Here is a 144,179-nt window from a genome sequence, read left to right as displayed (position 1 = left end):
AAACAGGTTCCTCTAAATGTCCTTTTGTCTTTTCTTCCAAAGTTCTCATTTTGGTAACCATTCAGTAGAAATTTTTATCATCCTTTCGGTATGAATTACCTTCCTTTCTCACTTCCTTGTCCTTGTTCTAATCTATACTGGTTCCCCTTCCTCTGGTGTATCTTCTTTCTCCTTGAAATCTTCCTCTAGTAAACCTTCCACCTCTACCTCTCTATCTCTGCTCATGACTTTTATTCAATTTCTCTTCAGCCTTTATTACATATTGGTAAGCCTCTTCAACACTCTCTAATTTGATCATACTGAGTTCATCTTGTATAAAGATCCACAATCCATTCAAATATTTGCAATTTGTTCAATTTCATCATCCACGTCTTTGGATTTGATGTTCAACTTGTAAAATACTTCGGTGTACTCCTTCACACTAGATTCCTTCAGTCTTAGATTTTGCAACTTTCAGAACAAATCTACTTGATAATTTGTCGGGATAAACTTTGATTTTAACTTAGCAATCATCCTATCCCATATCTTAATCTTTTCTTTACCTCTTCTTTTCCTATCAACTTGCAAGTGCTCCCACCAAAGGGATGCATGACCCTTCAACCGGGTATAGGCATATTTCACCTTCCTCTCTTCTGCAGTGTTTTCAAAATCAAAATACTTCTCCATCTCCAAGATCCAATCCATCAATTCATCTGAATATAACTTCCCATCATATTCCAGTGGCATAAAATGAGTTTTAGTGTTCGCCCTACTCAAAACCCTTAAAAACCTTTCCTCCTTCAGATCAACTATCGGTTGGTTCACTTGTTCTATCAAGGCTTCTTCTCCTTCATCTTTTCCCACATCCTCAACATGATGACCTCTTCTCTGGGCTATCTCCATGGCTTCTAACCAAGCTACTATTCCTTGCAACATCTCCATTATAGCAAGGTCTACATTCCCATGCGCTTCACCATTCCTAGTTCCTCTTTGCACCATTGATCCATGCAAGTCCTTTGCAATTGTAGGTCAGATCTGCAATCTGCCACCCTACAACAAGATTTGGGACACACAACCTCCCAAACAAACTTCGCTCTAATACCACTTGAAGCAATCATCGGTGAGGAGGGACCTCAAGGAGATCAGTACAAACCAGTCAGCAAGAGTAACACAATAGAAAGTCACAGTTATGATGGAGGCAATGCATAACATATAATTTTATTGCATGAAAGTTAATTACATCGAGCCGTTAACAACTGAGTTACAACATACCAACACACAGGCCTGGTAGAATAGGTCACATCGAGACCTTGAATTGAAAGATCTATCTTCTAGGCACAGTCTATCTATCTAATACTTATTAATTCTCCAATCAATTGATTTTTAAAATATGATTACAAATATTTATATTGATCCAAAAGATTTGGTTAGCCCAAAATGGATCAAAACCCGAAGAACAAGACGTAACATGAAAAATGAATAAGGTCGGCCTCTGCCAAGAGATTCCTCCAAAAAATCCAAAGGATGAAATGCAGAAGGTCGACCACACACCAAGCAACATCGAGATCAATGCCCAAGGCTCTGCAAGATTCAGAATGAGTTCTGGTAGATCACTAGAATAGGTCTTAGGCAATCAGTAATAAAGGAACAACCGATAACAAGAAACTATCAAGGAAAGCAGTAGCGATATCTTTCTAGAAAGTGATTCAAATGAGATGCGGTTAGAAAGAAATCAGGGTGATCAAGTCTTCAAGTAAAATTCAACTTCACAAGAACTAGTGAGCCAAAACTGGGACACACAGAAAGGAAAACTGAAATTGTAAATAGAAAACAAAATAGAAAAGAAAATATTTTTGGTTGATGAAAGATTGCTGAGAACCGGGGATGCTCCTGCATCAGTTGACCTTGAAGGTGAATTAGTAAGTGCACTAGAAGAGCTGCAAAATGTTAGAAATGAATTTAAAAACTACAAAAGATCAGTTCATGAGGATTGCAGCCAGTTGAGACTCTGCCTTGAAGAATCAAACCAAAAGGTTAGTTTATTGACCACTCAACTAGAAGAGGTAAAAAGATTGACTGATGATTTGAAATCAGTTTTGGACTCCAAGGAAAGGGAAATAAAGATTTTGAGGAAAGAATACAAGATGTTCAAGAATGCTGCTATTGTGGAACATAACCAATTGGTCAATAGTCTTTAAGAATCAGAGTTATCCCTTGCTAATATGAAAGCACAAGTGGTTGATGCTAAGAATGTGAATGTGGAATCCAGATCGGACTTGGATACCAACAAGTGTTGGTGTGAAGATCTAGCATCAAGGCTAGAAGTAAAAAATGAAGAATATCAACAACTGCTTGGAGAAATAGAGATTCTCCGAAATGACCTTGAGAAGTGTCAGGATTAGCTCAAGGTAAGAACCAAGTTTGATGGCAGCAGTGATGCCTTGAACAAGATGTTAAAGAATCAAAAACATGCCAAGGATACTAGTGGATTAGGAAGTGGTGCTGGTGAATGCTCCACCAGAAATAATATCCCCCACAATGAGATTCTATTTGTCTCCTCAAATGGAGAAAACAAGAGACACACCTTCACTATTAGAAATGCTCCAAGGAAGAAAATTGATCTGACCACAACTGTGAGGACATGAGGCTAAGGATGAAGACCAGTACTGTAAGAGGAAAAAATGCACGGAAAGGGAAAGATAGGAGAAAGAGCTTCAACGGAAGCAAGAACATGAGAAGACAACCTAGAAGACCTCCTACTGGAAGAAGACAAGGAGATGTTGCTGTCCACAAATCAAAATGTGTGTGGAAGAAGAAGGCATCTAATGAAAGATCTGTAGAGAATGGACAACCCAAGATCCATTCCCAGAGAAGCAGAGATGGAGATGCCAAACGAGTAAGATGACTTCATGTTTGGCAAAATAAATTTGTAAGTAATAAGCCTCCTTTCTTCGGTTATTGTTTTGCATGTAAAGTTTATGGCCATAGGGTAGAAGAATGTAAAATGAGGTCTAGGAATAGATAGCGTGTTCTTCCTAGGAATAAAAAATCAGGTGGCTATAGATTTCATGCATATAAGAAGAATGTTTCATAGAGTAGAAACATGCATATTCCCTTTCCTGGTTATTCTAACAACAATCTATGTGCTGCTCCTAAAAATGTAAATATTGTGTTATAACTGCAATGGATTAGGTCATAGAAGTTATGTATGCAGGAAGAAGAATATGCATTCCTATAGCAACCGGTGGATCAATTATACTCAATGTGAAAGCATTTATAGGGGAAATAAGAAGAAAAGACCCAAATGGAACAAGATGAGTGGTGTTTCTACTCAAGCAAGGTATCCAAGGAGACCGGTAGATGGATACAATGACATGATAAGAAAAGGAAGAGAAAACTGGTACAGTAGAAGGTTTCCAAATCATGAGATTGGAATGGATGTTGTGAGCTACTACAACACTACTTTCGGTTATGCTACAGAATCTAGAAGCATAAGGATCAATTAGAAGGAGAAGAAGAAACCTGCTGCTTGGACTGAAAAGGGGAAGAAAGGTGAGACAAAGAAAACATGGAGGAAGAAGTAGGAAAGTAGGACCATGGACCGGAACTATGCATTCAATGCATAGGTGATATCTCCTATGGCTTAAAGGAGATAGAGGTCTAAGGGGGAGCTAAATGTTGATCAAATCATTCACCCCCTTAGTGAAAGTGTCTTGGTGGAGAAAATGAACCGATATTAGGACACCAGTATTTGCAACATGTTAATGGCATGAATGTTGATCAATATTGCAAGTTATGTAAGTCAATGAGTTGAGGGATCATTGCAATAACTCTGGTAGCCTGGATGGATGAGGTTATGTCTCAGGTGATATTGGAAAAGACCTAAAGGACATGTGTTGGTCCAATAGCTAATCTTATCTACATACATCTTTATGGGTCAACCGGTTGGATATGTGACCTACAGTTGGCATTATGGGCATGTTGGTGTATGTCACAGGTATAGATGTGAGCCCTGGTTTAGGACCTGATAGAAAAGATGAAGATCAAAGATCTGTGGTTTAGGGGGAGCTCAGAGCTATTTTTTTCTGACTGATATTAGACTAGTATACTCAATGTGTGTCAGTGTGTGAGCCCTCCATTTCTTGTGCTGCTTCAGATAATGTTGAGGAGTATAAAAGTCAAAGGGGAGAAATACCAGCAGTATGACTGGTGTCAAACCAAGGATCCCTATATGCTGCTCAAATAGGGAGATGTAGCATAATCTGACAAGGAGGAGAGAAAGAGTTTGTAGTGTGACCCTTTGCCATTGTTGTCAAAGGAAGAGAAAGATATTGTAGTATACTAGATACTACATGTATTTACATCAATGCCAAAGGGGGATATTGTTGGCATTGTGTTGTCATTAATGTCAATTGGTATAGAAGAATGCAACTAGTATGATAGATTGTTGGCACTGCTATCGTTGATGTCAACCGATATAGCAGGATAATGAGTATAGGAGAAGAGTTGATGTGTTGTCATTGGTGATCATCAGTATGCAGAAGGATGAACTGGTATGTATCGGTATGCTAGTAGTGCAATTAAGAGACCAATGAGTAAAACGTTATTGACATAGTGATGCATACAACCGACATGAAAGATAATCCATACTAGGAGGCTAATTGTGATGAAGAGGCAAAATTTTATTTGAATCACATCAATAACGAAGGTGAAGTATGGGCAAGCCACCAGACTACTAGTATGATGCTAACTAGCAAAACTCCCACTGGATGAAGAAGCTATCATAGGTTATGTGATAGGTTGACATAGTAGGATGCTTTCGTGAGCAAGTTGACATATGGAAAGATACTGAGACATATGTCAAGTTGAAGATGTATCCTCCCCTTGGTGAAGTCACACTTGTACTAGTATAATGATTACCTAAGATAGGTAGGTGATTGAATGCAGAGACCAGATGAACAAGTGAAAGATGAGGAAGCCTCTAGAGCATGAGATCAGAAATGCACATCGAATAAGCAAGTGAAAACAAGGTGTGCTATTGAGACAATGAAGGAAGAATGAGTAGTTGAGAGGGTGTGTTTTTCATCTTGACAAACCAGTTAGATGAAGAAGGACGCTAGTGAGTCTGCAGGAACATACATGGTGATACCAAGATGCCGATGAAGGTTGATGTAGAACAATTGGAGTTTGATGACTTGGTGTCATCAATGAGTCTCACCGACAAGAAGGAAATTATGTTGTCCACTGGTAGACACATCTACTAGAATCTGTATTGGTGATAGTTGACATGTTATGTCAATTGGTGAAACATTAGAGAATAAACAAGGAACATAAGGTTCTCTCCTGATAAAGAGAAGTGCAACAAACTAAAGGTTAAGGAGAGTTATTGGAGTATCTATGTTACTGACAAGTGAACATATTCATAGAGGTGTTTCATCGGTAGAGTAGTGAATTGTAGACATAAGGGTTTCACTGACATGAAGGAAAGGATATGCTTGTTAGACACAATGCACCACTGAGAGGGGGAGGGGGTGAATCAGTGGTTCTCAAACTTTCCCTTTTAGCTATCCTTTGTGAGCAACACCGATTTGTGAATCAAGCACAGTGCAGACTTATCGGTTAGTAATGAGACTAACTCAAATACACACACACACACACAAGGAGACATCACATAACACCAACATATATGAGGAAAACCCAAGATGGGAAAAACCTTGGTGAGCACCAACCTCATAGTAAAACATAGTTACAATGTTTAGGGTACCAACCCAAGGAGCAGCAACCCCTACCTGATTTATGGGCTACAACCCAAAGGAGCACCAACCCCTAACTTTAGGGCACCAAACCAAGGAGCTACAACCCTTGCACTTAGCTATGACTTAGTATTCAAAATATAACTTCAAATACATAAGTTATTATCATGTTACAAGTAAATCTTGCAAACTTATCAAATGTCTTACTCTGTCGGTGAAGTACCTTCTCTCCTTTATCGTCTCACTCTTCTTCCTACTCTGCACCTACTACTTCTCTACTGGATCTACACCTCACTCACAACACATCACCAATATCACACTCTATTGGTGTAAGAACTATCGATTCTTCTCTCCAACCGGTTGAAAGCTTCAACTAGGTTCACTCTCACTCTCTTCTTAGATGCTCATTTAAGCACTTGGTTGATCTTCTTCTAATTTGTAGAAGTCTTCCACTCCGCAACAACACTATATTCTTCTCTCTTCAGTAACAACTCCCAATCTCATTGACCTTTTTACTTATAGCCCAGATTTCCCACCAAAAGCTAATTCAAAGTTCAGGTGGTTAGGGTTTCCTCACCATCTTCGAAGAAAACCAAATCCAATCAGATCTTGCATGATTTGATCTTTCTGACATCTTAATGCACATCTCTACCATAATCACATCTCCTCGATCACACCTTTCATTCATAGAGATTTTGTTTTTACCCTCATAGCTAATCCTTCCATCAATCAAAAAAGATTTGTTAGGTTGTTTCCTTCATCACCTCGATCTTCTCAAATTCTCTTAGCTAACTTGTAGTTGTCTTCCAGACCTCGAGCCTCAAACCCTTGCAATTGCTCTACAATAAGTCCCGTGATTTGTGTGGTCTTTCATTAAAGTTGACCAACCCTGCAAAAACCCTGTCAATGTACATTCTATCTTTATCCAAACTCAGGTTTGCCATGTTGACTCCATGTTGACTATCTACCAGCTTGGCACTTCAAGTTAGTCCAAGTAGGATCGCCGACCAACCACCCTAACAGTTTCTTACTTCTTTTGGTTTGCTAACCCTTTCAGTCTCAACCATTCTACTAGCTACCTTCTCATATCGACTCTCATCTTAAACTATCGATGGAACTCTCAAACTGGTCTCCAGACTGGCAAGTCATAAGTATGCTCATTCCCACAATGGGGAGGTCTTCTACAATTGCACCTTGCTTATATAACCGGTAGACTTACATACTAGTTACCACTCTTGATGACACCATGTCATCATTCTTTCCAAGGCTCCATCTTCTTTTAGTCAGGTCAGATTCCTCTATTTGCATCTACTCAAGCTTGCATTTTCCCTAATTAGCTTTGACCATATCACAACCGGTTTGTCAAGATGACAAACACTTCATACTTCCTCTATATTGGCATCATGCCTTCTCTTCTAGTCTGGTGCATAACCCTAATCTCATGCACTTAGGGAATTCCTTCAATTCATTGGTAGATTCGGTGTAATCTTTCAAGTGTTTCCCTTTACCTCTTCACTCTTATCTCTCCAAACTATGATGCACTCAATGCATAATTGAAGATAAGCTCCACTTGCTCAATGAGGTAATCACCTTGTCTTTTGCATCCTGCAAAGCTCTTCATGTGGTCTGATGTGAGCACATTTACTATTAGTCATTTCTTTGCATGATGACTGCTTCTTCACCTAGTGGGAGTCCTATTGTTCTCTTTTAGTGTTGAAGTGATTTAGATAGCATTATGCCTCTTCATCACAAGCAACCACTCAAAACACTTCTCCATCTCATCACACAAGTCAGGTGCTAACTTGTGTACTGATGACCTCTGTGATCATGTTCTTTACCTTTACTGGTGGTCTACAACACAAGGTGATATCCAAGCTATCACATACTATACTCCTTCATATCAGTGTTGCACATACATCTCATCTACCAATGATTATCCCATACTGGTTGACATCAATGACAATACAATGCCAAAAATGTTTTTGATCAGAAGAAGATGTGCATGATGCTGTTGCAAAATTAACAAAGGTATATATACACCGATAGGATATAAAAGGTGATGGAAGGAAGGATAACCAACAAGGTGATTTGTGCTGGGAGGGTCAGTGAACTAGTATGTGTGTACCAGTTATGTGGGTGGTCGGTGACTAAGCTGAACCGACATAACAATGTGCCAAGGTGGATACTAATAATAATGCCATGTGGAGGTGAAGTGGAACTTGCACACGTCTGTGTAGAGTGATGATGAGGTAGTTGGAAGTTGGTCCAACATTAATGATGACTGCGAAGCTAGGGATGTTTGCAGAGGGGTTGCGGTTTGAGGAAGGATGAATCTGACCATATCCATGACATGCATTGATCATTGAAAATTGTTTGGATGTAGATCAAAGTTTTTGAAACAATTCATCAAGTTATTAATGGTGATTGACCAAGAGGTGTGCTGACAGATTGATTGCAAGTTTCTGAAAAAGGAAGGCATGTTCTAAAAGGCATGAAGATAGCAAAAATGTGCAAGCTGGCCATCATTGAGTCGAGATCCAATTAGATCTGATTGGATTTTGTGTGTCTCATAATCTGTGAAGAAAATCCTAAGGTTCCAAGTTTGAATATGGATTTTGGCAGGAAGACTGGGCTATAAATATGCAAGCCAAACATATTGTTCAGTGTTGTTGAATGGGAGAGGATAGAGTTGTTGTGAAGTGATTGACTACTGCATAAGAGAGTTACATCAGTCTAAGTGAAAATAGAAAAAGATAATAGTGACTAAGTGAGTGAAGGTTAAACTGGTGATAGGGTTTAATAGAGGTCTTAATCGGTATGGTTTGAGCAATTGTTAAAGCATCTAGACTGCAACAGAGAAGATAACCAGTAGAGTTTACCAACAAGGCAACAATAGATAAAAGTGAATTGGTGTAGTAGAGAGGGTATCTCACTGGTAGAGTGAAGTGTATGAAATGGTTACAAGATTCACTTGTAACAACATAACTACTTTTACAATTTATGTTACCATTAAGATCAATGAGTTGTAGCTCAGTGTAGGGGTTGTAGATCCTTTGGGTTGTAGCCCATAAATCAGTTAGGGGTTCATGCTCCTTAGGTTGGTGTCCTAAACTATCAGGGGTTGGTGCTCCTTGGGCTGGTGCCCTAAATCAAGGGTTGTAGCTCCTTGGGTTGGTACCCTAAACTTTGTAACAAATTTCATTGTGAGGGTGGATTGGAGCAGTAGACTCCATCAACATTGCTCATTGAGGTTTTTTCCATCTTGGATTTTCCTCATACATACTAGTGTTATGTGATGTCCCTTTGTGTGTGGTTGCATTTGTGGTGGTCTCTCCTCTAATGGGTAAGTCTACATTGAGTTAGAATCTATGAACCGATATGCTCAACTAGAATAGTTAAAGGGAAAATTTTGAGAACCATTTATTCACCCCTCTCTTAGTGGTGCATTGTGTCTAATAAATTTCACAGCTCACCCCTTTTGGCAATAAGCCTTTCTGATAGTAAGCTATTTGTATTTGAGCAATAATATCTCTAGGCAATGAGCCCTCCAGGTAGTGAGCCTATTTTTGTAACCTCTAATAACTTGTTATATTATCTTGAGAGTTAACCCTCTCTATGGTTTTCCCCTTGAATTAGGTTTTCCATGTATAAAAATATTTGGTGTCTCTTTTGTGGCTATGTTATGCAATTCAATTTTTTTGTTTTCAAAGATAATTAATATTTAAGACCAATATATTGTCTATTTTAGTTTTAGAATTTGAATAGAATATTGATTCAGCCCCCTCTCAGTCTTCTGGCCTATTCAACAATTGGTATCAAAGCTTGGTCCCTTGTCACTGGCTTAACCACTTGAGGGAGATGTTGATTTGAATAGATGGATCCTATATATAGTAATGGATGGAGAACATCAACTAGAAGAAGAATTGAAGGCAACCCTTGAAGATCTTGAAAGCATGGAATCTGAGAATGAAGAATTAAAAGAGAATGTAAAGGTAGTGAATGAATGTGTGTAGAAGCTAAGAGATCAAATTCAAGAGTTCAAAGCAAGGCATAGAAAAGTTAGTAAGGAATTGAAGCAAGCAAATGATACTATTGTGAATCTAAAATTACATATAGAAGAAAGTAGGAAAATGAAATAAATCTTGAAGAATATAGTTAATCTGAAGACTAAAGAAAATGGGAAGTTAGAAAATGAATTACTGAAGCTGAAATCAGAAGCTAAAGTTAGTGAAAGCAATGCATTATTGGATCAACTATTGTCAATGCAAAAATCTCCCAAGGATAAGGAAGGATTAGGATTCACTGGTGATTATTCAAAAGACAAAGGTTAAGGAAAATAAAAGATGGAGATTGAAAAGAAGACTAAAGGTGTAAACAAAGTCTAGACTCCCAAACATACTACATACAAACATCCGGTTCAACAACCTAATTCTCAAAGGTACTCATCATTTAATGGATATTGTTTTTAGTGGAATTATTTTGGACATAAAGCTCTAGATTATGGAAAAAATGTGAACCAAAATATTCAATGCTTTAGATGTGGAAATTTTGGACATAAGGCTAACAATTGTAGAAGTCAAGTGAATAGCAGAAGCTATAACTAATTTGTGAATTAAATGAATGGATCTCAAGTGAATGTGTTTTTTCAAAGTCATTGTCACACATGTCATAAATTTGTTCATAAAGCTAATCACTATAGATTCAAAGGAAATATAATGAATTCAGGACATAAGAAGGTAAAGTGCTATAATTGCCACACATATGGACATTTTGCTAATAGTTACAGGAATGAGAAGGCTTCGGTAAATAAACCTAAAAATAATGTTATGGCATGGAAAAGGAAGGAATCTATTGTGCCCTCTGCACCTGTGTCTGGCGTGGGTGCTTCTCCCTCTTGAAACTAATCCATTAGTTAGTTCTCAAGAGGAAATACAGTGAAAAATCTAGTTGTCCCCCCTATGAGAAGGGAATGCTTGTGGCAACACAAGTCGGTGTTGATATTGCTAATGTATACTCTGATAGATTGCATATGTGGGAAAGTAAAGTTAAAATTGATGTCATTTTGATAAGACATTTTTGTCGGTAAAACCCTAGGTACTCTGAATAAAATAAATATTCAATGTTTCAATCATTTTGTATCTTGCATTGAAGAGTAGAGCAAGCAGAGAAGAGAAGGAGTTTTAGAGTTCAGTTCATGCACAAGGTATTTTTCATATCTCTTCCTATGAATTCTAAGATATCGACTATTCAAATAATTTAGAATGTGTCTAGATGAGTATATGTTGGTATTTTGGATATGTTGATATGGTTTTGTCATTGATGTCAACACTTCTCAACACTTATCAGCACTTGGAGACTTTGGTTATGTTCACCGACAAGACAAAGACTTATGCAAAGTCACTGGTATTTGGTTCACCGGTAGATTATATTGTTCATTGGCACTTGGAATGACTTGGAAACTACTTGGTTATGTCAAAGACATTATTCGATCACTTGGTTATGGCAATTTGGTTAATTGTTTATTCGAGTTTGCATATTTGTTGTTATCGGAAAATTCATCCAGGATAAGCATCGACAAACTTATCTATTCTAGATCAACACGACATGTTATAGAGATGATTTATTATTATTGTAAATGCATTGAGCCGACATCATGCATCAGATATTGATTTATTTTTAATTGATTTTATTGTAATATCTTTTAGTGAGCCGACCTATTCAATTGGTCTTAGGTTATGGTATATATGTAAGATCTTATTTGTAAGATCATAAAAAGAAGGGATTGTGAATGCGAAAAGGATTGCAATAAGGTATATGCAAAAATAAATAGAGCTATACACGCAAACATCATTTGAAGGTTGAAGGAGGATTTTGTGAAGGCAATCAGAACTAAACCGGCATTGAATCCAACATATGAAGATGCTATTTTATGCAGTACATTATCATTAGATTTAACCATCCAATTGTAGTCAGTGTGACTCTCATTTTGTGATTGAGCAGTGAGCTCTAGGGAGTTGACCTTTCCACATGTGCATAATCCATATTGTAAACACATACTATATGTAGTAGTATCATTTGATTGTGGGTAAGGCTTCCCACTGTGGTTTTTCCCCTTATAGGGTTTCCACGTACAAATAATTATTTTATGTATTGTGGATGTTATTGTCTTTCTATTTCATGCATTAATCTTTATCGGTACTACAATTAACTATTAAGACTATCTACCGACATAAAGTTTGGTTTACCAATATTATGCCTTAAGTTTTGGTTAAGTTAATTTTGGTTGAATTTATTAGAAAACTGATTCACCCCCCTCTTAGTTGTCTCTGGGACCTAACAATTGGTATCAGAGCCTAGTTCTCTTTTTGTAGAAGTTTAACAACTTGAGGAGATCCAATGTCTTCTAACTATTCCAGGAAGGACAGTCTAAAACTTGATGGAACTAACTATGGCATACAGAAGATCAGGATGGAGACACATTTGAATTGCATTGGAAAGGATATATGGGATGTTACAAAGAATGGCTATACTGCTCCTACTCAAGGTCAACCTAATCCACCTAACTTGGCTAAAGATGAGGAAAATGATTGCAAAGCAAGAGAAGCAGTTTTGAGCGGATTGTTAGATCAGCAAGTCATGGGATTGTCAAATAGATCTATTGCTAAATCTATTTGGGACAAACTAGAAACATTGAATGAAGGAGATTCCATAGTCAAAATTACAAAAATTGAATGCTTCCGGGTCAAGTATGAAAGTCTGAAAATGGAAGAAGATGAAAGAATTTCTGCATTTATGGAAAGAGTAAATGAAATTATTTTAGGTATACAATGTTGTGGAGGAACCTTAAGTGAAGATGAGATTGTTTCTAAAGTTTTAAGAGCTTTTCCACCGGCATATAAAATGAAAGTTGTTGCTATAAATGAATTAAGAAAAATGCCTAATGCATCAATATCTAGAGACACTTTGGTTGGAAAACTTTTAGCTTTTGATCTTGAGGAATTTGGTCCTATTACTACTATCAAGATAGATCTAGCTTTTAAGGCATCATCATCAACTACAACATCATCATCATCACATGATAAATTTGATTGGAAAGCCTTCTATGCAAGAGAACTTGAAGAAAGCAGGAGAGAAAATGAAGAACTTGAAAAACTATTTGCAAGGAAAATGCCTAAAGGTCCAATTGGAAGTAAGTATGAAGGTAAAACACCCTTTAAATGTTTTAACTGTAATAAGATTGTGATGAATACTAAGATGGGGAGGGGGGGGTGGGGTGTGTGAATTAGTATACCAAAAAATACTGAACTCAAATAGTTTAACAATTTAGCAGTTGTAGACACCTAAAATTGTCATGTCTAATTAAATAAATATCTTTACTTATTTAATTAATTCATTTATCCTCTCCTAGCCTTATTTCTCCTTTAAATAAATACATTTATTTATTTAAATTGTCCTTTTCCTAAATTAAATAAATATCTTATTTATTTAATTGATCCCACTTCTACTATTAATTAAATAAATATTTATTTATTTAATTAATTCATTAACCTTTTCTACCTATGACACATTCATTCATCTCTTAATTCCTACACTAACCCTCTCATTATTTTATTATTTTCTCTACCTACCCTCTAATCATAGCTGACCATTTATCTTTTACACCTCTCAATCTTATCCCTCCATTTCTTATGGTGTCTTCTATATAAGGAGATGCTTCCTTCATTATCAAACCCTAACTAGCTCAATTACACACTCGACTACACTACGCTTTCGAACTTGCATATGCGGTCCTACTTGCAACCACATTTCCGTTCTTTGTCGAGCTCTTGTGCATATAAAATCTAAGAGCAACTATATCAAGCAAGATCAATGGAGATAGGAAGAATGGAGATCCAAACCCTGTTGGACATGTGATGGTATAATCTTTGTGATTTCATTTGATTTGCATTGTCTTAGGTAATCTTCATATGTTATGGTGGATCTTTGTTGTTGTTAGGCTAGGGTTTTGTGGTTGAATTCAATTAGTCTTTCAATATTATTGTTGTTATCCATTTTCATCGTACACATTTTGGCACGCCCAGTGGGACTCTTGTCCCTTTTGTATTTAACATCTTTTGTTGCAGATTTTATGTTTCGAAGTTGTAGATCTGACATTTTCGACAATATTTTGATATTTTCACGTCTACGTACTTTCAGATCATATTTTTGTTTTTTTGCCGTGTCTGCGACATTTGGAATCGTGTTTGCATCCTCGACAGTATTTTATTTTTCTGCAGATTCCAAAAGTCGCGTCTATGTGCCTTAGTCATGTTTGTGGAGTTTTCAGGTGCATTTGTATCTAGGAGCCACGTTTGTGTTCTGGAATTGCGTCTGTGTCGGCTTTAGGCACATCTACAAAATTTTATAGTGTTTGTGTTTTTGATAACTGCGTCTGTGTGAATTTGTTACATTTTAGGTTTTCTTTGATTTGGTTTTGCGTCATTCAGATTTCAGATTTGGTTGATTTTGAGCTAACATCTTTAGATCTAGCTAACAAAATTGGTGCAGCTTGTCTTAAAAGCAAAATCATTTTGTTGAAGGCCCCCATTTTCAAAAAGTCTTTTGGATCTAAAATTTACCTAACTTGTGTGCTTGCAGGAAGGGGTGATTATTTCAAACAATGCAAACTACTAATAGATCTTTGTTGCACGACCTTGGCAAGGGTTTTTGATCTTTCATTGTGTGTCTTGTTTTCATAGATTAGCAAACACTTCAATTGGTGCACTAAAATTGAACCATTGTCTTTTGTGTCTTGAATAGTAGGCTCTTTTTTTTTAATATTTAGAGGGTCTGTCTCCTCGTGTGGTCATTAGGACTACTAGTGAGGAGAGAATGACCCAAGTGGTAGCAAAAGAAAAGCCATCTTCTTCCAAACCACTATAAATAACTGTATCCATGGTGAAAACTATGGATAATGTGTGCTAATTAGTTCATATCGACACTATGTCTCCCCATAAACCCATTTGATCAAATTTATTTGATCATTTGTAGGGCGTAACCCCTACCGGCTGGGAGCCTTCTATATTTATAGAGCTGAAAGTGCCACATGAGCGGATGCCCTTACTAGTACCTTTTTGTTTTAGAAGCCAAAATCCTTCTAGTTGTTGGGGCAGGAGATTGGACCTCTGGTAGCGGCCCACACACATATGGTTCTTAGTAGAGATAAAAAGTTCACCACGAGGAGTTTTCGTAGGGACTAATGCTTGGCTACCTCGAGAAGTGAGTGCCGAGGGTGGAGCCAGTGGGGTCAAGCATCTAAGTATCCGCTCTGAATAGCGTAGCCTCGGGGGAAACTCCATGTGGGATCAACAACTATTGTCTTGGCCAACCATAAGAATTGTGCTTGACTTATTCTAAACAATCAAACATTCAAGACCAAACACCAAAACATTGTGTCTTTTGTGTCTTCAAGTGTATGCAAAACAATTTTACATCAAACAACACACTTTTCTTTAAGTCATCTTGAGTCTAAACACTTTCAAACATTGAGTCCTCATCAACACTCTATCCTCTTGTCATTAAAAATAGTCAAACATTCATATTTGGTTAGAACAAAACAACTTCACAGATTGGAAAATTTGCACAAAGTTTGCAGAAATGCGTCTGTGTCTGACAAACCCGCATCTATGAAGGGCAGAAATGCGTCTATGTCTTTTGAGCAACATTACAGCATCTTAGAAACGTGTTTGTGTCTGGCAGAATAGTGTTTGTGTCCTTTAAGCATGCCTGTGAAGTATACAGGCATGTCTGTGTTCAGGATTGAAAACTTTCATAATTCAGCAAACAAGAACAGTCAGTTTCAGACTTATTGAGCTTCCTAGGTTATCTCTCTGGTGTTTTCATCTATCATTCAACCTGTCTTTGGGTCTCATAAAGTCTATCACTTCTTTACACCTTACATTACATTCACATTTGTCTAAACTTGAGTCAAAAGGTCACTTGCTTGTCCTCATCATACTTTGTCAACACACTACATACAACAAAATTTTGCTAAGTGGTCCCTCATCAAGGTCTATCACCTTTGGGTCTCATTTGGTCTTACTTAGAGTCAAGGTCAACTTACCTCATCAAAAGAAACTATCATCTCTTTGGAAGCCATATTTACTCTACTACATACATACTTGGTCTTACACTTTGGACATCGCAAGTACACCTCGGATTCATTTACATTCCATCCAACTCTTGGTCTTCCATACTCTTTCCATTTTCATCTAGTCTCACACATCTTGGTCAAGACCTAGTTCGTGGTTGAAACTCGTTCCCAAAAATATAAGAGAGAAACTAAACAGGCTCAAGAATCCACAAACATGAGTGTCTATGAGTATGACAATGATGTCTTTTTCAATACTGATCATAACACATTACTTGACATGGATGCCTATAGAATCATTCCAAATATTGAGAACATGGACACTACAAACAATAATGATACACACAATGACAATATGGAAAACTTTTCTGTACATTCAGTAGAAGTGGAAGACTCCATTATGAATCCCTATTTTAATCGATTGGTTGAGGAAATAATGAGGAGAGATAGACAATACTTTCTACAAGTGATGGCACAAAGTGGAGCCAAGATCCCTCATGATTTCGACATGTCTCAAATAATGGAAAATCAACCTTTGCAACAAACCCACTCCAACCTGGATCAAAGGAGGCTAATAGTGGAGGCAATAGAGGACCACATATGTTGCCCGAATCACCATCACCTTTGTTTCAAAAACCAGAGGTCCCATATACACATGGTCAAGCATATGATACTCACCTTCGCAGACCATTATGGAAGTCTTATGCAAAAAAATATGTTCAATCACATACCAATGCTAAGGATCAACCACCAAAGCAATTGGATATTCAAAGGAATGCTCAAAATTTGGACACAAGGAAACCCCATGTCAAATTTGGGGGCAACACACTAGAACAAACTCATGACATTCCTATAGAGTATGGTATACATGGACAAAATAGATATGCCATTCCTCAACATGACTCTATACCAAGTGGTCCATATACACAACATCATTATAGACCTCCTCCATATGAACATGTGTATGATCAATACCATCCATATATGTAACATTCTCCTCCTCCAATTGGTGCCTCAAGCATGGGGTATGGTCTAAGAAGTCGGTCTCCACCTAAGAACAATTTGGAACAACAAATCAAGTATTTACAGAAGAAAATGGAGGACATAAATACACCGAAGCCAACTTACACAATGAGAGACATATGTCCTTATCCATTTGACAAGAGTATTCCAATGCCTCCTTTTCCTACACATTTTGTGACACCTAAGTTTTATAAGTATAGAGGAAAAGGGGATCCTAAGGCACATATAAGACAATTTTTCACAGCTTTCATTGAGGTAGCAGCAGAAGAGACATATTTGATGAGATTATTCCCACAAAGCTTAGGTGATCAAGCTATGGAATGGTTCTCTCAACTTCCACCTGGAATTAAGTCATGGGGTGACTTAGCAGAGGCATTTATCCAACATTTCTCCTACAACATAGAGACAAACATATTAGTCACTACTTTGTGCAACACCAAGCAAAAAGATGGAGAGTCTTTTTCATCATTTTTACAAAGATGGAGGAATCTTGCTAGCAGATGCTCTTGTGAAATTCCACAAAAACAAATGGTAGAAATGTTCACATAGAATGTTAACAAGGACATTGGTTATGACATGAGAAAAGCTTGTTTGTCCACCTTCAAGGACATCATTGAAAAAGGCTTAGCGACAGAAAAAGTCCTGATTGAGCAAGGAGTCATTAAGATATTTAAGGAAAACAAAGAGGACTTTAAAGGAAAAGACAAGCTGAGATTTTGGAATAAAAACAAGAACACAGTCAATGATGGTGTTGTTGATGCCAATACAGTGCGACCTAAAATCATTTTTTTTGGATCAAGCTCTACAAACAATCAGGTGAATACTCAAACAATTTCAAAGTCACGAAGGAAGTACACTCCATTGGAAGAACCACTTGAGTCCGTTTTCAAAAAGCTAGTAGCAAACAAGGTAATCACAGTTCCAGATTTTCCTCCATATGAGCCATAGGTTAAACCAAATTGGTGGAATGATGATGAGTATTGTGAATTTCATAAGAGCAAGGGTCATAAAATAGGAAATTGTCATTGACTGAAGAACATCATACAAGATCTCATTGATAGAGGTGACATTGAGATTGAAGGACACTCATCCAACCAAGAACATGAGATGTTTAAGGAACCATTCCCAAAACATGACAAGGGAAAGTCTAAAGCCACAGATGACCAAACCAACTATACCAGAGCATCTCATAACTATGATTCAACTATCAATCACATCTCGATGGATAATTATGTCTCTACCATTATCATCAAGGACAAAACACCTGAGAATTATACCCAAAGACCCAAGATTGTCCTAAAAGGCATTAGATCTTCTTCCGAACCTACCTCTAAATGTAATGTTACAACTCGTTGAGGTAAATTCACTTTTCAAGGTGCTCCAACCAAAAATATAGCTTCCTCATCGACCAGACCTGAGTATGACCTTGTAGAATAGTTAGGGAAGACACCCGTGCTCATCTCCATCCTTGAGCTCTTACACATATCCCCCGCACATAAAGCCATTCTTGGTAAAATCTTGAGAGACACTACTGTTCCTATTGATTTGAATGTAGACCAGTTTCAAGCCATGGTGGGATACCTTTCCATTCCACACTCCCTTACATTCATAGAAGCTGACAATGCCTCCGTAAGTCAGCCACATAATGCACCACTACACATTGAAGCCTTCATACACAAACATCGAATAAAATGAGTCTTGATAGACAGAGGAGTAGGTCTAAACATTTGTACATTGAGCACTATTAAACAATTGGGATATTTCGATAAAGATGTGAATTCTATAAACAAAATTACCATCAAAGCATATGATGATGAAGAGAGCTCATCTAAGGGCACAATCACCTTACCTCTCAGAGCTGGGCTAGTTACGAAGGATGTGGTTTGTCAAGTCTTAGACCTAGATCTCACATACAATATATTACTAGGACGTCCTTGGATTCATGAAATGAGTGCAGTCCCATCTACATACCACCAATGCATTAAGTTTCCTCACAATGGAGTTGAGATAATAGTTAATGGTGATCCTAATCCATTCATATACTACAATAACTTGAGACCAAAAATTGAAATGATCATCCCAAGTAATAGGGAAGCTGTTCCTTCTTTTGCATACATTGATCCTAAATCATTAAAACCTTTGACCTCAAAACAAGGTGAGCTTAAAGGCAAATTCCAGAACAAGGACATGGGTGAATACACTTTGAATCAAACCATGTACTTATGACAAGTCATGAGTTCACCAAAAGAATATGGAAGACCACATCCTAATAAGCAGGTATCTATCATTATACTCAAATGGGACCCTACTATCTTTCAAAGATGGGGTGAACTGGAAGAGGAAGACTTATACAAAATGCTTTACAAAGACCCTGAAAATGATACACAAGATCACATTAGCATACCATGTGAAAAGTATGGCAAAGGGTTCAAGATCCTACAAAAATTTGGGTATGATGGCAAAAGCCCTCTTAGCTTAAGAAAGGAAGGCATCATTGAACCTTTACAACCTACATTGACATTCAAAAAGGAATGCTCGAAGGGACTTGGTTTCGTGACTTCCAAGGTCCACACTCAAAGGACAGAAGAAGCGTTACAAATCAAAGCTGCCAAAATTCAACAAGAGAATTGCTATTCCACAGACTCCAACAAATGGGAATGGGGTTCAGACAAATCTGCCAGTGACTACAAGCTCACCAAGACATTCAAAGAGCCAGATGAACCCATAGAAGAAGAGGAATTTTATGAAAAATTCAAAGTTGGTCAAGAAACAACCCCGGAGGATCCCATATAGTCCTTGCCTCTAGGTCCTAGGTTGAAATCACATAGAATGAGAACACCTATCCCAGAATATGCTACTAGTGATGATAATTTGGATTCATTCACGATTGAGACTGATGAGGAGAGTGCCAATGATGACCTTGATAACTACCTCGACATACTTGAATATAACTGCATCTTCAATCTTAGCTCTACTAACTTCAAAGACATCAAAGGCCTTCCCCTTGTTCACCACCAACTTATTGACTGGGACCATGAAGGACCTGCATAGTTTGACACATTCCAAAATGATGAAGCTTTTATTGACTATCTTGGCATATGAGATGATCTTCCCCCTGGGGACCATAAAGCGGGATACACTATAGAACTCAATAGCATGGCATATTTTGGTGAGGGTGTTGGGCCTTCTAGTCGTAAAAATATAAAAATAAAAACAAATCAAGGGTCTTATGGTGAAAACCACATTGTGGTGCTGTCTGACCCCAAAAAAGTAAAAAGAAAGGACATATTTGAGGGCTAAAACTTCTCTGAGGCACCTGAAGATGGAAGGCTCGACATTCTCCTATTGTCATATGAGGAAAAGTCATCCATGTTGGTAGAAGAGACTATCAAAACAAACATTGGCACAAAAGAAGTTCCACACAACATATTCCTGGCTCAATCTTTGATAGAGTCAAAAAGGTCAAAATTCATAAGTTTCTTCACAGAACGACAAATCAACTTTGCATGGTCATACGTTGATATGCCTGGATTGGATTTGGATTTGGTAATGCATCATTTGACAGTTAAACTAGGGGCAAAACCAGTGAAACATAAATTAGGAAAGATGCATCCACAAGTCGCATTATTAGTCAAAGCAGAGCTTGAGAAATTATTGGATGTTGGATTCATACGCCCAATTGATTATCCCAAATGGATCTCCAACTTAGTGCTTGTCAGTAAACCAGATCGTAGTATTAGAATATGTATAGATTTCAGAGACATCAACAAAGCTTGTCCTAAGGATGATTTTCCATTACCAAATATTGACTTGATTGTCGATCTCATAGTAGGTCATGCAATGTTATCTTTGATGGATAGATTCTCTGGTTACAATCAAATAAAAATTGCATCTGAGGACCAGCACAAAAGAGCATTCACTTGTCCTTGGGGAACTTTCTGTTGGAATGTCATGCCCGTTGGGCTAAAAAATGCAGGCGCTACATATCAAAGAGCCATGACTACTATCTTTCATGATCTCATGCACGTGACTGTGGAAGATTATGTTGATGACCTCTTGGGTAAATCAATAGATAGAGATACACATTTGGACATACTTTTAGTTGTCTTTGATCGGTTGGAAAAGTATAAAGTAAGATTAAACCCCAAGAAATGTGTCATTGGAGTAACCTCCGGGAAGCTCCTGGGATTCATTGTATCAAAAAGAGGAATAAAATCCGATCCAGCAAAAGTCAAGGCCATCCTAGAGATGCAACCACCAAGAAATATTAGTCAACTTCGATCTTTGCAAGGGAGACTCTAGTCCATACGAAGATTCATAGCCCAACTTGCAGATAAGTGTAATCCTTTTCAGCACTTGCTACATAAAAACATCAAATTCAAATGGGATGATAATTGTCAACGAGCTTTCCAAACACTCAAATATTATCTTTTGAATCCACCAGTTTTGATGCCACCAGTTCTAGACCAACCTCTATTACTATACATATCAGCTACTTCAACAACACTGTGGGCACTCTTAGCACAACAAGTTGCTAAGGGCAAAGAAAAGGTAGTATACTATATCAGTCACACATTGGTGGGATATGAGCTAAACTACACACCAATTGAGCATGCATGTCTCGCTGTGTTCTTTACTTCGTAGAAATTATGACATTACATGATAACTCATAAGACTAAGTTGGTTGCAAGGATCGATCCATTGAAATACCTTCTCAACAAAGCAACACTTACTGGGCGACTAGCCAAATGGGTGATGCTCCTGAGTGAATTCGACATCGAGTATGTGGACAGAAAAGAAATAAAAGGACAAGCTATCATAGATCAGTTAGCAGATGCTCCCATGTTAGATGATGTTCCTCTAATTTTAGAATTTCCAGATGAATCCATTTTAACAGTGTCACATGCAAAGCCTTGGCAACTATACTTTGACGGCTCATACACATAGCATGGGGCATGAGTTGGCATCCTCTTCATAACTCCTCAAGGGGATTCTATACCAAAATCATATCGATTATCATTTCCCTGTGCTAATAACATAGCGGAATATGAGTCATTAACAACTGAATTACAGATTGCAGTTTAGTGGAAGATCCAGGAACTTCGTGTTTTTGGGGACTCTCGACTTGTAATTTGTCAAACAACTAATGACTACCAAACAAAGGACGATAAATTAATGCCTTACAAAAGAATGGTGGATGACCTGAAACAACATTTCATGAAGATAGACTTTGAGCAGATACCCAGAGAGCAGAATCAAGCTGCAGATGCCATGGCTACAATTGCTTTACTAATTGATCTACCACTGAATGAGACCCGCTATGAGTTCTTGGTGGATAACCTTTTGGTTCCCTCACATGAAATCACTCCTACTAAGGTGATGCGTTGTTGGTCCCAAGTCCCAGTTATATGGTTTCATTTTCACATACCTTCGTGACAATATCCTACCTCCTGACCTATCTAATAACCAATGTCACACTTTCATTCGCCAATCTTCTCAATATATCATTTTAGCTGATATCCTATACCATTGAGGTCTAGATGGCACTCTTCTTAGATGTTTAGAAAGTGATGAAGCTTAGATAGCGTTACGTGAAGTACATGAAGGGATATGTGGTCCACATTCTAGTGGTCCTACCTTAGCCAAGAAACTCATCAGGACTGGATATTACTAGCCCAATATGGAAAAAGATTCATATTAGTTTGTCAAGAAATGTAAGCAGTTTCAACTTCATGGAGACCTCATCCATGCGCCAGCGCAAGAAATTCAACCAATTGTGACTCCTTAGCCCTTTTGTCAATGGGGAATCGATCTTATAGGCAAGATTCACCCTCCATCTTCCAACGGTCATAAATTCATCATCACTGCCATAGAGTATTTCACAAAATGGATCGAAGACGTGCCTCTCACACAAGTCACTAGAAAACAAATTGCTACAATCATTCTCAACTATATCATTCATTGATACTGTATTCCTGTTTCCATCATCACTGATAACAGGCGTCCCTTCAAAAATCAAGATGTTCGTGAACTTTGTGACCGCTTCCATATTACCCATCAGTTTTACACACCTTATTATCCCCAAGGTAATGGTCAAGCTGAGGCATCTAATAAAAAAATCCTTAAAATCTTGAAAAAGATAGTCGACGACGCTGGCTGTAATTGGCATATCCAACTTAATCCTGCACTTTGGGCTTACCGCACAAGTGTCCGCACACCTACAGGAGCTACACCCTATTCACTTGTCTACGACACTGAAGCTATCTTGCCTATTGAGGTCGAGTTACCCTCTTTACAAGTCTCTTTGCAAAACATTATCAGTGATGAAGACTATAGGGTCTCTCACTTACAAGAACTTGAACTATTGGATGAACAAAGACAAACTACTTTTAATCATCTCAAGGCTTATCAACAACGAATGAGTCACAGCTACAATCATAAAGTGAAGCCTCGCACATTTGAGGTAGGTGACTTGGTTCTTAGAGAAAATCCTAAAAATCAGCAAAACAAAGAGAAGAAGGGCAAGTTTGAACTGAATTGGCTTGGTCCCTACATTATCACAGCAGCCTATGGATCTGGTGCATATCAACTCTCAACTACAGAGGGTGAACCTTTAAAGGATCTTATCAACAACATGCATCTTCATAGGTTTTACACATAGCTCTTCAGAGTATCCTAATTCAAAAATACAAATAAAAATAAAAATTCAAAAATACAAAAAAATCAAAAAATTCAAAAAGACAAAAAAAAAATAATTTTTTTTTTGAAAAAACAAAAAAATATTTCATCCAACAGTGAAAACTACTTCAGTGGTGCCCTGGGCAAGTACATGGTGAAAACTAGATCACCAGCGCCATGCGTAGAGAAATTGCTCCTTCCTCCTTCAGGATTCTCTTTCATCACTTCACTTTGCACACACTCATAACCTATTCATCCACAACAAACTTACCTATTCCCATCATGGTTTGTTATTGATCTACCTAAGATTGGTTAGCCATTCATAATAAACATTCCTTTTCACCCCTTTCCATCCATAATAAATTAGCTCTTATCTGTGGCTAAGGCAAATCCTATGTCTAGTTATGGGTGTGGAACTGAGAGCATCACACGTTTCGAGGAGTACAGTTTCTTCCACTTTTCTTCAATTTATCCATGCACAATCCACAATAAAGCAACATTTGCATCGCTGATCCGTAATAAAGTTTCACTTTCTCCACAATAAAGTATCAGTTTTATGGATTCAACCAGTTTTAGATGAGACACAACAGTAACAATGGGTTTCAACAAATCAAATCTTTCAACAGACTCAGACAACATTATGGTTCAGTGCTATCTATCCTTTTTGTGAAAGTAAACATTGTGACCACAATCAAATAAGACTTATACAAGTGACAAGAGACACTAAACTTGAGGACTACAGTGGATGTTGGTGTCGAGTCCTGGTTTTCTTTTGATTTTAATTTTCTGGTGACATGTCTTTTAGCTTTTCCAGGATGTCTCTGACTAGAGATTCTATCTCCAGGATGTCTTTGACTAGAAAGACAAGGATGGGGTATTGTCACCTATTTTCTTTTGCTGTTTGTGGATTGTCTCCTAGTAATGCTATGACTTGTCCAAGGATATGAGGACACTGAGAGTCTAGTGTGAATTGGGGCATTCCTTGTTTGTGACTGTCTTATCTCCATGCAAACAGGTACAATGACTTTCTGGGTCGAACATATGCCTCGATGGTCATAACCTACTTGCCATAATAAAGCTCAATGATGATAACGCACAAGAAGCTCTCTCACTTCCATATCTTCTATCTTCCATTCCCCTTTCTTGATTGACTTCCATCATCCTTCTTGAGTTCATGTAGCCTGCTATCACACGACTAAGTATAATGACACACCAAAAAAATATCTGCATTTCATGTAGTTGCACCTGCATTACCACATATTAAGCATTTCATACATACATAAAGATATCACAATTGCATCACATCATGCACACAACACATGTTAGCACATTTCACATTTGCATTATCATATTCATCTGCATATTCATACATTCACATTTACACCATGCATAACACATTAAAAACATAAAAGAACAAAAATATTGCATTTCATCATGTACATATTTGCATCCATATCATAATCATCACATAGAAACATACATCATAAAACATCTCATCACATAGGTACACATGCATATAGCTACCACAAAGATCAATCATCTCATATATATATATAATCAAAAGTATCATGATACAACGATGTCAAATTCATATGGCTACAATCACCCGAAGGTGTCTACATCATCATACAAAATGGTACAAAACTGATACATAGGGAGCCCTCTAAGGCTATGATGAACTCCCTCCCTCAGATTCAATTGGCCTCGATGGAGTCTGAGCCCTAGAAGGACCCACCCTAGGATCATCTATCTAGTCCCCTCTGTCTCCTGAGCCTAGTTGTCTCATCCTCCTCCTCTCCTCCTCCCCCATCCCACAGCCAATCCTTGTGTCGCCCTATCTAGATAGAGGAACCCACTGATCACTCCTCCTAGCACTACTGTCATCATGTCCCATGCCACATGTCCAACCCTCATCTCTAGTCCTAGATCTTGAAACACTCATCTCAATGCCTCCCTATCTCCATCTCGATCGTAGGGTATCAGCTCCCCATCAATTGTTATCCATAGTTTCCTATACACATCCTCTAAGGTGACTGTCATCTCACCCATCAAAAAATGAAATGTGCATGTCTCAGAGTGCCATCTCTCAGCTAGCGCAGTCAAAAAACCCATGTTCACCTGAAACTCAGGCACATACAAAATGTATCTCAGACCCATAACCTCAATGGCAACCCTATCCTCGAATTTCAGCTCTAGTTGTAACCTCTGAGTCGATGGGAATCTCTCTCATGACTCCAACATAGGCAAGTATTCCTGCAGTCAAGCAAAGCAATCATGCCAGTCAAAGTGACACTCACTGTTCATCACAAAGTGTTTCTTCTATCCTAGTGACACTCACTGTTCATCACAAAGTGTTCCTATCTATCCTAGTGACACTCACTGTTCATCACAAAGTGTTGCTTCTATTCTAGTGGTATTCCTTGTTCATCATAAAGTACTACGTGTTTTGCACTCCCTATTCATCACAAAGTCCTGCTCATATTTACACTCCCTGTTCATCACAAAGTGCTACTCCTATTGGTACTCCATGTTCATCACAAAGTACTATGTCTTGGTACTCACTATTCATCAAAAAGTGCCTCGATCTATCCTATCCTAGGGCCTCTGCTTGAGTGTATCCTCTTGAGTAGTTTCATAATTGGCAACGTATGTTCTATCACAAAATTGTCAATCCTAGCCCTATCTGCTATCCTAGTCTTCCCTAGAGGACTTGCTTGAGTGTATCCTCTTAGCAGCTTATCCAATCGACAGTGTATGTTCATCACAGAACTGCCGATTTGACCTTGAAGACATAAACACACCTTCATGACATAAATGCGCTTACAGACTGCACAAACGTGCCTACTCTGCATAGATGCGCTTGAAATACATAGATGTGCCTATGCTCTGCACAGACGCGCCTGAAATACACAGATGTGCCTATGCTCTGCACAGATGTTCCTATCCTACATAGATGTTCCCACATTTCACAAACGTGCCTACACAACACAGACGCGCTCGCATCTGGCACAGATGCTTTTCCTAGCATAGATGCGCCTTGCACAAACATAGACGCGCCTAGCCAACATAGACGTGCCTAGTACCAATACAGACGTGCCTACACGTTTTTGTTATTTTTTGACATTATCCTAAAGCACATTTATTGTACTACCTAGTATGCATTATTGACAACAATTAATGTAACAAAGCACAAGGAGGTTTTGTGGTACTTACCAGCTCTCCTGCATCTGCTAGCCTCTGATATCAGCAAACGCGATCGAATCTATGCACCATGCGATCGTTGCTGACTGCTGCTGCTCAATTCTCTATCTGCACTTTGATTTCTTGGATGTGTGGATGACAACGAGGATGTGTTCTCTCATGGTCTATCTTATAGACTACCCTAGCCCTAGCCCTAGCCCTCGCTCGAGTCAGTCTTCATTATCTCGTGACTCTGTCACTCTATCCTATTCGGTCTATCCATTCGAGCCTTCCTTTCTTATCGAGAGATTTTCTATGATCTTTTCAGACATTTTCATCCAATCTCTTGAGGGGGCATATCACTCCCATCTTGGGGCAACTTTGTATCAGTTCATCTTATCTTCTTTGAAACAACGCGACAAGCTGCATTGTCTCAAAGAGGGGCAAAATGTAGACACCTAAAATTGTCATGCCTAATTAAATAAATATCTTTATTTATTTAATTATCTAAGCCTAATTCTTCTATTAATTAAATAAATCTCTATTTATTTATTTAATTCATTTATCCTCTTCTAGCCTTATTTCTCATTTAAATAAATACATTTATTTATTTAAATTGTCCTTTTCCTAAATTAAATAAATATCTTATTTATTTAATTGATCCCACTTCTACTATTAATTAAATAAATCTTTATTTATTTAATTAATTCATTAACCTTTTCTACCTATGACACATGTCATTCATCTCTTAATTCCTACACTACTTACCCTCTCATTATTTTATTATTTTCTCTACCTACCCTCTAATCATAGCCAACCATTTATCTTTTACACCTCTCAATCTTATCCCTCCATTTCTTATGGTGTCTTCTATATAAGGAGATGATTCCTTCATTATCAAACCCTAACTAACTCAATTATGCACTCGACTACACTACGCTTTCGAACTTGCATATGCGATCCTACTTGCAACCACATTTCCATTCTTTGTTGAGCTCTTGTGCACATAAAATTTGAGAGCAACTATATCAAGCAAGATCAATGGAGATAGGAAGAATGGAGATCCAAACCCTATTGGACATGTGATGGTATAATCTTTGTGATTTCATTTGATTTGCATTGTTTTAGGTAATCTTCATATGTTATCGTGGATCTTTGTTGTTGTTAGGCTAGGGTTTTGTGGTTGAATTCATTTAGTCTTTCAATATTATTGTTGTTATCCATTTTCACCGTACACAATAGTAAACTGATATAACAATTTAACTAACAAACTAGTTAACATAAATGCAAACCAAACATCAAGTAAGGCATTTACCCACAAAAGAACAATCACCATAACACAAGAGATTTTGACGTGGAAACCCAAATGGGAAAAACTACAGTGAGATGAAACTCACAAGTAACTATCTACATAATAGTAACCAGATCGGTTAAGGTCATATAATGCTCTTTACCAGAACAAATCCTATTAGGAATCTCAATCTCTGTTAGGAGATAAGTCCAATTAAAGACTACCTTGTGAGAGGATTTTAGATGCACAGATGTGAATCACCTTGTTAGAGGATTTACAAAGGCTTTTCTGGGCCTACTCGGTTAAGGGCTTCTGACTTGTCAAAGATGTGAGTAATCAACAAGTGAATGATCTAGCAAATGGCACAGTCTACTTGATTAGATCCATGGTAGCTCATTGCTAATGCATTCTAGCATTACTTCAGTCTTTAGTAATTCCACACTCTATTACAACACACAGACTTGATCTTCTCTCTTAAAATCACACATACAAGAACTCATCAACCACCAAAAACCCTCACAGCTACTCACACTAAAACCCTAGACATGATGTCCTTAAAAGGAATCTGATTTCATGTCGGTCCAATAGAATTACATTGCAAGTTCCTAGGTTCATTGTATCTAGACACATTTGGTAACATGACACAAAATCACTGTCAAAGTGTCGGTGGATGGTAACTCATCAAAAGAATATAACAGTTGGTAACTCATCACAGAGTATTACCGGTTTATACAACTTCAACTTTACCGATTATCAACTGGTAACTCAAAGTAATATCGGTTTAAACAGATTACCAGTTTGACAAAAATGAAGACTAGGAAAAAGATAACTGCCGCTTTTAGTTCCTTTACTCCATTCCGCTTGAGATTCTCAAACCACTTGAGGTCTCCATGCTGCTTGAGATTGGTAAATGCTATGCAAAACACCAATAACCTAAAGACTATAATACATGGTACCAGTTTGGAACAAATACCAGTTGAGCATTCATACATTCAAAAAGTGAACTCAAAGCAAGTGTGTGTCCGTCAATGACAGTCACATCATAATCATCAAAAATGCCAACAATATCCCCCCTTTGGCATTGATGGCAACACTTAGGAAAACTTTTGACATCTAATTGTTTCACAAAAAAAATGCCATAATCAAAATTACTCCCCCTAAGCATATACACTATCCCTTTGCAGAAAATACAATGTATACTACTCCCTTACAGAGATAAACATGAAAGTATACATAGCATGCATCAAAATTTTAAATACCAGAATACCAGAATACTTCTCCCCCTTTGCCAACAATGACAAAATACAACCGAATAACTCTTGTTTCTATTAGCTAAATAAATTTTTATGACAATAAAGAGTGAAACTTGTCAAAAATAGATTTAAAGTCCTTCATAAATTGCTTTATAGATAAGGACCATGACTCAAGTAATGAGGTAGCAACCTCATTCTCTGTTCACTTCTGATAGACCTATTCTTCCATTACATCCAAGGTACTCATCTCTTGAGTGACCGTAAGGGCGTCTAGATTGAGATAACATTTCTAGAGTATTTGCAGTCTTGGTAGTAGGACTAGATGAAGTTCTTGCAAATTTCATGTCCAATTGCTTATCTCTGCCTCTATTCTTGTAGACTGGAGTTGAAACCAGTGAACGGTTTGCCCATAAGTGGTAAAGGAATCATATGGTGTTTTGAATGTGCTTAAGAATGTCTGCAAATCAGTTTGCAGTTTGTCTTTCTAAGTAAGCACATCATCATAGAATAGATGGGGTTGACATATCTTATTGAGTAGTAATTTCCCCTCATCCATTGCATCTTTGATGTCCTTCTGTGCCTTCTGTAGATCGGATCGGAGCTCATGTAAATTTTTCACTAAGGCAATGTTCAAAGCCTTTTGATGCTTCTTTTGTGCACTGGCTTCAACAAATTCTTCCAGGCTTTCTACCTGGTCATCCACCACTATGCATAAGAGTTTTAGTTGGGCCAGAGAGGAGTTGGTACTAGGGAGGTTGGTACCAGGTATCAAACTAGTTAGAGTGTCCATTGCAGCTTGGATCACGTCTTGCTCCTTTCTCCTTATCACCTCTAGGCATTCTTGAGCAAGCTTAATGCTTTGCAACAGCTCCAATTCGTTAGCAGATTGGAGGTCAATGAGACTAGTAATGTCAGCCGGTTTGGCCTGACTACTGGTTGCCTCTGGAGTCTCCACTTGAGTTCTCTGGCCAGCTTCCTCCTTCTCTCTTTCTCTTAGCTTGTCTTTTTCTGCCTTCTTTTTCTCCTCTTCCTCTGTTTTTCTTTTCTCTTCTTCCTTTTTCTTCTCTTCTTTCCGCTTCTCTTCATCCTCATCCTTCTTTTCATTCTCCTCTTCTTTTCTCTTCTCCTCTTCTTGCTTTCTCTTCTCCTCTTCTTTTCTCTTCTTCTCTACCTATTTCTTTTCTTCTTCCTTCTCTACTTCTTTCTTCTTCTTCTCTTCCTCTTGTCTCTTTTCTCCTTCCTTTCATTTCTTTTCTGCTTCCTTTTCTTCTCTCTTATTCTCCTCTCCTTTTCTCCTGTCCTATTCCTGTTTCCTCTTTTCTTCTTCTTTTCTCTTTTCCTCTTCATCTATCTATTTCTTCTTTCCTTCTTCTTGTTGCTTCTTCTCATCCTCTACTTTTTTTTCTTGTCTTGCCGCTTCTGTTGGTGTTCCCGGAGTAACATCTTCACCGTTCAAGGCATTGACATCAATGGGTTCCATTTGATCAGTGACCGGTACTCCTTCACTATCATACGTTTCATCTAGTTGATTGATTTCTGGTTCTTTCTCAGCTTTCCTATTGGCTTCTACCACTTGGTGCAACTTTTGAGAAGATTGAGCAAGCGAGTGGGTATCTTTTACCACTTCCAAAACTTTTCCTTCTAGCAATAGGAGTCTTCTTCTTCTCATGAAGAAGAGGCCCTTATATCTCTCCACCACTTCATAAAGTTCTGATTTGGGCACATCAGGAAAGTATTGTGCAAATACTTCCTCTCTTATTTTCTATTCCTTCTCTATGGTAATGTGCCATTTGTTATCCAAAGAATTATATAAAGAATTAGGTGTCTCAGATCTAATTTCTGAAGGCCACGGGTCATTAATACATAAATAATTAATGACTTTCTATTCAACTTCTTCTTTTTCATCATCATTAAAATCATCAAAGCACTCTGTCAAATCACCAAGCACTTTTCTTCTAATATTCTTAATAGTTCTTTAACAATGTGTCAAAGGTTTGTAGGAAGAGATATCAATATTTACCGATGCAGATGTTGCTGGTTCAATCTTTATCTTTTTCCTTGTTTGCCTAGTCTTCTTAGGCTGTTCTTCAGACACAGTGTCCTCTGAGTCTGGTGTGTTTTCTTTTGTCTTCCACTTTCTCTCAAAAAATTTGGTAGGTGCAGCTTCTGGTTTCTTCTTTGCTAGTGATCGCTTGGTCACTTTGGGACTTGTTGTAGTAACCGATGCTGATACTGAAGGCACTGCCTTTCCCTTCTTTACTGACGGTTCTTCAACTAGTGCAACCCTTTCCAAATAGGTGCTAGTTCTTTTTGCTTTAGGATCAAGGGGTGAGGTGAGTAGGGTAGAGGCATACCCATCTAACATGTCATAAACTACCTCATATCCCATGGGTTCCACTTCTTCCTGTCTAGGCTTAACCGCCTCCATTATGCACTCATCAACTTTGATGGTGAAGCAGATGTCATCTTCATATTTCTTGACAATATCACTTGATATTCTCACCCTTTTTCTCATTTTGCATCTGAACTCAACAAAGTATTTGTTCAGAACTTCTGGATAATCAGTTCCAACCACTTGAAGGCTTTCCTTGATTTGCTTTGTAACCGGTTGATTGGCTTACCATTGAATGTCTCCGACTCCTACGAAGTAACCTTGGAAGTAGAAAAACAACCCAACCAATAGTTGTCCAAACTTAAATCCCAAGGCATTTTCTTGTTTAATCAACTTCAGGTTAACCAAAAGTTTCCTTTGCATACAGGTGCATAAATCAAATGATTCATCTTCTTTGATCATCGTGTAAGCAACATTTACCACTGCAGCAGAGACAAAGTTGATCCTGCTAGCATAGAATGTCCGATAACCTATTACCATGTAGGCATATTTGACCAGATCATCCTTGATGGGATTGATGGTCATTCCCCATTAGTCACTCATAGAACCGATGATCTTGGTCACATTGGTCTTGCTGATCTTCCTTAGGGATGGCACTTCACCAACATTACAAAAAATGGTGACAACATGAATCACTTCCGGTGTGATGTCACGCATTTTCTCTAAGTACATTTTATCACCATGCACTCTGCTTAGAATGATGCGGATGTGATCATCTGAAAACTCTTCAAGGAAATAGACTGCATTGTGAAGCTTCTTCTTTTCCAAGATTTTAAATTCTGGTTTTATCTTCTTGTCCTTCCCACATAACAAACTCAACTGAGAATGGATTACAAGAGATCCTAGGTCTTCAATTTTGCAATCAATATAGTTTGAAATACCTTCCTCCATTATAACACCAGTGGGTATTTGAGATAGGGCATTATATTTTGCCTTTCATTGGATGAAGTCTGCTGAATCAACGGGTGCACTAGAGCTAGAGTGTGATGCGGAAGCCATGATAAATAGAGAGGTTTGAAAAATACCTTCGTAATCTAAAATTTAGGGCTTGCAATTCTACTTCGCCACACACTCCTTCGCTTTCTAAAATACCGCTATGTTTTCTTCACTTGACCGATTGATATTTGCTTCTGATTCTTCTTCAAGGTTTTGAAAATTCTTCAAATTGCAATCCAAATCGCTTTTCATCGCTCAGCACTTGAAAACTTCTTCACTCAATAACTGATAAGTGAAAAATGACTTGAAAAATCCTTTTAAACAAGTTCTTCACCTACCATAATAAATGCTCGATTATTAGGGCATAAACCCTAATTTGCCTTTTACCATTCTCAGTCTTCTGTCGGTTGATAGGTATCACATATCAGTTAAGGTCTTTTAGTAGTGTAAACTGGGGGTTCAAAACATTTCACCATTTTCTCCCCCTAAGCTTTTCTGATGCTTAGTTTGCCAGTTCAGTAACATCCACACTAGGTGTAGAAACTGGTCCTTCTTGAATCACTTCTTCTGGCTTCTTCTTCTAGGTTTTCTTCATATCCACTTGAATAGTTTCAACATCTATCTTTCCTTTCGGAATGATCAGTATATCATTGGATATATTCTTTCTTGTTCTGCAAAATCTTGCTGTATGACCTGGTTTGTTGCAGTGATAGCAAAACATTCCAGGTGCTCTCCAAGGTCCATTATTCATATTTCCATTCTTCCTTCTGCATGTTGCAGTAGTGTGACCACTACCATGGCAGATCAAACAGGTTGCTTGTTAGGCCCAATATGGAAAGCTAATGTACTAAGAGGGGAGGGGTGAATCAGTACTTCAAATCTTTTCTTCAACAATAACTTTACTGTTAAGCATAAACCAAAAACTGTTGTAACATAATATAATGCTAAAACAAATAAATAACAATCATACATGATTCACTCCATAACACATATATTTTGGTTACGCAGAAACTCTTGGTTAGAGAGAAAAACTATGGTGGGGATGGCACCCACAACTTCACTACTACAATAATAAAGGTTGCTTGGTTAGAGATACATGTGTAGCTATTTCTGATAGCTTACCCTATTAGGAGTATAAAGATCATTAGATCTACCTCGCTAAAGGATTTTACAACACTTATTCTTAATGCTGCACCTAGTTAAAGGCTTTATAATTTATAAACTTTGTTAGAGTCTTTTACCCTGTTAAAGGTTTCTCTTACAACTCAAAATATTACAACACAATATTACAAAATATCTGCAACTTCACATCTGAAATGTTATAGTAGATTCTATGTGCTCAAAATGAGATTACCTTTCTTATAGCATACCTTGGTAATCCATAGATTAACTTGGTAAGCCCTTCTGTTTACTCTGTTCCTTGACTGTTCTCTAAAATCCTTCTCGGTGACCTTTGTGTCTCTAATAGTTACAATACTCAATGCTTCCTTATCTATTACACATGTCTTGCTTCATACACCTCTATATCTGATCCTCAATTCATGCTGTATAAATAGATCTCTTATGTCGGTTATCTGTTCATGCTTCGATCTTACAAACATGATTCATTGAATGAATAACTATACAAAATATTTCATTGGATAGATGACCTCAAGATCATACAAAATCTTTAAGGTGCAATTTCCTAGGTGATGATGATTCCCTGTTCCTCAATCTTGTAACACATTTCCCATATGTGTCTAGGTTCAATGAATCTAGTAACATGTTTCACTCGATGTGTGTTCACTCGGTATATCATTTTTGCTGCTTGGTAGACATAGAGTGTTACTTGGTAGACAACTCGGTGTATACTAAGCTCCGTGACTACTTTCTTCTGTAACCGACTGCTCTTTGCTTACCGACTACATGATTTGGTAGTAATAATCGACTAGAGTATATAAAATGAATTTGAACCTAAAACTAATGACAACTTAGTAAATAGTAACAATCTCCCATTTTGACATTAGTTGAGATGTTTGACAAAACTTCTTTCAAAGTCATAACTCAAGGATATATACTTACAAAATTTGACTAAACTAACAATATATACATTTGTCAATAAATAGTATACTCAGATATACTCTCCTTATCAATATGCTGTTCATAATTCTGATTGTGCATGCACTGTGATCAATATTTTGTATTAACTGCTTAGTTCACTGCTTGGTTGTCACTGCTCCCCTTGTTAAAATTATCTTATATACACTATATACTATACTCCCCCTTTTTGACAAACATCAAAACTTAGTTACCATTTGGTGGAGGCAACTGGTCAAAAATGGATTTATACTTTGTCCTTGCATCGATGAGAGCGGTAGAGAGGGCATCTTTGACACTATCCATGAGTGAATTCTGAGCTGTAATGTTGGCTAATAGTGAAATTAGTCCATCTAAAGTGCTTCCCTCTGGTTGAGTGGATAAAGAGGTAGCCTTGTTGATCTATTCTTGGATGGAGGACAAGTGTGGAATGAATAAGGTTTGAAGAGTCATAATGTCCATCCTTATTTTGTGCTCTTCATTCCTAAGTTCCAATTGTTGAACCATGAATTTTTGTAACTTGGTATAGAAATTCTGAATAGAATTTGGCTCAGTGGTCAATGTATGGGAGAGATCAGTGATCTCTTTCTCAATCACATCTGTTTTATTCTTGATGTCTTTAATAAATAAAGAAAATGTACAGAGTTTCTGAAATAAAGAAAGAATGTGCTTGAGTTGAAGGGACAACTCAACAATAAATTTGCCAAGTTTTACTTTGCGAATAGCAATGGCTTTCTGTACTTCTTCAATCATTTTTGTAGTGAGCTCTTTGTCCTTCAATTTGCTCAAGTATTCAGATGTGTCTACTCTAGATGTCTCTATTTTAGTTAGGAGTTCATCCAGTTGAACATGGATGGCTGCATCTTTTGTCACTGTAGCTTCAGGTAGCATATCTATTAATAGTGCTTTCTCCTTCTAAAGTACTCTTCTTTTCTTTTGTATAGCCATTTTCTTCTCTTGTTCTGCTTTGGCTTTGCATAGTTCACCAAATTCAATAAGTGCTTGCCCTTTTAATTTGGATATGTCTAGATTTGGCAACACTATTGGTTTTGACAAATCTAACTTGAAACTATGCTTTTTCATTTTCTTTTCTTTAGATGAGTAGGTTTTCACTGGTTGAACTAATACAATGGCTTGGGAGGCTTGTTGACCCTTGGTAGGTTGCTCAGTAGAGGCAACACTTTTGTCAATTTCTTTAACCTCAGATGTAGCCTTCAGTGAATCCTTGCTCTAGGTCTCAATTGTAACATTTTTAGTGCTAGAAGGGGCTTGAGTAGTCTATTCCCCGGTGGCCTGAGAAGTAGCTTCTCCTTCTGTAGACTTGTGACCCTCTTTTCCTTGTTCAGTATCCTGAGGTGTCTCAGTTGAAACATGCTGTTTGACCAGAGGATAGGGCTGAACTTTTTCCAAAACTAACTCACTGGATACTAGTTTGGCATAAGGATTCCCTTCAATCATTTCCTGTTCTTGTACCTTGGTGTCCATGATATCCTCATCAATTTGTATAGTATCAGTGGGGTCTTGCTCGGTGATATCAAGATCTTGCTCGGTGACATCAACTATTTCAACTTCAACTTACTCACCAGCATTCTTGATTCGAAAGATTTCCTGCCACTTTTCCTTGGTCTCATTCTCTAATTCAAGATAAAGGCCATTCATCAATTTCAAGGCTCTTTGTTTGACTAGGAAGTTTGTCTGGTAGTTTTTTAGATGTTCATTGATCTCATCTACTGACATGTCTGAGAAGAGATGTACCAGACTTCTTTCTCTCATCTATTTTTCCAAGTCCATAGAATATTTCCACCTGTTATCAATGTGCAGATACAATTCTTTTGGAAGAGAATTAGTTACTTCCAATGGGACCAATCAGAATTTCAGAAGTGTGCAAATTATAGCTTCTTCTATTTGTCTCTTTTCTTCATCATTTCTGGATTCATACTTAACATATCTAAATGCTCCAAATCCACCATATTGTTTCAGATTAGCACAAAAATTATCAACGCTATGTACATCTTTCTTTTGACTCTTAACAATCTGAAATTTGCTTGCATCTTCAGATTTGGTGTCATTGGAATCTTTAGTCAAAATGAGTCTCCGAGTAGATTTCTTATAATTTTTTGTTACCTTTGGTGCAACAACATTCTTTGGTTTCTTACTTGGTGACATTGCAGATGATCTTGTGTTTGGGAGCTTTACTAAAGGAGTCGGTGATACCTTTGATGTATCCTATTTCTTCCTTTTCAAAATTTTCCCTTTAGGCAACTTGGTGCTCAATGTAATAGCTACTTCTTGGGCTTCAGATTCTTCCTTGGTGATGACTTGAATGCTCTTGACAAGTGTGGAGGAAGAACCTTCTCCAAATTTCTCTGTTAATGCCTTAATCATTTTTGTTGCTTTTCATGTAGCCTTTGGTACTACAATGCTTATTTTAACTTTCTCTTTAACTTCTTCATATGTACCATATCTCATCTCGGTAGCATGCCTTGGTAGTGCAAGAAAAGCAGCTATCTGCTGCTGTGTAACGTCAAAATCAATCTCATAACCCATAAGTGGCAAAGATTGAGTTCTCGATTCCACCACATTGACATAGCAGTAGTTGGTGTCTACTTCAAAGCATATATCATCCTTGTATTTCTCCACTAACTTGGGTGGAATCCTATGCCTGTTATGCATCTTTTCTTGAAACTTGCTAAAATAATCATCCATAATTTCATTTATGTTATCACCTAGCTGTTTGATGAAGTCATTGATTTGATGGGTGATTGGTCGGTGTAGCTCCCAAACTACATTACCGACTGATGGAAAGAATTTCTCAAAATAGAAAAACCATGCATACCAAAAGTGATCCAAACTTTAGTGTGTTTGCTGAGTTGCTCTTCTTTGGCTTCCTTATGGTGTTGAAATTTTCAGATAGATTTTTCAACAACACTTTGCATAGATCAATCTTCATACCTTTCTTCATAATTTTATAGGCTAAATCGATAGCTGCACATGGTACACTATTTTCCCTTGCCGATTGAAAGAAACAATAGCCTATGACTCTAATGGCAAACTTCAGCTCTGCATCTATGACATTATTCAATTTTAGACCACTACAATTGGATTCAACTTCGGTTAAAGTGATCAATTCCTTTTGTGAAATCATTTTCTAAGCTCGAGCATGGTCATAAATAGGGTAACCAGGGATCAAGTGGATGATTTCCTTGGTGATCTTGAATGGTTGCTTCTCTAACCACACGAAGTCATCATGAACTTTTCTCAAAACAAATTTAACCCACTAGGGTTTGAAGACCCACAGGTAGGTTAGAGCTTCAGTCAATCCCTTGACTTTAATGTGTTCAAACTTGTTATCTAGTTTTCCATCGGTACACAATTCATCATATGTGTCCTTGATCTCAACATGACCTAGTTCCTCAACATGACACTTAGTGAAGAATCTGACATCCTCAACTAGTAAAACTCTATCCGAAATGAGTGAAAATGCAGTTTTATCATCCAGTTCAGATGCTACTTTGGGAGGTAGAGAGTATTTCAGTGAGGGCTTCTCAATGTTCTCAACAACAATGGGCTTCAGGATCTTAGGTGCCATTTCAAATTTTGGATAATCACTTAACAAAAGATCCTTAGGGTTTGTAAATGTTTAAATGGAAGACACTTTCCACTTAGTAAATAGATATTCACAACTGATATGATCGGTAAACTAGCTTGACAATGTGTTGTGATTGATGTAAATACCTTGAATTTTGCTTTGGAAGACGTTTGATCGCCTTGAATTGCTTCGCTCTGCTTTCTTGAAAACTTGGTGAGTGTAAAATGACCACACAAAATCTTTAAGTACATAATTTTACCTTATCAGGCTCTATGCAATTAGGTAAGAAAACATTAAACGCACTCGGTTCCACTTACATTTTATGCTTTTACCGAGTAGCCAGACTTTCTGTATTTACTGACTAAACAGGCTTCCAAAAGACTTGATAAAATTTCAAATTTCCTAATGCATATTTAGCTATGCAGATTTTGAATTAAGTACATGTTAAAATAAGAACTGTTAAGATTTAACCTTGAGAGAGTGTAGTCCCTTCATACCTTCACCAATTAATTTAGAATAGGTGCATCTAACTCAGTAGGTAAGGTCCTTTCTTCATTTGACACAATTTCCTTCTTTTTCCAAATCATCTGTAATTTGCTTCTTATTTCCTCAGTGTCTCCTCTAGGTTGATCTCTGCAATCTCTAGCCAAGTGTCCAAATTTGTGACAATGAAAACATGTCATACTAGGATTTCTCCATGATCTTCGATTGTTCATTCCAAACCTTATAAAGCATTTGGCACTTATATGTCCATATCTTCCACAACATTCACACCATATCCTTGTATTGTAATCCCATGGTACTACAGTATACTATCAGTTAAGATCTGTGTGATTTTGGTAGCTTCTAGTATTTGCTTGGTGTGCATACCACATATAGTTCTTCTTCTTAAACCAACACTTCTCAGTACTATGTCCATATCTATTATAGTTTTTACAAAACCCTTTGAATTTTGCCTTCTGATAATTGCTAGAAGACTTTGTCCTACATTGGTTAGATGTGTGACCATATTTATTGTAGTTGTAACAATAACCATTAGACCTTGTGACATTCAGTTGCTTACCTTTTCTGATTTGGCACATGTTGGCAGTATGTCCTTGTTTTCCACAGTAATTGCAAATAAGCTTCCTTCCTTTGATGTTCTTCTTGTTTCCAGCTTGCTTTGATGATTCTCCTCTCTCAGTAGTGTGGATTCCCTTCTCGGTAGAGTCTTTTCCTTTGTAACCGAGTCCTGCAACTTTGTTGGGTCTTTTTGTATTAAGTTGCTCAACCAACATCTTTGATGCTTCATAACTCTTCTTTAGTGTTTCTTTGGATTTCTTCTCTGTTTCAAGTTCATCAGTCAACCTTGATACTTCAATTTTCAATGCTTGATTCTCACCATCTTTCAGATTTGCTTCATGATGTGCATAACCCAATTGATCTGACAGATTTTGTTGAATTCCAGTCATCCTTGTGATTTCATCATTCCTTTTAGATACTAATGCTTCAATCTATTGTTTTTCTCTTTCTAGATCTCTCAATTTATCCTTGGCTGTCCTCAATGCATCAAGACTTCAGTCATCTGTGTGCTGAAATGGTCATGATCTCTCTTCATTGCTTTTAGCTAATCAATCAGTGCTTTGTTCTTTTCTTTCAGTTCTCCAATCATTTCTTTAGTCTCTTTAGATATACTATTCATAGATGATGTCTCAATTTGTTCCACTAACTCTTGAGAGTCCTGCAAATCATCGGACAATCTTCTTCTAACTTTCAGAGATTTTTGCATTTGTTTCTACATGTTAGCAATCACTTGATTAGCATGATCCAATTCATTTTGAAGATTCTTAATTCTCCGAGATTGTCTATAGCCTTCCATTGATAAGATCTTTCTCTTTAGGCAATTAAACCCTTTTCCAATATTCAAGCTCTGATACCAATTGTTAGGTCCAATATGGAAAGCTAATGTACTAAGAGGGGAGGGGTGAATCAGTACTTCAAATCTTTTCTTCAACAATAACTTTACTGTTAAGCATAAACCAAAAACTGTTGTAACATAATATAATGCTAAAACAAATAAATAACAATCATACATGATTCACTCCATAACACATATATTTTGGTTACGCAGAAACTTTTGGTTAGAGAGAAAAACTGCGGTGGGGATGGCACCCACAACTTCACTACTGCAATAATAAAGGTTGCTCGGTTAGAGATACATGTGTAGCTATTTCTGATAGCTTACCCTGTTAGGAGTATAAAGATCATTAGATCTACATTGCTAAAGGATTTTACAACACTTATTCTAAATGCTGCACCTGGTTAAAGGCTTTACAATTTATAAACTTTGTTAGAGTCTTTTACCCTATTAAAGGTTTCTCTTACAGCTCAAAATATTACAACACAATATTACAAAATATCTGCAACTTCACATCTAAAATGTTATAGCAGATTCTATGTGCTCAAAATGAGATTACCTTTCTTATAGCATACCTTGGTAATCCATAGATTAACTCGGTAAACCCTTCTGTTTACTCTGTTCCTTGACTGTTCTCTAAAATCCTTCTCAGTGACCTCTGTGTCTGTAACAGCCACAATACTAAGTGCTTCCTTATCTATTACACATGTCTTGCTTCATACACCTCTATATCTGATCCTCAATTCATGTTGTATAAATAGATCTCTTATGTCGGTCATCTGTTCATGCTTCGATCTTACAAACATGATCCATCGAATGAATAACTATATAAAATATTTCATTGGATAGATGACCTCAAGATCATACAAAATCTTTAAGGTGCAATTTCCTAAGTGATAATGATTCCCTGTTCCTTGATCTTGTAACACATTTCCCATATGTGTCTAGGTTCAATGAATCTGGTAACACATTTCACTTGGTGTGTGTTCACTTGGTATATCATTTTTGCTGCTTGGTAGACATAGAGTGTTACTCGGTAGAGAGCTCAGTGTATACTAAGCTCTGTGACTCTTTTCTTCTATAACCAACTGCATGATTTGGTAGTAATAACTGACTAGAGTATATAAAATGACTTTGAACCTAAAACTAATGACAACTTAGTAAATAGTAACATTTCTCTCCATTTGGTTGCCGCTTGATAGCCACTACTTCCTGACTGATGATTATAGGTATTAAATCAGTTTGGGTTCCGGTTCCCAGAGAGTTCAGGAAAGACTCCTTGACTCCTTTGAGGATACCTTCCGATGTTGTGCATGATAGACCTGCATTCAAATTCTCTATGCCCAAACTTGTTGCATGCATAACAATTACCATTGAATCTATTGGGTCTAGGCTTATTGTTTAGAAAATAAGGAAAATTATTCGGCTTACATGAGTAGTGTGTCCTTCCTTGAGACAATTAAAGCAAATAGGTTTGAACTTTTCCTTACCTTTATCCTTTGGTGCCGGTTGCTTCTTTGATGCTCCATCTTTTGTTCTAGAGGTCTCACCTTCCTCATAATCAGAGAAACCAAGTCCATTGGTATTCTTTACCAGTTTAGCTGATTCAAGCTTCTGTTCTAGCTTGGCAGTGCTCTTATTGAATTTGGCAAGTATTTCCTTTGACTCATTAAGTTCTTTGGCAATAGCAGCATTAGATTTCTTCAAGGTTTCATTCTCAGAAATAGCCATGTTTATTTCACCTTGCATTTCTTCCTTTTCCATTTTATTTTTGTGAAGATGAGTAGTAAGTGCACTGATCTCTTGCTTCAGCTTTGAGATGTCATGATCTTTGTCTTTTATTAGATCTTCAGCTTTCCTCCGGTTCTCAAACTGTTGACACATTTTGATAATCAGTCCTTCAAGTTCCCTTCTTAGATTGGCATTGGACTCATTCAGTTTTTCAACTTCTTGAATTAGGGCTTCCATGTCCGCTTCATCAAAAGAACTGTTTTTAGTTAGTTCCTTTAGTTTTTCAGCATGCTCTCTTCTTTTTGCCCGAGAGGCCTTATATTTGACTTTAAGTTCATCATAGGCATGCTCAGTCTGAGTTGATGAGTAAGTTCCCTCACAATGTATTCCCCCATATCTCTTTCCAAGTGGTTAGACTTATAGAAAGGCTGGCTCTGATACCAATTGATGGATACTAAGAGGGGGGGGGGGGTGAATTAGTATACCAAAAAATACTGACCTCAAATAGTTTAACAATCTAGCAGTAAACCGGTATAATAATTTAACTAACAAACTGGTTAACACAAATGCAAACCAAACAACAAGTAAGGCATTCACCCACAAAAGCACAATCACCATAACATGAGATTTTGATGTGGAAACCCAAATGGGAAAAACCATGGTGAGATGAAACTCACAAGTAGCTATCTGTAGAATAGTAACTAGACTGGTTAAGGTCATACAATGTTCTTTACCAGAACAGACCCTATTAGGAATCTCAATATCTATTAGGAGATAAGTCCGATTAAAGACTACCTTGTGAGAGGATTTTAGATCCACATATGTGAATCACCTTGTTATAGGATTTACAAAGGCTTTTCTAGGCCTACCCGATTAAGGGTTTCTGACTTGTTAAAGATGTGAGTAATCAACAAGTGAATGATCTAGCAAATGGCATAGTTTGCTTGATTAGATCCATGGTAGCTCATTGCTAATGCATTCTAGCATTACTTCAGTCTTCAGTAAATCCACACTCTATTACAACACACAGACTTGATCTTCTCTCTTAAGATCTCACATAGAAGAACTCATCAACCACCAAAAACCCTCACAACTACTCACACTAAAACCCTAGACATGATGTCCTTAAAAGGAATCTGATTTCATGTCGGTCCAATAGAATTGCATTGCAATTCCCTAGGTTCATTGTATCTAGATACATTTGGTAACACGACACAAAGTCACCGTCAAAGTGTCAGTGGATGGTAACTCATCACAAGAATATACCAGTTGGTAATTCACCACAGAGTATTACTGGTCTATACAACTTTACCAATTACCGGTTGGTAACTCAGAGTAATACTGGTTTAAACAGATTACCGGTTTGACAAAAATGAAGACTGGGAAAAAGATAACTACCACTTTTAGTTCCTTTACTCCATTCTGCTTGAGATCCTCGAACCGCTTGAGGTCTCCATGCTGCTTGAGATTGTTAAACGCTCTACAAAACACCGATAGCCTAAAGACTATAATACATGGTACCAGTTTGGAACAAATACCAGTTGAGCATAATTCATACATTTAAAAAGTGATCTCAAAGCAAGTGTGTGTCCATCAATGACAATCACATCATAATCATCAAAAATTCCAACAAGTTGGTCATATGGCATCTAGATGTCCTGATAGACATGGAAGATTAAGAGAAGAAGCTAAAAGAACATATAAGCCTAACCTTGACTATTAGAAATACAAGTTTAAGAAGAATAGAGACAAATCTTGTTATTATGCTGATGAAGGAGTTACTAATTATTCTGATGAGGATCCGACAGACAATGGATGGGCTTTTGTTGCTATAACAGAAGATCAACCGACACCTACTGTTCAACCGATAGAGTAGGCCCTAGCAGCTAAAGTTGAAGATAAAGATGAATGAATTATTGATTCAGGATGTTAACATCATATGACTAGATATAAGAGTAAATTCTTTACCTTTCAGGATTACAATGGAGGTCTAGTAAGATTTGGAGATGATAAAGCTTGTTTGATCAAAGGAAAAGGCACTATATCTTTTGATGGTAAGCACAATATTGATAATGTTTACTATGTTGAAGGTTTGAAGTATAATCTTTTGAGTGTTGGTCAATTAGTTGAGAAAGGATTTTAGTTACAATTCAAGAATGGTAAATGCAAAATCTTAAACAAAACTGGTTTGGAAATTGCAATCGGTAATCAGACTAGAGGTAATATCTTTCATTTGAACAACAACAAGAAAGCATGTTTGATTGCACATATTGATGAAAGTTGGTTATGGCATAAGAGACTTTGTCATGCAAATTTTGATTGCATTGTGAAAATCAGTACTACTAAGGTAGTTAGAGATTTACCTAAGATTATTAAACCTTACAATCCGGTATGTAAGGAATGTCAATTTGGAAAGCAAGTTATAGAAACTTTCAAGATTATTTCGGAGAAGTCTAACAATGTTCTTGATTTAATTCATATTAATTTATGTGGTCCAATAAGAACTAGAAGTATACAAGGAGATAGATATTTTAGGCTAATCATTGATGACTATTCTAGAATGTGTTGGGTTACTTATCTCAGAGAAAAATCTGAAGCATTTGGGAAATTCAAACTATTTAAGTTGATGGTAGAAAATAAAACCGGCAAGAAAATCAAATGTTTGAGATCAGATCAAGGAGGTGAATTCACATCTAAGCAATTTAATACATTCTGTGAAGTGAATGGGATTAGAAGACAATTATCAACACCTCAGACACCCCAACAGAATGGAGTTGTGGAAAGGAAAAACAAAACTATCTTGGATGTAGCCAAAAGTATGATATCAGAAGCAAATCTACCTCATATATACTACAGAGAAGTGGTCAATATAGCTGTTTATACATTCAACAGAGTTCACATCAGAGGAGAAACTGGTAAGACCCCACATGAACTATAGTTTGGTAATACTCCTACTCTAAAATATTTCAGAATATTTGGAAGTAAATGTTATATTAGAAGAGATGAGCATATTGGAAAATTTGATCCTATAAGTGATGAAGGAGTATTTCTTGGTTATTCATCTAAGAGCAAGGCATATAGATGTTTTAACAAGAGATTGCAGAAAATTGTTGAGAGTGCAAATGTGAAGATTGATGAACAGTTTAGAGGAAAGTCAAGGTACACAAACTTTGAACCAACAATAGATATAATCACAAATGAAGCTATTATGAATACACCAGTACAAAATGGTGATCCTGTTACACCAGCATCATTTGGAGATTCAATAGTCACTGAAGAACAACAACAAGTAAAAACACCCCGGTATGTAAGATTGAATCATTTTGAAGATTAGATAATTGGAAACAAATTTCAAGGAGTTATGACTAGAGGAAGATTGGCAAATGAGGAGGTATGTCTTATTTCTCAAATTGAACCTACATCAATTAATGAGGCATGTGAAGATAATATATTGGATTAAAGCAATGGAAGATGAATTAGAAAAAATTGAAAGGAATAACAGTTGGTCATTAGTAGATATATCATGGAGGGAACAACATTTGCAGTGGGAAATTTGAAATCGAGAAATGGAGGGAATAGCGAGGCTGGATCCTCTGGTTTTGAATCCATTGTAGCTCAAGGACAAGCAACCGATGATGAGGATGGGAGGAAGGATGGGGACCCACGGATATGGGACCCTCCTCTTGATCACAAAAAGTTAAAAGATTCCCAAGAATCGAGCCCCAAGGCGGTGAAGGTTGACTCAGAAAATATCAAGGAGGGGTGAATCTCTCAACCCTGGAGTAGTCTTTTTGCAAGAAAAGCATCTGGAAAACTGACTGGTAAATTGTCTTTCCCCTTCGTGAAAGATATATCAGATAATAAAACGGGTAAACTTGATATTGATATTCTTGATATAGTTATTGATCATAGCATCTCTTTAATGTCTTTTTCTTTGGTGGGAAAGTTTGTTGGACCTCGACCTAATATTGAGGATGTTAGGTCTTTTGTTAAGAGAAAATGGAGAATGAAAGGATAGGTTGATGTCTTTACCTTGCCTAGAGGTTTTTTTGTATTTTCTTTCTCTTGTGGGGAAGATATGGAAGTTGCTTTAAGTGGTGGCCCCTGGATGTTTGGCAAATCTTCTCTTTCTATTAGAAAATTGTCTCCTAACATGAAACTCAATGATTCTTTCTTTGAATCTATTCTGGTGTGGGTTAGGTTGCCATTGGAATACTGGGTGGAGGATGTTTTCTTAGGAATAGCTAACTCCTTTGGGGAGCTTGTTGCGATAGACCCAATGACAACAGCTCACAAGAGATTGGTTTATGTGTGTATCTGCATTAGCATATCGCAGAATATGGACCTCCCAAGCACTATTGATATAAATTCCAAACTTGGGTTATGGGAACAGTCAATAGAATTCGAATCTCTCCCCTTTGTGTGCTTTTCTTGCAAAAAAGCTGGTGATTGGGCTAAGGCTTGTCCCAACAACCCTAAAAAACCTATGATGACAAATATCCATAACAAGTCTAGAAAGAAAAAAATAATAACAAAGAATGTAACAAGTTAGAAGGAAAAAGTGGAAGCTTAGTTAATATATCAGAACCACTGGAAGTAGATATCATTGACCCTCCTAAGAACCCCCCTTTGAAGGAGAATAAAAAGAATGAAATTAGGGAGTTTGAGATTAAAGCAATCAATACCTTTGAGGCTCTATAGACACAGGAGAAGGAGAATGAAATTAATGAAGAGACACTTGAAGATGGTGAGAATGAGAATATCACTGATTCTCATCATGAGGCTTTTTAGGATTCTATATCAAAAAAAGATGAACACTATCTAGATGATGATTTTGAAAAACATGAAATAAAACTGGGAAGGAACAACAAGTTTGGATCGCCTCAGGTAAATTTAAATGCCTTATTCTAGAATATAGGAATCGATATGCCTACATAATCTAGGAAAAGAGAACTATGGAGCAATATGCAAGATGAGCCTAGAGCAAAACAAGAAGAAAACACAATAGGAAATGGAAAGAAAATTAAAACCAAGAAGGTAGGAGGCCTTAATGGAGTGAAAACCATAACCAGATCCAAGGCTGATTTTGGGGTTTCAAGATCCCCGTCGAGACGTAAAACTATGAAATGGCATAGGGGCCAGGAGAGCAAGCAAAACATAGCTAATGGAAGGCAGTGAACTATCAAGGAATCCTGGCCTTTGGCTTCCAAATGAAGGTAATATCTTGGAATATCAGAGGCCTAAATGGTCTCAATAAATAGGATAATTAAGGAACCTCATTCGAGATCAAAATTCGGATATTATCCTGGTTCAGGAAACCAAAATGAGTAAAGAGAAAGTGGAGAAATTAAAGTTCTTTAAAAATGGAGGTGCTTGTGGCAATAGCTTGAATGGAGCTTCTGGAGGGCTTGCTATTTTCTGGAACAAAAGCACAACCTCTAGAGATATGATTGGTGTTGATGACAATATTTTATCCCTAAAAGCTAAAAGCATCTTTGATGGTAAGGAATGTGTCATCACTAATATCTATGCCCCTAACTCCAAATCTGCTAGAAGTAAATTCTGAAATAAAATTCAGCAAAAAAGAAATTCCTTCCCATTGAACAGCTGGGTTGTGATGGGAGATTTCAATACTCCTTTGCAAGACATTGAAAAATTTGGAGGCATTCAAGCTCAACTAGACAACAAATTTGACCTGATGGACTTTATTAATATAAATGCTCTCATTAATATGGATCTCAATGGGGCCTCCTACACTTGGTCTAACCGAAGGGATGGTGAAGATCTCATCCAGGTAAGACTTGATAGATCCCTTGTTACTAATGATTGGATTCTTTCTCATAGATGCTCCCTTTCTGTTATTAATAGAATTGGGTCAGACCATTATCCCATCTCTTTTGTTTCTAAGAATTTTAAGAATAATCAGAGTTTCCCTTTTTGGTTCAAAAAGATGTGGACTTCCCACCCTAATCTTGAAAAATCTATTGCTAACTGGTGGAATATTGATGTTAATGGAACTGCCATGTATAAAGTTGCCAAAAAACTTAAAAATATCAAAACCAACATTAAGATTTCAAACAAGAAGGTCTTTGGTGATATCTTTGATTCAAAGAAAAAGCTAAAGGAGGAACTGGACCAGATCCAAAATTCAATACAGAAAGATGGCTATAAAAAGTATTCCAAAGCCATGGAAGATGATGTTCTAGTCAAACTCCACAACATTATTTATAGGGAAGAAATCTATTGGAGGCAGAGATCCAGGGCTATTTGGTTGGAGGCTGGGGACAAAAACACTAAATTTTTCCACATGACTTCTCTAAAACATAAGGCAGTGAATAGAATCACAAGACTCATTGTAGAAAACAATACTCTACTTAATAAGGATGAAATCAGGGATGAAGCTGTCAGGTTCTTCAATTAGCTCCTCACAAGTAACAAGGACATTGATCAGACCCACCAACTCAATTTGGTTAATATCATTCCTAAGATCATTAACCCTATTTAGAAAAAGGCCCTTTCTGCTATCCCGTCTGCTGGAGAAATTAAAAAAGCTATCTTTTCATTTCAAGGGGATAAAGCTCCAGGTCCTGATGGTTTCCCTATGTTTTTCTTCCAAGAATTCTGACATATTGTGGGAGAAGACACGGTTAATGCGGTCAAAGAATTCTTGAGATCTAGAAGAATCCTTAAGGAAATAAATTCCATGTTTATAGCCCTAATCCCTAAAGTTACTGGGGCGGACTCCATGGGAAAATTTAGGCCAATAAGCCTATGTAACTCTTTCTACAAAATCATATCCAAAGTTTTGACCACTAGATTTTTGGCAGTTCTTCCCTTCATCATCTCTGAGAAGCAAAAAGGTTTTGATCCTGGTAGGCAGATTCTGGACTCTATTATTCTTGTTCATGAGAACATTCATTCCCTCAGTGCTGCTAAAAAACAAGGTTTCTTGATAAAGTTGGATTTGGCGAAGGCTTATAATAGAGTGGAGTGGAATGTTCTTTTCAAAATCATGGAGGCATTTGGTTTTGATGAAAAGGTAACCAAAATAATCAGAGAGTTGATCACCACTCCTATGTTCTCTATTTTGATTAATGGATCTCCTACAAAAAATTTTAAAACTTCAAGGGGGCCTAGACAAGGAGATCTCATATCTCCTATCCTTTTCACCATTTTGGCTGAGAGTATGAGCAGATTGATTCACAATCTGAAACAGAGCAAAACTATCAAAGGTCTTCAACCTTCCTCTGCCAATGTTTTTTGCTCTCATCAACAGTTTGTTGATGATACTATCCTCATGGGATATTCTTCTATTAAGGAGGCTGAAGCCTTCAAAACTTCGCTTAATTCCTATGCTTTGGCAAGTGTTCAGCAAGTCAATTGGGAGCAATCGGCTATTTACTTCCTGAATACTCCGGTCACAAGAGAACATAAAATTGCTAAAATTATTGGGTGCAAAGTGGATATGCTCCCTTCCACCTATCTGGGTCTTCCCTTGGGTTTAGCTCCCCCAAATTCCTTCTGGAATATGCTTATTGATAAATTCAATAAAAGAATTGCTAGATGGAAAGGTTCAATTTTATCTCAGGCTAGGAAATTGCAGCTCCTTCAAGCTACTCTTCAAAACCTCCCTGTTTATGCCCTTAGCCTATTTGGTATCCCGACTAAATTTGCTGAAGCAATAGAAAGAATCCAGAAGAGATTTTTATGGTCAGGAGTGGAAGAAAAAAAGAGAATATCCTTGGTTTCTTGGGACAAAGTTTGTAGACCAAAGAACAAAGGGGGGTTGGGGATTAAAGCTCTAAAAACCTTTAACAAAGCTCTTCTTGCTAAACAATTATGGAGAGCCTATGATACTAAGAAAGATTGGAATCAAATATGGTTTGAAAGATTGGAATCAAATATGGTTTGACAAATACATTCAGAATTAGCCTATCCAAGGGGTCCTTAATTCTGAAGACATCCCTGTTGGATCCTTCATCTAGAATAGCATTACTAAATCCATAAAAGTGGCCAAAGCTGGGGCTAGATGGGTCCTTGGAAAAGGTGACAGAATAAGGTTTTGGGAAGACCCCTGGATGAGGAATGAAACTCTTTATGATCAAGGAAACAATCAAATTATTGAGGAATGTAAAAGGAGGTTTGGGCTTATGGTGTGTGACTACTGGAAGGAGGACAAGTGGGTTAGGCTTGATGATATTCATTTTGGATTTTCCTTACTCCAGAAGGAGTTGCTGTCCTTTTCCCCTAACAAAGACTATGATGACATTTTCCTCTGGAAAAGTGATCCTAGAGGTGAATTTACGGTTGCCTCAGCCTACAAAAACACCTTTTCTCAAACCAGTAATCCCATTTGGAGTAAAGTTTGGAACAACATTTTGATCCCTAAAGTCAACATTTTCTTTTGGCTTGCTTCTCATAATAGTACCCTTACTCTTGAAAATTTAATTCGAAGAGGTTTCAAATTCCCTAATAGATGTGAGCTATTCCAGAAGGAGGGAGAATCAGTTGATCATCTCTTTTTTCACTGCTCTTTTACCTGGGAAATTTGGTGCAAAATGTGGAAAAAATGGAAAGTTAATTGGGTTATGAACAAGAGTATCAAGGATATTATCTGGCACTAGAATTTTCCCACCAAATGCCAACTTATCAAGAACCTTTAGTCTTTGACCCTCCCCATGATTTGCTAGGGCATTTGGAAAGAAAGAAATAATAGGATATTTAGGGAAGCTAAGTGTAATACTCAGGTGGTCTTTGAAAAAATCTGCAGGGCTATAAAGGAGAACATCAATATTCCTCACAAGAACAATAAGCAATGGTTTGTTACTGATATGAATGATATGGAAAAAGACATCCTCACTGAATGGATCCTAATACATAAGGTCTACAGATCGGACAATAAGAATAGGAGAGATAATATTGTCTGGTGTTTTACTGATTATGACTAGAAAAGCTAAATTTTGATGGGGTGGCTAAGGGGAATCTTGGGAAGGCCGGTGGTGGAGGAGTTATTAGAAATTCTCAAGGAATTTGCATTGCTGCTTTTGCTTCTCCTTTTGGGGTCCAAAACAACCATGTGGCTGAAGCTCTGGCAATGCTAAAGAGCCTCCAGCTAGCTCAGGAATTCAAATTCAAAAAATTTAGCTCGAAGGCGACTCTTTAAACATCATACAAGCCCTCAAAGGTACAAGCTCTATTTCTTGGAATATTACTAAGTTAGTTAAAAGTGCTAAATATTTGTTAAATAACTATGTTAGTATTAGCATAACTCATACCTTTAGAGAAGGTAATAAGGTTGCAGATGTTACTACTTATCAAGTTGCCATTATTTTTATGTTCAAAGTTATTCTATATACTCTAGTCGGTTATCTGTACCGAGATATTCAGTCAATATGCACAGTCTAGTCGGTTATTGAAGAAAGTAGTCTCAAAATATAGTATACACCGAGCCGTCTATGGAGTATCATTTCATGTCTACCGAGCAGCAAAGATGACACACTGAGTTGTTATACACTGAGTGAAACATGTTACCAGATTCATTGAACTTGGACATACATATGAAAAAGTGTTACAAGATCGAGGAACATCTAACCGTTATCACATTGGAAATTGCACTTAAAGATTGTGTATGATTTTGAGGTCATCTAACCAATGAAATATTTTGCATGATTATTCATTTGATAAAACATGTTTGTAAGATCGAAGCAATGAATGGATCACCGACATAAGAGATCTATTTATACAACACGAGTTAAGAATTAAAAAGTGTCTGTGCATGAGTGTAAGAAGACTGTTACAGAGACACAGTGGTCACCGAGAAGGTTTTCAGAGAACAGTCAAAGAATAGAGTAAACAGAAGGGTTTACTGAGTTACTATATGGGTTACCGAGGTATGCTATAAGCAAGGTAATCTATTCTGAGCACATAGAATCTACTATAACATTCCAGATGTAAAGTTGTAGATATTTGTAATGATTTATTGTAATATTTTGAAATAGTAAGAGAAACCTTTAATAGGGTAAAAGACTCTAATCAAGTCTATAAATTGTAAAGCCTCTAACCAGGTGCAACATTTTAGTTTAAGTGTTGTAAAATCATTTAGCTAGGTAGATCTAATAGATCTTGTTACTCCTAATAGGGTAAGCTATCAAAAATAGCTAAACATGTAGCTCTAACTGAGCAACCTTTATTATTGCAGTAGTGAAGTTGTGGGTGCCATCCCCACCGTAGTTTTTCTCTCTAACAAAGAGTTTCTGCGTAACCAAAATATATGTGTTATGGAGTGAATCATGTATGATTGTTATCCATTTGTTGTAACTTTATATTATGTTACTACACTATTTGGTTTATGCATAATAGTAAAGTTATTGTTGAAGAAAAGTTTTGAAGTACTGATTCACCCCTCCCCTCTCAATACATTAGCTTTCCATATTGGACCTAACAATTGGTATCAGAGCTTCAATCTTGGAAAAGGGTTTAGCTACCTAAAGAGAAAGATCTTATCAATGGAAGGCTATAAACAATCTCAGAGGATTGTGTATCTGCAAGAAGAGGTCGATCATGCTAATCAAGTGATTGCAGACATGCAAAGGCAAATGCAAAAATATTTGAAAGTAAGAAGAAGATTATCTGATGATTTGTAGGACTCTCAAGATTTATTGGAACAAATTGAGACATCATCTGAGAATAGTATATCTGAAGAAACTAAAGAAATGATTGGAGTATTGAGAGAAAAGAACAAAGCACTGGCTTATCAAAAAAACACAATGAAAAGAGAACATGAACATTTTAGCACACAGATGACTGAAAATCTTGATGCATTAAGGACAACCGAGGATAAAGTAAAAGATCTACAAAGAGAGAAACAACAACTTGAAGTATTAGTATCTGATAAGAATAATGAAATCACAAGGTTGATTGGAATTTAGCAAAATCTGTCAGATCAACTAGGTTATGCACATCTTGAAGCAATTCTCAAGGATGATGAGAATCAAACATTGAAATTTGAAGTATCAAGGTTGGCTGATGAACTTGAAATAGAGAAGAAATCCAAAGAAACACTGAAGAAGAGTTACGAAGCATCAAAGATGTTGGATGAGCAACTGAATACAAGGAGACCCAACAAAGATGCAGGACTCGGTTACAAAAGAAAAGACTCTATCGAAAAGGGAATTCATACTACCAAGAGAGGAGAATCATCAAAGCAAGCTAGAAACAAGAACAACATCAAAAGAAAGAAGCCTATTTGCAACTACTGTGGAAATCAAGGTCATACTACCAACATGTGCCAAATCAGAAAAGGTAAGCAACCGAATGTCACTAAGTCCAATGGTTATTGTTACAATTGCAATAATTATGGTCACACATCTAAACAATGTAGGACAAAGTCTGTAAACAATTATCAGAAGGCAAAATTCAAATGGTTTTGTAAAAACTGCAATAGATATGGACATAGTACCGAGAAGTGTCGGCTTAAGCAAAAGAACTATATATGGTATGCACACCGAGCAAATGCTAGAGGTTACCGAACTCACACAAATCCTTACCGACAATATTCTGCAGTACCATGGGATTACAATACAAGGATATGGTGTGAATGTTGTGGAAGATATGGACATATAAGTGCCAACTATTTTATAAGGTTTGGGATGTACAACCGAAGATCATGGAGAAATCCTGGTATGGCATGTTTTCATTGTCACAAAGTTGGACACTTAGCTGGAGATTGCAGAGATCAACCTAGAAAAGACACTGAAGAAATAAAAGACAAATTAAAGATGATTTGGAAAAGGAATAAAATTATGTCGAATAAAAAAAGCACCATACCTACCGAGTTAGGTGCACCTATTCCAAATTAATCGGTAAAGGTATGAAGGGATTGCATTCTATCAAGGTTAAATCTTAATAGTTCCTATTTTATCATGTACTTAATTCAAATCTACATAATTAAGATGTAATAGTAAGTTTGAAATTCTATCAAAGTCTTTTGAAGTACTTTAAAGGAAACCTATCAAGTCAGTGAATACAGGAAGCCTGTCAAGTCGGTGAATGAAGGAAGTTTGGTTACTTGATTAAAGCAGAAAAAGGAAAGAAGGTTTAGTGGAACTGAGTGCATTTAATGTTTTTGACCTAACCTACACGGAGCCTGATAAGGCATATTGTGTACTTAAAAGCATTTTTGTAGTCATTTTCAACTCACAAATTTTTTGAGAGAGCAGAGCAAAGCGAATCAAAGGCGATCAAACCTCCTACATAGCAAATTCAAGGTATTTACATCAATCTCAACGCATTGTTAAGCTGGTTTACCGATCTTATCAAGTTGCTATTATTTGCTAAGTGTGGAACATTAGTCATTTGAAATCCTGAAACCCTAAGGATCCTTTGTTAGCTTTTATCTGAAATTTAAAATGGCGCCTAAGATCCAAGATCCCATTGTTGTCAAGAATGTAGTGAAGCCCTTACTAAAATACTCTTTGACTCCCAAAGTTGCATCTGAACTGGATGACAAAACCATTTTTTCACTCATCCTAGATAGAGTATTGTTAGTCGAGGATGTGAGATTCTTCACCAAATGTCATGTTGAAGAACTCGGTCATGTTGAAATTAAAGACACCTATGATGAATTATGCATAGATGGTAAATTAAATAGCAAGTATGAGCACATCAAGATCAAGGGATTATCTGAAGCCCTAACCTATCCCTGTGTGTTCAAACCCCAGTGGGTCAAGTTTGTTCTGAGAAGAGTTCATGATGATTTCATGTGGCTAGAAGAGAAACCATTTAAGATTACCAAGGAAATCATTCATCTGATTACCGGTTACCCCATTTATGATCATGCTCGAGCCCAAAAGATGATATCACAGAAGGAACTGATTAGTTTAACCGGAGTGGAATCAGATTGCAGAGGATTGAAATTGAACAATGTCACAGATGAAGAACTAAAATTTTCCATTAGAGTTATAGGTTACTGTTTCTTCCAATCAGCAAGGGAAAACAGTGTACCTTGTGCAGTAGTAGACCTAGCATACAAAATTGTGAAAAGGGAATGAAAATTGATCTATATGAGGTGTTGCTGAAAAAACCTGTTTGAGAATCTGAACACCATCAGGAAGCCAAAGAAGAACAACTCGACAAATGCACTAAAGTTTGGATCATTACTTGTATGCATGTTTTTCTATTTTGAAAATTCTTTCCATCAGTCAGTAAAGTTGTTTGGGAACTACACCGACCAATCACCCATCAGATTAATGACTTAATCAAGAAGTTAGGTGATAATTTTAATGATATTATGGATGATTACTTCAGTAAATTTCAAGAAAAAATGCATAATAGGTATAGGATTCCACCCCAGCTAGTGGAGAAATACAAAAATAACATATGTTTTGAAGTTGACACTGATTACTATTATGTGAATGCTGTGGAACCGAGAAATCAATCTTTGTCATTGATGGGTTACAAGATTGATTTTGACATCACACAACAACAAATTGATGAATTTCTTACATTACCAAGACATGCTACCGAGCTGAGGTATGGAACCCATGAAGAAGTGAAGGAAAAAGTAAATATGAGCATTGTAGTACCCAAAGCTACAAGAAAGGCAACAAAGATGATAAAGGCATTATCGGAGAAATTAGGAGAAGACTCTTCCTCTACACCTGTCAAAGGCACCATTGCCATTACCGAAGAGGAATCTAAAGCCCAAGAGGCAACTATAACATTGAGCACCGAATTGCTTAAGGGAAAAGTGTTGAAGAGAAAGAAATAGGACACATCAAAGGCCTCACTGACTCCACCTCCAAAGTGACCTAACACTAGAGCATCTGCAGCTTCACCGAGTAAGAAAACAAAGAGTGTTACTACTCCCAAGTTAACAAAGACCTACAAGAAATCTACTCAGAGACTCATTTTGCCAAAAGAGTCTAGTGATACCGAATCAGAGGATGCAAGCAAATTTCAGATTGTCAAGAGCAAGAAGGTAAATGTACATAGTGTTGAAAACTTCTGTGCAAATCTGAAAGAATATGGAGGATTTGGATCATTCAGATATGTTAAATATGAAACCAGAAATAATGATGAGAAGAGACAAGTTGAAGAAGTTGTCATCTGCACACTTCTAAAATTCTAGTTGGTTCCATTGGAACTAGCTAAGTCACTTCCAAATGAACTTTATTTGCATATTGATAATAGGTGGAAGTATGCAATGGACTCAGAGAAACAGATCAGAGAAAGAAGTCTTGTTCATCTCTTTCCTGACATGTCAGTAGCTGAAATAAAAGAACATCTGACAACCAACAACTCAAAGTTCCTTGTCAAACAGAGAGCCTTAAAACTGATGAATGGGTTGTATATTGAATTTGAAAATGAGACAAAAGCAAAGTGGTAGGAAATCTTTAAAATCAAGGATGCCAGTGAGCAAGCTACAATTGAAATTGTTGATGTCACCGAGCAAGATCCTGATGTTACCGAGCAAGACCCTGCTGACACCATTCAAATAGATGAAGATGTCATGGATATAGAGGCACTGAAATAGGAAATGATAGAAGGCAATGCATATGCAAAACTTGTATCTAGTGAATCAGTCTTGGAACAAGTTCAGCCTTATCCACCGGTCAAGCAACCTGTCTCAACTGAAACCCCTCAAGATATGGATCAAGGTACCGAAGGCCACAAGTCCATAATAGGAGAAGGTACTAAACAAGAACAAACATCTCAAGCTCCTTCTAGCACTGAGAATGTTGCAACTGAGACACCAAGTACCAAGACACCAAAGGACTCTACAGAGGCTAAAGAAACCGATCAAAGTGTTGCCTCTACTGAGCAACCTGCCAAGGGTCATCAAGCCTCACAAGTCATTGTCTTAGTTCCATCAGTGAAAGGTAAAGGAAAGAAGATGAAAAAGCATAGTTTTAAAGTTAATTTGTCAAAACCAATAGTGTTGCCCAATATAGATATATCAAAATTAAAGGGGCAAGCACTCATTAATTTCGGTGAACTATGCAAAGCAAAGGCCGAACAAGAAAAAAAAATGGCCATTCAAAAGAAAAATAAGGTACTTCAGAAGGTGAAAGAACTCTTAATAGATATGCTACCTGAAGCTACAGTATCAATAGATGTAGCCATCCACATTGAACTGGATGAACTCCTAACAAAGATAGAGACATCTGGAGTAGATGCATCAGAGTATTTGAGCAAACTAAAAGACAAAGAGCTCATTGCAAAAATGATAGAAGAGGTACAGAAAGCTATAGCTATTGGCAAAGTTAAACTTGTCAAATTTATTGCTAAGTTGACTCCTCAACTCAAGCACACTCTTTATTTATTTCAGAAACTCTACACATTTTCCTTATTCATTAAAGACATTAAGAATAAAATAGAGGCAATTGAGAAAGAGATCACCGATCTCTCAACTAAGTTGACCACAAAGCCAAATTCAGTTTAGAATTTCTATACAAGGCTACAACAGCTCATGGCTCAACAATTGGACCTAAGAAATGAAGAACAGAAGATCAGGATGGACATAATGGCACTTCAGACATTATTCCTTCCTCATCTTTCATCTGTCCAAGAATAGATCAATCGAGCTACCTCCTTATCTACTACACAAGAGGGAATCACTCTAGATGGCTTAATATCATTATTGGCTGATATTCAAGCACATAATTCTTTAATGGATAGCATAAAGATTGCACTCTCTGTTGCTCTCACCGAAGCATAGACCAAGTACAAATCCATTTTTGACTAGTTACCACCCCCGAATGGTAATTAAGTTTTGATGTTTGTCAAAAAGGGGGAGTGATATGATATAGTATTAGAGGAGTGATACAGTATTGGGGGAGTGTAGTATTCAAAGTATCAAACAAAAGGAGTATAGTATATAGGGGGAGTATACCGACCAAAGCAAGTAGAGTATCCAAGAGCAGTGAACCGAGCAGTGAACAAGATAGTAAGCAAAGATCAAGAGCAGCACATAGAACATTGATCTCCAAGCCTGCAAAATCAAATTTTTGTATAGTATATCGATAAGGGGAGCATCTCTGGATATATCTTCATTGACTATTGTATATGCTGTTAGTATAGTCAGTTTTGCAAGTATATAGATTATTGAATTATAACTTTGAAAGTAGTTTTTGTCAAACATCTCAACTAATGTCAAAAGGGGAGATTGTTACTACTTATCAAGTTGCCATTAGTTTTATGTTCAAAGTTATTCTATATACTCTAGTCGGTTATCTTTACCGAGATATTCAGTTAGTATGCACAGTCCAGTCGGTTATTAAAGAAAGTAGTCTCAGAACGTAGTATACACCGAGCTGTCTACTGAGTATCATTTCATGTCTACCGAGCAACAAATATGACACACCGAGTTGTTATACACCGAGTGAAATGTGTTACCAGATTCATTGAACCTGGGCATACATATGAAAACGTGTTACAAGATCAAGGAACATCTAATCGTTATCACATTGGAAATTGCACTTAAAGATTGTGTATGATTTTGAGGTCATCTAACCAATGAAATATTTTGCATGATTATTCATTCGATAAAACATGTTTGTAAGATCAAAGCAATGAATGGATCACTGACATAAGAGATCTATTTATATAGCATGAGTTAAGAATTAAAAAGTGTGTGTGCATGAGTGTAAGAAGACTGTTACAGAGACACAAAGGTCACCGAGAAGGTTTTCAGAGAACAGTCAAAGAACAGAGTAAACAAAAGGGTTTACCGAGTTACTATATGGGTTACCGAGGTATGCTATAAGCAAGGTAATCTATTTTGAGCACATAGAATCTGCTATAACATTCCAGATGTAAAGTTGCAGATATTTGTAATGATTTATTGTAATATTTTGAAGTTGTAAGAGAAACCTTTAATAGGGTAAAAGACTCTAATCAAGTCTATAAATTGTAAAGCCTCTAATTAGGTGCAACATTTTAGTTTAAGTGTTGTAAAATCCTTTAGCAAGGTAGATCTAATAGATCTTGTTACTCCTAACAGGGTAAGCTATCAGAAATAGCTAAACATGTAGCTCTAACCGAGCACTCTTTGTTATTGTAGTAGTGAAGTTGTGGGTGCCATCCCCACCATAGTTTTTCTCTCTAACCAAGAGTTTCTATGTTACCAAAATATATGTGTTATGGAGTGAATCATGTATGATTGTTATCTATTTGTTTTAACTTTATATTATGTTACTACATTATTCGGTCTATGCATAACAGTAAAGTTATTGTTGAAGAAAAGTTTTGAAGTACTGATTCACCCCTCCACTCTGAGTACATTAGCTTTCCATATTGGACCTAACAACAGATATCCTTGCCAATGAAGGGGTCAATTTGGAGAAGGATGTCAAATAAATTGGAGAAACTCACATTAAAAGGGAGGTTAAAGAGCAATTATACTTTGATCATATCAATGGGTCAAGTTAATCTCATGATTACCTTTTGGGCAACGAATTCCAAAGATATATTTTGGGGATGGATTAACTGTCAGTTAATGAGTGTTTTTTGGCATCATTTCCATGATCATATGTGTGAGAAAGATTATAGTAATAATTGTTGGGTTTGTGCGGCCATAAGCATTAATTTCAAAACAATGAAAGAGTCTCTACACTGGAATTCCATAAATTACAAGTTTTTGGGTTTCATCTGTGGACTGTGAATAGTAGCAATGGGTATCTCTACTTGGAGCTCAGAATGGGTGGTAACCTAAATAGGAACAAGCCTCTAGGATGTGAAAACTGGAAGAGTGAACGAAAGGTCTGGAGAATGCTCCATAGATACGACTTTACTAACTATATGGAAAAGATTCATGGAAGCAGAAATTCTATGTCTCATGGTTTTGCCAGAAGCTGGAGTAACAACAGAGTCACCTTGTTCGGGGAGATTTGACAAATTGATGAAAAACTGGTTGCAGAGGTCACAGGTCTTCAAATAGAGGGTACTAAATTCTACAAGGACCGAAAGTATGCATTTGAAGCTTTCAGAAATTTCCTGAAGTCGGAGGATGAGAAGGGCAAGCTTGTGAAGAAGGACATCTCCTACTACACCCCCCAGTAGGTAAAGCCCTTCTAACAAAAAGTTCTAAGGGTTTTAATGGAGCATTTGACTATGGATGGAAGATTTACAAAAAATTATAACTATCACTTTGCTATTTTGAACCATTTCTGTCATGGGGCTAAAATTTCCCTGCCTTTCTATTTAGCGTCCTCTCTAAATGAGAGTCTTGCAAACCACGCTAAAAAACCTAACTCATACCCTATAGCCCACCAAGGGCTTATTCTGCTAATATATGAACATCTAAAGGACAAGGCCAGGGCAACCAAAGATGACCCCTTGATCACTAATGCTCATATCTCTGAGAGCTGCAAAGACTCTGATTCAGATGGGGATCAACCCAATACCCCTACCCACAAAAAAAGGAAAACAACAATAGAGCATGAGGAAATGGAGGTGCACTGTGATGAGGAAGAGGAAAAGGATAAGGACATTGATACCAAAATGGAGCAAGATAAGGATGAGAACAATGGTGAAGGGGAGGAAGGGGGTAACTCTAAAAACCCTCACTCTAACCCTAATGGCTCAGAAAGTGAGAATGGTACTTTGAATTCTAAGGAGGATGACAACCCTAACTCTGAGGATACTGAATAGGGCAAGGACTTTGTGAACACCATCTTGAACACTGCCCGTAACTACACTCTGGAATCCTTCAATTTCCAGAAATGGGTTGTCGACAACATCACCAGTATGCAAGGTAAGCAAAGGGAGCTGGAAAATACGATTAATAAGCTGATTAAGGATTCTAACTCTAGGAAATAGAATGATGATATGGAAAATAGTGAAGCTGAGGAGGAAATTGAGATGGAGGATTGGCTAGAGAAATATCTGATCAAAGGGGACCTGAAACACTTGGCGGATGTTATCAAAATTCTGAAAGAACATGAGGAGGAGGACAAAGACAACATCAATACCCGGGTCGCCCATAATGAGAAGGCTCTGAAAAGCTTCATGAACCACAGCCTCTAGGTCCTTAAAGTTTCATCCCAGAACATGAATGCTTTGGTGGATCATTTGGAAAGGAAAAATCAGGATAAGAACCTGGTTATTATAGAAGACGTTCCAACCTCCAGCCCCACCCACCAGAATCCTAGACGTAAAACAAGGCAGACCACTATTGGGAAGGACACCAAAATGAAAGAGAGCCAGCTGGGACAGGAAAGAAATGATCTAAGGGAGGTGGCCAAGGCGATGATGCTCTTGGTTTAGAATGCTAAGGAATCCATTAAAAGTTTTTAATTAATTTGTAATGCTGGGCTTGGGGCCAATTTCTTGCTAGCCTCTTGCTGTCTTTTTCTTTGCTACTAGTTTTTGTGTTGGTCTTTTGCAGCTGCTTTGTTTTGTTTCCTTCTTGGCTATCTTTCGAATGTAATTGGGTTTTGGGTCCCTTAAAACCTATTTTTACTTAATCAAAAACACTTGGTCATTAGTTCCTTGGCCTAAAGACAAAAATATAATTGGAACTAAATGGGTTTTTACAAATAAACTCAATGAAGATGGCATGGTAATCAGAAACAAAGCAAGATTAGTGTGTAAGGGATATTCGCAGAAAGAAGGAATTGATTACAATGAAGCCTTCGCACCCGTAGCTAGAATTGAGGCAATAAGACTTTTATTGGCTTTTGTAGCTTACAAGAACTATAAAGTATATCAAATGGATGTTAAATGTGCATTTTTGAATGGAGATCTTGAAGAAGAAATTTAATAAATTGAGCTACCTGATAGATTTTCTTTGACAGATAACAAAGACATGGTTTGTAGGTTAAGGAAAGCTTTATATGGATTGAAACAAGCTCCTAGAGCTTGGTATGATATATTAGACAAATATCTTTTGAAGCTTGGATACACTAAAGGTAATGCTAACAACAATCTATACTACAAAGTGACTAATGATGACATCTTGGTTATTGAAGTTTTTGTTGATGATATAATCTTTGGAGGAGAAGATGGTTTGTGTAAAGACTTTTCTAACAAAATGCAGCAAGAATTTGAAATGTCTATGATTGGAGAGATAAAATTCTTTCGAGGATTGCAGATTTCATAGACTGATAAAGGTATATTCCTAGGTCAATCTAAGTACTAAATAAATTTGGCATGGAAAATTGTAAACCGGTAAGCACACCTATGACTACAAATGATAAATTATCTTTGAAGGATGAATCTACACCTATTAATCTGACTAGATACAAATCTATGATAGGCAGTTTACTGTATTTGACACAAACAAGACCTGATATTATGAATGCAGTATGTATTGTTTCAAGATTTCAGAGTAATCCTAAATCAAATCATGAATCAACAGTGAAAAGGATTTTTTGGTACCTACAAGGCACTACAAATCTTGGTTTATGGTATCCTAGAGATGAAAATTTTGATTTATGTGCATACACAAATGCTAATTGGCAAGAGATGTGGATGACAGAAAAAGAACCACCAACAAAGTGTTTTTTCTTAGTAGTAGACTAATTTCATGGTTAAGTAAGAAATAGAGTTGTACAAGTCTATCAACAACAAAATCAAAATATGTTGCAGTAGCAACCAATTGTACACAGGTATTATGGATCAAGCAAATGTTGAAGGACATAAAGGTAAATTGCAAAGAACCTATAACTATTTACTGTGATAATACAATAGCAATTGATATATCAAATAACCCAGTACTTCACTCTAAAACTAAACATGTTTCTATCAAACTGAACTTTTGAAAGGAGAATGTTGAAGAAAAAGAAGTGAAATTGGTTTATGTGAATACTAAAGAGTAGATTGCAGATATTTCTACAAAGCATTTTCCTAAGGAAACATTTGAGTATCTCAGAGAGCAACTTGGAGTCCTACCTAATGAATACTAAGAGGGGGGGGGGGTGAATTAGTATGCCAAAAATCAATGTACTTAAACACTTTGCTAGACTAACAGTAAACTGGTAAAACAGTTTAGCAGACAAACCGGTTAGCACACATGCAAACCAAATAGAAAATAATGCATTCACCCATAGAAGCACAAACACCATAACATAACATATTTTGACATGGAAACCCAAATGGGAAAAACCACGGTGAGATGGAACTCACAAGTAACTATCTACAAAATAGGAACCAGACCGGTTAAGATCATACAATGTTCTTTACTAGAACAGATCTTGTTAGGAATCTCAATCTCCATTAGGAGATAAGTCCGATTAAAGACTACCTTGCTATAGGATTTTAGATCCACAGATGTGAACCACCTTGTTCGAGGATTTTACAAAAGGCTTTTGGGCCTACCTGGTTAAGGGCTACAGACTTGTAGAAGATTTGAGTAATCAACAAGTGAGTGATCTAGCAAATATCACAAATTGCTTGGTTAGATCCTTGATAGCTCGTTCCTAATGCATTCTAGAATTACTTTAGTCTTCAACACATTCACTCTCTATCTCTTCTCACAGACTTGATCTTCTCAATTAAGATCGCTCTTACAAAAACTCATCAACCACCTTAAACCCTAGCAACAACACTAAAACCCTAGACATGATGTTCTTATAAAGGAATCTGATTTCATGTCGGTCCAATAAGTTTACAATCTAATTTCCTAGGTTCAATGAATCTAGACATACTTGGTAACTCAACACAAAAAGCACCACCAGAGTGTCAGCACCGTCAAACAATCGGTGGATGGTAACTCATCACAAAATGCCGGTTGATAACTCATCATAGAATGTTGGCTCATCAGAGTATTGCTGGTTTACACAAAATACCGGTTGCCGGTTTGACAAAAATGAAGACTGGAAAATATGTGTTTTGCTACTTTGATCCCTTGTGCCGCTTGAGATCCACTAACTGCTTGGAGTCAACATACCACTTCAGACCAGTAAACACATTCTGCAAAGCACCAATAGTGTAAAGGCTATAATACAACATACTAGTTGCAACAAATTCCGGTTGAGCTTTAACTCATACAAAAAAAAGTGATCTCAATGCAAGTGTGTGTCCATCAATGACAATCACAACATAATCATAAAAAATGCCAACAATCTCCACCTTTGGCATTGATGGCAATACTTAGGAAAATTTTGATATCTAAGTGTTTTACAACAAAATCATGCCATGAGCAAAATTACTCCTCCTAAGCATATACACTATCCCTTTAGCTAACAATACAATGTATAGATATTTATATAGAGAGATAGATATTAAGATATTCAGAGCATACATCAAAATTTTAAATACCAAAATACTTCTCCCCCTTTGCCAACAATGACAAAGTGTAGCGAAACAACTCCTGTTTTCTTTTGGTATTAAAATAATAAGAGTTTATTACAATAAGGAATAAAACTTGTCAAAAATAGATTTAAAGTCCTGCAAAAATTGTTTCATAGATGAAGACCAAGACTCAAGTAGGGAGGTGGATACTTCTTTCTCTGTCTGCATCTGGGAGACCTTCTCTTCCATGGCGTCTATTGTGCTCATCTCTTGAGTCACCGTTAAGGCATCTAGATTTAGATAGCACTTCTGAAGTATTTGCAGGCGTGGGAGTAGAGCCAGTTGAAGCTCCTGCAAATCTCGTGATCGGGTGCTAATCTCAAGCTCTATTCTTGTCGAATGGATATGAAACCATTGAACGGTTTGCCCATAAGTAGTAAAGGAGTTATATGGCAGCTTGAAGGTGCTCATGTATAACTACAAGTCAAATTGAAGCTTTTGCTTCTGTGCAAGCACATCATCATAGAAGAGATGGGGTTGGCAAATCTTACTGAGTAGTAGATTCCCCTCATCCAGAGCATCCCTTATATCTTTTTGAGCTTTTTCAAGATCAGACCGGAGCTCATTTAGCTTCTTCACTAGAGAAATATTTAGAGCTTTCTAATGCTCTTTCTTCACATTTGCCTCTGCTACCTCTTGTAGGCTCTGAACCTGATCATCCACTACTGTGCATAGGAGCTTTAATTTAGCTAGTGATGAATCAGTATTTGGGAGGTTTGTACCAAGTATCAAACCGGTAAGAGTGTCCACTGCAGATTGGATCACATCTTGCTCTTTTTTCCTCCTTATCACTTCAAGGTGTTCTTGAGAAACTTTGATGCTCTGTAGCAGCTCCATTTCATTTGCAAACTGGAGGTCAATAGGACTAGTGAGGTCAGCAGGTTTGGCTTGACTACCGGTTGCCTTTGGAGTCTCCATTTGCGTGCTCTTTGCTGCTTCTACTTTCTTGTCCTCCTCTGCCAACTTCTTCTCTACTTCTTTTCTCTTTTCCTCTTCCTTATCCTCCTCTGCCTTCTTCTTCTCTTCTTCCTTCCTCTTCTCCTCTTCCTTTTCTTCCTCTTCCTTCTTCTTTTCTGTTTCCTTTCTCTTCTCCTCTTCCTTTTCTTCCTCTTCCTTCTTCTTTTCTGCTTCCTTTCTCTTCTCCTCTTCCTTTTTCTTTTTCTCCTCTTGTTTTCGTTTCTCCTCATCTTCTTCCTTTTTCTTCTTCTCTTCGTTATCCTCTTCTTCCTTCTTCTTCTTTGCATCTTCTTGTTTCTTTTTCTCTTCATCCTCTTCTCTTCTTTTCTTCAAATCCTCTTTCCTCTTTTCCTCCTATTTATGTTTCTCCTCATCTTCTTCCTTTTTCTTTTTCTCCACCTATTTCTTTGCTACCTCTTCCTATTTGTCCTCTGCTTGCTTTTCAACCTATTCAACTTGCTTTTCTTGTCCTGTTGCTTCAGACGGTGTGTCCTGCGCAACATCTTCTACATCTAGAGCATCAACATCAATAGTGTCTGTCGGTTCAACAACTAGATTGCCTTCATCATCAAACACTTCATCCAGTTTTGATATTGCCGGTTCCTGCTCAGCCTTTTTGATGCCTTGAGGCACTTTTTGTGTTTGAACCGCAGTTGTCATATGCAGATGAGTGTCCTTTTTGACATCATCAATTCTTCCTTGCAATAACTAGAGTCTTCTTCTTCTAGTGAAGAAGAGTCCTTTATTTTGATTGATGACATCAAACAACTCTAAATTGGACAGGTTGGGAAAGTGTTGAGCAAAATCTTTCTCCTTGATTTCCTATTCCTTCTCTATGGCAATGCACCATTTATTGTCTAAGGACTTATACAAAGAATCCAGTGTCTCAGATCTGATTTCTGAAGGTGACCGGTCATTAACACATAAATACTTATGATTTCTTGTTCAACTGCTTCTTTTTCATCATCATTGAAATCATCAAAACAATCAATCAAATCATTCAACACTTTTCTCCTAATATTTTTGATAGTTCTTTGACAATGTGTTAAAGGTTTGTAGGAAGAAATATCAATGTTTACCAGTGTAGATGATGTTGGTTCATTCTATGACTTTTTCCTTGTTTGCTTAGTCTTCTTCTTAGGTGGTTCTTCTGACACAATTTCTTTTGATTCAGGTGAATTGCTTTTTGTCTTCCGCTTCCTCTCAAAGACTTTTGTAGGTGCCGCTTCCAGTTTCTTCTTAATTGGTGACCACTTGGTCATTTTGGGACTGGCTTCAGTAACCAGTGCCGATGCTGAAGGCACTACCTTTCCTTTCTTTTCTGAGGGTTCTGCAACCTATGTAACCCTTTCTAAATAATTGCTGGTTCTCTTTGCCTTAGGATCAAGGGGTGAGGCAATTAGGGTGGAAGCATACCCATCTAGCATATCATTCATTACCTCATAGCCCATAGGCTCTACTTCTTCCTGTCTAGGCTCAACGACCTCGATTAAGCATTCATCCACTTTGATGGTGAAGTAGATGTCCTGTTCATATTTCTTAACTATGTCACTAGATATCCTCATCCTCAGGCTCATCTTGCTTCTGAACTCATCAAAATACTTGTTCAGAACTTTAGGGTAGTCGGTTCTGACTGCTTGCAGGCTTTCTTTGATTTTCTTGGTAACCAGTTGGTCAGCAGACCACTGAATATCTCCCACTCCTGGGAAGTAACCTTGGAAGTAGAAAAATAAAGCTACTAGAAGTCGACCAAACTTTAATTTCAATGCATTATCCTATTTGATTGATTTAAGATTCAACAGGAGTTGCCTTTGCATACCGGTGCATAGATCAAATGATGTATCTTCCTTGATCATCCAGTAAGCTGCAGTAGATATAGAGTTAATTTTGCTGGCATGGAATGTCTAGTATCCAATCACCATGCATGCATATTTCATGAGGTATTCCTTGATGGAATTTATAGTCATTCCTCATGAATCGCTCACTGAACCGGTGAGCTTGGTCATTTCATTCTTGATGATCTTCCTCAGGGCTAGTATTCATCGACATTGCAGAAACTGGTGATGACATGAACAGCTTGCAGTGTGATATCATGTGTTCTTTCAAGATACATTTTGTCACCATGAACCCTACTCAAGATGATTCTAATATGGTCATATGTGAAATCCTCAAGGAAGTAAACAACATTATGAAGCATCTTCTTCTCCAGAATGCTATATTCTAGTTTGATCTTTTTACTCTTCCCACATAATAGACCTAGCTGCGAGTGGATTGTGAGAGACCCTAGGTCTTCAATTTTACAATCTATATAATCAGAGATTCCTTCTTCTACTATTACTCTAGCAGGAATTTATGATAGGGCATTGTATTTGGACTTGTGTTGAATGAAGTTTACTAAATCGACCAATGCACTAGAGCTAGTATGAGATGCAGAAGCCATGATAGAAACAAAAAACTTGAGAAATACCTTTCGAAAATCATGAATTTAGGGCTTTCAGATTCTACTTCACCTCACACTTTGTCAATTGCAGGATCACCGCTTTGCATTCTTCTCTTGACCCTTTACAATTACCTTCTGAATCTCCTTCAAGGTTTCTAAATTTCTCTGAATTGCAACACAAATCACTTTTTCTTCGCTCAAAAAAATGATAGTGAGAAATGATTTGAAAATTCCTTTTAAGCAAATTCCTCACCTACTATAATTAATACTCCATCATTAGGGCATAAACCCTAATTTTCTTTTTACCATTTCTGGTCTTTCGCCAAAAGATGGGTATCACATACCAGTTAAGGTCTTTTACCTATGTAAACTGGGGGTTCATAGTGTTTCACTGTTTGCTCCCCCTAAGCTTTTCAGATGCTTAGTTTGTCGGTTCTGCTATTTCCAAACTAGGTGCAGAAATTGGTTCTTCTTGCAACATTGCTGGTTTCTTCTTCCAGGTTTTGTTCATATCTTCTTGAATAGTTTCAACATCAATTTTTCCTTCAGGAGTGACCGGTATATCATTCGATATACTCTTTCTACTTTTGTAGAATCTTGTTGAATGACCTAGTTTGTTGCAGTGATAGCAAACCATTCCAAGTGCTTTCCAAGATCCATTGTTCATGTTTCCATTCTTCCTTCTGCATGTTGCAGCAGTGTGACCATAACCATGACAAATCCAATAGTTTTCTCTCCATCCGGTTGCCGCTTGATAGCCACCGCTTCTTAACTAATGATTAAAGGCATTAAACTAGTTGTGATTCTGATTCACAAAAGGTTCCAAACCAACTCCTTGAGTCCTTTGAGGATATCTTCCAGTGTTGTTCATGATAGACCTGCATTCAGATGCTCTATGCCCAAACTTGTTGCATGCATAACAATTACCATTGAACTTATTGGATCTAGGTACATTGTTTATAAAGTAAGGAAAATTGTTTTAGGCTTTGCTCCTACACACATTGGCCAATTGCTTCTTTGATGCTTCAGCATTTGTAGCTGAGGTCTCACCTTCCTCATGTCCAAAGAAACCAAGTCCATTGGTATTCTTTATTGGTTTGGCCGATTCAAGCTTTTGCTCTAGCTTAACAGTACTCTTGTTGAACATAGCAAGTATTTCCTTTGACTCAGAGAGTTCTTTGGAAATAGCAGCATTTGTCTCCATCAAGTTTGCATTCTTAGAGATGGCAATGTTTAGTTCACCTTGTACTTCTTCTTTTTCCATTCTTCTCTCATGAAGGTGAGTGTAAGTGCACTGATCTCTTGCTTCAATTTGGAGATCTCATGATCTTTGTCCTTCACCAGATCTTTTGTTTTCCTCCGGTTCTCAAGCTCTTGACACATTCAGATAGTCAATCCTTCCTACTCCTTTCTTAGGTTGGAGTTTGATTCATTCAGCTTTTCTACTTCTTGAATTAGGGCTTCCATATCAGCTTCGTCAGAAGAACTATTTTCAGATAGCTCCATCATTTTTTCAGCATGTTCTCTCCTTTTTGCCTGAGAGGCCTTATATTTAACCATGAGTTCATCATAGGCTTACTCAGACTGACTGAGCCGATGAGAAAGTTCCCTCATAGTGTATTCCCCCATATCTCTTTCCAAGTGATTAGACTTATAGAAAGATAGGCTATGATACCAATTAATGAATACTAAGAGGGGGGGGGGTGAATTAGTATGCCAAAAATGAGTGTACTTAAACACTTTGCTAGACTAAGAATAAATCAGTAAAATAGTTTAGTAGACAAACCGGTTAGCACACATGCAAACCAAATAGAAAATAATGCATTCACCCACAGAAGCACAAACACCATAACACAAGAGATTTTAATGTGGAAACCCAAATGGGAAAAACCATGGTGAGATCGAACTCATAAGTAACTATCTGCAGAATAGGAACCAAACCGGTTAAGGTCATACAATGTTGTTTACCAGAACAGATCCTATTAGGAATCTCAATCTCTATTAGGAGATAAGTCTGACTAAAGACTACCTTGCTAGAGGATTTTAGATCCACAGATGTGAACCACCTTGTCAGATGATTTTACAAAAGGCTTTTGGGCCTACCCGGTTAAGGGCTACAGACTTGTAGAAGATGTGAGTAATCAACAAGTGAGTGATCTAGCAAATAGAACAGATTTCTTGGTTAGATCCTTGATAGCTCGTTCCTAATGCATTCTAGCATTACTTCAGTCTTCAACACATTCACTCTCTGCCTCTTCTCATAGACTTGATCTTCTCAATTAAGATCGCTCTTACAAAAACTCATCAACCACCTTAAACCCTAGCAACAACACTAAAACCCTAGACATGATGTCCTTATAAAGGAATCTAATTTTATGTCGGTCCAATAGGTTTACAATCTAATTTCCTAGGTTCAATGAATCCAGACATACTTGGTAACACGACACAAAAAGCACCGCCAGAGTGTCAACACCGTCAAACAATCGGTGGATGGTAACTCATCACAAAATGCAAGTTGATAACTCATCACAGAATGCTGGTTGGCAACTCATCAGAGTATTGTCAGTTTACACAAAATATCGGTTGCCAGTTTGACAAAAATGAAGACTGGAAAATATGTGTTTTGTCACTTTGATCCCTCGTGCCGCTTGAGATCCACTAACCACTTGGAGTCAACATACCGCTTTAGACTGGTAAACACATTCTGCAAAACACCAATAGTCTAAAGGCTATAATACAACATACTAGTTGCAACAAATTCTAGTTGATTTTTAACTCATACAAATGATCTCAATGCAAGTGTGTGTTCATCAATGAAAATTATAGCATAATCATCAAAAATGCCAACACTACCCCACCGGTAGAGACTTAGACAGTTGATGTTTGTCATCAACCGACATAATTAAAAGAGAAATCTTTTATTCCGGCTTTGATGAGGAGAGCTACTTCTCAGGGGGAGTAGCTGGTATATTGAATGAGTTGGTATTTTGTGATAAGTTCTTTGAACTAATTGTATTTGGTTTTGTATTGCTTTGGCTTTTGATGTCAAAGGGGGAGAGATTGACATGGAAAAACACATTATCTTTTTCTTTTGGAGAGATTATTCCTAGGGGGAGAGATATTACGTATTTTTTATTTTTAGTTAATGATCTCTTTGGGAGATTGTTGGTTTTTGGTTTTTGGTATTTCTATTTTGGCACTTTGATGGTTTTTCCATCTTGTGTTGCCATCAATGCTAAAGGGGGAGATTGTTGGTATTTTGGATATGTTGATATGGTTTTGTCATTGTTGTCAACACTTATGTACACTTGGAGACTTTGGTTATGTTCACTGGCAAGACAAAGACTTATGCAAAGTCATTGGTATTTGGTTCACTGACAGATTATATTGTTCACCAGCACTTGGAATGACTTGGAAACTACTTGGTTATGTTGAAGAAATTATGCAATCACTTGGTTTTGGTGATTTGGTTAATTGTTTATTCGAGTTTGCATATTTGCTATTACCAGAAAATAGGTCCAGGATAAGCATCGACAGACTTATCTATTCTAGATCAACACGACATGTTATGGAGATGATTTATTATTATTGTAAATGCATTGAGCTAACATCATGCATTGGATATTGATTTATTTGTAATTGATTTTATTCTAATATCTTTTAGTGAGCCGACCTATTCAATTGGTCTTAGGTTATGGTATATATGTAATATCTTATTTGTAAGATTGTAAGAAGAAGGGATTGTGAATGCAAAAAGGATTGCAATAAGGTATATGAGAAAATTAGCAGAGCTATACAAGCAAAGCTATAAAAGAAGACATCGTTTGAAGGTTGAAGGAGGATTTTGTAAAGGCAATCAGAACTAAACTGGTACTGAATCTAGCATATGAAGATGCTATTTTATGAAGTACATTATCATTGGATGTAACCATGCAATTGTAGTTAGTTTGACTCTCATTTTGTGATTGAGCAGTGAGCTCTAGGCAGCTGGCCTTTCTACATGTGGAAAATCCATATTGTAAACACATACTGTCTATAGTAGTTTCATTTGATTGTGGGTAAGGCTTCCCACCATGGTTTTCCCCCTTACAAGGTTTCCACGTACAAATAATTGTTGTAGACATATAAAAATGACCATATTCCTAAATGAATATTTTATGTTCATTCTTTTATTTAGTTAAATCTAATTTAATTAAATCACCCACATTCTTCTATTTAATTAAGTAAATTATTCAATTTATTTAGTTAAATTCACTAGAACCTTTTACATCATTTAATTCAATAAATCATTTTATTTAGTTAAATCCCTTCTTCTTACCTTTTAATTAAATTTACATTTAATTAATAGTCTACCCCAAATTGAATAAATCTAATTTATTCAATTTCCCAAATTGCAACCAAATTGAAATAAAGTAATTTATTTTAATTAATTCTATTTTCCCTCACCCACTTGCATTTTCCTACATCTCCCACTTGCATCCTAAACCCTATTCCTAATTTCTTCTAGAATCCTTCTAATCCTAATCAGTTAATCCAAACCCATCCATTATCCCTTTTCCCTAAATTTAAGGAGGTTACTTCTCAAATTTGGAGTAAAGTCTTCAAAAGGCATTAAAGCCTTTATTCATTCAACAAGCTAACTTGTTGAATGCCCCCAAATTTGGAAGGACTCTTACAAATTTTTCCCTAAATTCTTCAAACCATTAATGGTTAACTAACCCTTAGTGGCTTTGACCATGGTTATTCCTTTAACCTTTGCACAAGAGTTTACCCCTTGGGTAAAAGCTTTATCCAATGGATAACCCTAAACTAACCTTAACCCTTACCTCCTAAGGTAAACATGAGGTCTTCTCAAGCATTTAATGCTTCTTACCTCTCCTCTCAACTAGCCTTATGTTGACAATTATCACCAATTCATTGGTGAAAATTGAAAACATGGATTGACAACTTTCAAACTTCACCCTTGATTAACTTTTTCAATCCTGACCATCCATTGCCCTATTTTCACTATAAATAGATCTCTCATTCCTCCATTTTAAGGGATCCATGCAAGCTTTTAGTATCTCATTTATGCTCAATTTTATTAACACATCTAGCTTCTCTTTGTAATAGGAATTAATCTAATAAGCATTTTAGACTATTTCCTTTATCATTAGCTTAACTCATAAACTAGTATATCATGTTAGGATAGTATTGGTACTAATCTTGTCATCTTATAATATAGTTTATTGCATTTGTAGAATCATGCATAGATAGGATGCATTTTCATAACTAAGTCAATCATAAGCATCCCTTGTTCTTGTATTTGTCATCCCTAAGCCACTTTGCTCAGTGATATGAGAGAAAAGACATTGTCTTGAGGGACCTTGTGAGATAGAGAAACATGGAACCAACCTTGGGAAGTTGAGTCATTCTTCATGACTCCATAACTTGCACCAAGAAGTCCTGTGGGTGTGTGGACAAGCCTCTTTGAGCTTCATTTTTCACATTTTAAGTTTCATCGCCCCGCTTTTTCTGTATACATTTCTGGCACCCATCATGGGGCTCTACCCCATTAATCAAATCAGTTTTTAAAAATAAACATTTGTGCAGGTACACGAGAAACAGGAATTAGTGTGTAGGGAACATCCCTTAGTGCATCTGGTGAATCATTTAGCACATCCGGCTCACTATTTGGCACGTGGGACTCATTTCCCAGCGCATGAAGATCATACTTTAGCGCATCATCCTCACTAACCTTTTCCTGTAGGTCTCGTTGCAAAAGAATAACAACTTAGTGCATCTGGAAAACAACTTAGCACATCGGGTCTATTAGATAGTGCATCTAGACTATACAGTAGCACATACAATTTGTTTTGTAGCGCATCACAGATAGAGGCAAAAACCAAAAACTGTAACCGAATGTAAAAAAATTAGACTTGTTGAAGTCCACAGATTGTCTAACAATTTTACTTGGTATTTTGCAGGGTTCTAACAAATTTCTTGCAGATAGGAGCTTAATTTTAGGATCATTAAATAGTTTAAGTTTTTACTAACTTAGTTAAGTTAGTTAAGATATAAACTTCTTTTGATTCTTGTTAAAATTCAACTCACTTTTATTTGGGCTTTAAAAAGAACCACAAAACAAATTTTTTTTCTTGCTTTTCTAGAAGAGAAAATTTTTAAATTGGGTTTTAAAAAAAAAAAAAAGAACAAATCAAATTTTTTCAAGTTTTGCAAACAAATGGATTAAAAAGAACCTCACCATCCTTTGGTGTATAAAAGGATCCATTTTAGGTTTTGGCAAAGTAAAGAACCACACAAAGTCCCAAAAGTCTTTTTGCAATTAAAGAGGGAAGATCTTCCCCTTTCAATCAATTTCTTTTGTTGACGAAACATCATGTTCATTTTGTTGACCAAGCTCTTCTTTTTAGATCAGAAAATTATTGCCTTGAAAAGTTAAAAAGAACACCATGTTTTCATGGACCAACATCTCCATATACGATAAAAAAAAATCATTGCTTTGAAAGGCTAAAAAGAACGTATGTGCTTTGTCTCGAAAGTGGAAGGTATATGCTCTCCCCTTAATTGGGTGATCAAAAAGCCAAACCACTCTTAAAGCTTTCTTTAATTCAAGCAATAAAACCTTTAGTAGGCCTGCCTTCTTGAGGGGTTGAAAAACTCTTAAAGCCATTTTTGGCAGTGTGAAGGGAACAACCTAAGTGGAAAACAACTTTGAAGCCAAGTGTTCCAACCCACTACAATCAAAAGTGGAAAGTGACAAAAGTCCTTTTCAATAGTTGTGCGTAGAGATTAGCCTTCCCCCCAGTATCCTTGAGATATGTAAAGTCTTTGTTCTAAAGGGTGGGAAGCCTCCTAAGGGAGTTTATCACTGATGGCCAAATAGGAAGCTTGATTACGAACCTTAGCATAGAAAATTTGAGCCGAGCCAGTAACTAGACATTTACAATATCATAGTGCAAGGGTGGGGAAGAATGCGCCCTAAAGATCACTCACCATATATCTCCCAAGATAACTACTCCATTGTGAAGCAATTCACTTTGGGTTAATTTTTGGCAAAAGGCAAAAAAAGGGGCAGTCCCTAGGGGGTGACACGACTGTTTGAGCTGATGGAGTATCGAGACTAGTGGGCTATGATATTGCTTATGACCCTTGAATAAAGAGTCTGATTGAAATGCATGTTGTATCTAAACCTATTGAAACATTGGGGATTTGAACACATCCTCGAAGAACATACACTTATTGTTTAGATTAAGCAAAATGGTTGTCTCTTTGGTGTCATGCTTTCATTTGTTCTTTCAGAAAATCATCTATCAGCACTAAAAACTCAAGTCAAAATTTCAAAATTGCTGGAAGACAAACAAGTCAATATATTTCAGGGCAGTTTAGCACGTAAGAGCAACTTCTTAGCACGTAGGAACTATATTTTAGTGCATTGAACCTTCTCTTTAGCATGTCAAGTCTTAACAGTAGTGCTTCACCAGAATCTAAAAACAAATAGTAGCAGTTAGCGTGTTTTAAAAATAGTTTTACGTGTTGAAGCATCAGTTTAGTGTGTGGAAGTCAAACTTTAGCGCATAGGGTTTAACTATTAGCGCATAGAAGGCCCATATTGGTGCATGACCTTTTGAACCAAAGCTGAAGCAAAATTAAACAATATTAACCAGTTAGCGCATATCAAGGGGCAATGTAGCATGTGGAGTCTTTTCTCTAGCATATAGAGAACTTTTTATAGCACATTGCATTACTATTTAAGCGCATAGTCAAAACCAAAAAAACATGGGGAAAAACAGAGGTCAATTTTGAAAATTTTGAAAACAATTTCGAAAGCTTTCCTTCATCAGCCTGAACTTCATCAATCAGAAAACCAAAAACACAGTATCAAAAGCTATTTCTAAAAGCAAGTTTCCATCAAGCAAAGTTGTCTGAAATGTGAAACTAGTCACAAGATAAACATATCTATCCTATCAAAATCAGGAAACATCATCACAAGTGGCAAATGGGTCCTTTAAAATAAAACAGGATTTTTATCCCAAAACACACTTGTTTAAAACTCTAAGTTGTCAAATTGAGTTTCCATATCGGGAAAGCTCATATTCCATATCATTTAATGCGCTTTGTCATGAGGGGGCATCTAAACCTTCACTTTGATAAAGTAGAACTTGAGTTTCCAAAACAAGCTAAACTGAATCCAAAACAAATCAAAAGAAACCATTGATCGCTTGTGCATGACTAATCCTCATATTCTGAGAAGAAGGAATATTTATCATAACACTAAGTTGAAGAAACAACAACCAAGTTCTTCAAAACTTGCCAAACGAAATAAATTTTTATATATCAATCGTCAACTCTTCAAATCTCATCGAACATTCCTTCATCATATACAATTATATCTTCAAAATAAAAATAATGAATTTGACAAGGAACCATTAAGGAGTAGAGCATTCTGTCAAAAGTTAGCATTCGGCCAACAAATAAATTGTGGTGGAAAGATCAATCTAGCATTCTTTCCTGACGAGTGCATCACTTACAACATGCCCCAATTTGAACCACCAACGCCTAAACAAAACATTGAAGAAGAGTTCATTCCTTTTGTCACATAAAGCTTCTACTAGATGCCTATTGTTACTCGCTCTCAATGAAACAAATAAAGCGAAATGCAACTAGAATCCAACATGAATCAAAGATTATCAAATCCTTTCGAGTGTCCGAATCTAGAGGACACCAAAATTTCTGAAGAACTTCTTCAAGAATGTCAAGAGAGCGCTTCGTTTCAAAGACTTGTGGAAAATGATAAGGAAAAATACTTATTCATGCTCACAAGCAAAGGACTTAAACTTCCTAAAGACTTTGACACAGACATTTTTAGAAGAAGATCTCAAAATTACGAATATCAAGAATGACAACAAGAGGAAGAAGCACGTGACCCTAAGAAAGATATTCCTAAAAAAATCTACCAGAACAAAATATACCTAAGGAAAACATCCCCGAGCAAAACATACCATTCCATACACCATTTCAGCGTAGAATTAATGCAAGGGAAGAATTCTTCCCTTGGCAAAATAATACACCTTTGATTGCTCTTACTCAATAAATGAAAATGTTACAAAGACAAATGCAAGACACGCAACAAGGGACAATAGTACGGTATTCATTAACTGAAATTTGTCCTTATCCATTTGACAGAAGATTAAACATGGTACCTTTTCCTCCAAACTCGAACGTTCCCAAATTTGACAAATATGATGGGAAAAGCGATCCCCATGATCATGTTCAAGAATTCTGTACAATGAGTCTTGAATTTGCTCATGATGATACCTATTTGATAAGGTTATTCCCAAGAAGCTTGGGAGGACAAACAATGGAATGGTTATCCAAAATCACACCTCCTGTCAGATCATTTGATGAACTAGTCAACAAATTCATAACTCAATATTCTTATAACATTCAACATGCTATCACCATGTTAGATGTCTGTAACACCAAACAGAAAAACAATGAAACATTCATGGTTTTCCTTCAACATTGGTGGTGTATGGTTTTGAGATATCCTCGTGATGTACCCGAAAAGGAAAAGATGGAAATTTTCATCGACAACTTGAATAGTGAAATGAGTTATAGACTCAAACTCCAATGCATACCATCTTTTGCTAAATTGATTAAGAATGACATCCAAGGAGAAGAGACATGTGTCAAGAAAGGAACGTTAAAATTTTTTAAAGAAGGAACAACTTCATCCATTTACAACAACCAAAACAATAAAAACTTGGACAAATCCATATTCTAGACCAGAAAAAAAAACAATGGAAATGAAGGAGGAAATGAATCAAATGATCCAAAATCAAAGCAACCCATGCTCACGTTATCAGGTAATCCTCAAGTTACAAAGAATCCCAAAAGTGCTAACCCAAACACTCACTTATGCACCGAATACCAATCAAGATCAACTCAACACCAACAACACCAACAATACCCAAAATAATAACACTAATAGAGGACCTAATCCAAACTCACGAGGTAATGCAAACAACTTTCTGAAACACATTTATACACCACTAGGGCAATCACTGGAGTCAGCATTCAGAGAACTCCTGGCAAACAAAATTATCTCTTTACCCGCAATCAACAACTTTGAACCACAAATAAAACCACCTTGGTGGAATGACACACTTTTGTAATTTTCATCGCAACAAAGGTCATCAAACAAATGATTGCATGAGACTGAAAAACATTGTTCAAGACATGATCGATAGAGGTGATTTAATGATCGATGGTTTCAAGACAAATGGTGACCACAGAGCTTTCAAGAATCCTCTTCCAAACAACAACACGGGTATCAATCACATATATAATAACACCATCAATCATATATCAATTGAGGACAATCAAGTCAATGTTATCACAATCAAAGACAGGTGTGAACATGAATCCGTCAACCTACCAGAGCTCAAAAATATGTCTTGAAGGGACATATGTCAACAACAAACACCATACCAAAAATTCAATATGATCTAGTCAGTCAACTATGCAAAACTCCTACTCAAATATCTATACTCTAGTTGCTAAAACTTTCACCAAAACACAAAGACATATTGGAACAAGGGTTACTAGAAACAAATGTACCTCAATATCTGGATGCTGACAAATTCCAAACCATGGTGGCTCATATGATAGGGCCTCATAACGTCACTTTTTCTGAGTAGATAATATCTCATTGAGCCATCCACACAATACTCCTCTCCATATTGAAGTCATCGTCTATAAACACTGAGTTAAACAAGCATTAATAGATGGAGGAGTTGGACTTAATATTTGTACCTTAAAACATTTGTGCATTAGGCTTCTCTGAGGAGTCTATTGATCCACACAAAAAGATCACTATAAAGGCATATGATGATGAGGAAAGATCATCTAAAGGAACAATGGTGTTTCCAATTCAGGTAGGACCAATACAAAAGGATACTATGTGCCAGGTCTTAGACATAGACCTCACATACAATATCTTATTGGGTTGACACTAGATACATGAAATGCAAGAAGTACCCTCCACTTATCACCAGTGTGTTAAATTCCCCTACAATGGGCAGGAGGTTTCTATATCAACTGATCATAATCCATTTCAAAATTGTAATGCTATGGGGTAGCCCAAGACAACTTGGTTCCACATAATAGAGAGAAAAAAAATTCCTCAGGACCAGATCTTCAACAAGAAAAGTCTAAATCATTATCTAGGGATTTCAAGCAGAAAATGAAAATCAAAGAACAAGGCATGGGAGAAAACTCTTTGGAACCCATGTGTTTGGCCAACTTACCAACATCACCTAGATCTCATGGATTACCTAAAACATCAACACATCAAGCAACTCAACCCATCACCAAGTTTGATGGTACATTTATCCAACTCGGCACTCTAGCACATGAATCCAAGGAAAAGGATATCCTTAGTTGGCTATACAAAGATGAGGAAGAAGATAGAGCAGCTACTGTGGAAGTAGCTATACCAGCACACATGTATGGAAAAGGCTACTTAATCATGTAGCAAATGGGATATAATGGCAAAGGTCCTATTGGTAAGCATCAGGAAGGCGTCACAAAACCATTGGATCCTCCTTCACAATTCAGTAAAAATAATAATGGATTGAGCTTTGAACTCACTCTACTACCAAAGAGGGCACAATGTAAATATCAAAAACCTTAGTGGAAAGCAAAGAATAAGTACAAGGAAGACTCCTAATAGGAGGCACTATTTGAGTCAACAAAGACAATACGTAAGGAACGTGAATATCAAGAAAGGAAGAAACATCAAGAGAAGCCCATCATTCCAAAGAAGGCAACATCTATAGAAGTACATCATATTCAAGAACTAATATCCGACAAAGAGGAATCACCTTCTGATTGTGTCATTTCTCCTTGAGAAGAGATAGTATATGAACAAATGCAAAAAGTGGAAGCAGGATCTGACATAGAGTCAGAGAAAACTATCAAACTTGTATCAATCATCAAAAACCTATTCTCACCTTACAACATACCAGTTCACAACATTGATAGAATCTAGAATGATACCTCTGAGACTAATTCCAATGAATATGAAAGGGGCAGCCATTCTAACATTAATAAAGATATTTGTGCAAAAGATAGTCGTACACCCATCTCTTAAGAAGAACGCAACACATAATCTAGACCACTTGAATTTGGTCCACAAAATATCTATGACACCAAGGAAAATGAGAAACAACATTATGCACAAGTCTATACGGAAGATGATACCATCAAAGACCTTGATGAGATCCTTAAATTCTTTAACACCTAGGCCAACCATGATGAAACTTCCATCCTGACAGGTACATCAGTTGAACTTGATCCACCTAATGACTCCTTACCACTTGTCTTTCCTAACCTCATAGACTGGGATGAACCTGAAACTCATGATATACCAATTTTCCCAAATGAAGAATCCATTATCCAATACTTATATATCGTTAACCTAGAAAAAGACTTTGCTAGTGAACAAAGTAACGATGTCTGCAACTAGGGGAGTGCCAAGTCTCTCAGTCGCAAAAATGAGCAAAATAAAAGATCTACTACTGAAAACCAGTCAATGGCAGCAATAGATCATACAAAAGTAAAAATAAAGGATGCATCTGAGGGTGAAAACCTCTTTAAGGTACCTAAAGATGGGAGACTTGACACTCTTCCTGAGCATTATCATGAGTGATCACCCATATTGATTGAGCCCACTCAATCAATAAACATTGGTACTACATAAGCAGCCCAAAACATACACCTTGCAGAATCTCTGACAAAGGAAGAAAGATTAGAATTTATTAAATTTTTTAAATAAAATAAAATCAACTTTGCTTGGTCATATGCAGTTATGTCTGGGATTGATCCACAATTGATCATGCATCACCTATCCATTACTCCAGGAGCTAAACTAGTAAAGAAAAAACTGAGAAAGATGAATCCACATGTAGCACTCATGGTCAAAGCTGAATTGAAGAAACTGTTAGACGTCAAATTTATCCGACCCATCGACTATGCTGAATGGATTACTAACATCATACCGATATCAAAACCAGATGGCACTATCAGAATATGCACTAATTTCAGAGATGTCAATAAAGCTTGTCCAAAGGACGACTTTCCTTTGTCCAGTATCGACATAATTGTAGACCTCACAGTAGGCCATGCAATGCTATCACTAATGGACAGTTTTTTCAGGCTATAATCAAATAAAGATAGCCCCAGACGATGAAGATAGAACAATGTTTACCTATCCATGGGGAACTTACTGTTGAAATGTCATGCCTTTTGGCTTAAAGAATGTAGGAGCAACTTATCAATGAGCAATGATGACAATCTTTCATGACATGATGCATACCTTCATGGAAGAGTATGTGGATGATTTACTAGCTAAATCCTTCACCAAAGCAGAACATCTAAGCATCTTAGAAAATATTTTTGATAGATTGGAAAAATTCCAAGTTAGGCTCAACCCTAAGAAGTGTGTCTTTAGGGTTACATCAAGAAAATCACTAGGCTACATAGTTTCAACTAAAGGTATTGAAGTGGATCCAGCAAAGGTACAAGCCATTATGGAGATGCCACCACCAAAGAACATCAGCCATCTTAGATCTCTACAAGGACGACTCCAATCAATCAGGTGATTCATCGCTCGGTTAGTAAATACAAGTCTCCCATTCAATCATTTTCTACATAAAAATGTACCATTTAGATGGGAAGCCAAATGTGCATAATCCTTCTATCAAATCAAGCAATATCTAATGAACCCACTAGTTCTAGTACCACCAATAGCAGGGAAGCCACTCATTCTCTACATTTCAACAACAAACATATCACTAGGGGCATTGTTAGCACAAGAGGATCAACAAGGCAAGGAGCGAGCTATCTATTATATCAGTAGGACATTGAACGGATATGAACTCAACTATACATTCATTGAGAAAGCTTGTCTCACAGTGGTATTTGCCTCTCAAAAATTCTAGCACTACATGCTAGCTCACACAATTAAGATAGTTGCAAAAATTTATCCTCTCAAATATTTACTCAATAAAGAAGCTCTTACAGGTAGATTGGCTAAGTGGGTCATGATCCTCAGTGAATTTGATATCCACTACATAGAGCGAAGAGCTATCAAAGGACAAGAAATTATAGATCAACTGGAAGAAGCACCACTACTTGGAAAACAAACTATGGAGATCGAATTTCCAAATAGAGATGTTCTTGCTATCTCCACCAAACAATGGACGTTATATTTTGATGGATCCTACACGCAACATGGCTCAGGTACTGGCATTCTATTTATCACCCTTGAAGGACACACTATACCAAGATCATATAGGCTTATGTTTCCATGCACAAATAATGTTGCTGAATATGAGACATTGGTTATAGGCATCAAAATGGCCATAGAATGGAGAATAATAGAGTTAAAATTCTATGGAGATTCGCAACTAGTCATCAATCAAATCAATAATGACTATCAAACAAAGGATGACAAGCTGCTACCCTACAAGCGAATGGTGGATGATTTCAAACAATATTTTGTACACATCACCTTCCAGAAAATACCAAGGTTGGAAAACAAAGCAGTCAATGCCATGGCTACTATCGCTTCGCTACTGCAAATTCTAGAGCAACAGAGTCATTACGAGTTTCTCATAGAGCAACTGTTCTCCCCAACCTATGATCATTCTAAATCCCCTGTTATCTATGCCTTGATCGGTTCTGACTCTCCATTATATGGAACAATATATGACTATCTTAAGAACAATATCCTAGACATTGACCTGTCTCGAATCAAAATCGTAACTTTACTTGACAAGCCATCCATTATACTCTTACTGGTGATACTTTGTACCATCAAGGTCTAGATGGTATTCTTCTTCGTTGCCTTGATCATAATGAATCTGACTCCACTTTACATGAGCTTTACGAAGGTATCTGTAGCACACATTCAAGTGGTACTACTCTTGCTAAAAAGCTTCTAAGAATGGGATATTATTGGCCGACAATGGAAAAAGACTCTTAACACTTTGCAAAGAAGTGTCCTAAATTCCAAATCCATGGCAATCTTATACATGCACCAGCATAGGAACTACAACCATTCACAAAATCTTGGCCCTTTTGTCAATGGGGACTAGACTTGGTCGGCAAAATTCATCCTTCATCTTCAAATGGACACAAGTTCATTATAACTGCAACAAAATACTTTACCAAATGGATTGAAGTAGTCCCCATGACCACAGTGACTGGGAAACAAATTGCCTCTTTTCTCCTTAATTATTAGATCTGTAGATATGGCATTCCAAGTTCCATCATCACAGATAATGGATGACCTTTCAAAAACCAAGATGTATGAGAACTATGTGAAAAATTTAAAATCCAACATTGTTTTTCTACACCTTACTACCCATAAGGGAATGGTCAGGCAGAAGCGTCCAACAAAACAATATTGAAAATCCTAAAGAAAAAAGTGAATGATGTAGGCAAAGATTGGTATATACAACTCAATCCAGCACTTTGGGCGTACAAAACTAGCATCTACACACCTATAGGAGCTACACCATATTCATTGGTATATGGCTCAGAGACAATTTTACCCTTGGAGGTAGAAATTCCATCTCTCAGAGTCTCTTTGAAAGGCTTAATCCCAGATGAAGAGTATCGAGTTAACTGATTACAAGAGCTTGAACTTCTAGATGAACAATGCCAATGTGCCTACACTCATCTCAAAGCATATCAACAACGCATGTGAAGGAGCTAAAACTACAAGGTCATTCCCAAAATTTTAAAAATTGGTGACCTATTACTCAAAGAAAATCCTAGAAATCAGCAAGATAGGGAAAAGAAAGGGAAATTTGAAGCTAACTAGTTAGGTCCCTGTTATCACTGTTTAAAAAATGGGTTCTTCTTTCCCATGATTGGTTATGATTTTGAAATTTTGAGTAAGACACATTATCAATTTCTTCAGGACTGTGTTGGGTCTTAAGGGTTTAGGGTTTTGATTTTAAATCGCTTAATGTCTGATAAAAAACCCTCTGGTTTCTTTTCCTTCGTAACTTTATCCACTTAAGTAATGGGTCTTGGGGTCATAGGATGTGTCCCCCCTTGTCATTTGCCTAGGCAGTTGTGTGAATTAATCACAAAATTTATGCCTTATGTTTTTTCCTCCTAATGTTGTCGGGCCTAGTAAGTGGTGTGCATCTCTCGGGTGGATCTATGGTTTTCGCTATTTTGCTAGGCGAAGATGCACGTGGTTTAAAACCCGTGAAGTTGTGAAAGGGCTTTGCGTTCTAAATGGTGATTTTGGTCCGGTCTAAAGAGGTCTCATCTTGTCCAAGATCCAATGGTTGGCCTTATTTTGCAGCCTGAACTTGCAAGTGAAATACCTTTTGCGAAATAGAAAAAGCATTCGGTGGGACCCTGCATGTGAGGATTTTCTAAGTGACTAAAAGGTGATGAAGTCCCTTTTGATCTGATGGTTTGTACTATTTCGCAGGATGAAAATGCTCGACAGTTATCTTTTGTGAAGTTGCGAAATGACCTAGCATTCCAAGTTGACGGTCCAGCTGGTTGAGAGGGCGAGTAAGATGGTGGCACATGGCATAGGCTACAATAGTCAGCAAGCCGGGTCTAAGAATTAAAAGGTGGGTCCTAGAGGTGAGTCATGCCGCGGGATAAGAGGTGACGTGGTAGATGCAGGTGGTAAGATTTAATTGGAACCCAATGTTTTCTCTTGGCAAATGAAAGACTGACATGTCATCTCTGAAAGTGATTAGATGCCAGGTGTTCGAAGTTGAGTCAGAGGGCCCACGTCTGCCAGAGTCTGTTGAGATGGTTAAGCACCGAACAAGTAGAAAATGATCTGACAGCCCACGTGATTTTGCAAGGATGAGATGCTTGTGCTTTATACCCTGCAAAATGGAGGAAAGATTTTTTCATCCCCAAAGGCAGATAAAACATAAGGTTAAAAGAGGATTGACTTTGTTTTGATCCAACGGCTGGTGCTATTTCACGGTTGCGAGATGCTTGAAGGATATGCTTCATGAAATAGCAAAAGTAAAAGGGGTTCATCCAGGTGTCATAATAGATGGTGACGTGTCCATGGACACGTGGTTTTAGAAGAAGCTGTGGGACCACCAAGGTGAAACTGGCAGTATAAAGGAGAGACATGAAGGGTTTTCTAAAGCCAATGGTTGAGTGCCACATGGTAGCCAATAGCCAATGAAAAGGCGGTGTAAGTAAAGCAAGCATAAAGGTTTCCCTTAAAGGATGGTCATCTCTGAATTGATCCAACGCTTCATGTTGTTTCACAAACTAAAGTTGATAGATGTTTAAGCTTCGCGGAATAGCGAAAAACCACTAGCAGTCATAGTTAAGGCACGGTTAGTAAAGATGTTGAAAGTTTCGGTCGAAGTTAAACACTGAGCAGTTAGAGTTCCATCTAACGCCTGGTGCTGTTTTGCAAAGGAGAAGTGCTCGAAAGATAAAGTCTATGAAATGGTGAAAAGAAGGTGGGGCCCAGTGCGGAGGCAAGACTGTTAAGTTAGTATAATGGCCGATCAGGTTCCTTTTGATCGGACAGTTGGCGCTATTTCACAAGATGAAATTGCCTGAAGGTTACGCTTCACGAAGTTGCGAAAGAGTGAAAGGAAAAAATTGCAGGAATCAAATGGCCCGTTGGAGAGAAAATACGAATTCTCTCATGAATTCAATTCTAAAGGGACTGCTGAAGCATTCAGAATCAATGTTGTAGTTAAGAGCCCAGGTACCATATATGATTTCCTATCAACCGGATGAAGGTATCTTTCTAAAGAATTATTGTAGAGGAGCAGATACAGAGCCATTTTCTTCAAATATAGAGCAAGTCAATTCAGTTGTAGAGCAGATTCACTTGAGTTAAAATAGGTTTTCTTGTACTCTCGTGTAGCAATTCATTTGTGGTGTGCTTTAAATAAGATATTGATTTGTCACAAAACTATTTGGGGGTAGTATTTTGATTTCTTACATTTTTTAAAATGGCCCCTAAGAGGGATTTTTTTAGGAAAGTCAATTATCTAGAGAGAGCCATTTGTGATGATTTTCTTGAGCAGTTGATGTTGTCAACTAATCAGGCATTGAAAGCAAAAGAATTAGTGCGTAGAGCTCCTTGTTTGAAAATAGGAGAAGGGCTATATGACAAGGGTAACTGGTTGAGAGATCTATAGGTCAGATTGTTTGGGTTGTGGTTATTTAAGGTTGGATTTGGAATGAGGAATTCTCTGGCCCCACAAAATAGTATCTGGGAATTAGATGTAGGGAAGTTGGTAGTCCTAGGGGTATTTATGGATATGGATCTGTTGACCCAAATTGCACTTAATTATGATCCAGTCACAAGAAGCATTTGGGATATAAATGGAAAATCCCTTATTGAGGTTAATACTGAAGAATTTAGAGGTTCTTTTGGGCTAAATGAGTTTACAAATTTTCTTGAACTCATAAATTTCAAATCATTAGCTCAAGTATATAGTGTACAAAGGAATCATCTTAGGAGTGGGTCTCTTAAGGAATTTTTTGTGAAGATAGGTGGGTTGACTGTTGTAGGATCCAACACAAAAGAGACCTTCTCATTAAATTTGTTTACCCTAAGAGCTAAGGGAATGTATTGGTCACTTTGCCAAGTTTTGGGAGAAGATGCTGAAGCAAATATGCCCAATCACTACTTGTTAATGATTGCTCAGATTTTAAATCCTTCCCTTGCAATAACATTTGATTGTGCTTCTTTCATCGCTGATTCTATCCATGGAGGGTTAGTGGGAATATAGAATGGAAAGGTGGATAGGCCTTTCAGATGGTACTCACTCCTGATGCATCCATTTCTTTTCAAAGGAGGTGATTACTTTGCTAGTGGACTGGACCTTATCAAAGAGAAGGAAGGAGAAAAGATGTCAGTACAATTATGGAGTACTGTCTTGTCATGGGATAGAGAGGATGCCAGTTTCTTGAAGTTTGATAAATACTTTGCATCCAAGATCAGGACTCTCCTCTACTCGGAGAACCCAAGAATCCCCAAGGTTCTTTTAGAATTCTTTAGACCAAAAGAATTTGCAGAGAGCATAAAGATTGTTCACAATTGGGGTGACATTTATCTGTACCCAGTCTCAATAGTTTTTCAGAGTTTTTGGTTTCAGAGGCACTCCATTCTTGTTGCCCTATTAGGTCCCTCTCAAAGTGGGAATTGCAGAAGTCCTTAGACAAATTGGTAACGTATAAGAGGCAGAACTGACAGGCAGGGGTAAAGGGACCATTTTCCCTATGGTTACCATAGCCCACCAATTTATAATAACTAAGGGAGGTTGGAATTGTTTTGAGGATTTTGTCAAACCTTATCATTTGTCAACTACAATATCCAGGTGTGTCGATCTAGAAGACTTCTTTAACGACATGTTCAGAAAGAGAGCAACGTGCAGAGGTAGACCCCATCAATTACAGTTTGCTAAAGACCTCATTAGAAATTAATTTGATTTGGATGAGCAAGAACTAAGGAAGGAGAAATGGGTGGCTTATAAGAAAGCCTTAGACTTTGTGCATCAGTTTGATGCCAGCTATGACCCATTGTCTAGCTTTTTGCCTCTGGAGGAGAAAATAAAGTTTTTAATTGTTTGCTTTGAGGATGTGATGCATACCCTAAAGGAGAAGAGGGAAGTTGTGATTAAAAGCAACCTTGAAAAGGCAAGAATGATTCTCAGTAGGTTTGCCTCCACCAAAGCAATCCCTCCTGGTGACTACACCCTGCACAAGAAATCTAGTTATAGTGTGCTGATGCCTATAACAGGGGAGCCCTCTATCTCCAAAGGAAAGAGTAAGATACAAGATGTCATTGACATCCAAGAGAGCCCAAAGAAGAAAAAAGTAGGGAAAGAACTATAATCTGATACACCTTTGTACTCTCCATCCCAATCCCCTATCCACATAGGAGATGAGCAAGCAACAATAGCTGAGCAACTTCTACAATTAGGCAGTCTAGGAGAAATTGCCTATACATATGATGAAGCAGAGGAGGGTATGCCTGAAGAACCCCTTGCTGCTGAAATGAACATCACTACCACTAAACTTAAAGGCCAGGAGTGGGATCATGAGATAAAGCAGGCAAGTGATGACTTCTTGGCTGACAACAATTTTGTCTCATCAGGAGCATTTATGCAGTTTGTATGGAAATAAAATATAGATAGGTACAATGCAAGATGTGAAAAGAGAAAAGGTGAGCATCCTAACAAAGATCTAGCTCTGGTGGAGGAGGAAATAAAACAAGAGATGATGGAATAATTTAAGATCATCACTCCTGAGCAAGGAAGAGATATGGTGGCACAAGCTAGAGTGCTTATTCTACCTTTGTGGGATATAGCAGATGCCTTGGTACTAGAGGCAGTGAGAAAGGAGACCAAGCCCATGGAGGGAATTACTTTAAGCAAGGATAATGCTGCACTCGTCATGTGGTCTCTCAAGAGAGACAAGAGTAAGAGAAGCAAAGATACTCTAGGGTCAAGCTACCTTGGTGGAATGATAGTGGAGAGAGTGTAGAACACAGGGGTGGTAGAAGCTGCTAGCACTATGCTAGAGACTGCAAAATTTAGTGTTCCAGTAGTAGAAAAGGAAGCCAAGGAAAAAGAGGTCCTCCAAGTCAAGTTGGAGACAATTTTGAAGGCCTACAATAGTGCTAAGGAGGAGGTAAAAGGTAAGGATAGCATCATTGCTAAGTTGCAAAGCTAGTTGACAGGACAGTACCATCAAGGCGAGTCTTCAACAGTGATGATCTCCTCTTCCCCTACAAGACCTCCACCTACTAGCCCCATCATTGAGTTCCCACCATCTCTAGCATCTTCGAACTCTCAAATGGTTGAGATTACTCCTCAAGAGCTAGAGAATTTAAAACAGGCTCAGGCCTTGTATGCAAAGAAATATGAGTAGAGAGTAAGGGCCACTATTTTAAGTTTTGCAGATACAATGAGTGCCTCATTGCTATACGATAATATAAGAAATATTTTGGAAATGAGGAATGAGCTCAATGGAGATAAGGCCATTCTAACACCTTTTTTTGACAAATGGAGGCCTAGAGAGCAAGACTTGGAGTCTATTTTTGCCTCTTATGATGAAGAAGGGGCCAATGCTATCATCAAATCCACTTGTGATACCACCAAGGATCTAGTGAAACTAGCAGAAGGGGTGGATAATGTTGATAGGAAGATTAACTTGTGTAAAAAGGAATATCCTGATCAGGTTTTTGAGTTGCTCCTAGGAGTTTTTTGTAGCCCAGATCAACTGAAGGACAAATGGATACCAGGACTAGGAAATGGAGGATCACAAAAGAATTGTAGGTAAATGCTACAGAAATTTATCTGAGCTTTTCTAAGTTTAATGGAGAATATTCAAAAGTCTCTTATACTACTTTCTTGAAGATAATATCAATATACAAACCATTGGTTTTGGGTAAAGCTTTGTGTCATCTTCAAATGTGTTTGCAATTATTTATTGTTTCATACTGAATAATCCAGGGTTATTTTGTTTGAATAGGGGTTGTAAGGCAACTTTCAGTAGATGTGTTTGTTAGCTTTTCTCTTTAGGAGGGAAATTAAATATGCGGGGATCACTTCTACCGGTAAATTACTTATGAGACATCTTGAATCTTGATGAGCATAGTTTGATTTGGTGTGCATAAATTCTCATGTATGTCAGGCATATGTAAGGATTAATAGAAGCTAAGCCAATGGGAGGTGCAGAGATCTTCTATTTGGGGAGTATTGTTTGAATTTAGATGACTCTATGACCTTGGATAAGGCACTGGTATAAATCAAGTTTGTCTATTGCATGTTTTGTAGATCAAAATGCTGAATATGAGTATAATTTCCATTCCTTTGTTTCAAATGGTTTCAATGTGATTAGATCCACTAGTTTTTTGGACTGGTTTGTTGTGGATTTAGCTTTTGAAAGTGTGAATTTAGTTCACAAAGGTATACCCACATGGACTCTGAGTAAGTTTTGCACAGAGTTTAAATCATTTTATTATAAGGATGTTAAGGTGAATCAAATTTTAAAGACAACAAAAGTGGCAACTCTGCTAGGGAGAGTCACATTTAAGATCCAAACACATATTTGTGCTTAAATTTGTAAAGAAAATCATTGTGCTTGTGGAATTCTTGTGTATTATTCTAAAAGCTTGTTCTCATAATTCCCATATTCTTGTGGGTGGTGACTCTATTTTTTTGGAACCAGTCCTTGTGAATTATAAATCATTCCAAAAGAAGACAAGTGTAATGCAAGGAGGAAAAAACACTGGGTCATTCATGAAGAAGCGTCCTCATGAAAATTTGCAAGAAGGTTTGCTAGAGCAGTCATGGAGAGGTCAGAAGGGATCAGTGTTACACGAGACATCAAATGCTACTTGGGTATAAAAGAACAATAATACTGGTAAGATTCCTGATCGACCCATTTATGCAAAGTCTAATTCATCTTCCAGAGATTTAGAACATGATATATTAGGTTTTCATTTCAGATTGTTTGGAAATGTTGATAATGCTCCTATTTTAAATCAAGATTTGTCCCATGTTAGTGTTTCTGCAAGAGATATGACTAGTTCAAATGTAATTAGACACTCTCTACCTAGAACAATAGATGGAAACATTAGTTTGATTGACATAGACCAAGTCAATGCATCAGACTCTGAAGAAAATTTTCCTGATGAAGATAAAGTGTCCCAAGAGATTGAAGACTTGAATAGAAGAGTTCACCATTTAATTTCCCTAAGAGCCCAAAAGGAAGCAAATAGGGAGAAAGAAGTTAAAGCTAAATTAATGGAGAGAGATAGAATTCTTAGACAGATAGCTGGTCTTGTGGTACTGGCAAAAGAAAAATAAAAGAGTGATGAAGAAGGCCCTGTGATTAGAGAAATCTTGATCCCCAAGGCTAAGCCAACATATAGGTCAGTAGTTCAGCCAAGTAAGGAAGTACTCAGTGATTCATAGTTTCCTAGGACAAATATGGATAAAGGAAAACATAAATGGATAGATGATGGAATTGAATCTAAAATTGTAGAGGAGGTTTTTCATAGGTTCTCAGCACATGAGAGGGAAATGGAAAAAATGAGAAAAGAAAAGGAGGATCTCCAAATGGAGCTAGATAAAGCTGAATCAGAAGTAGTGAATTAGGAAGTAAAATGAAAAATTAGTTATTTAAAGGCTCCCCCTATCATGTTTCCATCAGAAGATCTTAATAAGTCTAATCCTCAACAAATTTCTCTTTCCCCTGTTAAGATTCAACCTACAGTGCCTGCTAATGTAGCATCAGTGAGTCAAATCCCTGTGAATAGTCATCTCACCCAAATATCTCAGTCTCCAATTCAAAAGATTAGAATGAACATGGGAAATAATAATGTTCTTACCCCTTTTCAAAGGAGACCAATCAATTTAGAACAATATAGACAATTGTTCTTTGATGGGATCCTAGGATATCCCAATCATGTTCCTACTAAGTTACGAGATAGACTCCATAAATTTGCTGGGAACAATGCCATTAGTGCTGAGGAACATCTGAAATCTTTTGGGGACCTAATAAATGATTATGAGATAGTGGATGAGGATGTTATCATGAAATTGTTTGTCCAATCCCTGGTTGATGATGCAAGAGTTTGGTATAGAGGTCTTCCAGTCAATAGCATAGGGTCATGGGAGGATTTTAAAAATTGTTTTCAAGAGCAGTATGGTGACAAGACTAATGTGAGCTTCATGCTCAATGAATTCAATAATATTAGAAAGTCTGATAATGAAATGGTCACTGACTTCAATGCCAGATTCCAAAAAGCCATGCAAAGATTGTATCAAGTGATGAGATTAGATGATAACATGTGTTTAAATACTTATTATAATGCATTTGATTTTAAGATGGCCTATATCTTGAGAGATAAGAATCCACATAACTTGAGAGATGCTTTTAGAGTTGCCATAAATGTAGAAAGTAATAGAAAAGCATCCGGGAAGTTAGGAAGAAGAACAGATGGTAGATTATGGCAAGAAACAAAACAACAACCTAATAAAGTTTCTAAGGAGGATGATAAGATAGAGAAATTGGTTATTGCAATGAAGGATCTGACTACCAAGGTAAACAAAAATGACAAGCCTCATTATAACTGGCAAGATAGACCCCGTAGATTGCATGACATGTCATATAATACCAACTGGAAGGATGGAAAACCCCAAAATGAGAAGCCCAAAATTGCCCAAAATCAGGACACTCCAGATCCCTTGAAAGGGAAAACTATCCATAATATAGAAAACACTCCCTGGTGTATTGCTTGTGATGGACTACATTCTCCTCATCAGTGTGCAGTGGCTCAGGCTCTTGAAGAATCTATGAGACAAGAAGCTGAGCCTGACATCAATATGTTTGAAATCATCATAGAAAGTGATGAGGAGTCTATACAAAGTGAATACAGTGATGTATTAGATAACGAAAGGTTTGTTCAAGGACAACTAACTTTAGATTGGCATCCTACATTGAATGTGGTAACAATTGAGGATGAAGAGGTTCATCTTAGAAGGCCTAGTGAGGAAGAAGTCAAAAATCTCACTAAAGCCGCCATTGCCAAAGAAAAACACAACTATAACTTGAGAAGTACCAAGAAGGACACTGATCAGGGTGAACCTAGTTCCATGTTCATAAAAGAGATCACCCAAAAGGGGGCAATAGGTAGTGCTACTACTATTCCTAAGATTGGTCAAGAAAAGAAGGAACAGGTCAAAGGTGTACCAAAGAGTACAAATATTGGTTACATACAAGGAGCTACCACAGTGAAAAAGACAAGTCAGCTCAAGGCAGAAAGAGTTAGAGCTAATACTGAAACAAGCAATAGTTCTACATTTGACATGACTCAAGCTCTTACTCAAATGAAGGTCACTGTTCCATAAGTAGAATTACTAAAGATTAAAGAACATAGGGATGCAACCTTGTCTTTATTTCCTAGTATATCTGATAGTGACACAGTCTTACCCACCGGTTCAGCTAGAATTGGAAAGGATCTAGAGTTCCAGACCCCAGAGGTTTATGTTGGAACCACTATCACTCAAGAGCCTTCACAGGTAGACCCTTTCTATGTTACTTTGTTAGTAAATAACCAGTTGATTAAAAACTACATGATAGATTCAAGAGCTTCTGCTAATGTAATGCCTTATGGTGTTATGAAAGAATTAGGATTGTCAGTAACCACTGTGTATGGGAAATTCTATGCCATGGATAACAGGGAAGTACCTGTGATAGGTACAATGAGAGATGTTGAAGTAAAGATAGCAATATTCCTTGAGGCAACTTATAAAATGGATGTCATTGTTACTCATACCAAACCCCATTATGGTATGTTACTTTCTAGGCAATGGGCAGTACCAGTAGGAGGAAATGTTCAACTGGACTTATCCTATGCCACCATTCCAATCAATAGAAATCAAGTCAAATTGTACAGAGAACCACGAGCTCCTAGGGTAATTGAAAATGTAGACCCTAATATGCTCAATTGTATGATTGATGTAGATCTTGACAACTTTAGACTTCAACCAATTTTACCCCAATTGAAGAATACTGACCCCATCGTGGTCGAATTAGAAGCACAACAGTGTGGTTTATGGTGGATGTATTTTGATGGAGCTTACTCTAAAGAAGGATTTGGAGCAGGGGTTCTTTTTGTATCCCCATCAGGTATAACTTTCAAGTATTCATTGTTATTGGCCTTCCAATGCACAAATAACACTACAGAGTGTGAAGCTCTATTGTTGGGGCTTGAAGTTGCAAAGAAGCATGGGATCCAACTGTTGACAGTGTTAGGGGATTCAAAATTGGTTGTATCTCAGGTGAGAGCCAAATATGCATCCAATAATGATAGATTAAAGAAATATAAGCATGCAGTTTGGGATGTTATTGAGCATTTTAGTGCATTTTCTATTAATTGGATAGAGCGATCAAAGAACATTATGGCAGATTTCCTAGCCAATGTTGCTTTGAAGAATGATGATGCAACATTAACTAGTATTTCCACTGTGGAGATAAAATCTAGGCCTACCATCCCTAACAATGTGTACAATTGGCAAGTTTTTGCTGATGATGAAGACATTCTTAGGTTCATCCAATGTGTTGATGATTATGATGGATAGAAGATTGATTGTAATGCATTGGTGGAGGTAATTGATAATAGAGAAATAGTGTTTGGAAATGATTTAGTCTAGTTGGAAACCAATGAAATACCTAAAAGGCTGGTAGAGCTGGAAAGCATGTTTGGTTATAATGACAGTCACTTACATCAGCAGTCTACCACCAAGTTGGAAGAGTTAGAGGAGGTAAACCTGGGGACTGAATCATCCCCTAAGCTAGTATAGATCAGAAAGAAATTACCCCCTCATGTTAGGACTAACCTAATTAATTTATTGAATAAGTATAAACATGTTTTTTCTTGGTCTTATGAGGACCTAAAGGCATATAGACAAGATCTTTTTCAGCATGAAGTTCCTTTGCTTCCAGATGCTAAGCCTTTCAGATAGAAATAGAGGCCCATCAATCCCTTGTTAGAAACTAAAATGCAGCAAGAGTTGACTAAATTGAGAGAGGGAGGGATTATCAAACTAGTACAACATTCTTCATGGGTCTCTAATCTAGTCCTAGTAAGAAAGAAAAATGGGGACATTAGATTGTGTGTAGATTTCAGAAATTTAAATGTTGCCTCTTTAAAAAATAACTACTCTTCCCCAAATATGGAAGCCATGCTACAGAGAGTGACAAGATGTGACCTTTTATCCATGATGGATGGTTTTTCAGGATATAATCAAGTGTTAGTGAAGGAATCTGAACAGTTTAAAACTGCCTTCACTACTCCATGGGGAACATATGTCTATGTGAGAATGCCATTCGGATTGAAAAATGTTGGAGCTACATTCCAGAGAGCCATGGATGTAGCCTTCAAAGAATTCATTAATATCATCATGGTGGTTTATCAAGATGATTTAACCTATTTCTCCAAAAGAGAAGATGATAATTGTGGACATTTGGAAAAGGTGTTCAATAAAGCTTTGGAATTTGGTGTGTCACTAAATCCGAAGAAATGTCATTTTGGAGTCATTGAAGGAAAACTATTGGGACACATTGTTTCCAAGGAAGGGGTAAGGATAGACCTTGAAAGAATTGAAGCAATAAATAAGGTGTCCGAACCTAGAAATGTAAAAGGTATTCATTCCTTTCTAGGCAAAGTGTATTTTGTTAGGAGATTCATTGCAAACTTTGCAGAGATAGTGAAGCCTATTGTCAAGTTGCTCAAGAAGGATACCAAATTTTGTTGAGATCAAGAGGCTTCAAAGGCTTTTTCTAAAATTAAGAAGGCAATTCAGGAAGCACTAGTGTTAAAATCTCCTGATTACAGTAAGCCCTTTTCTCTTTTCTCTTTTGCTTCATATCATACAGTAGCTGCAGTATTGTTACAAAAGGACAATGAGGGATATGAACATCCCATAGCCTTCTACAGTAGGTCTTTGCAGGCGGAAAAATTGAAATATGAGACCATGGAAAAAAAAGCTTATGCTCTAGTTAAAGTTGTCAAGGCTTTTAGGCCATATCTGGTGAATGCAAATATCATTGCATATGTCCTACATGCTGCAGTTAAGGAATTTTGTCCCAGTCTGAAGTTACAGGGAAAAGATGCAGATAGATTAATAGAATCCAAGAATTTGACTTGGAGATAAAGATTACCAAATTGGTAAGAGGTTTAGGTTTGGCTAAACTCATGACTGAGTCCAATCTTATGAATGTTGAAATACATAATGTTGAAGTTAGAGATACTTCAGTCACTAGCATTGAAAGGCAACCTTGGTACTCAGAGATAGTCAGATTCTTAAGAGATGTTGCATTCTCAGAAGGAATGACACATAATCAGAAAAGAACTCTTAAACTCAAGTCCCAAAAATATGTGCTCATTTAGGGTGATCTATTCTGGAGGAAAAGAGTGGAGAATTACTAATGTGTTTGGATGAATTCCAGGCTAAACGAGTATTGATTGAAATGCATGATGGAGTATGTGGAGGCCATTACTCTGCTAAGACTACTACTAGTAAGATAATCCTGACTGGGTACTATCGGCCCACTTTATTTAAAGATACTCATGCATATGTTCAGAAATGTGACCCATGTCAGAAATTCTCATCCAAGCTGAAATATGAAGGAGCCTTACCCCTGAATCCAATCTCTACAGAAGCTCCTTTTGTCTAGTGGGGCATTGATTTTATTGGAGAGATTGTTGAGAGGTCAGGGAGAGGTCACAGATAGATCATAGTAGCCACTGATTATTTCACAAAATGGATAGAAGCTATTTCTATAGGAAGGGCTACAAGTAAGGTTGTCATTGATTTTCTGATGGATAATGTTGTAACCAGATTTGGAGTACCTATGAAATTGGTGATGGATAATTCCATGTGTTTCAGATCAGAAGAGTTCATAGGCTTTTGTACCAGTCATGGAATACTCATGTCTTACTCTTCACCTCATCACCATCAGGGGAATGGACAAGTAGAATCCAACAATAAAAGCCTTTTGACTATCACCAAGAAAATCCTGGAAGAAAATAAAAAATGTTGGGATTAGAAGTTGAAGTTAGCTCTATGAGTGGATAGAATAATAGTTAAAAAGGATATTGGAATGTCCCCTTTTGAACTGGTCTATGGAGCTCAGGTTAGATTGCCAGTGAATAATCTTCTTCCAGTTTACAAGTTCTCGCAAGATGAGGATATGGAGTTATCTGAACCTATGGAAGATCGAATGATCCAAATTGTGGAGGTGGAAGAGCTCAGAGCTTTAGCTCACAAAATAAATTAGAAGATCCAAATGCAATCCAAATACCTTTTTGATAAAAGAACATCATTAAGGAAGTTTTAAATTGATGATATGGTCCTTCAATGGAATGCAAAAGGACAAGACAAGGGAAAACATAAAAAATTTGAATCATTATGGATTGGTCCTTTTGTGGTCTATGACATAAATGGTAAGGATTCATATTTTGTGAAGAATATGAATGATGAAGTATAGGAATTTCCAGTGCATGGACAATTCTTGAAACATTACTTCTCTTGATGTCCATGCGCGGTAGGTCCTTTGTTTGTACATATTTTGTTTCCTTCCTATTTTTCTGTTTGGGTTTGTGTTTTGGTCTGTTTCTCTAGAGTTTCTAAGTTTTCTTATGTCGATCTCGCAATCAACCATCCCCAGTCAGAGCCGTTGTTATCACTATTTAAAAAATGGGTTTTTCTTTCCCATGATTGGTTATGATTTTGAAATTTTGAGTAAGACACATTATCAATTGCTTTAGGTCTGTGTTGGGTCTTAAGGGTTTAGGGTTTTGATTTTAAATCACTTAATGTCTAATAAAAAACCCTTTGGTTTCTTTTCCTTTGTTACTTTATCCACTTAAGTAATGGGCCTTGGGGTCGTAGGAAGTGTCCACCCTTGTCATTTGCCTAGGCAGTTGTGTGAATTAATCATAAAATTTATGCCTTATATTTTTTCCTCCTAATGTTGTTGGGCCCAGTAAGTGGTGTGCATCTCTCGGGTGGATCTATGGTTTTCGCTATTTCACTAGGCAAAGATGCACGTGGTTTAAAACCTACGAAGTTGTGAAAGGGCTTTGCATTCTAAATGACGATTTTGGTCCGATCTAAAGAGGTCTCATCTTGTTCAAGATTCAACGACTGACGTTATTTCACAGCCTGAACTTGCAAGCGAAATACCTTTTGCAAAATGGAAAAAGCATTTGGTGGGACCTTGCATGTGAGGATTTTCTAAGTGACTAAAAAGTGATCAAGTCCCTTTTGATCTAATGGTTTGTGATATTTCGCAGGATGAAAATGCTCGATAGTTATCTTTCGCGAAGTTGCAAAATAACCTGGCATTCCAAGTAGACGATCCAGCTGGTCGAGAGGACGAGTAAGATGGTGGCACATGGCATAGGCTACAATAGTCAACAAGCCAGGTTTAAGAGTTAAAAGGTGGGTCCCAGAGGTGAGTCATCCCGTGAGATAAGAGGCGACATGGCAGATACAGGTGGTAAGATTTAATTGGAACCTAGTGTTTTCTCTCGGCAAATGAAAGACTGACATTTCAGCTCTGAAAGTGATTAGATGCTAGATGTTCAAAGTTGAGTTAGAGGGCCCACATCTACCAGAGTCTGTTGAGATTGTTAAGCACTGAACAAGTAGAAAATGATCTGACAACCCGCGTGATTTTGCAAGGATGAGATGCTCGTGCTTTATTCCCAACGAAATGGTGAAAAGGTTTTTTCGTCCCCAAAGGCAGATAAAACATAAGGTTAAAAGAGGATCAAATTTGTTTTGATCCAATGGCTGGTGCTATTTTGTGGTTGCGAGATGCTTGAAGGATATGCTTCGCGAAATAGCAAAAGTAAAAGGGGTTCATCCAGGTGTCATAATAGATGGTGACGTGTCCATGGACACGTGGTTTTAGAAGAAGCTATGGGACCACCAAGGTGAAACCGGCAGTATAAAGGAGAGACATGAAGGGTTTTCTAAAGCCAATGGTAGCCAATAGCCAATGAAAAGGCGGTGTAAGTAAAGCAAGCATAAAGGTTTCCCTTAAAGGATGGTCATCTCTGAATTGATCCAACGCTTCATGCTGTTTTGTAACCTGAAGTTGATAGATGTTTAAGCTTCATGAAATAGCAAAAAACCACTAGCAGTCATAGTTAAGGCATGGTTAGTAAAGATGTTGACGGTTTCGGTCGAAGTTAAACACCGAGCAGTTAGAGTTCCATCTAACGCCTGGCACTGTTTCATGAAGGAGAAGTGCTCGAAAGATAAAGTCTACGAAATGGTGAAAAGAAGGTGGGGCCTAGTGTGGAGGCAAGACTGTTAAGTCAGTATAATAGTCAATCAGGTTCCTTTTGATCGAACGGTTGGCGCTATTTCGCAGGACGAAATTGCCTAAAGGTTATGCTTCACGAAGTTGCGAAAGAGCGAAAGGAAAGAATTGTAGGAATCAAATTGCCCATTGGAGTGAAAATACGAATTCTCTCATGAATTCAATTCTGAAGGGGCTACCGAAGCATGCGGAATCAATGTTGCAGTTAAGAGCCCAGGTACCATATATGATTTCCTATCAATCGGATGAAGGTATCTTTCTAAAGAATTATTGTAGAGGAGCAGATATAGAGCCATTTTCTTCAAATACAGAGCAAGTTAATTCAGTTGTAGAGCAGATTCACTCAAGCTAAAAATAGGTTTTCTTATACTCTCGTGTAGCAATTCATTTGTGGTGTGCTTTAAATAAGATATTGATTTGTCACAGAACTATTTGGGGGTAGTATTTTGATTTTTTACATTTTTCAAAATGGCACCTAAGAGGGAATTTTCTGGGAAAGTCAATTATCTGGAGAGAGCCATTTGTGATGATTTTCTTGAGCAGTTGACATTGTTAGCTAATCAGGCATCGAAAGCAAAAGAATTAGTGCCTAGAGCTCCTTGTTTGAAAATAGGAGAAGGGCTATATGACAAGGGTAATTGGTTGAGAGATTTGCAGGTCAGATTTGTCTGGGTTGGGGTTATTTAAGGTTGGATTTGGAATGAGGAATTCGCTGGCCCCACAAAATAGTATTTGGGAATTAGATGTAGGGAAGTTGGTAGTCCTAGGGGTATTTATGGATATGGATCTGTTGACCCAAATTGCACTTAATTATGATCCAGTTGAAAGAAGCATTCAGGATATAAATGGAAAGCCCTTATTGAGGTTAATACTGAAGAATTCAGAGGTGCTTTTGGGCTAAATGAGTTTACAAATTTTCTTGAACCCATAAATTTCAAATCATTAGCTCAAGTATACAGTGCACAGAGGAATCATCTTAGGACTGGGCCTCTTAAGGAAGTTTTTGTGAAGATAGGTGGGTTGACTATTGTAGGACCCAACATAGAAAAGCCCTTCTCATTAAATTTTTTTACCCTGAGAGCTAACGGAATGTATTGGTCACTTTGCCAAGTTTTGGGAGAAGATGCTGAAGTGAATATGCCCAATCACTACTTGTTAATGATTGCTCAGATTTTTAGTCCTTCCCTTGCAGTAACATTTGATTATGCTTCTTTCATTGCTAATGCTATCCATGGAGGGTTAGTGGGAATAAAGAATGGAAAGGTGGACAGGCCTTTCAGATGATACTCACTCCTGATGCGTCTATTTCTTTTCAAAGGAGGTGATTACTTTGCCAGTGGAGTGGACCTTATCAAAGACAAGGAAGGAGAAAAGATGCTAGTACAATTATGGAGTACTGTCTTGTCATGGGATAGAGAGGATGCCAGTTTCTTGAAGTTTGATAAATACTTTGCATCCAAGATCAGGACTCTCCTCTGCACAGAGAACCCAAGAATCCCCAAGGTTCTTTTGGAATTCATTAGACCAAAATAATTTGCAGAGAGCATAAAGATTGTTCACAATTGGGGTGACATTTATCTGTAGCCAGTCTCAATAGCTTTTAGAGTTTTTGGTTTAAGAGGCACTGTATTCCTGTTGGCCTATCAGGTCCCTCTCAAAGTGGGAATTGCAGAAGTCCTTAGACAAATTGGTAATGTATAAGAGGCAGAATTGACAGGCAGGGGTAAAGGGACCATTTTCCCTACGGTTAGCATAGCCCACCAATTTGTGATAACTAAGGGAGGTTGGAATTGTTTTGAGGATTTTCTCAAACCTTATCAGTTGTCAACTACAATATCCGGGTGTGTCAATCCAGAAGACTTCTTTAATGACATGTTTAGAAAGAGAGCAACGTGTAGAGGTAGATCCCATCAATTTCAGTTTCCTGAAGACCTCATTAGAAATGAATTTGATTTGGATGAGTAGGAACTGAGGAAAGAGAAATGGGTGGCTTATAAGAAAGCCTTAGACTTTGTGAATCAGTTTGATGCTAGCTATGACCCATTGTCTATCTTTTTCCCTCTGGAGGAGAAAATAAAGTTTTTAATTATTTGCTTTGAGGATGTGATGCAGACCCTTAAGGAGAAGAGGGAAGCTATGATTAAAAGCAACCCTGAAAAGGCAAGATTGATTCTTAGTAGGTCTGCCTCCACCAAAGCAATCCGTCCTGGTGACTACACCCTGCACAAGTAATCTAGTTATAGTGTGTTGATGCCTACAATAGGGGAGCCCTCTACCTCTAAAGGAAAGAGGAAGATACAAGATGTCATTGACATCCAAGAGAGCCCAAAGAAGAAGAGAGTAGGGAAAGAAGTACAATCTGATACACCTTTGTACTCTCCATCCCAATCCCCTATCCACATAGGAGATGAGCAAGCAGCAGCTGAGCAACTTCTACAATTAGGCTGTCTAGGAGAAATTGCCTATACATATGATGAAGTAGAGGAGGGTATGGCTGAAGAACCCCTTGCTGCTGAAATGAACATCACTACCACTGAACTTAAAGGCCAGGAGTGGGATCCTGAGATAAAGCAGGCAAGTGATGACTTCTTGGCTGACAACAATTTTGTATTATTAGGAGCATTTATGCAGTTTATATGGAAACAAAATATAGATAGGTACAATGCAAGATGTGAAAAGAGAAAAGGTGAGCAGCCTAACAAAGATCGAGCCCTAGTGGAGGAGGAAATTAAACAAGAGATGATGGAAGAATTTAAGACCATCACTCCTGAGCAAGGAAGACATATGGTGGCACAAGATGGAGCTTATTCTACCTAAGTGGGATATATTAGATGCCCTGGTACTAGAGGCAGTGAGAAAGGAGACCAAGCCCATGGAGGGAATTACTTTAAGCAAGGATAATGCTACACTCATTATGTGGTCTCTCAAGAGAGATGAGAGTAAGAGAAGCAAAGATACTCCAGGGTCAAGCTACCTTGGTGGAATGATAGTGAAGAGAGTGTAGAACATAGGGGTGGTAGAAGCTGCTAGCACTATGCTAGAGACTGCAGAATTTAGTGTTGCAGTATTAGAAAAGGAAGCCAAGGAAAAAGAGGTCCTCCAAGTCAAGTTGGAGACAATTTTGAAGGCCTATAATAGTGCTAAGGAGGAGGTAAGAGTTAAGGATAGCATCATTGCTAAGTTGCAAAGCCAGTTGATAGGATAGTACCATCAAGGCGAGTCTTCAACAGTGATGATCTCCTCTTCCCCTACAAGACCTCCACCTACTAGCCCCATCATTGAGTTCCCACCATCTCCAGCACCTTCCAGCTGTCAAATGGTTTTGATTACTCCTTAAGAGCTAGAGAATTTAAAATAGGCTCAGGCCTTGTATGCAAAGAAATATGAGGAGAGAGTAAGGGCCACTATTTCAAGTTTTGCAGATACAATGAGTGCCTCATTGCTATACGGTAATATAAGCAAGATTTTGGAAATGAGGAATGAGCTCAATGGAGATAAGGCCATTCTGGCACCTTTTTTTGACAAATGGAGGCCTAGAGAGCAGGACTTGGAGTCTATTTCCGCCTCTTATGATGAAGCACGGGCTAATCCTATCATCAAATCCACTTGTGATACCACCAAGGATCTAGTGAAACTAGCAGAAGGGGTGGATAATGTTGATAGGAAGATTAACTTGTATAAAAAGGAATATACTGATCAAGTTTTTGAGTTGCTCCCAGGATGTTTTGCTAGCCTAGATCAACTGAAGGACAAACAAGTGTGGCTCAAGGAATTAGAGGCCAAATTGTCAGCCAGGATTAAAAGCATTGTTGACTTAGATGATGCTTCCTTTTTTGTTGTAACAATTCTGGAGATAGAGAGAATCAAATCTCATTATGGTTTTCTCAATTCAGAGGTTAACAAGATGAGGAATTCATGGAAAAAGATAACTAAGGCTAAAGCAAAAGTGATTAATTTCACATGGCCCACTGATGATGTGTACAATGAGTGGACAAGAAAATATGCTGTCCAGGATGTAGAGCAGTTAGAGGGCGCTCCTGAACAGTTAGAAGTGGTTGCAACCGGGTAGCAAGTTGAAGAAGCTATAGAGGTCGAAAAGGACTTGTAACCATTTTTGCAAAAGGTTTTGTAACTTCTTTTTGAAAAGCAATTATTGTAACAAATTCTCCTAGGAAAGTTCGAAGCTTTGTGCATCCATAATGTTATAAATGGATACTAGGACTAGGAAAAGGAGGATCACAAAAGAATTGTAAGTAAACACTGCATAAATTTATCTGAGCTTTTCTAAGTTTAATGGAGAATATTCAAAATTCTCTTGTAATACTTTCTTGAAGATAATATCAATATATAGAGCATTGGTTTTGAGTAAAGCTTTGTGTCATCTTTAAATGTGTTTGCAATTATTTACTATTTCATACTGAATAATCTAGGGTTATTTTGTTTGAATAGGGGTTGTAAGGCAACTTTCCGTAGATGTGTTTGCTAGCTTTTCTCTTTAGGAGGGAAATTAAATATGCGGGGATCACTTCTACTGGTAAATTACTTATGAGACATCTTGAATCTTGATGAGCATAGTTTGATTTGGTGTGCATAAATTCTCATTTATGTCAGGCATATATAAGGATTAACAAAAGTTGAGCCAATGGGAGGTGTAGAGATCTTCTGTTTGGGGAGTATTTTTTGAATTTAGATGACTCTGTGACCTTGGATAAGGCATTGGTATAAATCAAGGTTGTCTATTGCATGTTTTGTAGATCAAAATGCTGAATATGAGTATAATTTTCATTCCTTTGTTTTAGTTGGTTTCAAGGTGATTAGATCCACTAGTTTTCTAGACTAGTTTGTTGTGGATTTATCTTTTGAAAGTGTGAATTTAGTTCACAAAGGTATACCCACTTGGACTTTGAGTAAGTCCGAAGTGTAGAAGGTTAAATCAGACCTTGTCATATGTTGTCTTAAGAGTTTCTTTCCCTTTAATATCTCTTCTGTACAGAGTTTAAATCATTTTATTATAAGGATGTTAAGGTGAATCAGATTTTAAAGACAACAGTCCCTATGTCATTATATCAACTTATGGATTAGGCACCTATTAGCTAACAACTTCAGAAGGAGATATGCTCGACGAACCAACTAACAACATCCATCTAAAGAAATACTACACTTGAGTAGTTTAAATGTGTGGAAAAGTCAAAAATTAAAAATATCAAAAAATCAAGGAAAAAGCAAATAAAAAGGTACAATAAAAGCAACTGGTGAAAACCTGGCAATAGGTGCTATTATGAGAGGATATCTCCTCTATCTATATCCATACCATTATATCCATAGTAAAGCACTATCGGCCATCACTCGACATTTTTATCACAATATCCATCCAGGACATACTTAGCATAGTCACTATCCTGGTTTATCCGCATATCCTTTCACCGCATCTCATCATGGCTTGGTAATCACTTTACATATCCACATTTAGATGCACACTTGGCTAGGGGAAACATTAATCAAACTTGCAGCATGTTCAATTCATCAAAACTAGTTGTAAACTCAGACCATCATATCTAGCAAACAAAAACTCACACAAACACAAAGCAAAACATTGATCGCTTAACAGGATTCACAAAATACGATGGATGATTTTTTGAAGTATCAAATGTTGCATCTTGCGTAAAGTTTTGACTATTTTTGCACTTGAAATTTTTGAATTAATGGATCCTCTACATTTTCTCCATAATGCTTCAAAGCTAGAGAATGTCGTGGGGACTCCAATATTTTCTTAGTTTTTTGTCTGTGAGGCGATCATCTATACTATGTTGATACTTGTCTCGAGATGTGATTCACAACATATCACTAAAGACATGAATCCACATCATGCATACAAATGGTTTAATCTTGTCTATTTATACACAATCTGCACTCAGGTCATCCTGGTTCAATTATACCTTGACGCTTGTGCTATCTTGCAAAATCAAAAAATCATGTAATTTTTTCTCAGGTCATTATGGTTCAATTATACCATTATGCTTGTACAAATTTTCAACATATCCCAAAACAAATCAATGCTCAATGATGATACATACAAAGAAAGCAAACAACATGTGGCTATATAGGGATGACAAACACAAAATGGGGATGCTCAAAATCAATTAGTTGCATATCATTTTACAATTAGTTGCATATGATTTTACAATTAGTTGCATATCATTATCATACATCTCATTTTCAAGATACATCTCACAGCATATCATATCATACATCTCATTTTCAAGATACATCTCACAACATATCATTATCATACATCTCATTTTCAAGATACATTTCACAGCATATCATTATCATACATCTCATTTTCAAGATACATCTCACAAAATCATGCATCATCACATCATATTAATCGCATATCACATCACATCCATCTATCTAAGCATTGCATCATCATAGAATAATCAAAAGCATATAGAAAGCATAATCCATAACACATCACATGAGGATCAAAGAAAATGGTGTCATATATATATATTAAAAAATAATCAATGTACACAATATGTCATGTCTATGCCAATACAACAAAATGATCAAAATAAAATAGAGACAATGTCTCTTAGGTATGACTATCTCCTGAAGGAGATGGTCTCGCTATAGATGTCCTAGCACCTGGATCTCTAGGTGGATCCTTTCTAGGAGGCCCTATCACACCTCTACTCTCTGTCCTTGACCCAGTATCTCGAGATCGACTGGATCTTGAAGCGGTGAAACTTTGCACTCGGTGCTCCCTAAGCATCGCATCCTCATAGTGGCACTGGTAATACTCTACCTCCTTGGCTCTCAAAGCCAGCTCTCTCAAGGTGTCTCTCATCGGGCCACCTATTACCACCCTGTGCAAACTCATCGCGAGCTCCTTTACTCGACCCTGCCACTCTATCTCTGTATCATGCTCTATAGTCAGCTGAATAAACTAATGCTGATGTGCCAAAAACTGTGTCTGCAAATGTTACATTAACAACTACAATAATATAATCTGCACATCCTTCGCATGCATCAGAATCCACATCTGTAGGGGTACCCCCTGTCCCTCTACTTGTCCTTGGTGCTGGTGGAGGTAAAACATCAGACCTCCTCCTCCAGGCCAGTCGTTTGAACTCATCATGCCCTCCCACCACTGCTACCACCTCCCCAACCTGTTCCTCACCTCCAGCTCTGATAGCCAAACCCCCTCTCCCTCTATCCATCTCCACCTATCACACTACCCTCTCACCCCATACCCCTCTGGCACCACCATATCCACCTCTCTCTCCTCTCCTCCCCTGATCAAGTCTCCCTCAATCCAATCTACCCCTCTCCCCTCATTGACCTCGACCACCTCCTCCATCACCACCTCCTCCATCATCACCCCCACCATCACCACCTCCCTCATCTATCTCCTCACCATCCTCTCCTCATTGCTCATCATCATCATCATTAAAGGCAGGAATCATCTCCGCTAGATCTGTTTGGGCCACTGCATGTGCTGCAAAGATTGCTACAAACTCATCAGTCATCCCTGAATCCACTATCCCAGGGGCATAATCCCAAATTTGGCCAGCTAAATGAAAGAACTCCTCCACTGCCACTGCAATATCAATCATAGGTCCTCAATCCGGAATATCCTATCTCCGTCAAGCATAAAAACATTCTCCATGTAAACACAAAGGGCATCTCCAGAAACCTCTTAATCACATACTGCCGCAACACCCGACTATGCAGAAACCTCTTAATCACAAAGGGCATCTACTCTATCAAATATCTGATCATGTAAACATAGGGCATCTCCATCCCATCCTCTACCTATACCTCACAACCTATATATGGTCGCCAGATGACAATATCAATATTATCTAAAACTCTCCTCTACTGCTCTAGTTTGCCCAGCTTATGCTGGACAACTATCCCTTGGTACCCATATGCATACGCACACCCAACAGGCCTATCTCTGTCTGCCAATGGCCTACCTGTGGGAATATGCTCCCACACCCATACCTATAGTAGTGCCACTCCAGCTGATAAACTGCCATAACCTAAGTATACCACCTAATGTAAATCCATGTATAAGTGGGCTAGCATAGCTGACCCCCATGCAAATCGACAACCCTATGTCACCATATCCTCTAGAACCAATCCCCACCCCACTACTAGTCCCTTCAACCTACGGTCGAGACATAAGAACCCACCTACAAAACCTGCCAAAAATGATGGTAAAGGAGCATAATCCAAATCCAATAACTCCTTCCAGGGGATCTCATACCCATAAATAGTATCATCCTACAAGATCCAATGAAGTTCCTTAGTCCCACCCTCCTCAGTCTGCTCATAGGGTAGCAGGGCACCTACCACAGGAATCCATAGAATTCGGTAACAATCCTTAGGTGTCATTGTAATCTTGCTTGTCACCAAATGAAAGGTGTTCTTATCACTATGCCACCTCTCAGCCAATGCTGTCAATAAACCTCAGTTTATGATAAACCGAGGCATATCTAACAACGAGGTCAGGCCACACCTCGCAATAATGTCTCTATCTGCCTATGTCAATTGTGGTATCAATGGCCATGGTCTCAGAAATTTCTCATGTGACTGAACTACTCCAAGACGCTCCTATCAAAAAAAGAAAAGCAAGTCCAATATCAGTTTCCTCATCAAAAGATAGATACCAAAATCAAATTCATATCCAAACTTGAAACTTTAAAAAATATAAATCAAGTTCCACATCATATCGATCCATCAAATCATATCAACTTGTAACACAACTCAAGTTTCATATCAACTTGTAACACAACTCAAGTTTCACATCCATATCAACTTGTAAAACAACTCAAGTTCCACAATCAATGTAGCTTGTAAAACAACTCAAGCTCCACAGTTCATATCAAACACATTCATATCAAAAACCACATCATATCAAATTCGCATCAAATCTATATCAACTTAAAAAATCGCAAATCAAATCAAGCTATATCAGAAATCATATTGGACAACTCATCAAAACAATGATAGCAGCCATGCAAATCGATAATTTACACCTATCCCAACAGAACCAAAATCAACCTATTAATTTTCTTCATTCACAAATCACACTATACCAAATTTTTTCCCTATGCGCTAAACAATCTTGTCTACGCACTAAACTACTCACCATGTGCTACCCTGTCCTTGCTAAGCGCTACCCAATCTACCCTGTGCACTAGCAAAAACTGATGCGCTATCCTTTTCTTCCAAAGCACCATTCAACTTATCCTACACACTAAAATAATTTATGCGCTATTCTATCCTACTTTTGTGCTACATGTCTAACCCTATGCGGTAGGTCATACCTACGCACTATCTAGACCTACCCGTGTGACCTCCTAGAAACCCTATGTGCTAGGTGTATCCTATGCACTACCCGTTTTACCTTCTATGCTACCTTGTGCACCCAGTGCACTAACCTAAGCCTAAGTGCTAACCTAGTCTACCAATGCGCTCACCTAAAATTTTTGAATGGTACCTTTTTTTCTAAAACCTATGTGCTATGAAACCTATCGTATGCGCTATATTTTGTCCCCTACGCGCTAAAATTTAAAATCTGCATGAAAAATTGAAAACATGACCAAGAAAAACAAAATGAAAAATCCTAAACCTGATTCCTAATTTCTTCTAGAATCCATCTAATCCTAATCAATTAATCTAAACCCATCCATTATCCCTTTTCCCTGAATTTAAGGAGGCCACTTCTCAAATTTGGAGTAAAGTCTTCAAAAGGCATTAAAGCCTTTATCCATTCAACAAGCTAACTTGTTGAATACCCCCAAATTTGGAAGGACTCTTAGAAATTTATCCTCGAAGTCTTCAAACCATTAATGGATAACTAACCCTTAGTGGCTTGGTTAGAGACTTTTTGACTAGCTTAACCTCCATCTAACCCAAGGGTCTCATCAAGCATTTATTGCTTTGACCATGGTTATTCCTTTAACCTTTGCACAAGAGTTTACCCCTTGGGTAAAAGCTTTATCCAATGGATAACCCTAACCTAACCTTAAACCTTACCTCCTAAGGTAACCATGAGGTCTTCTCAAGCATTTGATGCTTCTTACCTCTCCTCTCAAACAACCTTATGTTGACAATTGTCACCATTTCATTGGTGAAAATTGAAAACATGGATTAACAACTTTCAAACTTGACCCTTGATTAACTCTTTCAATCCTGACCATCCATTGCCCTATTTTCACAATAAATAGAGCTCTCATTCCTCCATTTTAAAGGATCTATGCAAGCTTTTAGTATCTCATTTATGCTCAATTTTATTAACACATCTAGCTTCTCTTTGTAATAGGAATTAATCTGATAAGCATTTTAGACTATTTCCTTTATCATTAGCTTAACTCATAAACTAGTATATCATGTTAGGATAGTATTGCTACTAATCTTGTCATCTTATAATCTAGTTTATTTCATTTGTATAATCATGCATAGATAGGATGCATTTTCATAACTAAATCAATCATAAGCATCCCTCATTCTTGCCTTTGTCATCCCTAAGCCACTTTGCTCAGTGATCTGAGAGCAAAGGCATTGCCTTGAGGGACCTTGTGAGATAGAGAACCATGGAACCAACCTTGTGAAGTTGAGTCATTCTTCATGACTCCATAACTTGCACCAAGAAGTCCTATGGGTGTGTGGACAAGCCTCTTTGAGCTTCATTTTTCACATTTTAAGTTTCATCGCCCTGCTTTTCCCACATACAATTGTGTTATGTGTTTTGGATGTTATTGTCTTTCTGTTTTATGCATTAATCTTTACCGATACTACAATTAACTGTTAAGACTGTCTACCGACATAAAGTTTGGCTTACCGGTATTATGCATTAAGTTTTGGTTAATTTAATTTTGGTTGAATTTATTAGACAACTAAATCATTCCCCCCTCTTAGTTATCTCTGGGACCTAACAATATAATCATGAGAAAATTAGGAAATTGGAGAATTCTTTGTCAAATGATGGTATGCAGGAAATCAAAAATTTAGAACATAAGGGTTTAGATCTTTAGAATGAATTTTCTTGGTTCGCAAATGAAGACATGATAAAATATCTCTTGAATTACATTGAGGATGATCATATGATTTTTGGACAAGCTGTATCCAATTTTGAAAAAGATATTTTTTTTGTCTGGCTTATGTGATAATGGACCCCTTTCGATAAAGAAATCAATAAAAAACAAAGAAGTTTAAACCCTAACCAATGTCTCAGGTGATTAATGAGCACTCATAATTGACACTAGTTTTGACCCTGCAGTGAGGTATGTTGCTTATGGAGTTTCTTTTAAGATTTAATTCAAATATAGAGAAGGTTCCACTTTGGCTATTGCTGTATACATTGTACATCAGATGGTGAGAGAAGATAAGAACTTTGATTTATGTGAATTGTTGAGAGCACAATTGGCAGAAAACATTAAGATGACTAAGGAATAGGGCTATGCTTTCATATTTGGCTCCTTTATTGTGCGTTTTATGCTTTACTTCACAAAATCATTACCTCTGAAAGAAAATATTACATGGAAATTGAATATTTCTATTGGAAAACAATTTTTTTAGATATTTACCTTGTTTGGAAAATAAAGATCTTGCATGCAAAGAATATTTCTTAGAGTTTCAAAATAAGTTCTTTAGTCCGTGTAGTACCATAAAATTGTGCCTGCTACAATTTTAACCACATTTGAAGTACTCACTCTGGCAATGACACCCTCCTTTCTGACTAGGACCTCTTTTTTCATTTAAAACCCTGGGCCCTTTCCTATCTGAACCCTGAGATAGCCTCAGGACCCTTTCTGAGCCCCAAGATAGGGAAGGACATGGGCATGGTTCCCCTATCCCAACCTCTTAGGGTGGCTCCAAGATAGGCCCCCCTGACTCTATTTGCACTTTGGGATCCCAAATCTCCCCGATGTTGGCCTTTGGTGAGATGAATTAATATTCTCAGGCATGTATAAAAGGGAGTTGGTTTTCTCATTTTCAAGGGAGGCAAAATTTAGGCGAAGGGATCATAAGAAAGCATATGAAAAAATATACATGATCAAGCATTCAATCATTCAAGCCATCTTCAATCATCCATGAGAGAAATATTACAATATTCATGTGCAAGCATGTGTGTGTCTTAGGGTTTTGTCATGTTACATGCCATTTCATTAAACACTTGTGATTACATTCAAGGAGCAAAGCAATCATCATCAACAAGTTGCAGATCTAAAAGGTATACATTTCCATTATCTACATTCAAGTATTTGCAATTACTTTCTTTCAAGGTTGATTCCTCAATTGGGGTTTGACTAAGGAAAAACCCTATCCTCAACCCTTCTCCCTCTGTTTTCTATGTGTAGGTTGTAGGTGCACAACTATAATTGCAGGTTTGGGATTCATTTGTAGGGACAGAAGAACCCTTTTCATTTCACGAATTTTGTGGAGGACCATGTACACTGTCGCCATGGTCCTGACAAATTTTCTCCAAATTTATATTTCATATCCGTATAAGTCTATTTATCTTAGATCTGAAGTTACAATGCGATCCTAAATCGATAGCTCCTCATTTCACTCAATCTCTCTCTTTGTTCCACATAGTCAACAAGTCAACTCTCCTATTTACAAAAGAGGGCAAAACACACTTCAACCCTTGCAATCCACTTAGAATTCACATCCTTTCTTATCTTGGATTTGGATCTAGTGGATTCAACCCCTCTTTCGAATGTAAAGTTCCTCCAAGTGAAAATCAACCTTGTGACTTCCTTTCTCTCTCCTAGGTTGGGAGTCACTAGGTTTCAATTTTCCACTTTACATTTTGGTGAACTCGACGTCTTACACATTAATTTTGATTTCTTATTATTAGATCTGATTAATTAAAATTTTCATTTCAAATTTTCATTTCCAAGTTTAATCTATTTGCAAATTTTAGACATTAATTGCATAAAAAAACCCTAATTTTTCATTTTGAGAAAATTAAGCTTGTGAAGTGTAAAATTTTAATTAATTGTTTCAGATCTGATTTCTATTTAAAAATTGCATTTCAAATCTATCTCTTTATTCTGAAAATTTAGTGGTTAAATCATAAAACTCTAATTTTAAGATTCTTCTATTTTTTACCTTTGACTGCAAGTTTGACTGATCTAGACATCTCCAAATCGGCTATTTTTTGGGATTCTACATTAAAATCATAATTTCTATCATCCTTGAAATTTTTTGAAAAAAGTTGGTCGGACTGTGTGCACTTTTGCCACGGTCCTTGAATTTTTCCCAAAATTTTGAGAGACAAAATTGACTTTATTTTTCTACTCAAATCCAGAAAATCAGCGTACTTTATCAATTTTAACACTCTCTAAGGTCAAACACAAATTCAAAATTCATCACATTCAAATCTTACATTAATTTTCATAAAAAGGTCCTAATTTTAGATCTTCTTTTCCAATAAATTCATATTATAATTAAGAGACCTAAAGATCCTAACCCTTGTACCTCTCCTAGAGTATCTTGTGTGAATGAGATGAGACCTAATGTTGTAACCAATAACCTCTCTAAAAAAGAGAAAGCATTGGAAAGTAACATGGATCCATCTTCTTCTCATACACATACCCTTGAGCAAGGGGGGCAAAATAAAAACATCAACATTTTCACATCTTTACATTCTTCTTATTCTCCTAAAACCTATATTCAACATCAAAGTATATGCTAGGAGGATGATGTCATGCATTTTATGCATGACCTTGTCCTTCACATAGAAATCACTAAAAATGAGGCTTTATATGATGAAGATGTTTCTCCCTAATCTTCCACAAAGGATAAGCTTGATAAAGGAAAAGAGATTGTCATTTCACATGATATTCCTCTTTCATCTACAAATCCTTTTCTTCCTCCTTACACATTAGATTTCAAAGAAATTCATGATCTTGTTTCGTCGTCTAGTCAATTGCAATATTCTTATAGTCATGACTTTCATATAATTACAAAACAAGGTTTTAAAGGACAAAGAATTGGGAAATTTGAGCATGGAATTCATGTCCCTATAAATCCTCCTACACAAACTACTACAAAAGGCCTAGGAAATGATTCTCCTTTTTCTATGGATGAATTCCTTAGGCTTCAAAACTTTAAAGATTACCTTAAAAAACAACAAATCAAGAGAGCCCGCAAGAATGCTTCTTCTTCAAAGAATCCTTTTTGTTCATTTCATCAAACCCATGACCATAATGCTGATGATTGCCCTAATTTTCAAAAATCTATTCAAGATGGCATAGACAGTGGCAAAATTAGAGTTGTAGATAATAAACCTTCCTCTCCTCTATGTCAAGACAATATTTACCATCCTAATAGATTAGCTGCAAGAATCTTTTGGAAATTGAAATATAACAAGAATATTTCCTTTCCTCCTCAAAATAGAAACAACAATCTAAAGCAAGTGAAAGGTATTGAATATTGAATTTATCATGATTCATATTCACATTCTCTTGGAAAATGTTATGCATTTAAGAAATTTGTTCACCTGCAATATGATCTTGCACACATTTGTCTCACAACAGATCTAGCTGTATTTCTTGGTAAAAACATAGTGCCTTAGTACTTCTTTTCCCTTCATGTTGCTCTTCACCCTATGTCATAACTAGCCCATTTAACGAGGGCTCTTTATCATTTGTGGTGGTATTATTCAATTTTACATACTTTGGGGTAGCAACATGAAGCTTATTTTTCTTTTTCTTTCTATAAATTTATCTCTATCTTTGTGCATTATTCATTATTATATCTCTTTTATTGCATAGGTTTATTCTTATGTGAGCATATAATTATTCTTTGGTTTTCCTCTTTTCTTGGAGAGGGGCATCTTTAATAAGTAGTGCACTTCTTCTCTTTCCTTCATTCTCTTGGAAAAATTACCTCTTCCATGGTTTTGATTATTCATAAGTATGTTATGCCCCTTAGCATGGAATGATCTCTTGAGAAGTATGTATCCCTTCATTGAAAGGATTTGTTCCACTAGGAAGGCATATCACTTGAAACTAATCACCATCAGAAAATGTGTAATATTTCTTCTTGTTCTCCTCACTTGGGGGGCAAGGATTTTCACTCCTTTCCCTTTCTTTCTTTCTCATTTATAATTATTTCCTTTAGGGGCTGCATTATTCATATGTGATTATCATTTCTTACAATGGTATGCTTTTATGATTAATCCCATGTGATTAATGCTTTATGGTTATCATTTTTCACTCGAAGGCATTGGTCTTTGTGTCCTGATTTGAGACATTTGGATATTGAGGTCTCTTCAGCTAGTTGGTTTGTGTTCTTGTGTCTTGTCTTTGTTGTGTGTCTTTTATGCTTGGTCTTGTTTTTTGTTTGTCTTGTTACTTTTTGTTTAATGTGCTCTTGTGTATGTCTGAGTGAGTTTAGATCCTAAGATTGGGGGCTTGGTTCCTCGAGATTTGTGGTATTTCTCCACATCTGTCATCTTCATCTCTATTTATTATAATTTACCCACAATAGTGGCATAAGCCATACTCCTGCTAAAGTGGGGGTTAAATGTAGTGTCATAAAATTATGCCTCCTACAATTGTAACCACATTCGAAGTCCTCACTCTAGTGATGACACCCTCATATATGACCAAGACCTCTTTCTACACTTTTACCCCTCGATCCTTTCCTGTTTGAGCCCTGAGATAGCCTCTGGACTCTGTTCGGGCCCCAAGATAGGGTAGGACATGGGCATGGCGCCCCTAGCCCACCCTCTTAAGGTGGCCCCAAGATAGCTTCCCCCAGCTCTATCTTCACTTTGGGATCCCAAATCTCCCCGATGTTGGCCTTTGGTGAGATGAATTAATCTTTTGAGGCATGTATAAAAGGGAGTTGGTTTTATCATTTGCAAGGGAGGCAAAATTCAAGTGAAGGGATCATAAGAAAGCATAGGCAAAAATATACATGATCAAGACTTCAAGCATTCAAGTCTTCTTCATTCATCCATGGGAGCAATATTACAACATTCATTTGCAAGCATTTAGTGTGTTAGGGTTTTGTCATGTTACATGCCATTTCATACAATACTTGTGATTACATTCAAGAAGCAAAGCAATCATCATCAACAAGTTGTAGATCTACAAGGTATAAATTTCCATTGTGTACATTCAAGCATTTGCAATTACTTTCTTTCAAGGTTGATTCCTCAATCGGGGTTTGACTAAGGAAAATTCCTATCCACAACCCTTGTTCTTCTCTTTTTTTTGTGTAGGTTGCAAGTGTGCAGCTGTAATTGTAGGTTTGGGCTTCATTTGTAGAGATGAAAGAACCCTTTTCTTTTTGCAGATTTTGTGGAGGACCATGTACACTGTCACCATGGTCCTGACATATTTTCTCTAGATTTGCAGGGCAAATCCGTATTAGTCTAATTAGCTCAGATCTGAAGTTACAGCACAATCCCAAACCGGTAGCTCCTCATTTCACTCAATCTCTCTTTGTTCCACATAGTCAACAAGTCAACTTTCCTATTTACAAAAGAGGGCAAAACACACTTCAACCCTTGTAATCCACTCAAAATTCACATCCTTGCTTCTCTTGGATTTGGATCTAGTGAATTCAACCCCTCTTTTGAATGTAAAGTTTCTCCAAGTGAAAATCATCCTAGTGACTTCCTTTTTCTCTATTAGGTGGGGAGTCACTAGGGTTCAATTTTCCACTTTAGAGTCCAGTTGTCGGTTCTATCAGTATTCCTAAAGGAAGTGCCTTTGGTAGTAAAAGTTCAAAGAGAAAAAGTGTGATGTCTCCTACAAGATCAATGAAAAAGACAAAAGGAAAAGTTGCACATGAGGTTATTTCTCTGGATGATTCAGAATCATCTGTTGTGATTAAGGATAAACATATTGTTTAAGAAAGAAAAGATGAGGAGGATGATCTGTCCAATGTTGATAATATTCTAAGTTTGTTAAAGGAAGAAGTTGGATTGAAAAAGGTTGGTGAATTATGGCTTGAGCATCCCTCCTATGATCAAAGATCAAAATGAGTAAATTCTAGTTGATTATCTGGTTTGGAACCATATTTCTCTGGATAGTATTGCAGACATCTTACCAAAATTCTTGTGTGAAGTGCTTAAAGATCGAATGAAGTAGTCTATTAAAGCATCGATTGTTGAAGAAGATATTCAGGATGACATAAAAAATAAATGTGTATATGCTTAAAATAAATTATGTGAAGACATAAGGAATATGAGAGTTTGTGTGGTGGAAGCAAGCAAAGTTTAGAGATATTGTTTCTAGTCCCTTGCAGCTATGGAACAATTCAAAGCAAAAATTGACTCTATTGAATCTAAGTTGTGTTCCTTGGGTAAGACGTTTGATATTTTTAGTGATCTTAATGATGAATAGAGAAGAAAGATAAACTTCATGCAATCATATCTTATATTTTTTCAGGAACAGAAAGAAGATGTGGTGAGTATATTCTTGAAAGTAAAAGAGATTGTTGAACCTTGGGTTAGAGCATCTTTCTGGTATTCTCTTTGAAGTTGAGAAGTGTGAGTGGAACATTTCAGTTCTCGATTCATTGTCTGATGTAGTCAATGTAATTGTGTAGAATGTTAGTTTGAACTTGAGTATACATTTGGTGATGAACTCATGGAAGACCTGCCTTCTTGAGTTGAAATAAAAATATAAAAGGATATTTGAAAAGTGGAGATGAGGTATTTTTGTAAATACAGTTATGTTTTTTTGGTCCACCTTTGTCCTTGATGTCAAAGGGGGAGATTATTTGGAGATGTTTGGAGTTTTTTCATATTTTGAAGCTCTATATAAGGGGGAGTTCTTATGACAAATCTTTTATACCTTTTTGAAGTATTTTACAATCAATGAAAAAGGGGGAGATTGCTGGAATTACTTATTTGAGTTGTCATTAATGTCAAATCTTTTGATTTGGATTGGTCCAAATTGATATGTGAAATTTTATATATGCAGATTGATATGTGAGATGTTGTATATGTTGAGTTGCAACACAGTGGAAGATAGGTATGCATGTTACAGATTGCAGATCGTTGTTGTTACTATTGTATTTGTTATCATAGTTTTTTGATAAGATTGTTGCTCTAGAATCATGAGGACATGAGTATCTAGATGTGAGAGTTTTTTTCGTTGGTTGTGAAATTTATTCTTGTGCTTCATAATTTGTTCTGTGGATGTCATGCTTTAGTTGTATGTTTACATATACTATGATGAGCGGATTCTTGTACTTCAGTTTCCTCTAGTTTCTTTGATTTATGGTAATAGTCATTTGGTGGTTTGGTTTTTATGTCTTGAATCATGTAATTTTGACTTGGATCACAATTATTGTGTTGGCAACAATGCAACAAACTGACAGGTGGTGAATCAATTTTCTCACAATTTTACTGAAATCAAACACAATTTGAGATCTGATAATTAACAATGAAAGCAAAAATCAACACCACATTAATAACACACATAATACCAAGATTTTTGACATGGAAAGCCTGATTAAGGGAAAAACATGGTGGGAACCTACCCACAATGAGATGATACCCAGTTAGGAGTAAATGAAATATTACAATGGGAATCCACATGCATTCAAGCATACTACCTAGAGCTCACTTCTTAAAAACAACAAAGGGCTACAACCCTGGGAAGGCTCACTGCCTTACAAAAACATTCAAATTACATCTAGAAGATCATAAACTAATAATATAGCATCTCCTCATGCCTAGTTACAATAATGGTTAAGCACATTGACATAACACAAACTCTTTTCTTTCACACTTCTTCACACTTCTTCTCACTTTTTCTCTACTATTGAAATATCAAATCATTGTTCACACATGTAGATACATCTCTAACATGACTATTACATTTATTTATACAAACCATCAACCTATATTTCAAGGTCGGCTCAATACTTATCACAAATTATAAAGCTATAACCATACACACTACAACATTACATACATACCAAAACAATATTGGCTGACATAGTATGGACCTAAATCACCACCTTGAACAAGAAACACCATCAAGAATCATGCCACAAACATCCACAACATGCTATAATCATCGGTTTGCCAAGAACATCGCATAACACAAACATACCAGAGAAATCATCCACAACGAGCACAACAATCAATGCAGACCATCAAGACATATAGAAAATGGTCTAGAAACATCCACAAGCATTATGAATTGCCATAGCAACAACCACAACATCACCACTTACTATAATCTTCATCATCATTATACCAAACCTCAAGAACATCAACTATACTGAGCGTCAAACTAAAAGATTCACTTGCGAACCTCTAAATCATGAACCATCTGAATTGAGGGCACATATGAATGTCCCAAACACTCTACCAAATCCATAAACCAAGATATTATAATTCTGAATCAATATGGAGCAAAATCTAGATCACTGACTAACATTGAACAACAAAATTCCAATTGCAATACCGGATCTTATAACTCAATCAAATCGTCATGTGAACCACTGAAACTTTAGCTTAATCAACTAGAGATACTTATCTCAAAACACTTTAATCCATAGCAACTCATATGCAACCCACTGACCAAACCAACTCACTTAATTTGACTACAACACTGGAACATAAAGGAATGTGTTGACATCAATGACAACACATTATTTCAGCAAACTTCTCAAGAATATCCAACAATCTCCCCCTTTGGCATTGATGGAAATATATGAATGTGAAAAATAATCAATGAAAAGAAATAATTCAACAACCAACAATCTCCCCTTGAGATCTAGCACATGATATAGCAGTTTTTCACATGATCTTTGTGTTGCCCATTTGGTGGAATTGATTATGTGTTGCATCGATGTTTTGTCATTGATGCCAACACTAGCTATTTGGATGCTTTACCAACACCCTTCTGGTCCCGGTAGGTTGAGTGGTTTCTGGTTGATTTGGATCTGGCATGATCTAGTAGGCTCTGGTATGATTTGGTTATGGAATTGGCTTAATCATGATACCCATGCTCATATTCAGTAAGTTGGTTTTGGTTTGGTGATTAGATGATATCTTGTTTGCTTAGAAGCTTGGTTTCTGGTTCCAACAAGGGTTTCACCGACAAATATTTTGATGAAGATATTTGATGAATTGCATAAGTGGTGTTGGTGCAACTTCTAGTGGAGTTTTAGGATGTTGTTGGTGATCATTGTTGTAGCATGTCAACCTATACTGGGTCCCAATTGATCTAGGTTATGGACCGAATTTAATGTAACATGTGGATTGGACCTCTCGATGTGTTTTCAGGATGTCTTATGTGTTAGGCATTATTTGTTTAGTCTAAGGCCGACATGGGTTGTAATTATATAATTGGTTTATTATTTGGTGGCCGACCTAATTGTTTATGGTCAAGGGTTTGTATATATAGATGTAATATCTCATTGTAGATCATCATGGTTATGTTAGAGGTCATGGTAAATGAATGTAATGTGCGAATAATGTAATATCATTCAAGCAGAGGATTTGGTTGATTATTGGAGATTGAATTAGGTTTATGTAAGAGGATTTAGTCCTTCGGTATTGAGCTTGACCAAAACTATACTCAGGCATAGGAGATGTTATCTTTTACAGTTCAACACTTCTTCGAATTGTAGTTTGGATTTCTATGTAATCAATGACAATCCTTTTATGATGAATAGTGTGCTCTACGTTGTTGGCCTTCCTACAAGTGCAGGCCCCTCAATTGTAATTCACATACTTACTATAGAAGTATTATCTGACTGTGGGTAGGCTTCCCACTATGTTTTTTTCCCTTTACTAGGTTTTCCACTTATAAATCTTGGTGTCATGCAAATGGTATTTCTTCTATGATTATTATTTATGCTTAATTGGTTTAATTTCTATTCTTGTATTAATGTTTTGGGTTTTGGTATTTAATTTTTAATTTCTAATGGTTTCGGTAATTTGTGAAAACTGATTCACCCCTATTCTCAATTGTCTTTCAATTATTTGAACTATCTAACAATTGGTATTAGAGCTTTGGTCCTCTCTGCAGAAAGCTTAATTGCTTGAGGAAGATCCTATGGCAACTAACAGTTAAAGTTAATCCAGTTCTTTTGGATCTATCTTTCAGAGAGATATTCCTAGGCTTGATGGAAGAAATTACACATTATGGAAGATTCAGATGGAGACTCATCTAAGATGTCTTGGCAAGGAGATTTGGGAGATCACATAAAATTGTGTCACACCTTATAATCCATGATTTGGCAATCATCCTCTGACAAACCTAGATAAGGATCTTGAGAATGATTATAGAGCAAGAGAAGTCCTCTTGTGTGCACTTTTTGATGAACAAATAATGAGATTAACTAATAAATCATCTGGAAAGGTTATATGGGACAATTTGGAGTCTGTTAATGAAGGTAACCCTACAGTGAAGATTGCTAAACTTGATGGTTACAGGGTGAGATAGGAAAATCTGAAGATGGAAGAAGATGAAAGGATTACTGCATTCATGGAAAGAGTAAATGAGATTGTTATGGAAATACAATGTTGTGGTGGAACTCTGAGCAAAGATGAAATTATTTCTTCAGTTCTCAGAGCCCTACCACCGACTTACAAAATAAAGACTACTAATATTATTGAGTTGAGAACAATGGCTAATACATCTGTCAACAGAGATACCTTGGTTGGGAAATTATCTTCTTTTGAGCTTGAATAATTTGGACCTTCTGGAGCTATGATGACTGAACCTTCTTTTCATGCGTCTACATCTGCAACTGCTAAACAAGATTGGAAAGCTTTATATACAAAGGAATTGGAAGATATGAAGAGAGAAGATGGTGAGTTTGAGCAACTTGAAGCACTATTTTCTAGAAGAGTACCTAAAGGACTGGTAGGAAGTAAGTATGAAGGAAAAACACCTTTTAAATGTTTTGCATGTAATAAGATTGGTCATTTTCCATCTAGATGTCCTAAAAGGAATTCAAGATTTGAAGAAAGAGTTAGAAGATCATCTAAGCCTAACTGTGGATATCAAAACAATTATAAGTACAAGAAAATCAGAGACAAATCATGCTACATAGCGGATGAGGAAGGCATTTATTGATTCTGATGATGAACCCACAAACAATTTTGCTAGTGTTTCTGGCAATGGAAAGGAATGGGTGTTCCTAGCTATCAAGGAAGATGATCTGGCATTGGAAGAGAATGTACCTAAAGAGAACACACTTTATGCTAAAATTGAAGACAATGATGAATGGGTAATTGACAACACTTGTTCACATCATATGGATGGAGATAAAGGGAAGTTTCTATCTCTACAAAAATTTGATGGTGATCTAGTTAGATTTGGAGATGACAAATCATGTATGATCAAAGGAAAAAGAACTATATCATTGGATGGTAAGAACAATACTAAAAATGTCTATTATGTTGATGGTTTAAGGAATAATATTTTGAGTGTAGGACAATTAGTGGATAAGGGATTTCAATTACAGTTCAAGGATGGAAAAGGTAAAATCATTAATAGATTTGGTTTGGAGATGGCAATCATTGCACAAAAAAAAGGTAATATATTTAATTTGAAATCTGGCGAGAAGACATGTTTGATTATACAAATTGATGAGAGTTGGCTATAGCATAAAAGGCCACATCATGTAAATTTTGATTGCATTGTGAAGATCAATTCAACTAAGGTAGTTAGGGATATACCTAAGATTGTGAAGCCCTATAATTTGGTGTGTAAAGAATGTATAGGTCAGAACATCTTTTAGGAGTATACAAGATAAATCAAATAATATTCTTGATCTTATTCATACTGATTTGTGTGGTCTTGTTAGAGTTAAAAGTTTTCAAGGTGATAGATATTTCATGTTAATCATATTTGATTATTATAGAATGATGTGGGTTACTTTTCTGAAAGAAAAATATGAAGCATTTGAAAATTTAAAAAATTTAAGGCTAAAGTGGAAACTAAGATAGGATTGAAGATTAAATGTTTGAGGTTAGATCATGGTGGAGAATTCACATCTGGTGAGTTTAACAAATTTTGTGAGAAGCATGGTATAAGAAGATAATTTTTTGCTCCCCAGACACCTCAGTAGAATGGAGTTGTCGAAAGGAAGAACAAAACTATCTTGGATGTTGCTAGAACAATGATGATGGAAGCTAGTCTACCTCATGTCTATTGGAGAGAAGAAATGAACACAATGGTTTATACATTCAACAAAGTACATATCAAAGGAGAAATTGGTAAGACAACTTATCAATTATGGTTTGGCAATACACCTACAGTTAAGTATTTTATAATTTTTGGGGATTAAATGATATATTAAGAGATGATATCATTGGAAAATTTGATCCTAGATGTGATAAAGGCATATTTATTGGTTATTCTAATAAAAAAAAAGCATATAGATGTTATAACAAGAGATTTTAGAGAATTGTGGAGAGTGCTAATGTCAAACTAGATGAGCTGAGGAAAAGTCAAATAAGAGTTTATGAGAAGGAACCGATAGTGAAAATAATTATATCTGATAACTAATGCAGTGATGACAAGAAGAATATTGGCAACTAATAAGGTATGTTTAATTTCACAAGTTGAACAGGTGTCAATAATTAAGGCATGTAAAGATGAATATTGGTTGAAAGCTATGGAAGAATAATTATATCAGATTGAGAAAAATAACACATGGACTTTGGTTCCCCGACCTAAAAATAAAAATGTTATTGGAACTAAATGGGTTTTTAGGAATAAATTGAATGAGGATGGTCAAGTTATAATGAGTAAGGCTAGATTGGTTTGTAAAGGATATTGTCAGAAGGAAGGAATTGATTATGGAGAGACTTTTGCACCTATAGCTAGGATTGAAGTTGTAAGATTATTTCTTACCTATGATTCTTATAAAAACTACAAGGTTTATCAGATGGATGTTAAATGTTCATTTTTGAATGGGGATCTTGATGAGGAAGTTTATATTGGGCAACCTGATGGTTTTTCACAACCTGATGGTTCAAACATGGTTTGCAAGTTAAGGAAATCTTTGTATGGATTGAAACAAGCACCTAGAGCTTGGTATGCAAGATTGGATAAATATCTTTTGAAACTTGGTTTTACTAAGGGCAGTGTTGTTAGTAATTTATATTATAAAATCACTGATGAAGATATACTGATTATTGAAGTATTTTTTGATGACATTATTTTTGGAGGTGAAGATAAGTTATACATAAAATTTTCTAAGAATATGAAAAAATATTGACAAAGGTATTTTTATCTGTCAAACTAAATATGCTAAGGATTTGTTGAAGAAATTTGGTATGGAAGATTCTAAAATGGTAAGTACTCCTATGGTTACATGTGAGAAATTGACATGAAAAGATGTTTCTACACCGGTAAATCCTACAAGATACAAATCTATGAATGGAGGTCTGCTTTATTTAACCCAGACTAGGCCTGACATAATGAATGTTGTTTGTATTGTTTCAAGATTTTAGAGTGATCCTAGAGAAAATTATGAGATTGCGGTGAAAAAGATTTTTAGATACTTGCAAGGTACATCAAAATATAGTTTATGGTACCCTAAGGAAGATAACTTTACTTTATGTGCATATATAGATGTTGATTGGGCTGGAGATGTTGATGACCGAAAAAGCACTTTCGGTGGAGCTTTCTTTCTTGGAAAGAAGTTGGTTTCATGGATCAACAAGAAGAAGACATGTACTTCTTTATCTAATGTTGAAGCTGAGTATGTTGTCATTGCTACTAACTGTACACATGTTTTATGGATGAAGCAAATGTTGAAAGATATAGAGGTGGATTGTGACGCACTTGTAGTTATTCACTGTTATAACTCTGCTACTATTTATATATCAAAGAATCTGATATTTCATTCTAAGATAAAATAAATATCTATCAAGTATAGCTGTAGACATCTAAAAATGGTCAACGCTTGTGGAGTCATACTTTAACATTTGTGCATTGCCTTATTTTAGGGTTTTTGCATCACATTAACATTTCTCCTATGTTACGCACTTGGTCTTTATCATTTGCAAGCATCAAGTCCTCCTTCTGCATTCTTCATTTGTCTCGCTTTCGAATTTGGTCTTGTCGATAACAATCTTCAGTCATGATTTTGATCGATCTTATCTTGTCGCATCAATGTGCGTGCTCATTTGTCATCACTTTGGACATCATCAATCCTAATTAGGGTTTTGTCCTCTTATCAATCTTGTCATTTTGTGATCAATTTGTCATCGATTATTGTCATTTTCAATCTTATTGTCTTGCGATCGATTTGTCGTTGTCATTTTCAATCTTGTCGTCTTGTGATCAATTTGTCATCGATCGTTGTTATTTTCAATCTTGTCATCTTGCGATCAATTTGTCATCGATCGTCGTCCTTCTCAATCATGTCAATTTGGATCAATTAGTCATTGTTCCTCATTAATTGGTGCATTTATCAAATCACTTATCAGTATGAATCATTTATTAACTCAAATTCATGATCGAATAGACATCAAATCAATCTTACATCAAGACCTAATTGTCGTCCTTGCATTTCTAAATTATCTTCTAGGGTTTCATGATTTATTCATTTAACCTTGTTTGTCATTTTCTCTCCATTTTCTCTTTGGGATAAATGATTTATTTATTTATCCTAAGTCTTCTTGTCACAATTAAATGTTTATTTAATTGGCTAATTAATTCCTCCTATTTTTGTAAATTAATTAATGAATGAGAAATTATTAATTAATTTACCTAATTTTCATCAATTTCCTAAATTCCAAGTCATCATTTCTAACCTAATTTTCTAATTGTTTCTAATGTCTATTTCTATTTCAAAAACTTGTCATAAATCCTTGCATAGCAATTTGTCATAAATTGTCATAAATCCTTGCATAGCAATTTGTCATACACTTGTCATAATTTTTCTATTCTTGATTTGAATTTCCATTCGAATCAGTTTCATGCTAATCTGATCTTTTCTCCAATTTATTTATAAATTGGATGAATTTCTTCAATCAAGGTCCCTAATCCCTGGTCGAATCAATCACGCTTCTAGTATTCTTGCGCTACCATCTTATCTACTTGCTTTCACATCATGCTTATGCACTAGTAGGTGAGATCCACAAACAAATATATTTGAAGGAGAAAGAAGGACAATGGAGCCACATGAAGGAGACATTTTCAATGGTTTGCGTTTGAATTGATGTCTTGTTTTCATGTCTTTATTGAGTGTTTTTAGGATTGATCATTGCAATTGAGTTTTTGTGATTGAACTAGGCTAATGTTTATATTTCTTTGATGATTTCCATATTCCAAGCTATATTAATTGGTGAACCCAACATGAACTAACCCCCTAACCATGCTTTTGAGTTCTTTTGAGATGATTTGCAAGTGAAAAACCCAAGAAACAGGGTAATGCAAGCCTTTCTAGGCACTTCCGCATCTGTGTAGGAGCAATCTGCGCCTGTGTCAAGCATTCTGCACCTATGTCAAAGACTTCTGTGCCTATGTCAAAGGGATCTGTGCCAATCTTGCATCATTTCGCGCCTGTGTTACATCATTTTGCGCCTGTGTAAGGCCAGAAACAGAGGTAAAAAAGCAGTGTTTTTACTTGCAAATTGATTTGTTTTGCATTCTATTTCTACTTTTTGGTTTTATAGTACTGATTCTTTGTGCAGCAGCTTGGCATTACACATGGCAAAGACAAAAATGGAACTACTAACAAATTTTATGTAGGTTCGCTAGTCAAAGATCAAACAAATCAAACTTCTAACTTGGTGATTTTGTAGGTTGCCTTGTACTCCAACTAAACTTTGTGTTTGTAATTCATAATTAGGCACCTAGTATGATTGCCAAATAGGATAGAATGAATGTGTGTTTTCTTTGATTGTCGAGTTTGACATTGGAGTAGGAGAGTATGCTCTCATCCTTCTTAGGGTGATCAGAAATGCAGATCTTCGATACCATTCTCTTGGCTCAGATTGTGTGTTACCTTTAGAGGGCCTGCCTTCCCAACCATTTGCTTTATTTTGCAAGCAAGTGACGATCATGGGAAGGGAATGACCCAAAGTGAGTACAACTAGAATACCTTGGCATTCTAACTCACTATAAATAAATACCTGATGGGCGAAAGCTTTGAAGGAAGGGTTACGTGGGAATTGTAGTTACTTGGGAAGTGATGACCCTTGGACTCTTTCTCATATCAACATCTAAGTAGGGCCTCAAGGTCTAAATCATGCTTGCGTGACTGCATTTGTTTGGTATCTTGGTGGGCTTATGTCTCAATCACACTTGCGTGACACCAAGGAGTAACACTTAACATAAATCCTTACTAAACACCTTGTATTTAGAGGCCAAAAATCCTTCTAGTTGCTTGAGAAGGACAAGTTCGAATACTTAGAAGAGATACTAAGTTCGCCATGGGGAGATTTCCATGGGGACTGATGCTTGGCTGCCCTGAGAAGTGAGTGCCGTGGAGAGGAGCCCGTGAGGTCAAGCATTTATGTATTCTCCTTGAATCTCATAACGAGTCTACCTCTCAAGTACCTACTATCCTTGCCTACCATAAGAAATGTGTGAACGAGCATGATTGTCTTCAGTCTAAGTTAAAATATCTTGTCTTCTTTGATTGTCAAAAGTTGAGTTGTGTCTCATTTCAAAAACAAGGCAGATTGATTCAAAACAAGGTCAAACACAAGAGTATTTCATTCAACAAAGTTCAAAACACCTTCAAACATGGTTGTCAAACATTTTTCAAAATCTTGTCTCAACATTCATGTCACTTAGATTTAGGTTCATCCTAGGTTTTCATTTTGCAAATTCATTGTCAATTACCAAGGTTAGGTTTCACCTGGGTCATACACCTTTGCATATCAATAAGGGTCATCCATTTGCAAGTGTCCTATGGCATTAGAGTAATACCATTTCATAATTGAACCTTAGGTTTTGCCTTAGGTTGACATTGTCATACATTTGCATTTGCATCTTTGTCCTCATAACATTAGGTCACATTTGCATACCTTAGGTCTCTTCATCAAGCTTAGGTCATTATCATATCATATTAGGGTCATTTGCATAGTAATTGTCCCTTGGCATATAGTGTCAAAACTAGGTTTTGTCATACTTGAGTAATCCAAATCTTTGATAAACCCTAAGTCATTGTTAGGAAGTCTAGACCTTATCAAACTTTTGTCTTTTTGTCATCAATGTCATTTGGTCAAACCTAGCTTAGTATCCAAGCATATAGGGGAGACATTGTCATTTTGTCCTTTTGTCACTTGGTCCTTTTGTCCTTTGAGGTCTAGACATCATTTCAATTTCCTAAGGGTCTCATTTCTTAGAATTGCATTCATGAGTTTGTCAAAATCTTGAAAAAAAAACCAAAAACATAGGTTGCATTCTTGCCATAGATTGCATTTTCACCTATTTAGTTTGCATTTAGTTGCATATCATATATTATCCTTGAAAAATTCCAAAAAAAATAAAACATTGCATAGTGACATGTCTATTGAAACAAGGTTGCAAGCACCAATGATGCAACAAAGTTTGACGTATCAACCGATAATGCAATCGAATTTTAATCCAAGGCAATCACAATTATATCCAACCCAACAACAAGGCAATATCGATCAAACTTTTTATGATGAAACAAGTCTCCAAATACAAAAACTAGAGGAGAAACTAGCTCAAGAAACGGAGATATTGGAACAAAGAGTGAAAAACATTGAGAAGAATAGATCACAAATGTCCAAAATGTTTCAAAAATTTCTAGGTTGAAATCCAAATATTGAGCCAATTGATGTAAGATCTCTTATTGAACGGTCAGACATACCATCTCTCCTCTCACAAATAGAGATGATGAAATAATATCAAGAAAAGAGACAACAACATTATGTGCCTCCACATCAAGAACAAGAAGGTGTTTACTATCAATCAGATTTTCAACCATCACAACCAATCATTCAACAGTTCCAACATTTCCAACAGACACAACCAATGGTCCAACATATACAACCAACACAACCAATGGTCCAATTTAAACAATATGTCCAACCAACTATACAATGTCAACAAAAAGTTCAACCAATGGTGGAATATCAACAAGTTCAATCAACATATCAATGCCAACAACTACAATCACAAATTCAAAAACAAAGGTTGCAACATGCACCAAGCCAACTTTTGAACATGTCAAACCAATTTGATCAACATCTAGTTCAAAATCAAAACATGATATCAGACCACAACCAACTCCTTTCCAAACAAGTTCAAATTCCAGATACAACTATGTCAAAACCTTGAAAGAAAGGTGGCTTTATTGCAATGCTCTTAAGGAAAATACCGAGTGAGTTCTTTGAGGAAGATCAAGATAATAAAATTATGTCTAGCAATGCCTCATCCCCCCACAAACAAATTGACTCCCCAGTGGCATCTATCCCTACACCTTTAGAAGTTTCACAAGAACCTTCCATATTGTCCTCATCAAATAATACACCTAAGGATGAAATTATCCAAGAGCTATCCATAATTGATTGCCAAGATAATCCAATTCATGATGCAAATCCTTATCATGTATTAGAAATACAAGACCCAATGCCACCATGCACTTTATTGCCATTACCTGTTTTAGAGGACCCCATTCGAAGTCCCTCTTCCTCATGTTCAAGCATTGATTCCTTGCCAGAATCCATCACAAATGTTCAAAGTGCATTTCCTTCATGCCAAAACATTGGTTCCTTGTTAGAATCGCCCATGCATATCCAAAGTCCAACCCCATGTCAAGAGGATAACTTAGAGCATGAAGAAATGAGTCCTAAAGAAAATCAAGATCAAGATCCTGAAACCTTATCATCCCATCCAATTGTTGACTAGGACCCCATGTTCCTAGACACTCACGATGATTCCCCTATTCTTGTCCATCCTATCCAAAGTCCTATTGACACTCCATTCCTTGAGCAAGATCAAGATATCCCAGTCCATCCAATCCCAAACGATCCCCTTCCATTTCATGAAAAAAATGTCCTTTCAAATCCCATTGACATTCCACTTCCTAAGAAAGATCAAGATATCCCTTCCATCCTTTCCAATGATCCCATTAAAAGTCCAGAGCAAAGCAACTTTAAAGAGGATTCCAATGATCTTCCTCCTTGTCAAGATCAAATTATTCCTTTGGATCCTCCACAAGATCCACTTGTTCCTCCATCTCCTTGTCTTAATGCTCCATATACACTCCAGGATATCATTTCTGTTGATGATCCCATTATTTCTCCCATTCCATCTCTTGAAGAGCCTATCATTGAACCATGTCCACTACACAATCGTAGTCCCCCTCATGATCCTAATCCCCCTCATGATTCTAATGTGTCAGTGCAAGATATTCATGAACCCTCGACATGCATAATGGGTTCTTCCACTTTGGTGCAATCCGATCCACTTCAAGATCTCATTATTTCTCTCATATCATATCCACCTCATAGTGGACTTGTGTCTTCTTCCCAAAGAAAAGAGTATCCTACAAGTCAAGATATGCATAAAGGCAAAGGAGTAGACCTTCATGAGAAAGAACCCATCCATATCAAATAAGATCTTAAGGCTCATGTCTACACAACTCACTCTCAAGACGTTGGTATCATCCCTTCAAAATCCAAACATACACCTTCCCCATCATACCTTCCATCCATCTTAGGTCCTTATATCCCTTTGTCCTCTATGCAAGGTCAGCAAAGGAACACATCCTTGAGTAAATTCCATCCATCTAAAACAACTCCATTTCATTCATATCCATCCATGCATTCCTTTCCCCCTCCAAGCAATTTGGATGCCAAGTATAAACATCATAAGTCTAGAAATCCACATGTATTCAAGGATCAACATGTCCAGTATAATCGACATGTCAAAACAAAGAACAATATGATCTATAAAGAAAAAGAAATATCCAAAAGGCCACAAAGGCCCACTGAGAAAAATAAAGCAAAGTCAAAATATATATGGGTTCCTAAATTCCTTATGCAAGCAATGCACTCCAAGGAATCACAAAAGCATGAAAAATCAAAAACCATGTGGATCCCTAAGCGGCTCCTTGAAGCACAAAAGCCTAAAGAAACATCAAAATTGGCATCTAAAATTGATATTCCTCCATCCAAACCTTCCAAGTCTATTCCTCCACCACCTTCTTCATCCATTTTGGGCCCTTATGTACCAAAATCCATAGCCTTTCCTCCGTCAAAATCTCAATATCCAAAATACATTTTTCCTCCATCAGTCCATCACCCCTCAAGGTGTGTGCCAATGTTGATCTTTCCTTCATTTCTGTCCACTAAAAACCAATTTTTCCAATACCCTATCCATTATCCAATGCATATTTTCCATCCTTCCATCCCTTTGGTCCAATCCTTTGCATAAATCCTTGGCTTAGTTTCATCTCTTTTTCCATGTTCTTATCCTACCAACGTCTTTGAGCATACTTTTAAAGGTCATGGTCCATTTTTTTTTCAAGGCTACTATCCAAACAAAAAGATGTTTGAGTCCTTCTTCCATCCCCTATCATGTGTCCATCTTCTATTGAAAAAGTAAAAAAAAATTAAAAAAAAAAAGTTAAAAAAAAAGACAAGAAAAAAAGTAAAGCAAAAATAATTCGTCCACTGGTGAAAACCTGGCAAACAGGCACCTTAGGAAAGTACCGTGATGAAAACCTGGCAAATAGGCATCATGCGTAATTTATGAACTTCTTGCCCACCATACTTGGGGGCAGGTTTCCTCCTTCATATCCTATTGCCCTTCATTATCCTATCATACCATGTCATTACCCTTCATATCCTATTGTCCCTCATGTCCAGTTTCCCTTTCCACCTTTGATCTTGACAAGGCTGATGATCTTTATGAGCATCATGCATTTTGTTTGTAGCTTTCGTCTATCATAGCTTTTGGTCATTTATCCATTTGCTTATTACAACCTTTCATCCATATTCCCTAGCTTATTGCAACTTTCTGCCACTATCCCTTCGCCTATCTCGACCTTCAGTCCATGTCCCTTATCCATTCTTGGTCTTGCTTATCCTATCCATATCTTATCACTATCCATACACTCTTTTTCATTCCTTGATCTTGATCTAACATAAGGATGCAAAATTTAAACATGGTTTCAAAAACCTCTTGACATGTCCCTCATGCCATGTTCCTGCTTTACATTGTCATATCCAGTCTCTTGTCCCATCATGCAATAGCCCTTGAAAATTGCATCCGTATTGTCTCCATAATAAAAGGCCTTTGTCTTCCCTCTATCCAACATCTTTTTAGCAAGCCTATTTATTCACCTATCATATTCCTTGCCTTGCTAGACATTGGGGGCAAAATCATAAAAAATCCCTAAAAATCATATAATGTCCTGAAAAAAAATCCCTAAAAAATTGAAAAATGTCCTGAAATATAATCCAATATCATAAAAATTGAAAAATGTCTGAAAAAATCCCTAAAAAATTGAAAAATGTCTTGAAAAAAATTCATCAAAATTGAAAAATGTCTTGAAAACATCATAAAAATTGAAAAATGTCCTGAAATAATCCCAAAAAATTGAAAAATGTCCTGAAATAATCCAAAAAAATTGAAAAAAGTCTTGAAAAAAATCTCTAAACATCAAATAAAGTCCTGAAAAAAATGAACATAAAAAAATTGTAAAATCTTGAAAAAGCAAAACAAACATATCCCCTTTGTGCATAAGATAGATCACTGAGCATACTTCCAATGACACACAATCACACATTGTGCTTTAATGGAATCATGCGTTAATAGATGAACTTTTTCAATCAAACCAGACATTCAAACTGATCACAATTGTCTTCTCAATCGAATGTCAGCATAAATATGGTTTTTCCTTGTCACTACTATATGGGTCTTATACAGGGTGTGGTATGCTCGAAACTAGACTGTGTCCTGTCTTAGATGGGGTACCGCATGTCTTGAAACCAGACAGCATGATCGTCCTATCCACACTTTCAACTTTTGACAATGAAGATCAAGATGTTTGTTTGACTTGTTGGAATTAGCGAGTCTTATCATTTATTGATTTATTTCTGATCATGTTCCTATGTTGCTCGATGATGTCACTAAGTGATTTAGAGTAACCAAGATGGTTCATGGTCCCTTTCTTTTTTTGTTGTGATTGTTGTTTGTCTGTGATGTGTCTGTCTCTTGCAAAAAGGGTTGCATTTCAGCTCTAGCCTTCAATGCCATGATGCTATGCATCCATTTTGCTACATTAAAATAAAGGTTCTCACCTACAAAGTGCATTAGTGAAAGCAACTTTTTCTTCACCTCTAACTGTCCTCTGTCTCATTTCTTCTTACTAACATTTCTTCCATCAGTTTGGGCAGTCAGTTCAGTCTAGTTCTTCGATCTCCACACAAAAACACATATGCTACATCCTGCATCCATTTGGTTAGTACATTTGCATTACATCAAGGATCATATCAAGCATTTTATTCATTTCATATTATAAATGCATCAAAAACACATGAAAATGTATCCATACATGTTCCATAATAAGCAATGCATATGATATCCATGCATGGAAAGTAAACATATGTCATAACACATTGCATCCCATCATATAGCTGCATATCATATCATATATCAAAAAAGTATCAGAGTACAAAATTGGACTGTCTATCCTCAGTATGGCCCACACGCTGACTATATTACATCACACTACATAATGTCAACTGTCTATCATAAGGAGCACATGCCTCTATCACTGGGTGCTCCCTTTGTCCTCCTCATCCCTGCCATGCCTCACGGATAATGTCCCTCCTGCCCCTGGTCTTGGCTGTGGTGGTCTCATAGGTCCACTCACCTCCATGCTGCTCACTAACCTCAGAGAGCGTGCCCTGCTCTCTGTCCTCGATCGTGCCCGATATGATGATATGGATACTGTCGACTCTACATCACAATTGGGGCACATTTTTTTAGTTTTAGGGTTTACTCCTACGGGCTGCATTTCCTTGTTTCATGTCCACATCAGGGTGTTTCTACTCTATTTTGACCTATCCTATCCTTATCCCCCCTTTTCGGATCATTCGCATGCTATTTTTGACCAAAATTGGGGGTCTCAGTGCACAATTGCACCTGTGTAGCAACAACTTGTGCCTGTGTACCCTACACAAGCATAGGATACCCTACACAAGCGCAGGATGCACTCACACAGGCGTAGAAGTCAGTTTCTGCATTCCCTGTGGGCATCACAATGTCCCGCAAGCGATCAAAATTCATAAAATTGACAATATGGGTTTTTGAGATACATACCACTACTCCTGCATCATCTAGTTGTCTATAGGTGTGTACACGTTCTCCAAGGTGATCTGCCATTGGAATGTTCACCATCTCTCTGCAAGTGTCCTTTTCTAGAGCAACAAATCCTCCTCTTTGGCTAGTGCAAATGAGCACTTTTCACTCTCTTTGTCTCATTTATAGATCTTTGTCAGTGCATAGATGGACATGCACCCTCTCCATCTTATGCTAGTCATGGTCTTTTGCACCTTCAATTGCTTATCCTTCGTGCATCTGGTCTCCGATTATCAGTCTATTTCCTCCTATCATCTTCTATCATTCTTATCGATTAATTGGCCTCTTTTCTGGATGTTTCCGGCCAATTCCTTGAGGGGGCATGCATATGTCATTGTCAGTGTCTGGGGCATTTTCATTATCATTCTTTGAAGCAACGCTTAAAATCACATTGTCTCAAAGAGGGGCAAAATGTAGACGTCTAAAAATGGTCAACGCTTGCGGAGTCATACTTTAACATCTGCGCATTGCCTTATTTTAGGGTTTTTGCATCACATTAACATTTCTCCTATGTTACGCACTTGGTCTTTATCATTTGTGAGCATTGAGTCCTTCTTCTGCATTCTTCATTTGTCTCGCTTTCGAATTTGGTCTTGTCGATAACAATCTTCAGTCATGAATTTGATCGATCTTATCCTGTCACATCAATGTGCATGCTCATTTGTCATCACTTTGGACATCGTCAATCCTAATTAGGGTTTTGTCCTCTTATCAATCTTGTCATTTTGCAATCGATTTGTCATCGATCGTTGTCATTTTCAATCTTGTCATCTTGCGATCGATTTGTCATTGATCGTTGTCATTTTCAATCTTGTCATCTTGTGATCGATTTGTCATCGATCGTTGTTATTTTCAATCTTGTCGTCTTGCGATCAATTTGTCATCGATTGTCGTCCTTCTCAATCATGTCAATTTGGATCAATTAGTCATTGTTCCTCATTAATTGGCGCATTTATCAAATCACTTATCAGTATGAATCATTTATTAATTCAAAATCATGATCGAATTGACATCAAATCAATCTTACATCAAGACCTAATTGTCATCCTTGCATTTCTAATTTATCTTCTAGGGTTTCATGATTTATTCATTTAACCTTGTTTGTCATTTTCTCTCCATTTTCTCTTTGGGATGAATGATTTATTTATTTATCCTAAGTCTTCTTGTCACAATTAAATGTTTATTTAATTGGCTAATTAATTCCTCCTATTTTTGTAAATTAATTAATGAATGAGAAATTATATTAATTAATTTACCTAATTTTCATCAATTTCCTAAATTCCAAGTCATCATTTCTAACCTAATTTTCTAATTGTTTCTAATGTCTATTTCTATTTCAAAAACTTGTCATAAATCCTTGCATAGCAATTTGTCATAAATTGTCATAAATTGTCATAAATCCTTGCATAGCAATTTGTCATACACTTGTCATAATTTTGCTATTATTGATTTGAATTTCCATTCGAATACTTTCATGCTAATCTGATCTTTTCTCCGATTTGTCTATAAATTGGGTGAATTTCTTCAATCAAGGTCCCTGATCCCTGGTCGAATCAATCACGCTTCTAGTATTCTTGCGCTACCATCTTATCTACTTGCTTTCATATCATGCTTATGCACTAGTAGATGAGATCCACAAACAAAGCTATTTTAAGGAGAAAGAAGGACAATGGAGCCACATGAAGAAGACATTTGCAGTGGTTTGTGTTTGAATTGATGTCTTGTTTTCATGTCTTTATTGAGTGTTTTTAGGATTGATCATTGCAATTGAGTTTTTGTGATTGAACTAGGCTAATGTTTATATTGCTTTGATGATTTCGAGATTCCTAGCTACAATAACTTTTTGAAGGAAAAGGTGGAAGCAAATGAAGTTATAATGGTTTATGTGAACACTAAAGAGCAGATTGCAAATATTTTCACTAAACCTTTGCCCAAGGAATCATTTGAGTACTTGAGAGATAGATTGGGAGTGTCTGCTCTTTTGGTAGAGAGCTGATTGATGCAGTTTGGCATCAGTCGTATATGAATTATTAGAGATACTTTTCTTTCTGGCACTGATGTGGGAATGCTACTGCTCAGGGGGAGTAGTCAGCTTTGTGATTCAGTGGTTTATGTTTTTGCTTTAATATTTTTGTTAGATTTCTGGCATTGATGTCCAAGGGGGAGTGATATTGATGTTAAAAAGGAAGAGAAAAAGAAATAGGGAGAGATTCAGATCTTTACAGAGATATTATTCACAGGGGGATTTTGATCTTTATTTTAGAGTTGTATGTGGGAAATTGTTGGCTGTCTTCCATTAAGGGAGACTTGTTTGGCATTTCTTGGTACTTCGATGTTTTTCACATCTAGTATTGCCATTAATGCTAAAGGGGGAGATTATTGACCATTTGGTGGAATTGATTATGTGTTACATTGATTTTTTATCATTGATACCAACACTAGTTGTTTGGATGCTTTACCGACACCCTTCTGGTCTTGGTAGGTTGAGTGGTTTCTGGTTGATTTGGATCGAACACAATCTAGTAGGCTCTAGTATGATTTGGTTATGGAATTGGCTTACTCATGATACCCATGCTCATATTCAGTAAGTTGGTTTTGGTCTAGTGATTGGATGCTATCCTGTTTGCTTAGAAGCTTGGGTTTTGGTTCCGGCGAGGGTTTCACCGACAAAGCTTTTGATGAAGATCTTTGATGAATTGCATAAGTGGTGTTGGTGCAGCTTCTGGTGGAGTTTTAGGATGTTGTTGGTGATCATGTTCAAGACTTGGTGCATGGAGATCATTTTTGTAGCATGTCAACCTATATTGGGTCCCAGTTGATCTAGGTTATGGACCGACCTTAATATAACATGTGGATTTGACCTCTCGATGTCTTATGTGTTGGGTATTATTTGTTTTCTCTAAGGCAAACAAGGTTTGTAATTATGTAATTGGTTTATTATTTGGTGGCTGACATAATTGTTTATGGTTGAGTGTTTGTATATATAGATGTAATATCTCATTGTAGATCATCATGGTTATATTAGAGGTCATGGTCAAGGAATGTAATGTGCGACTAATGTAATATCATTTAGGAAGAGGATTTGGTCAATCATTAGAGATTAAATTGGGTTTATAAAAGAGGATTTAGTCCTTTGATATTGAGCTTAACCAAAACTGTACTTAGGCATAGGATATTCTATCTTTTGCAGTTCAACACTTCTCCGGATTATAGTCTGAATTTCCATGTAGTCAGTGAGACTCCTTTTGTGATGAGTAGTGTGCTCTGGGCTGTTGGCCTTCCTGTAAGTGCAAGCCCCTCAATTGTAATTCACATACTTACTGTAGAAGTATTACCTAACTATGGGTAGGCTTCTCAAAGTGGTTTTTCCCTTTACTGGATTTTCCACGTATAAATCTTGGTGTCATGTGAATAGTATTTCTTCATTGATTATTGTTTATGCTTAATTGGTTTAACTACTATTCTATTATTAATATTTTGGGTTTTGGTATTAAAGTTTAAATTGCTAATGGTTCTAGTAATTTGTGACAACTGATTCACCCCCCTCTCAGTTGTCTTCTAGTTATTTGAACTATCTAACACTTCTCCCTCTTTGACATTAATGTAAAAGGCACATATGCAAATCATGATTCTCTCACTCTTACTAGATAATCTCTCAAATATAAACATCTAAACCACACACTGACTACTCCCTTGAGTAGCAACCCAATTCATCAATCCAGATCACAAGATATCTCTATGAAGTCTGCTGGATTGATGCAAATCCATGCATCTTAGTTCTCATCAGGAGGGGCAATTACCCCTAGCTTCTCCATGAGATACTCAATATTATATTTAGGCAAAGGCTTAGTAAAGATATCTACAATCTATTTCTTTGTAGATACATACTCCAATCTAACTTCCTTCTCATTCATCTTCTCTCTCAAGAAATCAAACTTGATATATATATGCTCGGTCTTTGAATGCAACACCAGATTCTTAAAAATATTGATAGCACTTCAACACCTGCTTCATCCATACCACCTGAGTACAATTTCTAGCAGCAACAATGTATTTAGCTAATGCAATAGATAAAGAAATATCATTCTGCTTCTTACTCATCCATGAAACCAATCTCTTACCCAAGAAAAATGCACCACCACTAGTACTCTTTCTGTCATCAACATCACCTACCTAATCAACATCAGTAAAAGAACTCAAATTAAAGTCATCATCTTTAAGATACCACCAACCAAAATCAACTGTCCCTTTCAAATATCTAAAAAATCTTTTCACAACTACAACATGAGATTCCTTAGGACCAGCTTGAAATCTAGCATCAAGACAAACAACATTCATAATATCTAGTCTAGCTTGAGTGAAATATAATAATCCACCAATCATAGATCTGTATTTGGTCTAATTTTCTTTCTAAGAATCTTTATTCTTTGACAACTTATATCTGGTCACCATAGGAGTACCAACTAGCTTTGAATAATCTAAACCAAACTTCTTCAACAATTCCTTCACATACTTAGACTGTGATATAAAAGCACCTTTATCCAACTAAGCAATTTGCAATCCCAAAAATAATTTAATCTCACCAATCATAGACATCTCAAACTCATTTTGCATATCTTCAATAAACTTCTTGCACAAACCATCATTTCCATGAAAAATAATAGCATCAACAAAAATTTCAACAATCAAGATGTTATCATTATTAGTCTTGAAGTACAAATTACTATCAACAATACCTTTATTGAATTCAATCTTCATCAAGTAATTATCCAAACTAGTGTAGAAGTCTCTTAGGGCTTGCTTCAATCCATACAATGATTTCTTCAATTTGTAAACCATATATTTTTGATCTGTCAACTGAAATCCATTTGGTTGCTCAATCTAGACTTCCTCTTCCAACTCACCATTAAGAAAGTCTAACTTGACATAAGCAAAAAATAATCTAACAGCTTCAATTCTAGATACTAGAGCAAAAGTCTCCTCAAAATCAATTCCTTCCATCTAAGAATAACCCTTACAAACAAGTCTTTCTTTATTCCTAACAACTTCACCATTTTCATCCAATTTATTTCAAAACACCAATTTAGTTCCAATCTCATTTTTATCCTTACGTCTGGGAATAAGAATCCATGTATTATTCTTTTCAATCTGGTTCAATTCTTCTTCCATTGCTTTAACCCAATTTTCATCTTTTCATGCTTCATTAATATCCTTAGGTTCAATCTTAGAAATCAAAAAATATTCTCCAACAATTCTTCTCCTAGTCATCACACCTCTATTCTTATATCCTATGACTTGATTTTTTGAATGATTTAACCTTATATATTTGGGAGTCTTAGGATTTTCTTGATTTCTAGACTCTTGAGCTCTTTCTTCTGCATTAGCACTGGTACCTTCTCCTTCATTCTCAGGCTTTTTTGAAACAATCTAAATTTGATTCTGGCTCTACACTTGCTTTCCTTTATCTGAATTGACATCTTGATAATCTAAATCCTATCCACAAGATCAGATTTGTCTATCATTGCCTTCATCAACCTTCACATTAGCACTCTCAACAATCTTTCTCAATCTCTTGTTATAATACCGGTAGGGCTTTCTATTAGTAGAATAACCAATAAAAAATCCTTCATCACTTCTAGCATGAAACTTCCCTAAATCTTCATCTCTTTTTATATAGCATTTACTTCCAAAAATTCTGAAATATCTAATTATAGGTGTAGACACCTAAAAATGGTCAACGCTTGCAGAGTCATACTTTAACATTTGCGCATTGCCTCATTTTAGGTTTTTGCATCGCATTAATATTTCTCCTATGTCACGCACTTGGTCTTTATCATTTGCGAGCATCGAGTCCTTCTTCTGCATTCTTCATCTGTCTCACTTTCGAATTTGGTCTTGTCGGCAACAATCTTCAATCATGATTTTGGGTCGATCTTTGTCCTTGTCAATCTTGTCATATTGCGATCGATTCGTCATCGATCCTTGTCCTTTTCAATCATGTCAATTTGGTCAATTTGTCATTGATTTTTGTCAACCAATCTCAATCAAATCATTTATCAACACTGGTCATTTATCAATTCAAAATCATGATTGAATCGATATCAACTATCCTTTGTCAAGACCTAATTGTCATCCTTGCATTTCTAATTCATCTTCCAAGGTTTTATGATTTATTCATTTAATCTTGTTTGGCATTTTTCCCTCTAGGTTAAATAATTTATTTATTTATCCTAAGTCTTCTTATCACAATTAAATGTTTATTTAATTGGCTAATTAATTTCCTCCTATTTTTGTAAATTAATTAATGAATGAGAAATTATTAATTAATTTACCTATTTTTCATCAATTTCCTAATTTCCAAGTCATCATTTCTAACCTAATTTTCTAATTTCTCCTAAATTCCTAAATGTTTATTTCTATTTCAAAATCTTGTCATAAATCCTTACATAGAAGTTTGTCATAATTTGTCATAAATCATCAATCAACAAATTTTGCATAGAAAGTGCATAATTTGTCATAATTTGTCATATTGATTTGCAATTGCCATTTGAATCTTTCATGCTAATCTTGTCATTTCTCCAATTTTTCTATAAATTGGATGAGTTTCTTCAATCAAAGACCCCCAATTTGATTGCATTTTTGAATCCCTAATCAGATTATCGAATTTCTAATCACTTTGTCAAATCATGCTTTGAGTACTCTTGTGTCAATGTCAATCTTGCTTTCACATCAGGTTTATGCACTTGAAGGTGAGATCCACAAACAAAGGCTATTTGGAGAGGAAAGAAGAACAATGGAGCCGCATGAAGGAAGCATTCATATCTACATTTGGTTTGCATAGTATTTAGTTTTGAATGTTTTGCCTTTATGTCTCTATTGAGTGTGTTTAGGATAGATCATTGCAATGAGCTTTCGTGATTGAGCTAGATTAGTTTTTATATTGTTTGTGATGATTTCCTATTTCCTAACGTACATTAATTGGTGAACCTGACATGAACACTAACCATCTAACCCTCTAATCATGTCTTGAGTGCCTTTTGAGTTGATTTGCAGGCCAAAAAACCCCAAAACAGGGTAGTGCAGGGTTTTTTGGAGACTTTTGCGCCTGTGTGAGACAATCTGCACCTGTTTCAAGCAACTTGTGCCTATTTTGAAGACATTTTGTGCCTATGTCATGACTTTTGTGCCTATGTCATGACTTCTGTGCCTGTGTAAAGTCCAGAACAGAGGTAAAAATGCAGTGTTTTACTTGAAAATTGTCTTGTTTTTGCATTCTATTTTCTGTGTTTTGGTTTTTGGTACTAATTATCTATGCAGCATCTTGGCATATGCATGGCAAAGACAAAAAATGAAACTACTAACATGTGTTATGCAGAATCGATAGTCAAAGAATAAATACCTCAAACTTCTAACTTGGGTTTTGCAGGTTGCCTTGGAGAAACAACTAAACTTGGTGTTTGTCATTAATGTTTTAGGCACCTAGTGATTTTTAAATAGGTTGGAATGAACATGTTTCTGCTTTGATTGTTGAGTGTGACATTGGAGTAGGAGAGTATGCTCTCATCATTCTTAGGGTGATCAGAAATCCAGATCTTCGATACCATGCTCGTGTCTTTGATTGTGTGTCTCCTTTAGAGGGCCTACCTTCCCGACCATTTGTTTTTGCAAGCAAGTGATAATCGTGAGAAGGGAATGACCCAAAGTGAGTACGGCTAGAATACCTTGGCATTCTAACTCACTATAAAAAAATACCCGATGAGCGAAAGCTTTGAAGGAAGGGTTACGTGGGAATTGTAGTTACTTGGGATGTGATGACCCTTGAACTCTTTCTCATATCAACATCTAAGTAGGGCCTCACGGTCTAAATCATGCTTGCATGAGTACATTTGTTTGGTATCTTGATGGGCTTAATGTCTCAATCACACTTGCGTGACATCAAGGAGTAACGCTTAATAGAAATCCTTACTAAACACCTTGTTTTTAGAGGCCAAAAACCCTTCTAGTTTCTTGAGAAGGACAACTTCGGATACTTGGAAGAGATACTAAGTTCACCATGGGGAGATTTCCATGGGGACTGATGCTTGGCTGCCCTGAGAAGTGAGTGCCGTGGAGGGGAGCCCATGGGGTCAAGCATCTATGTATTCTCCTTGAATCCCATAATGAGTCTACCTCTCAAGTACCTAATGTCCTTGCCTACCATAAGAAATGTGTGAGTGAGCATGAGTCTAAGTTGAAATATCTTGTCTTCTTTGCTTGTCAAAAGTTGAATTGCATCTCATTTCAAAAACAAGGCAAATTGATTCAAAACAAGGTTAAACATAAGAACATTTCATCCAACAAGGTTCAAAACATCTTCAAACATGGTTGTCAAACATTTTTCAAAGTCTTGTCTCAACATTCATGTCACTTAGATTTAGGTGCATCTTAGGTTTGCATTTTGCAAAGTCATTGTCAAGTACCAAGGTTAGGTTTCATCTAGATCATACTCCTTTGCATATCAATAAGAGTCATCCATTTGCATGTGTCCTCTTGCATTAAAGTCATACCATTGTCATACATTCATATTTGTATACCCTAGGTCTCTTTATTAAGTTTAGGTCATTATCATATCATATTAGGGTTATTTGCATAGTAATTGTCCCTTAGCATATAGTGTCAAAACTAGGTTTTGTCATACTTGCGTAATCCAAATCTTTGATAAACCCTAAGTCATTGTTAGGAGGTCTAGACCTTATCAAACCTTTTGTCTTTTTGTCATCAATGTCATTTCGTTAAACCTAGCTTAGTATCCAAGCATATAGGGGAGACATTGTCATTTGTCCTTTTGTCACTTGGTCCTTTTGTCCTTTGAGGTCTAGACATCATTTCAATTTCCTAAGGGTCTCTTTCTTAGATTTGCATTCCACAAAGTTTGTCAAAATCTTGAAAAACAACCAAAAAAACATAGGTTGCATTCTTGCCATAGATTGCATTCTCATTCATTTAGTTCGCATTTAGTTGCATATCATATATTGCCCTTGAAAAATTCCAAAAATATTGCATTTGCATAGTGACATGTCTATTGAAACAAGGTTCCAAGCACCAACGATGCAACAAAGTTTGACGTATCAACCGACAATGCAATCGAATTTTAATCCAAGGCAATCACAATTATATCCAACCCAACAACAAAGCAACATTGATCAAACTTTTTATGATGAAACAAATCTCCAAATACAAAAACTAGAGGAGAGGCTAGCTCAAGAAAATGAGATATTGGAACAAAGAGTGAAAAACATTGCGAAGAATAGATCACAAATGTCCAAAATGTTTCGAAAACTTCCAGGTCGAAATCCAAATATTGAGCCAATTGATGTAAGAACTCTTATCGAACGATCAAACATACTAGCTCTCCTCTCACAAATAGAGATGAAACAATTTCAAGAAAAGAGACAACATCAATTTCAACATTATGTGCCTTCACAACAAGAACAAGGTGTTTACTATCAATCTGATTTTCAACCAATACAACCAATGGTTCAACCAATTATTCAACATATACAACCAATACAACCAATGGTGCAATTTCAACAATATGTCCAACCAACTATACAATGTCCACAAATGGTTCAACCAATGGTGGAATATCAATGTCAACAACCACAACCAAACATTCAAAAACAAAGGTTGCAACACACACCAACCCAAGTTTCAAACATGTCAGAACAATTGAACCAAGTCCAATATCAAAACATGACATCAGATCAGAACCAACTCCTTGCCAAACAAGTTCAAATTCTAGATACAACTATGTCAAAACCTCAAAAGAAAGGTGGCTTTATTGCAATGATCTTAAGGAAATTACCAAGTGAGTTCTTTGAGGAAGATCAAAATAATACACTTATCTCTAGCAATGCCTCATCCCCCCATAAGCAAATTGACTCTCCAGTGGCATCTATCCCTACACCTCTAGAAGTTTCACAAGAACCTTCCATATTGTCCTCATCAAATAATACATCCAAGGATGCAATTATCCAAGAGCTATCCATAATTGATTGCCACGATAATCCAATTCATGATGCACATCCTTGTCATGTTTCAGAAATACAAGACCCAATGCCACCATGCACTTAATTGCCATTACCTATTTTAGAGGGCCCCATTTGAAGTCCTTCTTCCTCATGTTCAAGCATTGATTCCTTGCCAGAATCCATCACAAATGTTCAAAGTGCATTTCCTTCATGCCAAAATATTGATTGCTTGTCAGAATCCTCCATGCATATCCAAAGTCCAACCCCATGTCAAAAGGATAATTTATAGCATGCAGAATCATGTCTTAAAATAGATCAAGATCAAGATCTTGAAACCTTATCATCCCATCCAATTGTTGACCAGGACCCCATGTTCCCAGACACTCACGATGATTCCCCTATTCTTGTCCATCTAATCCAAATTCCTATTGACACTCCATTCCCTGGGCAAGATCAAGATATCCCAATTCATCCAATCCCAAATGATCGCCTTCCATTTCATGAAAAAAATGTCCTTTCAAATCCCATTGACATTCAAGATATCCCTTCCATCCTTTCCGATGATCCCATTGAAAGTCAAGAGCAAAGCACCTTTAAAGAGGAATCCAATGATCTTCCTCCTTGTCAAGATCAAAGTATCCTTCCAAATTCATTTCCAACACAAGACCCTATCATTCCTTCAAATCCTCCACAAGATCCTTTTGTTCCTCCATCTCCTTGTCCTAATCCAGCATATCCACTCCAAGATCACATTTCTTTTGATGATCCCATTATTTCTCCCATTCCATCTCTTGAAGAGCCTGTCATTGAACCTAGTCCCCCTCATGATCCTAATCCCCTTCATGATTCTAACGTGTTAGTGCAAGATGTTCATGAACCCTCGACATGCATAATGGGTTCTTCCATTTTGGTGCAATCCGATCCACTTCAAGATCTCATTATTTCTCTCATATCATATCCACCTCATAATGGACTTGCATCTTCTTCCCAAAGAAAAGAGTCTCCTACAAGTCAAGATATTCATAAAGGCAAAGGGGTAGATCTCCATAAGAAAGAATCCCTTCATGTGAAAGAAAATGTTAAGGGTCATGTCTACACAACTCACTCTCAAGACGTTGGTATCCCTCCATCAAAATCCAAACATACACCTTCCCCATCATCCCTTCCATCCATCTTAGGTCCTTATATCCCTTCATCCTCTATGCAAGGTCAACAAAGGTACACATCCTTGAGTAAATTTCATCCATCCAAAAGATCTCCATTTCATTCATATCCATCCACGCATTCCTTTCCCCCTCCAAG

Source organism: Cryptomeria japonica, chromosome 4 (assembly GCF_030272615.1).
Source record: "Cryptomeria japonica chromosome 4, Sugi_1.0, whole genome shotgun sequence".
In the NCBI taxonomy this organism is placed as follows: domain Eukaryota; kingdom Viridiplantae; phylum Streptophyta; class Pinopsida; order Cupressales; family Cupressaceae; genus Cryptomeria; species Cryptomeria japonica.
This window is presented reverse-complemented; position numbering follows the sequence as displayed.